The sequence below is a fragment of the Python bivittatus genome, unplaced genomic scaffold (assembly GCF_059951505.1).
Source record: "Python bivittatus isolate LINGU-HERP-01145 unplaced genomic scaffold, Pbiv_v1 ctg000700_np1212, whole genome shotgun sequence".
NCBI lineage: Eukaryota > Metazoa > Chordata > Lepidosauria > Squamata > Pythonidae > Python > Python bivittatus.
Window position 1 is genome coordinate 89066151 of NW_028277098.1, and position 144179 is coordinate 89210329.

The window sequence follows — 144179 nt, forward strand, 5'->3', positions numbered from 1 at the left end:
CAGGATTGTCAACCTATTGTTATTTATCAGCTGCCTTCCATCTGATTTGGTAATATGGGTTATGAATGCTGAAGTGAACAAATACATATGTATTTTAAATGACAACAGCTGTTTAACATCTCTTCTTCTCTCCCAGCATATATTTTACATGGCTAACATTCTGTTTTGCCAGGAGTAAGTTGCTAACGTAGCATTTTACTTTGGGTGAAATGTTTTACAGACCGTGTGATATAATTTTGTATGCTTACATTCTAGTATCTTCTGAAGAGTCATCAGCATAATTCCATACTTGGTGACATGGCTTTTATTTATATAAATATGTTAATTTACAGCCCACCTTTCCTCTAGGATCATCCCACGGCTTAAATGTGGATCTCTATCTTATTCCAGAAGAAACCCTGCCAGGTAGGTTGGGCTAAAACAAAGTGACTGTGGCTCAAAGTCACCTAGTGAGTTTTCTTTAATACTGCATCACATTTCTTTTTTGCCTTTCTACTTTTCAGCGTCAACTTCAAAACAGTGGTTTCTAATCCAGTAGAGCCATTCTTATTAGCCAAGTCTTCTATGCAGAGCCATCAGAGCGCAGTGCACTAGTTCACAGAGATCTGACTGAAGCTGTGGTAGACGGAGACAGTGGTATCCATATGGTGCACTGCAGGTAGCATAATACTCTATAATGGCTAATGCTGTCATTGACACGAGTTCTCCAAGTTGCCATAATTTACAACAGGAGGCCTGGAGCAGCTCCTGGCAGCTGGAGCAGGATTGGCTGTTCTTCCTGTCTCCCAAATTTGCTATTCCTCTCCAAGAGTACACTGATGCCCAATATCTTCTGATTCACAATTTGCACTGGTCTTCTGTGTTAACCAAAACAACTGGCTAGAGTGAAACATCTTGCCTGGATACCATGATTGGATTCCCTTGTTTCAGTGGGTATACATGTCTACCTTTTCTTCTCCATGTAGACAGTAGGCTTCTATACCTACTATAGGTTTCTTCCATGGGGCTGGCAGAAAAAAAATGAGCTTATTACTCCATTTGTGGGATCACAACCCTGCATGCTTATAATTCTCTATTAGAGGCATATGGAATCAATTCCTGCTTTTGAAATATCTCCCTCTGATCCCTAGACAGCAGGAGATGACAAGTTGTAATTAACATGTTGTGATGTTAATTGCATTAGGGTCAGACAGCTGTCCAACAGTTATGGAACTTCAGTTCCTACCAGGCTTTACCAGCATGGTCAATATGAGGCGTCTTAGGAATTTCAGTCCAGCAACATCTGGAGGACTACCTGTTCCTCATTCCTGCATTAAGGGATAACATCTTCTCTTTAAGAAAGTTTCTCTAGGAGAGAAATTCGTGAGACTTGAAGCTGCTGGTGATCTATTTGATTCTGGCACTCCCATGAAGCGTGGAAATGAAATGGCCTCTTCTCCCAAGAGCTGAGCCTCCATGGCCATCCACAGGGGAGCAAACAGGCAGGTTACATATGACATGAGAAATGACAATGCTACAAGTTGGCATTATTTCTATGATGACTTGCACGCTGCTATTTTGATGTCACCGTGGCTTCTACAGGATGCCTATCTGGGCATCCTTCCTCATATTAATTGAATGCCATCTATGTTCTGAAACAGATCTAATATTTGGGTGGCAGCGTGGACAAAAATGCCCTGTTACGTTTTGAACAGGATTTTCTGTGCACAGAATTCCATTCAGTTTCTGACTAAACGTTTCCAAGGAAATTGCCACCTACTGGATCCTTTAAAAAGTACAAGTACATAATTCGGAGAAAAGTGGAGAAGCTGAGCCGGGGGTTCCACTTTTCGAGCCTGGATCCGGGCAATGGAAAAGGAAGCAGCAGGTTCTACTCAGGCCAAGGGCTACTTTGTAGAAAGTGGCTTAGCAGAAAGAGAAGTGGCAGAGGAACTGTGGCTATATACTTTGATAACCCTCCCTCATCTGGAGGATAGGAGGAAATATGGCAGAAAGGTCTATCAATAGAGGCCAGTTTTGTTAGCTAAATGGGATGTCCATATATAGAGACAACTCAGGACCACGTAGTAGTCTCTATTAGTAAGTAATATTTGGTTATTCGGGGACAACTGAACAGAAGGTTGTTGGATTTGGAATTACTTGTTTTGTTCTAGAAGATAATTATTTTGGTTCCGGGGAAAGAACAAGAACAGATAGGAAACTGTGTGTAGCTTGAGACCATTTATAACCTCCCCCTTCCCCCTCTTCCTCCTCCTACTATTATTTGACAAAAGATCTTTAGTACAGCTACAAAAGAGGTAAAGAATTTGCAGAAGTGTGTTGAAATGAAAAGATAAAAAGATTTAGAAAAATCTCAGGTTTTTGTTTGTATTATTTCTAAGTTGTTTTATTATATCAATAATAAAATCTGAATAATGCATTACAGAATACAGATCATAGCTGAGTACAGTGGTATTTATACAATAGAAACGGTTAACTGTTAACATCGTAATGAGTAAGATAAATTAAACCTTTAAGGACGAGAAAAAATTATATCAGTGTTAAATATGATTTTTAAGATGTTAATGAACAAGAAGTTGCTTTGTTATGCAGTTAATGGTAAATATGACATTGATAAAAAATTCTTGTTTATATTTGACAAATGGTAATGAAAACATGAACTAAATCGTCAGCTATAATAACATTTTATTGATACTTGCTCATGCTAAAATAGTTAATGGAATTTTATAACATGTGTACTAAGAAATGGAATTATTTTCCTATTAAATTATCTGCGGAATTTAGGCTTTCATAGCATTTTTAGTAAATTGAAATAGTTTCCACTGTTAGGATGGTCCTGATTTTATTGCTGTATCCCTTGGAGGAAGGATGTTTGTTTTGGCCTTCTGTCTCCCCAGAATAAAGTTATTTAAAATGTGTCTGTTGTACATTTTTTTTAAAATTAAATACTTCAAGTTGTGGATATTGTTTAGCACTGTGACTTCTAAAATAAGATCCTGAGACTGAATGTACAGAAAACTTTCAGACTTAGATCTCTGACTTTATTCTGCAAGGTGGCTTAAGTTCAGAGCCTCTTGCCATCGTGAGCAGCAGGAAGTTTTACAATTCTTTCAACTGTATCGTCACTTGTGTCCATAGTAAACAAATCGAAGGCTGCAGAGTTTGTACGCAAGACTCAGTTGGGTTGACTACCTTTTGCTATTAATTCTCAGCCCTCATTCCAAATAATAATAATAACAAATACAATGCTCTTTGGTCTTTACAACAGAAAACAAAACCTTTCAACAAGTGCATTTCTGTAGCATAAAACTGGAAGTCGTGCTTGTTCTGGATAAGGGGCCTCCCCTCCAATGCCATTTGCAAGACTTCAAGAGGTTTGAAACATCACAGTATCTTAATAGCTACTTTACTGTTTGCCATTTTTTCCAGCTAACACATTTTATTAAAAGGCGTAAGCGTTCACAAGCTGCTGCTCACAAAAGCTTATGTCTTTTAATAATACGTGTGAGTCAGAAAAGGTGCTCTCAGACTGCTGATTTTTTTTTTTTTTTTTTGCTACTAGACGAAAGCAGCTTTCTTCCTACAGTCTTTGCTCACTTGTAATTGCTGACTTTTCAAGTGGGCAGGGAAGTGAGATGCCAGCGTCTGCCTGAGAAATGCTACATTTTTCTTTGGTTGCATGTAAGATTATTAATTCTATCTGGGTAAACGTAGGACTGTCAGTGCTAGAAGGTTTATACAGACGTGGGAGAGGAAGGATTACAGACACAATATTGGATCTTGTTCCTAAAATAGACTTTTGGAAGCTGCCTTAAAATGTCTGGTGGTGGTTGTTTTTTTTTAATTTGTTATTAAAATTCATACCCCAGCTTTCTGCTTATATAAGCCCTCAAGGAGATTGACAACAATTAAAGCACAATACAACCCATAGAACTTGACAGCAAGATCAATACAATGAAAATCAAAACTGAAATCAGTATTGTTAAAATGATTGAACAGTTAAAAGCTTGGTGAAAGACACGCGCTGTAGTTATTTCCTAAATGCGGGGAGGCCAAATGCACCTGAATATGAAATGACTCAGCAATTCTGTTTGCCTTCTAGCCTATTATGGAAGTGTAACTATCTTGACAGCTTGCACAGAACAATGGATTTTACCATATATTGGCTATCCTGTCTAAACCGCAAAAGATAATGTATGAAGCCACGTATAGATATGATGAAAGCAAGGATTCCTTCCAAGGATGGAAAATTGTGGAGAATTTTGATTATTGATGTAAGCTAATTTGAGCTATGTTTCCTTTTCTTTTTCTTATCTAATGGGTTTATTTTCTTTGGGTTACTTTTTCTTACTTTTTCCTCTATGCTTTGCAGAAGTTTGCTCACCCCAACAGGATATAGTGTGACAGAAAGGCACGTCTGTCTGCCCTATCCTACTTGCTTTTTGAAAAGTTCTGACCTTGTTAAATATATTGCTTAATTATTTATTTGTTTATCAGATTTTATAGGCTGTCCACTACCCAGGTCTCTCTGTACTTCACAGTGTTAAAGATAAAATAGGAAAACCACCTTAAAAGCAAGGGTATTAAAAAAAAAATCAAATGATCAACATTAAAAGTCTGCCCCCCAAAGAAGTATTTGAAAAGCAAAGGAAGAAGGCTGGGGCTTGAACTCAGTAGAGAGCACATCTCAAAGAACTGGGGCGTCACAGTCAAAGCGGGATTTCTAGTTGCCAGAAAGGAACTATGACAATTGTAAGCAAACCTTTTCAGATAATCTTGGCGTGAAGGAATGGGCAGACAAGAATCTTAGAGAAGAAAAGGCTTTCTCTCTCGTTAAAATCATTGCGTAAGAGGAAATGTGCATGTGTGCATAAGCAGACTTCTACATGCACATCTTTAGTAGGGTGAGAAGCCACGGAGTTGTGTCGTGTGATTGCTCTTCCTAATTTGGATGATGTGGATATAGAGGGAGTCCTCACTTACTGATGGTAACTGGAACTGGGAACTCCGTTGCTAAGCAACACAGTTGTAAAGTGTGACATCACGTGACTGTGCCAACTTACAACGGCAGTTCCAGCAGTCACAGGCAAATCTTGCACGGTCACAACATCCTGCGTACACGTGATCGCCATTTGTCACCTTCTGCCAGCCTCCCCACTGATTTTGCTTATCGGAAGCTGGCAGTAAAGGTCACAAAGGGTGATCACGTGACCGTGGGATGCTGCAACATCGTAATTGTGAACCAGTCACAGAGCGCCCAAATCGTGATCACATGACTGCGGGGACGCTGCAGTGGCCGCAACTACAACGATGTAAGTACCGCCACTCAGTGCCATTGGAACTTCAAATGGTCACTGAATGAGTGGACGTAAAGCGAGGACTATCTGTATGTGTCTTTGCCATATGCTGAATCAGATTCTTAGAGCTCAGAAAGCTCTTCTACACTGGCAGTAGTGTTAAAGAAACACCGGCAGAGTTTATTCTATACCAGCAGAAACACCAGGCCTGTTTAATTTATGTTCAGCTAACTAGTATTCAGATACTTTAAAAAGTGAGGGTTTATTCCTGCTTGCTCTAAACAGGCAAAGAAAATGCAGATTCTGTGATGTAAACGTTTGCAACAGCATCATAGAATTAGTCTACAAATGCGACACCAGGTCTACTAAATCTGGGTGACCACTAGGTGGCAGCAAAGAGTCAGGCTTCTCTGTATCCTCTGCTGCCATCTAGTGGTCAGTCAGATATTTGCAGCCTATATCTGGCAGACTTTTGACAATGCTCTTCCTTATTCTGCAGTCTGGTATTTCCAACGTCCTTCCTTGTTTTGTTTTTAAATCCCTTTCTGCTTTTTAAAAAAACCAATCAGGTTATTTATATTATGCTTCCCATTTGTCTAACTCCAACACTAGCTGGCTTAGAATAAGTATCCCATATAGATCTGTCTGAATATTAAGAGTTAGCAAGGATACTCTGGCCACGTTGCCAAGGACTGTCTATGCTATGGCTTCAAAAAAAGCATTCTCAAGATAAATGGTATGATTGTTGAATCCCCTCCTTCCCCTTTTTTTTCAGTTAAGTTGTTGGCACATCTTTAGAAGTTTGGTACCCATTGAAGACATATCTGATCATCTAGGCCTTCTGTTAAATTTGTGCTGCTGACTATTCTGTTTCCTACTGATGCTTTAGTTGTTCCACGATGAGATATGAGTTTTTAAACTATGAGGACTTTTAGTTTCCCACCCCATCTCCTCCCAAATTTGCTTGCAACAGCATTCACTCTGATGGCAAAACTGGATTTTAAACTATTCCCCCCTCCCACCAAGAGAGATGAAAAACAACTTTAAAAGGCAGGAAATGGGAAGGGGAAGGAGGATTGAAAATACAACTAACTGAGACATACCAGATCATGTGCTCACATGAAAGTAAGTGACTGCATTGTGTGGACAGGCTAGAGTTTTCAGATTAACAGGTATGGACTTTTTAAATGTGAAAAATAGAGATTAAAAATAACAATATAAAATAAGCAGGCAAATGTTAGACAAGTATCAAGCCCATTATCATTATTTACCCAGCTCTTGAGCAAGGTGTGGCTTTAGAGGAAAAGAACAACCAAGATGAATCTTGAAGGAGGAACAAGGGCATTTGAGTTTTATTCATATCGTGCAGAGTATTAGTCACGTCTGTCAGCATTTCAAAATCCTGCCATTCTAATTTAAGTTATTCTTCTCTCCTAAATTTCTCTGCCTGCTATCAGCACTCCATAGCAGACCATACCCTTATGTACGTGGAAAATAAACCAAGAAATCTAGTTCAGGATTTTCAATATTTGTGCATTTGTTCAGAGTCTACTCCTAGATACATGTTTAAAGATGAAAAATACAAAAAGACACAGACTGGATCTTTTTAATACTGGTAAATTCATTTGGCTTTTCAATGGATCTCTTGCTAAGTTTATCTGAGCAGTATCTTTTGCAAAGTGGTCTGCCCAATCTTACTGGGGATGGCTTTCTTTAGCTCTAGCCAAACTCGCTTAATATTAGTTAGAAATTACAGGAAAGAGCTAAACATGTAGAAGTGAAATAACTGGAACAGAAACAAAGTAAGCTGATGGATAAAGTGAGGGGGGAACTGATAGTTCTGCTTTTTTCATCTGCAGTTGTTGGATGAGGCAGCAATCAGAAATACACCGATGGGATTGCCAAATGAGCTATGTATGTGTGTGAGAGAGAGGGAGGGAGAGAGAGGAAGAGAAGGAAGTAAAATGCCATGATGGGAAATAAGGGAAGGAAGCTGTAGGATCCATTGACTGATAGATCAGACTAATCAATTAATTCCTTACATTTCCACTTCACCCCATTAGAATCAATTCTACTACCCTTAGGAAATGACACCCTCATTCCTTCGGAACATCTTTTCCTTATTTACAGAACCCCACCAACCCAGCTCTCTGAAATTTGGCATATGTGTTCCTCAGAGACGTGGATTCTCTAACTACAAATGTCATCATATTCTAGCCCAAAACAACAAAGTAGAGGCACTTTTAAAAAAACAAAGCAAAATCCAATTGTGAAGAAGCTTAGCTTGAAAGCCTGCACCAATTACAATAAAAATTTAACTTCATCCTTGCTTAAAACATTAACTTGCCTTCTGTTGCAAAACACTGCTACTATATCCATTTGAAATTTTCCTAGGCTAAATGGTAGGAAGACCAAGTTTTGTTATTCTATTTCTTCCTCTGTTCCAGGCAGTTAGCTTGGTTATGTGACCTTCAGAGCAACCCATGCCTGAATATTTCCAAAGCTTGGGTTGGATCCCCAAATTGGACCAGGTGGGATTTGCATCTATTTTACTTTGAATCTACAGTGTGTTTTCACTGAGCTATCCACAACTCCATACCTCCTTTCCTGCTTAGTTGGCTGCAAACTAAAAACTCCTTAGCGTGTGAAACTAGGACCTTAAATATTTTCAGCAAACTTCACTGCTTACGTGCAACTAGATCTTTTATAAATCTTTTAAATATATATATTAGTGGAGGATCCTGATGTTTACATCCTTCAATTGGGAAAACTACCCATATACCCCAGTTTCTTATCTTTAACTGGGTTACTCACCCAGAAGGACATCTCTTATCTCATGAGTGTTATGTTTGCTCAGAAATCTTAAGTGAGGAAATTTGTCACAAGCATTTTGAAAGTCCAAGCAAATTGCATCTTCTGGATCACCCTTATCTGTAAGCTTTAAAGAACTCTTAATATTTGAAAGGTCTCTAGAATTTTACCATCATTTACTCCTCTTTCTTAGACTCCCATCCTAATAAGATTGGACGTTGCTATTCTATATCAACAGTGGAGTTATTTCTCAGCTTCTTTGAAGTCTCCTTATCTTTTAATATTCCTTCCCATGATATCTAATGGTCTAACCACTTTCCTTGCCAGCTTCCTACTTCTAATACCTTTTACATTCATCTTAATATGATGAATGACATGGTCTTGAAATGCTTTTTACAATTCTATTCTCTACTTACATTTACTTTGTGTTCTGTTTTGGTTTTTTGTTTGGCAAGATTTCCAGTTTTGAAAGAAGCCTTCTTTTCCCCCAAAGCTTGTTTGAATACTGCTTGCCCATGTGAGTGATCTCTTGGATTGACTCTTAATAAGCTTCTATTGTGTTGTTTTATTTATTTATTTATTTATTTATTTATCAAATTTATATGGCTGCTCATCTCACACAAGGTGACTCTGGACAGCAAACAATAAAACCAACAGTTAAAACAGTATACAAAAGCCAATTAAAACAAATATAAATAAAAAAACCAAGGTGATGAAAGGGAACACCTCAGAATATTATATATGATGCAGCCAACATTTTAGTTTTGGAGAGATGCGACCTGTTTGATTTTCTCTTTCAATTGCTCTTAGACTAATCCACTCATTTTTAAAAAAGTTTTAAAGTCCAATGTGAGTATATTTGGATGCCCTTGGAAGTTTTCAGTTACATACAAATTATAGTTGATGGCACTGAGACACTCAGTCTCCAATCCATTCAACAACCTCCATATCATCCACTAGGCAACTTAGGGTAGAGTCAAGTCATAGGTTCTATGATTCATGGTTCTAGAGCATAATCATTAAAGTATCTAAAATATATATTTCTTTGTGAGTGGATAGAGTATCCATTCAGTAGGACAGTAAGGTCTCTTTCCAGGAAGCCTTACACTTTTCCCAATCTGATCAGACTTTTGCCCCATGTTGCCCCAAAAGATTCTGAAAATGTCAGTAGAATTGTTTAGTGTTTCATCCCTAACATTTGTCATTTAAAGAGAGCAGCTAGCTCTTATACAATATTGAATCCACAGTCTAAAACTGCACCACTGTATATGTTGTTTGTATGTATGAAGGTTCTTTCCCGTGAATGATTGGGAAAAATCCTTCATCCATACAAGGCAGAACTCCATTTGCACATACTGGAAATAGTGGGTGCCATAAGTTTTCCTCAGAGAGCCAAGATGGGTAAGTAACTGAATTCCCCTTCTTAGAAATTGTTCCATGAACTTTTTGGAAGTGTGGGGAGAAAGGGGTAGACTTCCAAAATTGGAGGCATGTTCTTCTCTTTATTGTTGCAAATTTTGAAATAATCTTATTCGAACTCTAAAACTCAGCTAGCTCAATACAGTCCTTAATACATTTGTGACAGAGCTAATGAAAATCAACTGACAATTTTATACGTCAGCCTTTCCCAACCTGGCACACTCCACATGTGTAAAGACATGTTAGCTGAGAATTTAGGGAATTACAGCCACAAAACATCTGGAGGACATCAGATTAGCAGCTATAAAGGAAAGGTCATTCCTTACAAACATCTAGTACACTGAAATGTTTGAGTAAACTTGAAAAACTGGATGTCCCAAGCTAGCAACGATCAAAATTGCTCATGTGTGTTCTGCAGAAACGCCCAACAAAGACTGATACCTTATTTCACTCTCTTTTCTGCCAAGTATCCAAATAAGATCATGATAAAAAAGCTCCAGAGGCATTTATATACACACTGCATAATCTGACATTAAAGTTAAAAGAACAAGATAAACGTTCCCCCCACTAACAGGTTCACTTTTCTTTTCCTGGCCCATCTAGAGATGGATAAAAGAAAACAGTTTGTGTTTTCATGCAGTTCGAATGTCTTTATATATTGGAGAAGCTGAATAGCCTATGATTTAACACCAGTATCTGCTGATCAAAGAGATAAACTGTCTCCGGTCTGTCTGCTGCATTTCTTAAGTCCTACACCTTCAATTATGTTTTTTCTCCATCTCTTCCTAATGCATGCATATGAGTTGTTAGGGAGTTCAGCGTTTGCATTTTAAAATGGGCACTGTAACAGGCTTGCGAGGGAGGGTTTCTTTTGCTGTTTAAGAACAGCTGGTGAGAATGGCATAGAGGGGATAATCCAGAACAAAGCTGAATTCTTGTGAAATTCCAGCACGACAATAAAACCCACATAGCTTCTTGCTTTAATAAAAGATGGGGGAAAGTAGAAACCCCAAGAAGTAATGAAAGGAATACAATTGAAATGTCTTCTCTCAGAGTTTGAACACGACTGTTAGGCAAATCTATATTTTATTCTTAATGCTAATTTGCAGAAGAAATTTTGAGCCATTTGACTCGACTTCCTTTTTGCATCTGTATAGGTATATTTATACACACTGTTAAACTTAAAAGAACCTCTGCATGGCAGCCCACTTCCTGAACCAAGAAGAAGACATCCGCATTGAGGCAAAGTGAAATGGGATCACAAAGAGCTGTTAACAGCCCAACTTTCATTGAAGAGTCAGTGGAATAGTTGTAGCATGGGCTGCTCCTGTTCAGTCTGTCAATTATATCCTGTTTTAGAATACCTCCTTCTATTCTTTGCCCTGTTTTCTCTTCCACCTTCGAAGAAACGCTTGGTAGTCTGTGGCTTTTTTTTTTTTTTTAAAGCAGTGGATCCTTTTATATTTCTGCAAAATTTGGAATTCGTTTTAGTGAATACATATTAGCCCCTCCCCCCAAAAACCAGGCTTCTTTTGGCTCAACACACCCCCATCGGGTTTGCATTGTTTTATTTAGAATTGTTAGATTCCAAATATGACAATGCCCATTCCTTTAATGGTTCTTGATGGCCAGAAGAAGCAAGTGTCCTTCAAGTTGAGGTCAACCCCTGGTGACTTCATGGACACAACTGTGATATACAAGTGCTTGTTCAGACATGGTTTGCCATTGCCTTCTTCTGTAATGACTGATCTACCCTACAGCCCTGGATTCCTGATGATCTCCCATTCAAGTGCAAACTAGGTCTGGCCTTGTTATTTTGAGCTCAGCCCAGATTGACTAGTGTTGCTGCCTAGCTGGGCTCTTAGCAGCTAATAAAAATGTTATAACACCATAAAATGATAGAAAAATGGTTAGAAAGTAAGTGAGAGTTACTGAGTTACTGAGAAAGTAAATATGGTTTGAGCGCCCTCCTTCAGTTTGCAGGGCAATTTGTTCCCTAACATGGGTCCTGCCATGGAGAAAACAGAATTAGCAATTCATGTCAAACATGTTGAAACCCACAAAAGCTGCCCTGTTCATGACCTAAGATTGCAGGATGGACTACACAGAAATAACCTGAGCTAAGCCTTGTAATACATGATGCACTATCATGAACACCATGGATTGGATTCAGAAGTCAGCTGGCCACGCATGACGTTGCTGGGCTTTCAAGAGGTTTCACTCACCACACGCTGCCACATTTTAGATTAACTGCAATTTTGGGAATGTCTTTAAAGATTACAGTACACCATGAAAAGTACATTGCAGTACTCCAGCCCTAAGATTACTAGTGCATAAATTACCAAACCAAAAACTTTCTGTTCCTGATAGGGACAACACTGTTTATCAGCTGAAAATGATAGGGCCTTTTTGCTACAAATGCTATGTGTCTGCTGACTGGATCAAGTTCCCCACATTGCAAGTAACTTCTTTAAGCGAGAGTACAATCCCATCTAGAACAGGAAATATTTTCAAATCTTGAAACCAACCCCTGGAACTGATAACAGCTCAGTTTTGACTGATTTTAGCATCAGCCTATTTTCTCACTTTCAGTTCTTTACACCCTGGAGAATTCCTATCCTAAAAGAGTGGGGAAGGGGAAACATAGCTAAGTATCATCAGCATATTGATGACAACAAGCTCCAAACCTGTAAATGATCCTTTCTGCAGCTTCATGTAGATGCTAAATAACACGGGAGCCAACATAGAACCAATTAGAAGAAATTAGAGAGAATGAGGATGATAAAGTGAAGCACTCAAACTGCAGTTTCTATTGGGGAAAGGGTCAGGATACTGGATAGCCTTAAGTGTAAGGGCACTGGTATTTTAAGAACTTCAGTCTCTACTTTGATGTATATAAATATCTGTACTTTATCTATATATTCATATCATATTCACTGGTCTCCATCAAGAATAAGGTCTAGCACAAAACCACACCGAGGGAGAAGGGATTTCACACATTGTACTTATGATGTTCAACTACCTACATAAATAGAAACTTAGTTGACTATTCCCCCAACATATGCTTGTTTATATAGACAGAACATCTGTCTTTTTGAACTGTGAACAGTAAAAGAACAATGCACTTCTTTAAATAGCTCTTACTTTGGAGATGGTAGCTCTCTTTATTCAGTGGAGGCCTTTAGCCCAAGATGCAAATGTTAAGTTCTACATCAGGAGTGGACACTCTCCAGACTCAAGATTGCATGCATTCCCAAAACTTATTTTTGCAATCCTCCAGCGCCTTATCTAATCATGCCGCTGAATTTCAGCACTGAAACTACCCAAAATTGGCTGCACGGCATCTGCCTATTGGGAGATGAGAACCACACAGAAACTGTAATGGAATCAAAATAAAGTTGACATAATTTACCCTCTTAAAAATCCTCTCAATGGAGAGTATAAATATCTAGATAGTTTAAGTGCTGCATCAAATATTTCAGAAAGTGTTTCTTCTCTGCCATTATTTAAATTAAAAGACAGAACCTTGCAGCTGATTTATATGAATTATTTGATGTTGGAGAGTCAGACCTAAATGTTATTTAAGAGAATTAAGAGATTTTTATTTATTTATTTATTAAATTTATATGCTTCCCATCTCCCCTGGAGGGTCACTCTGGGAGGCTCACAATTAAAATAAAACCCAAAAACAGTTAAAAATATAAATATCCATATTAATTTAGTTAAAGAGTCGAACTATATAAAGCACTGGAGGGTATATATTACCATCCTGCTAATAGAGAGAACTATCTATTAGTGCTGCAGAAATCCAGATAACCACTAGGCCAGATACTGAAAATGTGGCCTCTTTATTCCTGTTGAATGATTTCCCGGACTTTTATAATCCAAATATGATAATCCTAAAAATAGATGCCAATAATATTTTTCTCTTTCAATAATTTATCTAATCCTCTATTCAAAATATCCCAAGTGGTAGCCATCGCTACATTTGGGGCTGGGCTTTCAAAATTTGCCTGTAACTTATTGTAATGGATTGTAAGAGTAACCTTGAGGGACAGGAGGAAGAGCTGCAACCAAGGCGAGGGTCAGAGAAAAGAACTTTGAGTCCAAGGTAGAAATGTAATTTGAGAAAGCGTCTCAGACAAGACCCTCCCTAGTTCTCACAGAGCTAAAGGGAGGGAGGGGGGAAGTGCAGTCAGACTTGCAAGGTTCTGTAACTGTAACCTTTTTCAATCCCTCTCTCCAATGCCCTTGCAAACAGTTATTAAGGCCAACATTTTATCGTTAATAAAGCTTCTGTCCATATCTTATTGGATAGAGGATGATGAATAGATAGACAGATATCTAAATGCGCAATCCCCCCCCCCCGCCCCATATTTAAATATAACCCTTACAAGCCTCCAGATTTGGCCACTGAATTAAAATGTTGAGAAGGACATAAGTATTAAATACATGGAGCATAACTATCTTAATTTAAAATACATTTATATTTGTCTGTGTGTGCGCCTTCAAGTCAGCCTTGACTCCTGGCGACTGCCTGGACAAGTCCCTGCAGTTTTCTTGACAAGATTTCAGAAGTTGCTGTCCTGTAATTTAATTCTTGTCAGCCGCCCAGAGTTGCATTTGTGAGAAGGGCGGCCATCAAAATAAATAACTAATTAGCAGATTGGGAGAGACCGTGGCTGGGAGGGAATGATTTGCTTTCTTTCCAAATAGAGACTTTTAGGTGCATCGCTGCATCTGTTTGGCTGAGTGCCACAGCAGCTGAAATAAGTGTCAAGTGCTTCTCTATTGTTCGTGTTACCTCTGCATTCATTAGCCAGAATCCTGGAGGATTAATGTTTCCTTTTATATTGAGCAACTGGGTAAGAAACTGCCTTTATGGTTTCCCTTGAACCTTCACAAATTTAAAGAGATTTAAAGACTCCAAAGGCCTGAAAACCAACGAAGCAATAATTCCTTGTGTGCCGTTTAACACCTGCATATTACAGCTATTTACCTTTCTGAATCAGACTCCCTTTTATAGACTGCAAAAAAAAAAAAAAATCACTATTTCTGAACTGAAATGCAATCTGCAGGTATGAGTTTAAGAAGTGAAGAAATAATTACAAATGAAGTTAACTGGTGATGGCAATGAAATGTCAGACGTACAAGACATTCTGCAGCTGGCAATGTAGAATCGGATCCATACACGTCAATGTCACAATTCACATGCTAGTCTTTCAGTTCTATAAAACTTCTGGTTGTTTTCAGCAAACAGACAAATGGCTTCCCCTGCTGAGGAATCAGGGATGACTTTCCCTCCCTCCCTCCCTCCCTCCCTCTCTCTTTCTTTTCTTCAGCCTTATTACAGCAAGATCTGTACCAATTTTTGTCACCAGATGAGGTTCAATAGATCTTTTAACACATCAGTGTCAATTAGCAGTTTACTAATTGTCTCTCCAATCCAAGGCCTGTAACAGTTGCCAATTACCATTATTATTGCATTTCACTCAAAGAAGAATGACTCCTTACAGGTTTATTTTTAGAGATGCCGGTACAGAATTGTTAAGTATCAGTTCCAGGTTTTCTTGGGGGGTTAAATGCACATGATTTAAGCTTGAGATCTGTAAGATTGGTCTTGTTGTTCAAAACACTGATTGAATGAAATTCAATCCAGTCCATCTCTACTCCATTCTATTCTTTGGTGCATAGACTCATGGCACTATTCTCCAGCTTTTAATAAAGAGCTGTATGCAATCCCTGGCAATGGATATACAGTAATTCCCAAGTTCTTTAGCACCTTTTTGATGTCACCCCACTAGAGGTTATGTGAATGCTTATGCTTCTGTGCTTAAGGAATCGAAGTAATACATTTCAGAAATCATTGTGTAGGTGTAATCAAGTAACCTGATATTTATTGTGGCACAAATAATAGGATTGCCAGCAAAGCCTTTAATTCACCCCCACCACCACCATCACTTAAGCAAGAAGGATGCATTTTAATTACTTTGTAAAGGTAATCACAGAGTCTTGAAAGGAAAACAAGTTGAAGCTGAGTTGAACAGAAATGATTAAACATAATAGAAACAGTATGTCTCTTTCCTTCTAGCTTCTCTCATGCAGGAAGGAAAAATAAATTTTGAGGAAAAAAACCCCATTGGATTAGGTGAAGAGTCCTGAGTGTCTGAGGAATTGTAACATTAAAAAATGGCCGAAAGATTACAGAATGGCAATATTTGGACATCCCATTATGGACCGGTTCCCCTGTTGTAAATGGTTCAGAATCCTCTCTAATATTAGAGGATTTGGACTTCTGGTGGGGATTAATGGTGGTTTAGGCATCTTCGAAATAGTGGAGACAGTATTGTAGCTGATCGGTGGCCGGTGGCAAGAGCTGGCTGCTGAACTTGCTCCAAATCAAGGAGGACGTGAGAAATCAACCCATTTGCCCTCCAGACAGCTGCTCCTTGAAAGCTAATTGTGGAGACAAAAGCCTCTGCAAATGGCTTTTAAACTGAGTGGCCGGGTGGTAGGGGATCCATCTTCCTTCGCAGCTGCATTGCAGCCTTTTATGGACACTAGAGCCGACCGACACTGTGGATTATGACCATTTTTAAATTTAAGAGAGACCTTTCTTGCAACAGATAAGTAATTCTCTTGGGGCTTATCCTTATTTTTGGGTTTATATTTTTAAAAGACAAAATAGAGCTTTAATTTGAATTTGATTAATTTGCAAAAAGCTGGATGTAAATTCGAATTTAAAAGAGACTTAAAAGTTACTTACAGTGAAAAGGGAAGATTGCTTTTTCCATGGGAAAGTTTCTTGTTTTGCTGGACTATGCTTGTTAATTGGCTGGGGTTTTAAAACAGAAGAAGATTGTAACTTGATCCCTGTGTTTCCCTTGCCGCACACCTGCAATTCCAGCTTGAAAGACACCGGAGGGCGTGAACTGTCAGTTTACTTTCTTGGACATTTTATCATCTCTGGTGGACTTCTAAAAAAGCAAAAAAATTCTGGAATGAGATACATATCTATATACAGAAGATTTTAAAGATTAATATTCAATCAAAACCAGAGTCTTTCCTTTTGGGTTTGATGGATAAACAGTTGGAAAAAACTCATGGAACTTTGTTTTTATATATGATAACAGCAGCAAGACTTTTATATGCACAGAGGTGGAAAAATAAGACATTAACTACAGTGGAAGAATGAATGGTGAAGTTGATGGAGTTGGCTGAGATGGTAAGATGACAGCTTTGATTTGAGATAAGACATTGTGTAATTTCAATGCTAACTGGAAACCTTTTTTGGATTTATGTTGTATGGATTTGATGATTAGAAATAATATGGGTTAATAGAAATAATGGAAGTTATGTTTTAAATTTAGAGTAAGAGTTTCATGTATATTGTTACTTATATCTGTTGCAAGGAGGATCAGAAGTCAATCCTTTTTTTTTCCTTTGTCTTTTCTCTCCTTTTCTTTTTTTCCTGCACTTTTGAACTTTAACATTTTCTTTTCTTTCAGTTTGCTTTTTCTTCTTCTTAGTCTTTCTCTCAATATTAGTTTTTGTTAGTTTTTACTGTTCTTTTTAAAAAATGTAATACTGTTATTAAAAAAACCCTAATATTAGAAGATTTAACATATTATTTACAAAATGATAAGGTAATAATAACTATATATAAATGGTTGTTACAATACACTAAAAAAGATATTCAAATGTGTAGAGACACATGGAATAAAAAATTAGAATGTCCAATGCATGAATCTCAGCTAAAATTATGATTCATTCGGCAAAAATTATTTTGTCTCTGTCGGACGGATATGCATCTTTTTAGAACGGAATTGATGGATTCAGTTACTCATGAAAGATGTGATGCTGGAAGACTCATTGATATTTGTGGGTGCTTATGTTCTTCTAAATCACAAACAACAGCTTATCACTGAAGGGTCATGGAAGTGAATACTGTGCATTTTATTATCTCAAAATCACCCTAATATTGGAAGGTTGGAAGGATATCTCTTCTCCATCAAGTATACAATGTCCTGAAGAACATCATCTCTCTTTCTATATTTGAGCAAGCATGATAGTGCCTGGAGTTTTTCCTGACTTCAAGGATTTAAAAGAGCCTCGTTTGGCATCAATGGAGGCTGTTTATAATCTCACTGCTGCATTCAGGAAAAGGGACAGTTTCTGACAGAGGGTTGTCACTAGGGTGGTTCATCTCATCCCTCGCCTCCCTTTCCCCATTTTGAAAATCATTCCCAGGTTGTGTGTGTGTGTGTGTGTGTGTGTGTAATGAGAGAGAGTGAATAGGCAGAGTGACTGTCTTCATGCTCAGAGAATGTAGAATGTGACCTCACCCCCATCGGTTGGTGTTGTCTCCTCACAGTGTAATGTCTTGGCCTGAAATAAAGTTCCTCATACTTATTGCGCGAGTTGGCAGGCTTTCTCAAGAAACAATTGTTTGTAAAAAGACATAACATTTGCCAGAAATCATTGGTTCACTATTGCTCCTTGTGAATATATATAGATTTCAGAGTGGCTGTTTCTTCGACTTTCTACGTGATTCTTCTCACTTCCAAGAGCTCTTACAGGACAGCATCTCAGGCTGTGGTGAGATGTATTCTATTTCTATTCTATTTAAATTGCAGTATTTTCTTCGTGTATACATTTATGCACTAAATTAACATATGCAAATGCTTGTCATTGTCCTCTTGCTTGCTCTCTTTTTTTGGTGATATCTAAGTAACTACTTCAGAACTTCTAAACCTGAACATAAAGTAAGACCTTCAGTAGCACAAGGGTCAGAATTAAGTATAGTAACAGTTGTATTTTCTGTTCCAGCCAGGGATGTCCATAGGGTGTGGTAAAAATATGTCAAGATGGCAATCATAACAGGGCAAAGTTCTCTGTTTTTAGATTAAAAAATTAAACAGGAAAGTGGCTTGCTGCAAAGCAAAACATGAGCATCTACCAATCTCTTTATATATAGGAATGGCTCGGGCCCCAGACAGATCTCATTGAGATGATGTCAGCCTTACCAGATAGACCAGACCAGGAAATCAGTTCCACAGGAAGGCTAAAACTACTTTTATTGAGATTGGCTATATAACAGAATCTTGCAGGTCAGATTGAGCTGCGTCTCCTCCTCCTTCTTATAAGTCAGTGAATTAGGGAGACTTCTGCCTGAGCCACTTCTGAAGGTTATCTCGTTGTTCTGGACTTATTTGCCTAGATAACAATTCCTGCATATCTCTGCCAAGATCATCTTTCTTACTCCCTACGTTATAAGCCATTGGTCTGTGATTTAAATGATAGAGAATAGAGATAAATATTTGTTGTTTTATAATAATAATCTTTCTAAGCAGTCTTCAACTGTGGGACAGCATGGACAAAGGAATAAAGAGAATTCCCAGTGCATCTATGCTTCGCTGCTCATAGGATTTTCCTATATTGCTAAAGAATATATGAACTAGTCTCTTAAATGTGCTGAATATCAGTTAACATTTTGAAAAGCTAATGTTCTGAATAAGTGTAACTAGTTTAGCAAGGCAGGGATGTCTTCAGGGTGTGTGTGTCAAAAAAGTCAGGGTGGTGGTTGCAACTGTGCAACTTAAGCCCCGCCTTTTTTTGCACATGTCTTGATGCATGGGAAAAGGAGGCAAGGCTTCAATCATGCAGTCGCAACCACCATCCTGACCTCTCCTGCCCCCCCCCCCCAGTACCGTTGATTGCATGGGCAGGTGAATACTCCGAAAAGAATGGCCCACATTTTAAACTTTAATTGCTGGACTATGGATAAGAGTGAAGTGCCGCTGACTGCCTTGAAACTTAAAATGCACTTTCAGCTGGCAAGACCGATAATTAATTGAAAAGACAAGATGTGAGCTGTAAGGCAGAAGAAAGAAAGAGGAACTTTTCCAGGGCTGATTTTCAGAACTGTTGTTTGTGACGGATCTCTTTTTTTCCTCTTTAATCGTCCAAATTATTTTTCAAATGGCAGTTCCAAGCCAAAGACAGACTTCCTGTCAGCTGACTAGATAACAGACGAACCTCCTTTGAGGCCATAGGCTCTTTCCACAAAGCACAGCTATTTTTACTAAGCCATGAGAGAGTAAATCAGTCATTTGTAAACACACACCCAGAGGAAGATCTTCAGTTTTTCTTATATTTGTGGTCAACTACAGTGAAGAAACATTTAGAAATAGTATGTTAGTAATGTACAAATAGCTGCCTTTATCCAGCAAAGGTAATAATTAATTCCAGAGAATGGAAATAATCATACAATGTATCTATAGTTTGGATCTTGTATGTTCTGCAGGGGGACACCAAGACCCAGGAGCCACAGAAAAGTTCTGCATTAACCACACTTTGCTTGAATAATAATTTATTTTATCAGACTGTCCCATCTCCTGGTTGCAGTCAGGACTCAAGCCAATCAGCCTGGATTAGTAGTGTACTGTCAAAGTTGATTCCCAAATGTAGCAATATTTGGAAGCCTTCTATACTACTCTCAGCCTACTATTTGGAAGCAACTGCAACACACTGCCATGGTTCCAAGCTCCAAGAGAGAGTCATGGACAAAGAAGTATTGCAGCCCTTATTTCCAGCAAGCACACGGGTCCATCCTCTCGTGCACTCTTTTTCTACTGATGGATACTTATAAGTCAGATTTCTTTTGCAGACCTTAGTGTCATAATCTAAGAATGATATCAAGGATGGCAATGCAGATATTTATTATTTCCTCATGGCTGCAATTTATAGGCCACTCAGTCCCAAAAATGGCCCTAAGTGCCTTACAAATAATACCTAAAAGACAAAACCAGATCCATAACTCAGCAATCAGTGATGTGCATAGAACCTTTGTATTTGACATCACACCAAGGAAAAACAACCACAATTAGACCCATCACCACCTGCAAGGAGGGGCCCACCATACTATACAGAGAGAAAGGGAAACCAAGTCCTAATAGGGCAGGTTAAAGAAACTGGATATATTTGGCCTGGAGAAAAGAAGAATAAATGGGGGAGACCAGAAAATGGGAGACATCCAGAAGGGCTGAGGGCAGGATTAGATCAAATGTGATTAGATTACGGAGTAGATTTTGGTTGAACAGTAGCAGAACTTTGATGGTTGGGTCAGGTCAACAGTGGAACCAGTTACAGGTAGTCCTTGGTTAACCAGTGCCCTGCTTAGTGACTGAAATTGTGATGGTGCTGAAAAAGTAACTTTATGATCGGTCCTTCAACGTACAACCATTGCAGCGTCCCCACAGTCGTGTGATCACCATTTGGAGGCTTCACAACCAGTGCACGTTTACAACTGTTGCAGCATCCCATGGTCACATGATCACCATTTGTGAGTTTCACAGCTGACTTCTGACAAGCAAAGTAAATGAAGAAGCTAGCAATAAAATCACAAGTCATGGTCACATGATGTCTTACTTAACAACTACAGGTGATTAATTAATGACCATAGTGGAACCGACATAGGTCAAGCATGGTCATGTGTTTGTTTCACTTAAAGACCACATTGCTTAGCAACAGAGTTGCTGGTCCCAATTGTGGCTGTTAAATGAGGACTACCTGAGAGGAGCTGGGGAGGAGCTAGTCCCTTGCTGGAAAATACTCGACAGTCATCTGTGCTCTGAATCCAGTCCTTCATCCAGTCGTTTATTCAATTCATCTGTGTTCAGTCATTCTAGTAATGGATTTTCTGTATTAAGTTCAAAGTTGGCCTTGATGGCATACATGTTTCTTCCCTCCCTGCTGCTGGCTTTATGATAAGAAGCACTCACTAATGATTGTGAAATAACCACAATAAGCTCTTTTAATGTACTCTGACAATTTAATCTAGGTTACACCAAAGAGAGCTTTGTACTTTGCTCTAAATCAGAAGTCAGACTGGTCTGGTTTAGAGCGGCATTGTGAGTTCTTGTATGAAGGTCCAGGTAACTCAAAAAAATAATACTTTTTTTTACAGCTTCCTTTGCATGTAATATTTGAGAACTAAAACCTGAAATCTCTTATGGTTTTGCTTTACATCTTGCTTGACAACACCAAAACCTCCATAGGTTTAGGGCCATTTTTTTAAAAAATAATTTTTTAAATTTTGGTGGGGAGGTGACCTGGTTCCTACTGGGTTAGTTCCTGATCTCTGCTCCGAAGCTTTCTAGCCACTCTTCAAACTATCTTTACTTCCCCTTTCAATCAGGAAATATAGTTTCAACCCATATGCTCACTGGGTTAAAATTCTGTGAAGCAAAAATAATAAATAATAAATACAGGGAACAGGGGGATAAAATGGTATTTGCCCTTAGCTGAACTTGATATGGGTGTGCCTATGACCATTTTTAGACTGGGGTGCTTCGTGACTCTTTCAGAGGCATCATAGTTCTCACCTTCAGCAAAATAAATGGAATAACTGTGCATCTAAGTTGTCAAAGGCTTCTGAGGTACTCCTACTTGAGTTATTTCAAAAGCCCCAAAGGAGTGATAAGTATGTGGTTAGAGAGATTTCATCTGAAAGCAGAGCATGAATTAGAGCTGTAAGATAAAGTCGAGATACAACAACTAAACAAGGATATGAGGACTGCAAATAAGCATTTAAGGGTGGTCATATTCAGGAAGGGGATGAGTAATACAGCCTGAGAAGAAACAACCAAAAGATAAATGGGGTTGATGCTGTGCTGTGTTCAATGAAAAGAAGTAAAAGAACCTGAATCTTGTAAGATTTGTTAGGACATTACAGAATGAAACTATTCTTATTCAATTTGATGTACAAGAAATTGCCTTTTTCTAAAGGAGGGGGAAAAAATATCAGTGAAATTTCCACTGATTGATTGATTGATTGATTAAATTTGTATGCCGCCTCTCCCCCCCCCGGCATGGAGTTCTAGTACTTCCTTAGTTACAAGATGGCCAAGAAGTGTTGGTATAAATGCCTATCTTTTGTGGAAAAATCCTCTCTCAAGCACACTACAGCTTCTTTATCTTTAGTGCTTCAGTTAAATGACATGAGAAGACATCTGGAAGAAACTCCTCCATGGGGCACCATTTACCACTTCCAACCATTGTTCAAAAGCACCACCAAAAAGAAATATGGAAGAAATTCTCAAGTACCCTGAGAATAACATAGAAAAACAGAAGCATGTTTTCCTGGGCCAGAAAATATTTGAGAAATTTCAAGCCAGTTCCAATCCAGATGTTTTAGCTGGTTTGGAATCCTGTTGTGTTTTGGCTCAGCCACTTGGAAAGACAATCTTGCCAATTCTAGTTCCTGCAAACTGGCTTTCTGAGGTTGCTGGGGGAGGGGGACGGAAATAATGGTGCAGTTATTGCTTTTAATGCCTTAAGGGTATACATGTATATTAAGTAGAGTAAGCTCCTCTGAATTCCACTGGGACTTCCTTCTGATAGAGATATGATGCAAATGGCCCAGTGTCTCTCCTTCCATATGTTCCTCCCTGAACTTTAGATGCATAAGTGGGACTTTATTGCATACCTCATCAATTAGTGAAGCACAAGGGCACGCAGGTCACGCCTTTGTTTCTGTACTGTAATGGTGGTATCATTGTTGAATCTACCCTTTTTCATCAAGTCTGTTTCTTTCGCAGCTTCTTTTTACCCAAAAGTTAAGTCCATTTTAAATGAATGTCTTTTTTTTTTTTAAATGCATATCATAATTTTCTGGAAACATTTTAATTTTAAATTACTTGCTTAAAGCAAGCTTCCACTCTTGGTTGTGTGTAGCTCTGTGCATGTGAAGATTGTACTGATGCTTTTATGAAATTCTGTTATCACTTCTGCAACGCTTTTGATTATATCTTTTACTGATGGCTTGAAATTGATTGATTGATTGGTTGACTAGTTGATTATGTGCCATCAAATCATTTTTGACTCCTAGTGACTGCATAGATTTTCTCCATGATGATCTATCCCTGACCTGTTCTTTCAAGTCTCCCAACGGTGCACCCATCACCCCTGTAACTGAGTCCATCCACCTTGCTGCTGGTCATCCTCTTCTTCTCTTTCCTTCCACCTTTCCCAGCTTTAGAGCCTTTTCCAGAGAGCTGGGTCTTGGCATAATGTGTCTAAAGTAGGATAATTTGAGCGTGGTCATGTGTGCCTTGAGTGAGAACGCTGGGTTGATTTGTTCGATATAAGTTCGAAATTAGCTCGTCTTTTCTGCTGGTCTGTTGAATGCTTAGCAGAAAAGGGACCTTGGCGCACATGCACAGAGATCAATAAACAAATCCAAGACTTCGAGTTTGGCTAGACAGGTAGAGCCCACGTTACTGGCAGCTGTTGAAAGAGACTCAGCAGAGATCCAAAGTTATACATAAAATGAAAGACGGGAAAAGATGAAAAGGAAAAGGAACGGAAATGCTAACAATAGAAATCCCAAAAGCCTGGAAACAAATGACAGCAGAACAAACAGGGACTCTCTGTCACAGGGGACAGGACATGTCCCTCTACTATTGAAGTATCACCTTGAAAGGGTCCCACCACCTAATATATGATGTTTCTTGAATAGGTTTGCCTGTATCTTTGTACTGCATCTCTTGTTTTATGATCTCAGGTTATTGCAAATATTCGGATTGGTTTTGACAGAGATCAGAGTTAGGGTTCAGATTCGCCAGTCTTGGTACAGAGAAGCAAGGGATGCAGGAGAAATGTCCAAATCTAGAAGTTGTGCAACAAGGTTGGCCCCCCAGAGTAACACCCACAAGCACCAGTTCACCCCTTCCAGGGCCTGCCCCTCCTTGTCCCATCTGAATTTTCATTGTTTTTTAAAACATGAGAAATGAATTATTTCAGTAACTAGGTAAAATACAATGTGTGAACACAACCAATGAGAAGAATATGACTGCTATCCTACTTCTATAAATAAAGGGGTATGGACATGTTATTTCCTCCCATAGGCAGATGAGATTAATTCTGTGCTGAAATGTGCCTTCCAATTTTCCCCAAATTTTTGTCCCCTGGAAGAGAGGCTTCTGTTTTTCTACCTTATTCTCAAGGTACTTGAGAATTTCTTTTAAATTTCTCTTAGTGCTTGTTTTGGCTTACTTTCTAGTTTGAGGTGGCAGAAGGTGCCAGTGGTAATGTTATTTTCTGTTGCATATCTTTCTATCATGATATTAAAGAAGCTAACAATTCTTTATTAAAAAAGAAGAAGGGTAGACTTCAAAACCATGTTTTCTTACACTGATGGTTTTAAATCCCCAGTGTGCATGTATTCCCATGATCAAGTAACTCCCCTGACTGCTTTCTCTTCCTATCTGGAATTCAGCCCTTTCTCTCCCACTGCCCTTTGTGGAAACTGGAGGACAAATGCACGTATACTGTAGACAACTGAAGTAATATGGATTTGGATTCCAGACACATAGCCAGATATGCCTTTTGCAACTAATCTACAAAAAATTTGAACAGCTAGAGAAAATACCCAGAAGCAATAATGGTATGAACTTGGAAACTTTCACTGATGATTTTCCTCCAATACATACCATACCTGTGCAACTTTTACAGCTAGAAAATCATCTGTTGGGGTGGTGTAGTGAGTCCTGCAGTGTGCAGGGAGTTGACTTGATGACCTTTTAGGTCCTGATTCTAATTCTATGAGACTAGAAACAGCTTTTTCCGAAAAGTCTTAACATTTCTCGGTTGTGTGTTTTTCAAAAAACAGTGTGGCAAAGCCACAAGTAAGGAAACGAACATATTTCCTGCCTCTACAGGTTCAAAAGGACGTTTCTTTCTCTTTCCTTTTCTCTGTTGCTTCTTTCCCTCATTGCTGTTCTCCAGATCAAAGGATTTGTTTTACAAACCAGCCTTCCAAACGCTGCAACTCAACGTAACCTTCTGAAGGATTTGGAGGAATATTTGCGTGAGGTTGCCCCAGTTTCTGCTGGCCTCCTCCTGCATGCTTAACCATGGAGCACTTAAGCTATTGGCGGCTATTTCTCAATTTTACAGTGGTATTAAACAAATAAGGGGGGGAAATCTAATTTTCTTTTCTTGCTTTGGAGGAGGCTGCTCAAATGGCTGGATGATGCGGATGCAAACACCATTTCCAAAATGGCCACAATGGAGGAATGGTCTTGCCCACTCACAAAATGGTGGCTCATAATTTATTTTATTTTATTTTATTGGATTTCTCCCCCGCCCATCTCCCCCACAATTAGGGGACTCTGGGCGACTTACAAAAAACATTAAAACTATAAATATATATAAAACACATAAAACATCCAAAACTTAAAACAATACTAAAAAAAGGAAGATCCAAGAAGATGGAAAATCAGGCTGCGGAGAGCTGGCCACTATGGGGCTCGCCGTCCCCCTGCTTGAAGTATTCCCTCCCCACCCCAGGCCAAGTGGCAGAACCAGGTCTTCAAGGCCCTTCGGAAGGCCAGAAGTGAGGGGGCCAATCGCACCTCTGGGGGCAGAATGTTCCAAAGAACGGGGGCTACCGCAGAGAAGGCCCACCTTCTGGACCCACTAGATGGAGTTCTTTTACTGAGGGGGTTCGAAGCATGCCCTCTCTGTGCGATCGGGTGGGATGGGTTGAAGACATAGGAGAGAGGTGGTCCCTTAGGTAACCTGGTCCCATGCCATGTAGGGCTTTAAAGGTAATAACCAACACCTTGAATTGGACCCGGAAGCAAACTGGTACCCAATGCAGCTTGTGGAGCAATGGTGTTACATGGGCCCTTCTTGGGGCTCCAAAAATAGCCCGCGCAGCCGCATTCTGGACCAGCTGTAGCTTCTGGATACTCTTCAAGGGTAGCCCCATATAGAGTGCATTGCAGTAGTCTATCTGGGAGATAATAAGGGCATGAGTGACTGTTCAAAGGGCATAACCAGTTACAAAGCACTCATTTCCTGGAATGCTATTTGCAACCATCTCTAGCATCCCCTTCTGCAGCACACCCTCTAACGTTATTGTCTATGTTTGTCCTCTTTCTGAGCAGATGGACACATTTTTGGAGACAGCCCTGAGTTGCAACTGACCATCGTTTTTTTATTCTGAAGGAGCTTTTGTAACCTGTATATATGCTTGGGAATAAAAAACTGGAGGAGAACGCTATATTCTGCAATATGGCAGCTTTTTATTGTTGTTTTTCAATCTATTAAAAGTTGGTAGGACAGAACGCCTGATGGGTTCTCAGAGTAACACTGATGCCCCCAATGCCATACCTGCTTAAATGAAGAGTTTCTGAGCATTGCCAAGCTGACTATACCACTATTAATTTATTTGAAGAGGACCTAAACTGTGATTGATTGATTGATTGATTATGTGCCATCAAGTTGTTTTTGACTCCTAGCGACAACATAGACAGATTTTCTCCATGATGATCTGTCCCTAACCTTCTAATTTGCATTAGAACTCCAGACAAGCTTTCAAATTATAAATTCCAAATTGCTAGAGGAAGTTGGAACGCCATCAAAGAAAAGGAAATAAGTCTCCACTTTCTAGCTTTCATTGTTTTCTTCTTTCTCTGACGTCCTAGTTTTCTAATTTCTCGCAAACTTAAAAGCCTCATTATCACCTCATTTATTTCCCATCAGAAAGAGAGCCTTTACACTTCTACAGATGATATCATCATTGTTCCTGTTCCCAACACAGTTCCTCAGCTGTTACTTCATGACATGTCTTGGAGGTAACTTTACTATTTTTAACTTTCAAGTAAATATTGTACCTATAAATGTTTCAGATTCATTGAAAACGCTTATCTTTCTCATTTTTTCTCTTTGCATCCTGTTCTATATCTTATATGTGATTTCCCAGCCCACAGGTTTTTACTTCCTCCTCAACAGCAGCGTTCAGTTAGAGTTACTGATTTACAGACATTTAAATGGGAATTAAATTGCTTACTGTTTGTTCATTTTCTTTCCCTCTGAATTTAAAGAATAATAAAGCGGGCTAATTCTTTGCATTAAGGATGGGTATGGAGAGAATGATGCCTTTTTAAAAGGAAGGCGACACTGGAGAAACAACTGAAGAGGATTGGGGTACAGTAGAAGCCACAATGATGTCACAGGTGGCATGACATCATTTGTGCAATGACATCATGAGACCTGCAATGCCACTTGCCCCATTGCCTCCCTGCAGACTTTCATGCCTCCATCAGGAGAAATTAAAATCTATCTATCTATCTATCTATCTATCTATCTATCTATCTATCTATCTATCTATCTACCTATCATCTATCTATCTATCTATCTATCTATCTATCTATCTATCTATCATCTATCTATCTATCTATCTATCTATCTATCTATCTATCTATCATCTATCTATCTATCTATCTATCTATCTATCTATCTATCTATCATCTATCTATCTATCTATCTATCTATCTATCTATCTATCTATCTATCTATCTATCTATCTATCTATCATCTGTCTGTCTGTCTGTCTGTCTGTCTGTCTGTCTATCTATCTATCTATCTATCTATCTATCTATCTATCTATCTATCTATCTATCTATCTGATTTGTCTTAAGCAACACTGGGCAGCTCACATGGGCCAGAACTATAGCTCTTCTATGACCAAAATATGTTCCCCAAACTGCAAAATGAGTAGCTGTGGCTTATTCTAATACTCAGCAAATGTAGGTGGTTAAACCTTGAGATGTTACTTGAGATAAGATTCTGGTTGCCAATTGGAGATGCTATTGACAAGCGCTTGCAGTTTCCTTGGCAAGATTTTTGAAAGTGGTTTTCTCTTCCTAAGGTTGGCAGAGAGGGACTGGTCCAAAGGGACCCAGCGGATTCCCTTGGGCTAAGATGGTTTCTGCTATAATCCAGCACCTTAACTGAGTAAACTGGCTCTTCTATGTACCTACACACACACATATATGACATATCAGGAAGAAAGATGATAAATTACTGCTTCTGCTAGTTCTTCTTACTTGCAATATTTTTAAAAGGTGTGACCCTCTGCCGAAGACCTAAGTAGTCCACTGTCCCTTTCCTCCCCATTTCAGTCAGCTACATGATCAGCTCCAAGCAGCAGAGGATTAGCTGGTAGGGTAGACAGAACCATTACAGACTGTTTTTTTCCTTCTTCTTCCATTGTTCTCTTACATGCCAAACTTCCTGCAAGGTGGAAATAAAGCCCACCTCCTCAGAGCAACAGGTTTTAATCTAAGTCCAGACCTGCCATGCTAGTTTTCTGATTTCCAAGGAATATCTGTTTTACATGTAGAAAGGAATGGAAGAGGGGCAAGATGGGGTAGGAAGAGCAGCCCTTTGAATTGGTTCCGCATCACTTGTAAAAAATTTAGCATGATAGTGAGCCAAATCCCTTATCTCACCCAAACTTCAGTTGAAGGCTTAGTCTGCCACCAGAACTGAGAGAAGAAGATGGAACAAGGGTGTTCCTGGGCCATAAACATTTACTGCTGAGATGAGAGACCAAGGCACGCCAGAAGAAATGATATCACTCTGCATTTAGGAAGATGGCAACATGCGATACTCTGTTCTCTGCAAGATTTTTTCACCATATTGCTCTCGTCTGCTACATGTATAAGTCAGGAGTGGGGATATTGTGAACTGCCCAGAGTCACTTTTTGTGAGATGAGCGGTATCTAAATTTGGAATATAAAATAAATAAATATACCTTCAAAACATGATGCTTCCAGTCAGAAGCTTGTAGCTCATTGGTAGAGCAGGTAGCGTTTAAAAGTTCTTGGTCATTTCTAAATAGGGCACTGACCAAACTATTGATCAATAACTGGATCTGTCTTCCTCTGTACCAGGTGTCTTTTTCACCTTGAAGAGGAAGCTTTCCTCTGTCAGCTGCTGTTGGGAACAAATATATAAAGAGCAGTGAATCCAACTATAATTTATTCAGCAGGCTTTGCCATACTTTACATGAGTTATTTGTCTGTGGATAAAAGACATCATATTTGCCCAATTAAATCCAGGGGGACAAGGTGGTTCTGTTTTGTGACCCTCAGTGCTCAGTCTCAGGGATGTAAAACTAGTCAAGACTGTAGCCACAACCATGCAATTGAAGCCTTTTTTAAACATGTGTTGTGCACCCAATACATGTAAACAGAGGGTGGGTCTTCAATCACATGGCCACAGCTGCTATTCTGATGATTTTGACCTTCCCCATGAATACCCCTGCTCCCTCTGATTACACTGCATACATACACCTCCCCAAAGTTTCCCATAATATTAGGATAAAACAGAAGATTGTCTCACCAAATCGTTTTCAATTTTTTTTTTTAACTAGACTCTGTTGTTCTGTGCCCAAAGTCTATTAGGACTGAGACAGGGCATAAATATTGTATAAATAAATCCTAAATCAAACATCATAGTTGACTGTAAGAATGGCAGGTTTGGATGCTAATTCTAAGGAGTACGAAAGGAATATTGATAACTGGGACTTATTAGAAATGGGCCGATTTTATTGAGCTTAGTTTTGGAAAGAAACTGTCCCATGAAGTCAATCATCCTGCCCTTTCAGAGCAATCTAATTAATACAATTGCTCTAATGAAGCTGGTTGCCTTGATCAGCCAAATTGCTTTGATAACAAAGAAAACAGATTACCTATTGAACCTGCTCCAAAAATACTGTGAATCTGTTCTGATGAAGAAATCTCTTTGCTTCCTGGTTCTGCTTCAAAGCCGCTCTCTAACTGAAGGCCCAGTGACGTAAAGCATCCCTTCAAAGATCTTCACAGGTCTACCTGTTACTTTTTACATCTCCAGCTGGAGCAGGAAGAAGCTACTTTTCTTTAATGAACTGAATGATCTCAGAAACTACATCTCTCTGCCCTCTGCTGGTTATGGGAGATGAAAGCTCTGCAAGAGAGCCTAGCTGTGGCGGGCTGGGGTTGTGTGAAGCAGAAAGCCGAGGGCGGAAGTGAAATGAAGCAAGAGTCAAGGAACTTTGTCAATAAAACTGGGCAAGGCTTGAAAATTGTAATCACATACCAGAGAGGACTATCTCATTCTTAGCAGACCTTGGCACTGACTCTCAGCTGTGTGCATGTAACTAGTTCAAGATGTTGAAACAGAAGCTGTTGGGAGGGAGAAAAAACAGGAACTAAGACATTTTCCAAGTTGTTTTATTTCCTCCCCACAAGGAGAAAGTGCTTTATAGTCATTTTGCATAGTCCTGGCAAGTCCAAAACCCCTTTGAATGGAAACTACCAAGATCAGCTAGCAATGCCCTTGTCAACCTCTCCATGTTTTGTAACAGTTAAAGAGGAGAAGGGGAATTGTACCATGATGTTTAAATGTTTGACACTGAACTTTCTGAAGTTCATAGAGCAGGAAACAGGGAGGAAGAAAGAGAAGAAAATGTATTTGGGAGGAAGATAGTGTGGAATGTGCTGCCCATTTATATTTTTTGCTGATCATGGCTCAGCTGCTTCGAGAGCTTTGATAATGAGGTGCAAAGGCATAATTGTTAGGGTTTCAAAATGATCAGAAAGAAGAGCTTTGGATATTGCACAACCTACTGATTAAAGCAGCCCATCTTTTTTCAAGCTGCTGTGCCAGCTATAAACCGTTGACTCATTAAAGTTAGCGCATCTGCAGTGTTTTCTTAACTGAAGACTGACAAAGATGTGCCTGAACAGACTTTAATCCAGCAGCTTCCAGGGTGTGAGTGTGTGTTTCTATGTGCCTGTGTGTGTGAGAGAGAGAGTGTGTGTGTCAGGCTATCAAAAACTGTGTAGTGATTTAAAAAAAAAAAGCTTTCTTTATCTTGACAAGTTTTACAGAAAGAAATAGAACAAATACAATATATAAGAAAGAAAGAAAGAAAGAAAGAGAGAGAGAGAGAGAGAGAGAGAGAAAGAAAGAAAGAAAAAAAGAAAGAAAGAAAGAAAGAAAGAAAGAAAGAAAGAAAGAAAGAAAGAAAGAAAGAAAGAAGAAAAACAGGGGAAAAAATGAAAACAAATTAAAAAACCACCATCCAACTGAACAAAAGAAACTCCTCCACACACACACACAAACAACAGAAAAAGGGAAATATGTCACATTAATCAAATGTCAGATAAGTTTCTAAATCTACTTAAGGAAAAAAAAATAAAGTTAATGATTCTCTAACATTACAAAATATCATTAAAATCTATGCCACAAAAATTATCTTGAGTCATTTTGATTAATGGATAGAATTGCCTTTTCAAAAATGGATCTTACATATCTCCTGAATTAAATCCTTAATATCAGGAATATTACTACTTTCCCAATTTCTTAAAATAATTCTCTTAGCCACATTCCAGGCCTTAAAACCATCACTCCTCAAAAGTAGTCATATTCCAAAATGTTGGGACATAATTTAACATAATACTAACATCTTTAACATTAAAATATTCCCCATGAATCTACTGATATACCTGAAAATATTGTTCCAAAAAGATGTCAGTAATTCACAAGACCAAATCATATGAGTTAATGACCTCATAATTTTTTTCCCCAAAACTAGTGTTGTGATGCCAGCCTGCCCATTTCTGTGCATGCAGTGTGATATCACACACATGTATGAAGGACAGAGTTTGTGGTGCAACACTATGACAATACTTTTGTCATTCTGACAAAAACAGGAAGATCCTGAAGATACTGTATCAGTTCTGTCAACATGGAAAAAATGCATAAATAAATAACTGCTTAAGAGATAAAAAGAATCTGGAAGAAATAAAAACCAAGCTGGGTATTCTGACATTTCACAGAAGAAATGTCTCCACTTCTACTTGGGGCAACCTTATTCTAGCGTATGCGTGATAATAGATATTGCCTAAATGGCAGTGTCCGCCTTATTCTTCTTAAATGTACTTAGAGTGAACACCTGCTTCTTATCAACCAATAGGAGCAACGGTTCAAACTTTTATCTAAAAAAACATAAGAAAAAATTTCCATAACATTTATATATGTTAATGTATATGAATAGATGGGGGTACAGGAGTTCATATTTCAATTTATATAGATCTGTGATAGAGAAATGGATGAAGTTCCCTCATCTGGCAGTAAATTAACTTTAGATATTACCCTGAGGGTAATAACATTGGGAGAGTATTTTTTAACATTTTAATGTTTTTTCCCTTTTAATACTATTCAAGAAAGAGTGTTCACCTTTATACACTGGGTGTGGATAGACTCATAAAAGAGATATGGGGAATTCATATGATAATATGTGGAGTTTGTGTATTTGTTATTCTTAGTGTAAATGTTTGGTTGAGCCTGGTACCAGACTGGCAATATCTTCAGATTTGTTTTAAGATGAAGACTTGGGGATCAGTCAAATGTGATGAAGAAAGATTGGGATAAACAGATGTTTTGACTAAGCTGCATGTAACTGGAACACCCACTTCCTTATGAATCAAAATTTGGTTGAACCAGAAACATAATTTCCAGTGATTCATCAGGAATCAGTTTTAGGGAAATAGGTTTATCTGAGAGTTTTAGCAATTACAGAATATTTGTTTCTCTGTTTCTAGTTCCTCAATACAGTGCCCTTCAAATGTATGGGACCATTATTCCCAAAATTCTTGGAGTGGTGGACACAATATATCTAGACAGTGTCGTAAGAGTTCTTCTAGTTAGTAGACTAAATTACATTTAAGCTGAAAAACCAGTACCATCATACAGTATTGCCTATGGTTAATGGATGTAGAGGCACCCCGTCCAGCTTCTCATCTTTAGAATGAGAAAACTTTGCTAATCTTTTCAGCTTCAAGTCCTATCAGACCCTGCTTGCATAATCAGTAGTAAGGAATTGTGGGAGGTGTAATACAAAGTAGGAGGAGACCACGATGTTGTCTTTCCTTGACTTTATACGAATTATTTCATTAGCAGTAGGTATGCGAGTGTTCAGGATTTAGTAAGCATTGAGTCTGGAGGCAAATGAAATTTGAATGCTACAGAAAGTGACAACTATATTTTTGACAGAAGCTGTTCATAGAATTGTTCTCAAAAGTCCTTATAGGTGATCTGGAGTATGGCAGGGCTTTCTTGGGTGCAGAATGTAAATTGGAACAGCTAATAGCCTGAAGGAAGGAGTGTGCCATATAAAATACTGAATTATGTGACAGGGAGATGGTGTTACTAAGGTAATCGAGAGAACTGGGAACAATACCATTTTGGAAAAATATTTTCATCACTCATGTTCTTCAGTCCAACTCACAGCTTTGTCCAGCAAAAGACAGGTTTCACTTACACTTGAACAAATCTGGACAGAAGTTGTTCTTGATGAAACCTGCACTGCAGTTTCTCCACTTAAGAGGGAGAAAGTACTTATATTGGGGCTACAAAAATCTGAACAACCACTAGATGCCAGCAAGGAATTAGTTTTCCATATTACTTTGATGACAACTAGTGGTTATAAGATGGGCAGCTACAGAAATAATTGAAATAAAGAAATAATAGCATCTACAGTAATAAACAACATATAAATTATGTTTATATAATTTATAACACCTGGAGAAGTGCAGAACTTCTGGTGTTCCAGGGGTTGATGAACTACAACTCCCAACATCTCTCTCAATTAACCATTCTAGATGAAGCTGCTGGGAGTAGTAGTTTAACAATATCTGGAAGGCTGCAAGTTCCCTATTTTTGTCCTGCACTTAATGCAGAAGAAAGAAGGATAAAAACAGGTGTGTCAGTTGGGGGTGGGAGAGTCAAAAAAATCAAGATGGCGGCTGTGACTGCATGTTTGAAGCCCTGCTCTTTTTTATGTGTAACACTAGTAAAAAAGATGGTGACCCCTGGATAAGAATCAGCTCTGTTATTCTTTATTAAAATCTTTCTCTCAAAATATTTATTTATTTAGAAAATTTTAAAGGATTTTTGAGTTGGCAGGAATGAAAAAAATGCTATTATTTTTTATTTTATTAAAACTTTCTATACAGTTTTAAGAGCTGTAGCTTATTTTTTATCATTCTGGCATCATTATGAAACAATGCATCTACTGTACATAGTACATTGAGACCCTTTGTCAACTGAATGTTAGATAGACAGACAGACAGACTTGTGATTCTTTTCTTAGAACTAGGGCCACCATACCTGGGCTACATACAGTATATCTGAATTCTATAACACCTTTCTGAATCTCTTTTCTGCCAATGCATAATTGTCCGGATTTTGTCTCTTAAATCTGATACTTACTTAAAGCACTTACTACAGCTGCTATTTAAGGGGGAAAGCACACCTTCAAAGAGGTAGTGCAGGATTTCCTGTTTTTGCACTTAAACTGAGTAGTCTTTAAAGAGCTAGTAGTCATGAAAGGAGACAACATGGAGGAGGAGGAGTTTATAGTTTTCCCAAGTTCTTTGTTTAAATGTTTTCTTTGCAAATGGATAGATGGGAACATAAACTAGGTCTACATGTAATGTTTTCTCAAAGAGGTGGGTGTGGATAGGTGTGTGTGTGGGATGGCCCAGGTCATACACTTCCAGGCCATGATTTACAAACCAGAGGAGCTAGATTCATACCGTATGATAAGGTAAAACAAAGCACATCTCATTTTAGTGAGTTGTGTGAACCCAGGGAGACAGATATATATTTCTAGGTCAGCCTTTCACTTAATCCACTTTTCCTTTTCTTTCATAATTACATATTCAAGCACACAAATGGGTACATATGCTCAAAGGATTTGATTGCAGAAGTTCCTGGAAATGAACCATCCTGAATTCAGAATGAGACAAGCTTAGTAAAAGCCACAAACTGGAGCAATATAGAATGATTTAAAAAACATCATAAATTTGTACGCTGAAGAGCTAGGATAAAATAACAGAAATAAATGGCATGTCTTCATAATAGTAATCTTCAGCCTAACCTTAGAACTCAAGTGTTCTTTCTTCAAGCAGTTTTGCTAAGTCAGTGGGCACTTTTTAAGTCGTACTGGCTGGGGAATGCTGGGAGTTGAAGTCCACCAATATTAAAGTTGTCAAGGTTGAGAAACACTGAGCTAGCCTCTGTTTTAAGTCCTCTAGTGAAGGAGGACTCAATGTCACAAGCAATAGCCTGTCAGATTGAACCTGCTTCCTTGTACTTTTAATTCACTGATTCTAGTCCTGACCTCTGGACCAGTAAGAAATAAGTCTATTTCTCTTTCTGTGGGATAACCCTTCAGATACTATGGAGTCCTTGGGGTTCTCTGAGCTAGGCTGTTTTCTTGCAGACATTTCATTACCCAGGTAGGTAACATCTTCAGTGCTAGAAGGGAATGGGTTTGCTCTGTTTATGTGCAGTAGCTTGCCCTGTCAGTGTTGGTGGGGGTGTGGTTTTCTCCTGTTGTTTACTGCTTGTCTGTCTGGTGTTGATCCTGGTGTTGTGTTAATTCCTGCTTAATCCCAGCTTATCTGAGTGTTGATTGCCGATTAGGTGTTCTGATCTTTTTGTTTCCTTTTGAATAGTGTGTAGATGTTGTTTATCTCTATGTGCCTGTTGATGGCTGACTTGTCTGAATACCAAGCTTCCAGGAATCCCTTGCATTTTTGACAGACAGGACAGACAGGCAAAAGACTAGCAGAATACATGCATCAACACCAAGTAGCAGTCAGAAGACATGATGAAAACTTCTTAATCTCACAACACATGGACAGACTTAACCATAGTTTCAACTGGGAAACTGTTAGCATCTTAGATCAAGCTAAATCCAAAAACATGAGGGAATTCCTGGAAGTTTGGTATTTGGACAAGTCAGCCATCAACAGGCACATAGAGATAAACAACACACTATTCAAAAGAGACAATAAAAAGGAAACAAAAAGACCAGAACACCTCCTCATCAGCAATCAACACCCAGATAAACAGGGATTAACACCAGGATCAACACCAGACAAGCAATCAAGCAGTAAACAAACCCTAATCAAGGAAGTACCAAGGAGAAAACCACACCCCAACCAACACTGACAGGGCAAGCTACTATACATAAACAGAGAGCAAACCTCACTCCCTTCTAACACTGAAGATATTACCTAGATGGGTAACAAAACATCGGCAAGAAAACAACCAAGTTCAGAGAATCCCAAGGACTCCACAATGCAACCCTGAGCTACATATATTGTCTTCTGTCATATATTGCTACATATATTGTCTTCAGATATTTGAAGACTGGTGTTATATCTCCCCTCAGTTGCCCTTTCTGCAAGCTAAACATACCTAGATCCTTTAACTATTCCTTGTAGGGCTTCATTTCCACCCACTTCACCATTTTCGTAACCTCCCTGAGCATGCTCCAATTTATCACTTTCCTTTTTGAATGCTGGTGCCCAAAAGTTTCTTTTCTCCTTAATGCAAGATTCAAAAATCTGAACTAGGCCAAATTGATAGTCTGAATATGAGTTGCAGTATATGGCTGAATATTCCATTTCCAATGCAGTTCAAATATATAAAAGGTAAATTACAGTATTAGTTTAAATTTAGTATGTGATATATAATATCAAATGGATTTGCAGCAGTCTTCACCAATCGAGTGGCCACCCAAGAGGGAGAGGGAGAGAAATGCACACACACATAACATCTGTCAGTCATATGGTTGGAGAAGTGTCGATTACACTTTTCTGTGTCTCTGTGTCCCATTCTGTCACCAAAAATCCTGTGAACATCAAAATGTACTTGGGTGTCCAACATCAGATGTAGATGGCTGGTGTGGGTCTTCCGGGCTGTGTGGCTGTGTTCTGGAAGTTTTTGCTTGTTTTGGTGTCAGAAGCAGCCAATCGTTAACCCAACCCCCCCCCCCCCCCCACACACACACCCTTCAGGCACCCTCGCTCATCTCTATAAATACCCACAACAGGGTCACATCATCCTGGACACAGAGAGAACTGCTCCTGCCTGAGCTCCTGTCCTCCTGAAGATGTCGGTCACAGATGCTGGCGAAACATTAGGAAACAAAATTTCCACACAGCCTGGAAGACCCACACCAGCCATCGTATTCTGGCCGTGAAAGCCTTCGACAATACATCAGATGTAGACTTTGGTAGATCCTAAATATATTTCTGCCAACAGCAGACAGTAATAAGACATGAATTAGGTGTTCTCTTTTTCAAGTTTTGCAAAATTGGGATCATAGCCATAGAGAACTAATAAAAACTTTTAATTAAGGGATTAAAAACATAAATCGATTTTCTTAAATAATGTTTATTGAATCAGAAGGAAATCAAAATATACAAGTATTTAAAATTCAGCTGCTAGTTTAAATTATAACATTAGTCTTACTCTTCCTTACTTTTACAATAACAAATAGAATGCATCTTTGTATGTGTAGCATAGATGTGCTACAAAACTTTCCTACCACAGAATGTTTGTAAATCAGATATAATTGCATTTGTTTTTTTAAGCCATGTTTTTTTTTTAAATCATATAATTGCATAATCTAACAACTGGACCTTTCCCTGTTTTAATTCAACAAAACATATTAATAACACAGAAGTAAATACATCCTTTGGGTTAGTAATAAAAGGGCCTCCACTCTGCCCCCTCGTGTTGGATTCTGGTTAATACTTTAATTACTTTTGAGAAGCAAACTTCTTGCATTTCATTACATGAAGACAGAAATAGATGAGAATTAGTGACAAGTCCTGTACATTTCAGCTGTTTCAATAAACTTAATCACTTGAAAATCAATTTCAAGGGTCCCTTGAAAGATTTATGAATGCGACCCTGGTATTCTTAATCAACAGCGGGGCATGTGTATGTATGTTTGTGTTTTGAAAGTATTTCAGACTACAACTTGCAATGGAGGCTGTTCAGGTTTATAGCTGTTCTTTTCCCTGGATAATGGTGCCCCTCAAAGAGAATCTCTCCGATCATGTACATCACAAGCATTTTAATCTCATCCTTTTCTTATTGTCCAGTACAGTCCTGAGTAAGCCCCACAGTCCGCTGGGTCTTACATCATGTTATCTTTATAACGGCAGCCTTGGAAAGCTTTCACACTCTCATCAATCATTCTCCATACCTGCTTTTGCAAACATCGCACAGTACTAAACAACGGGTCGCCATTTACTATCCTGATTGTGCACTGTTATCTGATAAAACTATAAATAAAGCTTGCCTAGAAAAGAAGATATGAAAGCGTGGTTTGAAACAGGCTTCCAAACCATCCTTTGCATTAACCCTGTTGTGTGAACCATGTCACTGTCAAAACGAATGTAAACAAAACTATTTTGTCTGCATTAACTCATCCATGAGAGCTATTCTTAGCTTGCCAATTAACTTCTCATTTTGTTAAGTATCCCTTTAAGTATCTTTGAGTTTTAATACTGGTACTTGTTACTCAGTTGATTCCCTCTAATATGGTTTGTTTGATGTTGGTTTACTGTCAGCTGTTTGAGATAGGTTAGAACAGGAAACCAATTCCGCAAGTTTTATTGAAACTATATTTATTGACATAGAGTATGGTAACAGAATCTTGAATGCCTGATTTTCCCTCCCTTCTCCTTAGGCTCTAGTGGACTAAGGAGGAACCAAACTGGGCTTCTTTCTATCGTTTTCCATTTTTCTTGGGCTTAAAGCATGCGTGTTGACATGTTGTAACCATCTCTTCATAGTTTCTCCAAGGCCATCTCTGAGCCTCTCCACACTTTGTTACACAAAGCCAGCTAGGACATGGCTAGGGCAATGTATGTATCTAGCTCATAAGAATATTTACCTCTGCATAAATGCACCACTGTTTTACTATGTCCCACAATATTCCTAGCTATGATTAAGATTAACCCAAGACTACCCATGAGAAGCATGAAACATTTTTAGATCATAACAGGATAGACACCCTGCTTTTAGAAGATGCCAGATCCTGTATTCATTTTAAAAAAACCTTAGATATCAGTTTGTTTCCCAGTTCCAACAGACATTGGATGGACTCAGATTCTGGCAGACTATAAAGGAAACATCCACTTGTTTTGAAGCGGGAGAGTCTGTATTTCTGTGAGCTGTGAGCTGTTGCTTCGTGCATCACCCGCTGTTCCTCAACTCACCCTGGGCCCATGGCAAAAAGAGCATCCAAGCCGAACGTGACCCGCCTAAAAAGGGGCGGGGCTTTGATTTGCACGGGTGCAGCTGCTATTGTGGCTTTTTTAATGCCTCTTATAGAGGCCCCTGTTTGTTATATATCAATTCAGTAAATATGAAAGCACAATGGCAGGGTAAGAATGAATAAGTAGAATATCAACAGCCATTACCCATTAATTTGCTTCATACTTCTGCATGCACTCAGGATCTCGCAGAGCAGGGAAACTGAATTTATGTGATGTAAATTACTGAAAAATAAACAAATAGCAAACACACAAATACAAATGGAATTCTTTGCATAACTGGGCAAACTAAGACAAATGATCCAAGACTGCTCTTCTAATATGAGTCAGAGGAAGCTTTCAGAACTTTGCTCATCCTCCAAACTGGTTCTGAAATGATTGGCTTAGCTGCAACCAAGGGTTGCAGAATTTTTGCTGATCAAAGATCATGAAGCTAAGGAGGAAATTTATTTATTTATTTATTGTATTCATTTACTGGGGCTTACATGCTGCTCTGATTGTACAGTGAGAGCTATGCTGGTCTTATGGTAGCCAAAAATCCGGAGGAGTTTGGTAGCACCTTTTCCGACTAACCAATTTTATTAAAAGGAGTAAGCTTTCATGAGTTATAGCTACAGCTCATGAAGGTTTACATATTTTAATAAAATCTGTTAGCTGGGAAAAGTTCTACCAGACTCCTTCTGCTGTTCTAACCCAGCAGGGTTAGTGCTAAATGGGACATGGGACCTGCAATCAGATGTCCTAAGATGACCCTCTCTTAAAATCAGGACATTGGAAGAAACCTGGGGTGGAGGTTACATTTCAGAATGGAAATGTAGGCATGGAGGAGAAATACATTTTCTTCCATTTTAAAAATACAAACATCAGCAGTTCACTTTTCTTGAATTTATAAGTGAACGGAACATTCTTATGCATCAAAATCCACAGTTTGCAAAACTCTGGGACACGGTTTGCAGCTAAAAAGATGCACACAAAAATTGCATATAATGCAGCAAAATATAAGAAATATTGGTGGCTAAATAGGATACATTATGAACTCAATACAGAAATGCATATATTAGACATGCATAGGTTATATGAATTTGTATGCAGGCTTTCTCCTGTTTCTTTTAATTTGTTTTTGTTTGTTTTTTTAGATTCCTAATACAGAAAAAAGAGTGAAACAATTGGTAGACACATTTGATCTTAACCCATTTCCCCCTACTGGTATTCCTCTATCAGCTTTTGCCTTCCGGTGAACCTACCAGCTGTCCTGGATGCTGAACTCCATTTAAATCTTACTGTCTCCCCATTGTGTCTGTCTCGGTAAGCTTTTATTATCTGCTAGCTTTTAAGAGAACATGTTCTGTAAAAGGTAGTCTCTCAAAACATATATTAGCACAGTGGGTGCATTCAGGGCTGCTGGAAGGGGGGTGGTGGTGTTTAATTTGGATCTTTAGCCCAGGCTGCAGCCCCACCACTCCATTTTATTGCTATGTGCTAGAAAGAGGAATGTCAGGCAGCTAAACCAATCAGATGCTGCCTTTTTGGATGCACGACCAGTGAGGACAGTGGGGCAGCGATAGGTCAGCCTCATGGTCATCCCATGAGAGGCGTGGTGGTAATGGCACCAGGAGAGAAGATGGGCGTGGTGTTCAACAGACTGAACTGCAGGGAGGGCAGACAAGGCAGTTCAGTGGGAGAAGCAGTGCACGGGTGACAGTGGAAACAGGCATGTGCGCCCACACAGCCCATAAAACACCTTGCTTGGGATGACCTTGGATCTGTACATCCGTCCTCAGGCACAAGACTTAGTTTGCTACAGCCACGAAAAGGGAGGGAGGGAGAGAGGGAGGGATGAACAATACCAATCATTTCTTCCTTTCTTTTTGTCCCGCAAGGAGAAAAAGTAACGGTGCTCCAGTGATTCTTCAGAGACTTCAGGTTATTCATTATTTGGGCTTCACGACAGACACAATAGACACAGGATCTGTTTGTACCCCAGCATCCGACATCCGTTTGGGGCTCTGGAGAAAGGGGAAAAAAATAGAGAGAGAAACATATAAATATTGCTGAAGGTGCTCAGGAAATTATGTCGGAACCTGACACTGGCAGGCTTTTATTTCCGTCTCTCTTCAGTGGGCCGTTGTCTTTATGCAGATGGTGAAAGAGTCTGCGCCAGAACCGAGTGGGCATTTTGCTACATAAAAAATCCAAATAAGCTTACTGCTAATAGGCAAATTTCATATGGGAAAAAGCTACAACATGCAACATATGGATACTGGCTTGATGTTTACTATAATTTATTTTGTTCTGAGTAGGTAGGAGAAGGAACAAAGATTCTGAAGTCTGCCGCTCAAACCAGTGAGCATTTTTGGGGTGCCCGTGGTGGTCAAAAGAGGTCATGATGGCAGCCACGATGGTGCAATCAAAGTTCCACCGGTTTTTTATGTGCATCTCCACATAAAACCCCCACATTTCATTCAAAATCTTTTAAGAATTGGCCTGAGTTGAGCCTGCAGAAGTGTGAGGGACTTATTTAAAAAAGACAATGTTCTGTCACTAATTAAATTTCTTGTACTTTTCCTGCATTTCTGTATACAGTCCTGCCTATCATATTTAAAACACCAAGCCGTAATACATTTATTGATTGCAGAAGTACCCCAACATGTTTGCTCAATCATATCACATTATTCATCAAAACACTTCTCTCCTGCCTTAGTTTTTCTCTCTCCTGTGTGTTATAAGCCTTTGTGGGTGCAAAAGACACAGGAAGGGGCTGGCTAGATGGGGCTTCTCTGCTTCTAACTCATCCCTGTTTTGATCCTACTTACAAATAATATTAACATTTCACCTCGCTGCTGGAAGGAAAATTGAAAGAAAAGATCGATTGCTAATAGCTCCCAAAGGGTTCTGGGGTGTTTTGCATTTTATTTTGGGTTTCCCATTTGGCAGGACATTGGACAAGATTAACTGAGAACGATTCTAGCGTCGTCCTCCTTTGAATGTCATCTTGTGCCTGCTACTTGAAAGAAATATATAAGTGCAAAGAGCCTGGCCTGAGGACTCACAATCTGAAAGGCACACACAAGAAAAGACAAGAAGATAAAAATAGGATGAAAGTATTGAACCCAAATTCTACAATGTGCAGTTGGAGTCACCACTCAGGGAGTGGAGTTTCCGGCAGCAGAAATTCCAGGAGTAAAAAAGCATCTTTTGCTTCTGGGGATAGAGATGCAATCAGTTGATGGATTCAACACAACCCATTTAACCTGATTACTATCAATCTGCCAGTGAGAAAGAAATCAAAGTGGACTATTTTATGATTTCTTTCCCAGCCCGTTCCTTCTTGGTGGGTTGAGATAAAGGTTGCCAGCATTGTCAGCCAGCACATCCAAAGGAAATAAAGCAAGTTCTATCTATCTTTCTGGGAGAGATATCACATCCTTTCATTCTTATCCCTTTGTAATATTGAGTTGCAGCCCCTGAGAATCTCTGGACTGCGGCGGATAGAAATGTGAAAAATAAATAAATAAAGCTCTAATATCTGGGGAAGAAAACCCACCTCTAGGAGAACTTGGCTTTAAAAGTTTTGTCCCCTTTTCCTTTCAAAGACTATTCCTTTGTTTATTTAATATTTGGCAGGGAGGGAAACAATTACAGAGCTCTTAAGACTCAGATGCCATTTAGAGTGGATCAGGAGAAACTCCTGCTTTACATTCTGAACACTGATTTCTAGCCAGTCTTGACTGACCCTCCACCCCAACCTAACCAAGTTCGATACTTGGATGGGAGACCACTAGGAAATCGCTGGGCTGTTGAGTACACCGGGAGTAAAACAAACTAAAAGGCAAACAAACCAAAATGCAGAATAGACTAGTGGCAAATCTACCCATGTGGTTGCCAAGAAAAGTACATGGATGTATCCAGGGAGCCACTAGGAGTTGAGCTTAAATCAAATGAGTATTTTTTAGGAAAACTGTCTCTTTCCTTCAGCAGGCAGAAAAGTAACTTGGGAGGGACTATGTTGAACCAAAGTCCCCACCCTTCTCAGTCCTCCTCCTACTCTGAGACTGTTTTAGTTAGAAGAGGCAAGGATTACATAAGTTTCATATATTACTTGAGGCTTGAATAATAAACCTTTAGTCAAACTGATAGGAAAAGGCATCTGTGCAAACTGGTCCTATTTAAGAGCTTGATTGGCAGCTTCTGTGTTTTGCAACTGACCAGGAGAATCCTGCAAAAGTGAAAGTTAGAAAACGCTTTCCCCATATCCAGGTTTGGATGCACCTTCAATTTCCAATGAAGAGAGAAACAATAATGACTAAGTTGACACGACGCACTAAACGAAGCCTTTCATTTAAACTCCAGTGTGATATGTGAACACAGCTCTATAGTTCTTTAGCTTCAGGGCGTAACTCGGGAAAGAGATCTCTGGGCCTAAAGCTGATTTCTCTGACGGTGATCTAGCTGCAACCCAGATGGAAACCCACTTATTGAATAGAGAGCCATATTAATCCATTTTTGAATTGCAGAATAACAGTTCTGCAATCTAGCACTCTCTAGCTGTACTTAGACTGCAACTCCCAGAATCCCCATCAGTTTTCGGCTGTACTGGTAGGGAATCCTGGGAGCTGGTCCCAGTAGAATTAGAGGGCACCAGGCTGGATAAGGATTCCACTTCATCCGAGTCCCAAGGCCATCTGGGGGAATGAATTTGGTAGTCAATTGCTCTTACAGCTCCCCTTTTGGTAACCTCGGTAGGGACAGGTCTCCCTCCAGCTTGGTGCCCCTTCCCTTCAAATCATTACACTCCTAATTCATCCTTGAGAAAAGAAAAGAGTGAAGGCCTAGGAGCCATTCTCATCTTGCGCAAGAACGCTTTCTTCCAGGAGTGCTGGCTAGGCAGGGGTTGCTAAGGGAAGTCGAAGGTAACATACAAGGCCCTTGAGAAACCCTCCGAAGGATTGTCGCTTCTCCGTTCGCTTAAGAGGGCTTTGTTGTGCTGCATCCCCTCCGTTCTGAAGGGAGTCTCTCTCGGCTGTTTCCTGTTGCCTGGACTCTTGTGGACCCTTGGTGTCCTGGGTGATTTCTTGCTGCCTGTTCAGGTTCTCCGTTGAATTCTTGCGGCTCCCTTTGGCTGCAGGGTCTCGGTTCTCAGCCGGGGTCAAAGGTCTGTCTGTGAAGTCCAGTGTCTAGAGCAGTTTCAAACAGGGGTTACTTGGTTGGTGGGCTTAAAATAAGAAATGCTTTCGATCGGGCGGCTTGGTTTGCAGATTAGCAAAAGGAAAGCCCAAATGGGGAACAATTTGTTTGCCCAGGAGACCATGTGCTGCAATCTTATGCCCCAATGTGCAGGGCTAAGGGCCAGTGGTGGGCTTGGTACAGGGGTGTCCACACAATATGTTCAAAAAAGTCAAGATGTTGGCCATGATAGAAGTTAGTTAAAGCAAGAACGTTCTTAAGCAAGAACGGCTTCCAGATATACGAAGTATCATGCAGCAAGGCAAATATGAAAATTTAGAATATGGTTTCTAAAGTTTATGTTAGTAAATACTGTAAATCAGTTGGAACACAAAGAAGGGGGACGTCAGAAATTAAATACTTATCTAAACTATTTTTGGTTTCTTTCTTTCTTTCTTTCTTTCTTTCTTTCTTTCTTTCTTTCTTTCTTTCTTTCTTTCTTTCTTTCCTTCCTTCCTTCCTTCCTTCCTTCCTTCCTTCCTTCCTTCCTTCCTTCCTTCCTTCCTTCCTTCCTTTTCTTTTTACAGATAAAAATATAGTGGAGATTTTGGTGCTAATCGCAAAGATGTATACTTTTTTCATAAAATAAAAGCAACTCGTACTTTCTCTGGTATGATCTATCTTTTATTAATATTATATTGAGCATTAATTGCATAACTTCAGTAATTTCCTTTGTCCTCTTATTGATATTATCTCTTTGTTTTAAATAAATAAATAAAAGGATGCGAATGAAGCTTCACCTGTTTTTTTACATGTCATGGTCACCTTCTTGACTTTTTTGACCATATCTTGATGACACCCCTGGCACAGGGCAAGAACTGTACAGCAAGCATAATCTGCCACATGATTAATCTGCTGCAATCCTGTGTTTATGTGAATAAAGACAGCATCACTGGTTTTCTACAAAATCTCTCCCTCCCCCCATTTCTAGATTTTTATATTTAATTTCTTGAATGATAAAAAGGAGGCAAGCTGTTTGGCCCAGAACTATGAGCAGATAACTCTTTTGGCACTGGCATATGCCATGTCAGCATTCTTTTCCTGCCAGTTTCTATCAGCTTTTAGAGCCAGGATAGACCGGCAACCTAGTGCCCATAGAGGCGAATATGTGTAGCTCAGGGTTGAACTGAGGAGTCCTTGGGGTTCTCTGAGCTCGGTTCTTTTCTTGCAAACATTTCATTACCCTGGCTTGGTAACATCTTCAGTACTAGAATGGAATGGGGTTTGCTCTCTATTTATATACTGTGGCATATAAACAGAGAGCAAACCCCATCCCATTTTAGGACTGAAGATGTTACCTAGCTGGGTAATGAAACGTTTACAAGAAAAGAACCGAGCTCAAAGAACCCCAAGGACTCCACAACCTAGTGCCTGCCAGATGCTATGATTTCAACATACACCAGCTCCAATCAACAAGGCCAGTGGCCAGGAAGTTGTTTCTAGAGTGTCCAAAATTATCTCTAATATGGTGGGGGTTAAATCTATCTCTGTGGTTTCTAAGAGTCAACACAAGATTTGATAGTACATAATCTATCAAAATCATAGAGTATAAAGGAATTTTGAGCTGAACTTTGGGAAGATAAGAGAGATACCTAGTGGGGAGAAGAAAGGAGTCAGGCATTTAGGAGAGATCTGGAAAAGAGACCACACAGGCCAAAGACAGAAAGAAAGGTGGCAATAAGTAAATAAATAAATAAATAAATAAATAAATATAAATAAATAAATAAATAAATAAATAAATAAATAAATAAAAATAACCCTGCCTTGATTTTATAATTACTATTGTTATGTAACAAGAAAAAATCTTCCTATATTTTCCCACCACAGGATTTATTATTTTCTTTGTTGTGGGAGGGAATCTCTATTCAGGTAGGAAAATATTAACAGCTGCACGTTGCCTTTTGACTGGAAGAGCTAGGAATTGTCCACCCAGGAGCCCCCCAGAGGTAGAGCTAGAAACAGGGTCTGCCTAAGTTGCACAGAGACTTTTGGACAGACTTTCCTAATTCCAGTCAAAAGGCACCGTGAAACTCTTCACGGAACTACAAATGGAGAAAAGATGACTTTGTTTCATTTATTCCTTTATTTATTTTTTTGCAAAGGCATGACAATTACAAGAGAGAGTGTTTCAGGCAAGGGGGTGGGGTGGGGGGGAGAACAGGATACAGATAGAGAACAAGAAACAAAATGGCACGGTTGGTATGGCTACAGTTTCAAGCTACAAAGTACAAAGAATTTATTATTCATCCATCGCCTTCTGTAGCTGAAAGTCTGGAATAATGATCTAACTGAACATCCGAAAAAAAACACAATCTTTTAAACTGGCTCATCTGTTGTGGTGCTTTCAGCTCCTAGAGTGAAGTAGGATAATAACCAGGCGTGTGCTAAACACTGTAAATTCAAAACAAAAATGATGCAAGGGCATCAAATGACAAGTTTGTTTTTAAAGATTCTACGTTCGGTTAACTCAGGCTTTGTGCTGTGGTCTCTACTTTCAAAACAGTTGCAATTGCAAAGCCAGTTTCTGATGCTAAAAGAAGTAATACATTTGGCCGAAATAAATCAGCCTAAAATTATCATATTGGACATTTTGGGGTGGGTATATTCTCCTAAAGGGACGCCCAACTTGTCAAATCACAAAGGATTTGGTCAATCTCTCTATAAGTTCTTGTACAAAACACTGACATCTCTAAAATTTGGTGAATGTACACTGCATGGGTCATTTTTACATTTTTTAAATCTTATGTCATTTGGGGGGAGGGGTGTCCACAGCCATCCTCTGTGCATATTACAGATATCCTGGAACCCACAGAGAGTGTGTTGCTGATCAGTCATTAAAAAGGTTCCACTGAATAATGTAGGCTAGTGGATAAATAATGCCTTGGTCAAGGTTTAGACCATAGTTAAGAGATTTAGGAGACATCACATTTCCTCATCCTAAGACCTCCATTCTGGTAAATAAATCTCTGCCTCCACCCTCTGCACCTTGAATCTTAGCAACATTTAATAGCTTGGCATTACATATACTCCTGGTTTGGTGTTAACCATTTCTGTGCCAAGCACATTATTAGCAAAGAGTTGAAAGATAAGGCGCTAAAATAAGAAAAAGGAGTGATGGTGGTGGGAGAAAGTATACAATTTTCTAGCCATATGATTTCATTAGATCTTTTCTCCTCACCCCACCTGCTTTAACACATTTCTTCCATTAAGTTCCATCAAGTTTCGGCCAACTGAACAACAACTTCTGGAGAAGTTACTCTTCACCTAAATGGAAATTGCACATCATATATATTTGAATCTAAATAATTTTAGCTGTTGTCATATATACTTGAATCTAAATAATTTTCTTTCTTGAAGGAAAACCTGGATTAAGGCAATCAGATAATCTCTATGAGGTTTCCATTACTAATACTGCAAAGAACATTGACATCTTCAATATTGATGGAAACAGTATAGAGAAATAGAAAATGAACTCTATCAAATTAACTGTATTAATATTTCCTCTTTCTAATGGTTGATGTAAACCTGGCAAGCTGTTTTAGCTAATTCAAAAAGGGAAAAATAAGACCTACCTCTATCATCTACCTACCTACCTACCTACCTACCTACCTACCTATCTATCTATCTATCTATCTATCTATCTATCTATCTATCTATCTATCTATCTATCTATCTATCTCTATCGTCTCTCTCTCTCTCTCCCCCTCATCTATATCTTGTTACACTGGCCACAAAACAAACTGAAGCTACACCAGGAAAAGTTTTTCACTGACCTGAGAGCTGACCGACTCAAAGTCCTGAATGTTTGGTTTAATGACTTTCAGTAAAGGCAGGAAATTGAGATCAAAGCATCCCTTAAGCCTTTCCATGGCCAGCTCTTGGGAAGAATATACAGAACAACTTCTGAGTGCTGTTCTTGTGATTTGGTGATTACTGACTCCTTTTTCAGAGTTTTGAACTGCAACTTCCAGCAGCCCCAAGGAGCATGGCTCATGATGAGGGATGCTAGGAATTGAGGGCCACAATAGGCGGTCCAGAGTTGTAGATGACTGAATGGTCTCAGAAAATGAACAACAACAACAACAAAATCTGAAAAGCCCCAGTTTTCCCATCCCTGTGACTATAAATATTGTGACCACTTTATATTGTTCTACTTAGAGTCAGCTGTTTCTCCAAACAGCTCATTGGGGCTTATATATAGTTCATAGGCATTTCACTGAACAGATCATAAATTTCAAAAGACTGAAACATGTGTGCTACCCTGAACAATCAGGCTTAATTGAACCTTCCTTAATCAGGCTGAGAATAATAGGAGTCAAAGTCCAATACTTCTGGAAAATATGAGATAAAGGATGGGAGTGGTTAATTTTCTCAGTAATGATGACCAGGCTATTGCCTAAACCAGTGTTTCTGAACCCTGGCAACTTTAAGGTGCGTGGACTTCAACACCCAGAATTCTGGGAGTTGAAGTCCATACATCTTAAAGTTGCCAAGGTTGAGAAACACTGGCCTAAACTGTTCAAATCTTGTACTAAACAGATAGAAATGTTCTGACCAATTGGTCCAGCATTTAAGAACTGTATTATAACAATGTCAACTTTCTTTATTTCAGCTCCAGTTTTGAACTGAGTTGAACTGAGTTGTTTTTAAAGGAGATAATGATTTATAACCCAACAGTGCCACTTTCAATGCAAATGTTATTAGGACACAAAAGCAGGATGAAATACATAAAGTTGTATATCAAACATAATACAAAATGATCATGTATATTCTCATTAAAGTAAAAAAGCCCAGAAATAGAGTTCAATTGAACCATCACCAAAGGAAGACTGAATGATCCATCCACTTACTTGGTGATCAGGTGCTGGCCCATTTATTTCAGAAGGAGTTACCCCTGTGTCACTCCTGACTGACTAAAATAACAAAGGGTTATATTAATTTCTTCCATGTTCCTACAATGATTACAAATGATTGTACATGGGAATCTAGTTGAGCCTTTTGTCTCTCTTCCTGTTTTCGGACTTAAGAACACAATTGCAAAAGAGCATGTGATTTCTTTTCTCACTGGAATGTCCTCTAGGGAACCTTTAGCCAAGCAAGGGAGTATTCTGTGAATGCCCCATTTAGAATAAATATGCGGTCTAACACATCATTTATCATACCTTTTTATGCCTACCTTTCTTAATATTTATTTATTTGTTAATTAAACCAATTTATATAGCCACCCATCTCACCACAGGTTAATATAGTCTATCAGTTCCTCCCTCAGAAATGATTTGTTTCAGTGTGTCAGGCTTCATACTTGGACTTGTCAGTAGATCACAGAACTCCTGACCTTTCACTCTTACTTGACTTCTCAACTTGAGTTGGTAGGAGAGTTCCAGACATGACTTGGCTAGATTAAAATCTTTATTGTACACAAAGATGAAACAATCCACATGGTAAATGATTGTCCACAGCAGTGCAAAGATGCTAGGCATTTTTATATAATCTCAAAGGTTTATATTTCAAGGGGGTTTTTTCTTCCTGCCCTTTTGAATTAATGGATGCTTGGTGACTTCAGATTAGGTAATTGTGGTCTATTTAGATAATGGCCATCTCTAGCCTGAGAACTGGTGGTTCCCACTTTGCCACCTGAACCCTCGCACAGTGTGAAAGTGGAACTCAACTGAAGGTGGAATTCAATAGGACAAAGCCCATTACTCAGGAGCATATCTCTGGCTGCTTGAGAGTCATTAAAATTCTGCCTACCATCAAATAGATAAATGAACTACATAGATGTAATATGAGGTAGGCTTATAGGCAACTTTTGATATTCCTGTTTCATGGATTAATGATGCACTAGATCCACTTATATTTATTATTAGCCACACGTTCTGTGGAATGGAAGGCCCAAAGTTGCTTTCACTTTCACTGTTGGTCTGGTAAAAATGATAATGATTGTATGTATGTATGTATGTATGTATGTATGTATAATGATGCAAGCTTTAAGCCACTGACTTGATCTCATATAAAGTATCTCACAGATTCTGCCTGAGGAACCCAGCCAAAAATATGGCTATTTTGGAAGCTTTTTAATTAGCTGCCACTGGCTTGTTCCATTATGTTTACTATTAATTAATTAATTAACGATTGAACTTTGAAGCTGCCCGATTGTTCAGTGACTATAGGGTAGCTTACGATGATATCAAAAAAATAATGTAGCTCACATACAAATTCAGGAATATCCATCTTACCAGTTTAAAGAATTTTCTCAGATTTGTTTTGGTGGGTTTCTCCTCTCCTTTAGACTTGGTTTCTACACCTTCCTGGCTCCTACTTTCATCTTTTGCTGGGACCTCTGGGGACGCTTCAATTCTTTCAGTGTTTATCACCTCTATGTCATCTGTGGGAGTCTGCAATGATTCAGAAGGAGTGTTACCAAGGATGTATGTCTTCATCCAAGACATTTAGATCAGTCAAGATGAGATTCAGAAGACCTTCTCTCAGTGAGGCTGAAGGGTGGCAAACTAGCTATTCTGGTTCAAAAGGAAGCAATTTCATATGTGAGAGGTTCCAAGGCTCAGACCTTTCAAAAATCAAAGCTACTGATTTCTGAGTCCCTGCTCCAATCACACACTGTTGGGACTTAATGAAGAAAGAGAAAGACAGACATCCTGAATAATATCCATCTATTCTAACTGACAGTGGGCAGGAGCACTTTTAGGCACTAAGGGCTGCATAGCACTGGGCATTATGCACCTCTTCTGTCCATTCTTTTATTTGCCATCCAGGAGTAATATTTTACATTTGATTAGGAGAAAATTCTTAGAATGGAATCAGAGGTCTCTGCATGCAGCAACTTGTCCTTACTCTCTGTTTGGAGGAAAGAGGCCATCATAATCTCCCTCTGCTTCAAAAGGATTATGTCAGAAGATTCAGCAAGGTCTTTTCTCTGGGTATTTCTATATTCAAGAGTTACTTGTTTTTCCCCATTAGGGAAATTGTAAACAGCTCCCCCCCCCCCACCATACACACCCCTTCAGACTGAATTTTAATCTAACATGACTACACAATGTTACTGCAAATAAGACTCACATCCAGATAGACACCAGGGGCTGTTCTACAATGGAGTTATGCTTAATGATTAGCATTCATTTCATTTGATTTTAAAGGTTTTAAGCCATCCAAAGGGATACAAAGGCATTTGAGGGTAGAATGTTTAATATGAATAAAACAGATTAAGTAGGGTAGAGGTAGACTATGGCAGCGATCCTTAACTAAACTGCAGGAGCAGGAGCAGGAGGAGACATTATGAAAAATGCTGGCTGTTCCCAAAAATAGTGCTCTGAAATCAGATTTCTCTTTTTTCTTTCATTAGTATAATAAGCTTTACCATGAATCTGACATAATGTAATGCCTTTCTATGCTTCTGCTAAGAAACCTTCAGATATTTGGAATGGAGATAGGGAAACCTATGGTCTTATTTTGTGAAGTAGCAGATAAGGATTTGGGAAGGGGAGGGAAATAAGTTAATATGTAAGTGCCATTTTTAATAGCTGTCCTATGTATATGTCCTAGAGGCTATGCTATATTGTGCAAACCCAGAATAAGGATTAATTTCGGGACCTGTGAATTGTGTGGTATGAAGCAATGGTATTCTCCCACCTTTTCATTTAAGAGTAATCATCAGAAATTTAGCCGGTGATTGTGTTAACAAAAAAATAGAAATGGTCTTAATTAAACTGGTTGAGAAAAGTGGTAGTTAGAAGAAGCAGAGTTAATTCAATTAAAATTATAATTTAGTAAATGAACAACCTTAAAGAGAACTAGAACACTTATTACTCATTGTAACAATTATTATGTTATCACTGTGCCGGTTGCTAAAGTCTATTTTTATTCTTCTGTATGCAATGCAGTGTAATAATCCTGTAATATCATCTGATGACAGAAGAAACCACAATGTCAAATGTAATCCAAGGTTATTTCCAATGCTTATAGGCAGCTAATAAATGAAATATATTATAACATTAAAATATGATATCACTGGAAGCAAACCTTTAAATTGTTTTAAAATAGTCAGCATTGATGTAGTTGCTTCTCTCTTTCTCTCTCAAATCCTCCTCCTCCTCCTCCTCCTCCTCCTCCTCCTCCTCCTCGATAGAATTTTGCAGCTACTTTAGCAGCTATATTTCTATCACTGCTTACAGTGATAGCATTAATTCCAGTCACCATTTAGAAGTTTTTCTCTTTTTTTTGCCCAAAGCTGAACACATGCTCAGTAAAGCAAAAGGCTTCTGTCAGGATTTACTTTTAAAAACAAAATAGTGTCTGGAATTTTCTTGGGAATACTGTCTATCATTTTGCCTCTGATATGATATTCATGCAATGGGTTTAATTTCACTAGTGATAAAGCTGTATCCTGGGAGGAAATTCTAGGGACTTTTGTGATCAAAGAAAATGAGTGAAGTTCTGTCACTCAGGAAATCATTTGCTTTGAGTAGATCCTTGACTGGAAATTCATGCAGTCATGAGCTCTAGCACTGGCAGGATGGACACACAAATGGTTTCACCATTAGAGTTGGGGTGGCCATGGCTTAGAAGTTGCTGCAGATACCCTTGAGTGGACACTGCAAATTCTGTGATATTAGAGTGCAGCTGAGGGGTTTCAGCCTCAACTGAGCTGGTCCAGACTTTTTGTACCCCATTTTGTATTCACATTCCAGCCAGGCAGCCAGCATGTTTCCAGGAGTCACCTAGGCATATCCAATCTGCAGACATGCCCAGACTAACAAAAGCTGGACTTTATTCTCAGACATGGACTGTTGACTGCATCTAGGTCAGATGTTCTCATTTTGCCATCAATCATGCATGTTCTCAAATGTCTCTTCTGAAACACCTCCAGCTTCCCTGAATGGTGAGCTTGTTTCTCTTGTATAGAATAAGACTGGCATGATGGCTGCATTGAATATTTGAATCTTCATTTTCAGGTTGATAGTTTTCTTCTTCCAGAAGCCCAACTTGAGCACTACTAATCCATACAACAACATCAGTGGATGTGGCAAACATTGATGCAAAGATCAAAGAGTCTAGGTGTTTCAAGTTATCAACCTGCTCAGTTGGCTAGGGCAAAGTCAATGCACGTGTCATCAGTTGGCATCCTCTTGGTCCTTTTCGCATTTATCCCTAGGCTGAGTCTCTTTGGTCTTTTGCTTACGACATCTAATGGTTCCTGTTCCTTTATTTCTTATTCCTCTATGAAAACAATAGCATCGGTGTATGTTCCATCTGTGAAGTCCAGCTCGTCCATGCCACATTGAACTTCTGTATGCCCAACCCAGCTTTTCCTCATTATCCAGTCTACCATCACATTGAACCACATGAACTGCCTGCCTAGGTGACTCCTGGAAATGTGATGGCTACGTGGCTGGGATGTGCATAAAAAGCATTAATCTTTCTTGAAAATGCATCTTTGTTTTAAATAAAAATGGAAAAGGAAAAAAAATATTCCCAGCAAGTCATGATAACTAACCAAACATCAACGGAGAAATTAAATATGATAAAACAAAACAAAAAATACTATTATCAATCTAATTGTTTTTATATCATCTTATTTACACTTTCTTTCATAGAACTCTGTTTTTAGACAATACCAACAGCCTATTTGGATGAAAGATATAAGGGCTTACCAATTACACACTGTTTATGCATTTGTGATAATTCACAGGTAGAAGATCTGAACCATTACTTATATCAGGAACCCAGAGCTAGATTTATTATGCCTCCGTTAATCTATCTGAATCAGTTCAGCACAAAAGAAAAAATCTATGTTGCTTGCAATGGCTGCAAGGAAGATACAAATGTAGATGTTGACAGATAGTGCTGTTAATTTTAGGGGGGTTGAATTAAATTGATATGAATTGCTATGATTTTATATGAATTTTGTTAAAACCTATGGTTGCAAATAAATGTACTACTACTAATAATGGCAACTTCCAAGTGATTGTCTCTAGAATCCAAACATACCTTTTTCCAAAAGAATTTACTTAGGGGTGTGGGGGTAGAAGAAGATCTCTCCTTTGTCATCTCCTTGGGAGCTTCATTGGTGACAACCACAGCTGCTGGGGCTGGTGGTTGTACTGGAGCTTCTGGGGCTTTCACACTTTGCTTCACTGCTGGACTCTCCTGAGATGGAGGTACATTTGTTTCTGGTTTTGTAACAGGGACAATGGTGACAGGCTGCTCGGTATTCTAGAAACACAAGTGAACCAGAAATTGTGCAGGAGAAGATAAACTTCAAAGACCATCAATGGAAAAACATGTTTGGCTACACTAGAAGACAAAAGAAGCTCATGAAAATATGGTATGTTGACATCTTTTTTTCTTTATATGATTCTTGGATTCATGTTAATGTGGTTACCTGATATTGTTTGAAATTAAAAAATTTTTAAAGAATATTCCAGCGCCTTCAAACATACATCTTTGTCCACCATAGGATTACCTGAGACAGGTTATGGCAAGGATGTAGAGAACAGTATTGCCAATCTAAGTCATAGATATAGAAATACTCTATGCAAATGCAAAACTCATAGTTTTCAGTAATATCACTCACCTTGGCATTTGTTGTCTGCGGAACATCTTTTTTTGCCTAAGAAAGTTTAAAACACACAAACACAGAGAGAAATCACATGGGCCATTTTCACTGTGCAAGAATAGAAGTGCCAGTAATGATATTAAGGATGGAGGCATACAGTCACTGCACTGTGCTTGACACGGTGAAGCCAGTATAAGGAGGAGGTTGTGGGGTAAACTTTGAGCCATGTATCCTGAAATATCACAGGTGGTGAACTGAAGTATAAAACTGAAGGTGTGATGCAGCTGAAGTAAAACCAGCTCAGGACGATGTGTGGAGAAAGTTCCTAGGGAGTTTTTCTTTTATAATACTATAAGGCCATGATGCTGAATGATTGGAAATACAAGACAGAAAAATGGAAGGATAGTGCATCCTTTCCCAATTGGGTGGTCTGCAGATATTTGGCCTTTAGTCTCCATAATTACCACTTAGCTAGGTTATTGATGAGAATTTTGGTAGCTGATATCTAGACATTCAGCAGGGGTCTAATGGGGAAAGCTAACATAGTTAAACTTTGCAATTTGGTATCACAAGAGGGATGTTAAATGTCAAATGGGAAAGCTTCAGAAGGGAACCAGACTAATTCATGAACAATAAAGCTATCAGTGTCCTGTAATCCTGATGGTTAAATATCTCCAATGGCAGAGACAGTATGCCTCTCATTACCAATTGCTGGAAAAGTTGAATGGAACATTATGCTGGACCACTTAAGCCTTTGTTCTGTTGTTCTTCTTAATCTGTGTGATCTGAACTTATAATGATTTCACCATATCAGCAATCAAAAGGAAATGCTTATATCAATATTAGTATTTCTGCAATTAGCATCTGTACAAATACCACTGCTTTGGGTTCAAATTAGTATTTGTGATGTAATCCTGAAAAACATATTGTGGGGAAGGGAGAGCATCTGAAGCAAATCTGTATGCATCATTTTTGGATTGTGTTGTCTCTTTGATGAAGACGATGCATCAATTCAGTTACTTCATAAAGGTTAGGGGAGGACATCATTGAGTAGAGCTAGCCTCATGGTAACTATATGGGCACAAACTTTCTTGGCAACCATACAGATCTGGTGCCACTCCTTTTTTCCAAGAACATGTTGTAGATTTGCCATCTAGCCTATTGTCCTGCATTTTGTGATGGTCTCCCATTCAAAGACTAACCAGTCCCAACTGTGCTTGCTTCTCACTCTAGATAAACTCAGCAGTCTTGCTACCCAGTGAAGCATGGAAAACTTATTTCCCAGGAAATAAGACTCTATTCCAAAGCAATCCTTCATGCTTTTAACTTATAAAGCAACCTTCCTAGTATTGGTGCCATGAAGATGCTGGAATTCAAGGAGTTATGTTTCCAGCTCATTAAATGTTGCCAAATTGGGGCAAGTTGTGCTAATCTGTCTTAAAATCAACTATTAGGTTTATGATCAGTCTGGCTCCTTTTATATGGAGCTTGAAGTAAACAGGGGCTAACAAATTTTTCATAAGGAAGGAATCTTCATGTTTTTTCTAGCATGCTAAGCTAGATGCTGGGTGTTGATGACTGATCTCATTAATATGGGAAGGGAGATATATGGGCAGAAAGATGGGATTTAAATGGAAAGTAATAATCATAAGAATAAATATATAAATAAAATACTTCATTTTATTTTTGAGATACTATAGCTCCTTTCTTTCTGCATCTTCACTTTGTGCCTGAATTTCCAGTCCTGTGAGGGCAATAGGAGTTTGCTGGCTTTTCAGCTCCCCTTCAGTAGCCCAGAGGAAAGAAGCAGGAATGAAATTGACAAGAGTTTAGTCAGTTTCCTTCTCTTCCACCCAAGACTAACAGGATTGAAAAGATCCAAGCTACTTGAGCCCGCCCGCCTGCCTGCCTGCCTGCCTGCCTGCCTTCCTTCCTTCCTTCCTTCCTTCCTTCCTTCCTTCCTTCCTTCCTTCCTTCCTTCCTTCCTTCCTTCCTTCCTTCCTTCCTTCCTTCCTTCCTTCCTTCCAATTTTGTGATGATAGGGGCTGAGAGGGGGTGTTACTGCACGATTGGCAGTGGGTTGGGGGCGGGGCATTGAATTTCATGCCTTATTTTCAGTATTTCAAAGAGAAGGAAAGACATTCACAGATCAGCTTCAACTGCTTTGGAGAGTGAAACTGGTGGCAGTATGAAATTGCTCTCAATTCTGGTTTAGGCTGACACAGGCTTTGTTAGTGAGAAAGACTCAATAATATGGCACAGAAAATGGCAAGGAATATACTGTCAGTGGGAACTTTTTTCCACTGAACCCCGAATTCACAGATATTAGTGGAGAGGTAAATATTCAGACTCCAGAATTCTCATGATACTTCCCTGCTGCCAAATTATATCTCTCTTTGTCAAAACCAACAATTTAAAAAATGTCCAGCTGAAGGTTTGCTTTTCAGTAAGTCCAGCTGCTACATGTTTGCATTCTGGACAACCAGATTTAAAAGTTATCTGTTGTCATTCAGGGTTCTAGGTTTTCGTTTTACTGTCCCATACCAACCTTATGTCTAAACAGTTTGCTAAATGTGCTATGTCTTAATCGGGGGCTGTCTGGCTTCTTTTTCTTGGTGCTTTTGACAAGGGAATCAATCGGCTTCTTCTCAGCAAGTTGCCCACCATGGCCTGTTTGAGATCCCTTTGTGTGACATCAATCAGAGTTGAATTTTCATTGCATACTCTATTTCCTTTTGCCAATAATAGACATCAGCAATACTTTATGCACAATGTTGTCATAAAAAAGTACTCATATCCACAAATCTCACTTCACTGAAGAGAATTCTATATTCTATTATCTATACCATCACATTTTTGCTCAATTATTTGCAACACGATATAAATCATTTCAGTGTGCATTTATCTAGCAAGGATTCTACATGTATATGCCACTGAACTCCAGTACACACCACAGAACATTTGTGGGTATTTTCTGAGGCTACATAATAAACTAACGGGGTACCATGCTCTCTCTACAATCTTTTATGGACACCCAGAACTCTCTGATGACTCCATATTGCAACAAAAATCAGTAATAGGGAAGTTGTCCTACAAGCAAGGATAATTCTATTTAACTGTGGAGGTCTTGCAAACCATTCACAGTGTTGGTCTTAACAGTGAAATAGAGAGCAGGCTACTTAAAAAATTGCCTCAATGGATACAATCTGCTTATAGACTAAGATCACCCTTGGGAGTTTCTTAGTAAAGAGACAGGGAATTTTTGATTATGGCTTCAGAAATTTGACTTGAGCCTAGCCTATTATAGATCATAAAGTAAGGCTGGAAGATTTCCTTCATCTGTACTTTTCACTGAGGCTGTATTTATCAAAACCTTACAACAATGCTGAATGTATTTTGTACACTTTTTGCCTTTGCTCGTGTAAGTACATAGCTTTGTCAGAAGATATGACAAAAACATGATGAAAAAAATACTAGAATGAATAGGCCAGCTCTGAATTTCAAACAGAATAGAAGCCAAGAAATTCCCAGAGTATATATTAGATCGAACCTGTTCCATTTCTTACATTGGAAAACTGGTACTAAAGTACTATACGGTATATCAAATTAATGGGATGTGGAGTTTAACAGGATTATGACTGTTAAGTGACCATGCAGGCTGAGAAACTTAGGCACTGAAGACCAGTACACATGGAACATGCCTATTTGGGGAAATGGTGGGACCCATATTCTCCTTTTCTCATCCTTTAACCTTATACGTTTGCCACACGGCTAAAATATGGAGTCTGTGAGACATGACTAATGCTGAAACAGAGAAGGGGGTAATAACTTTTTTCATACATTACATAGCAAAATTTATCTGATTTGCCAACATATATCTGATTTGCCAACAAAATTAATTCAACAGGACACAATATTTCACCCTGATTTTCTCACATGTGCAGAACACACAATTTATATTTGGATGTTACTCTTTTGGTGTGTGCCTAAAAATGTAGTGTCATGAAGCCTACTATACTGCGCTGATAGAGTTCATAATAAAACTATGCAAGACCAAAATAAGGAGGTATTTTTGGCCTATCATCAACCCTCTGGAATGAGGTTTCCTCCAAGATCCAGATGGCCCCACTCAGTTGTTGTTAAGAAGAGCTGCGAAGACCTGGCTTTTCACCTAGGCCTTTGGCGAGGGACAGGGAGACCCCTTGCTTCATCACACTTGCCATCTTTTATTTTTATCTTTTACAGTTTATTGATTTGATTGCAATTTCTTTGTTTGATTGTTGTGAGCTACCCAGAGTTGTTGAGGGTTGGGTGGCATACAAGTTTAATAAATTATTAAATTAAATTATCTTTGTCCCAGAAGCTCACAACCTACATACTGTCCTCCTCTTCCATTTTATTTTTACTACAACCTTGAGATATAGGAAAGGCTGAGATAGTGGCTGGGGAAGGGAAGCTTCCAATTTGGTGGCAAGCTTGACTTCCAAACTGATTGCCCCATCCTGGGTACAAGGTGGCCAGATTGCTGGTACCTGTAGCCTCAAGGTGCTGATGGTCAATGCTTGATTTATCTGTAGCAACACCATCTTCATGCACAATTTGGTGTTGAATGAGGCAGCAGACCTGAAGTACCTTATCAAAACTTGGCTGGGTGGAGGCAGAAATGTTGCCTTGACAGAAATAAACCACAACAGGTTGAGTTCTTACAACATCCTAAACCAAAATGAAACAATTGACTGAACCTAATCACCATGAGCAACATGCTTAACAAGAATTGAACCCCACTCCTTGTCTAACAAAATTTACCATAGCTTTCCCCAAGCTAGCAGCCTCCAGATGTGCAGTGTGGCCTCCTAGAATCCTTGGTGTTGCAGTCCAATACATTGAGGTTGCTAGGCTGGAGAAGACTGATTTATTGCTATGGTTATTTGACTTATAGCCAAATGCATTCTAATAACTACAGCTGCAATCATTAAACTCAGTGAACAGATTCAGACTTCTGAGTCAATACATTGGCTGCTTTGTGTGACACTGAACTACAGATTAGCTAAACACATTTTAGCAATTGCGTGGTTAATGAGCAGTTCATGTGACTTGCAAAATTACAGCTATGCCCACGTGGCTAACCATGGGTATTGAACAGACCACACTATCAAGTAGCAATTTGATCAATACATTATACTAAACTATGGTCTCTTTAATTATGTTTTGTTGTAAGCATAGTTGACTCATTTACTACATTATGCCAGGCTAGGATCTATGGTTTAAAATCCACAATAGCTGGATTCACACATCATGCTAACTCAGAAATAAGCAAACTCTGTTATGGTTTGATTCGATGGGTGAACCCAACTGATGTATGAAAGAGCCAATCAATATTGTCAGGTTTAGATTCACTTGTGAATTACTCTGACTTTAGTCCAGTGATGGTCTCTCAAGCAAGCCTATATAATAAGACAGTTGTGAAGGTAAAATATGTGAAATGATGCATATTATATCACACATCAACCTTAAAATCACCCAACTTCATATCAGATGCAAAGCTTTTCCATGGAGGTTGAAATGTGTGTATGAATCAATCTTTAGATGTACAGGTAGCTATCCCAAAGAAGAACATCTAATATTGAACTTGCTAGGAGAAAGACACTCACCTTTTCCTCAGTGTCACACTTGGAATCTGCTTTGCTTGGTGAAACCTTTCAAGACAAAAATAATCCTTGAAAAGTGCAGTTTTTAAAACCATTCCAAATCTTGACAGTGTCTTTGATTGAGAGGGAAAGGGAAGTAGAAGGATATAGTTTTAAACACCGAGATATACAATGGAGCACATACAGTATATTTCCATATATGTGAATCACAGTGACATTCTAGTGAAGTTACATTTTTTTCCCCTCAAATAAACAAATTGGACAGACATCCATCAGAAAAGAAGTGGGAAGGTTTTTTCACAAAAAATTGAGACTAGATGGCAGAAAAACTGCTGCTTGTAATGAATATATTCATTTGTTGTTTTGTTACACAAGTCTCTCCAGTTTTACACATTTTGTTAACTATTGTCCTGCTTTCATTCCCCCTCAGAAAAGATGCTCTTTTAGGAATTATTATTAATTCATCAAGGACACCAATAATTTATAGCATTATCAGCTGCAATATCTGTTAAACAACTGCCCAGTTTCAGGACATTTTCGATTTAGATAAAGAAAAAGCTCCTTCAGGAAGTTGGAGCAGATAATCCACTAGATCTTTTTCATTCCCCTGACCGCATGAAGAATTAAAAAAAGCATATTCTCTAAATGTTGGAAAAGCATACATATTTTGGGGAAATTATATTTGATAATTATGGCTCTGCCAGCTTGCGTGGGGTGATAACAATCTTACCCAATCCTGGAGGTGGCTGGCGCCTTGATGACGTACCCTGAGTGACTGCCAATTATTCTTGGATCTATTTATTTTCTATGTATTAATAATAGATTGTAATTTTGTAATTTTAATTGATTTTAACTGTTTTGTAAACTGCCCAGAGTCGTTTCAACAAGATGGGCAGTACAAATTTGATAGATAGATAGATAGATAGATAGATAGATAGATAGATAGATAGATAGATAGAATGACAATATAAAATAAATATAATTTGAGAGTTATATTTGTTGATGGTCTCTTACAGAACAAATCAATAAGCCCAGGGATTTAAATGAAACATGTTCCCAGATGTGTATGGAGCATCCTTCCTTGATTTGGTTCCTTCTAGATGTGTTGGACTTTTAACTCCCATAATTGCTCACCATATAGGACTTATAGATCCAATGTCTTTAGAGTATGTGGGCCACAGGAGGCTAGTACAGTGGATGAAGGCTTTGGCTATGGCTATGAATTGAAAGTATAGCTAAAAGGGAGGTTGGAGGTAGGAAGGGCCATTGACAACATTCATACATAATGCCAATTTTTTAAATTGGCTTGCTGATTTAACCATAATCACTTGGTTCAAACATATAGTGATAAGGAACCACAGACTGTATAAAGTCAGAAAACAAAGAACCCACATTAAGGCTTAGCAGGCTATGTGATCCCAGCTAGTGTCTTCTATCTATTTACTATTGGAAAATGTTACTAGTCTTGATAAAGTTTTAATGTCTCACAGCAGTTATTTTATTTTCTTATATTCTGTCCTTAAACTAGCTTAATGCATATGCAAAAGTGGAGAAAGCGTTGAACAGGCAAAAAAAAGACAAAGAAGCTTGTCTGAATTCATGCCATTTTTAAAATTAACCTTAGGTGTCAGTCTTATGCTGTTTAGAGGTTCTATACAGACTGAACTTAATGAGCATTATTTCTGAATACAAGTCTTAGTGTAGTTTTTCTACTCCTTTAACAATACTGGCATACTTTTCTTCCCTTGTGCCTAACTAAAAATCCCGCTGTTGAGAAAATCAATATATCTGATGATTTTGTCGATCTTCCCAATTAATGAATAAAAACACAACCTTTTCACACACCGTTAAGTTATATTCTTCTACAGCATCCATCTTCAGTTTTGCACCCTCAAAAGACTTGGGGCTCCAACTCCAAAAATTGCTGGCTAAGATGACCCTTCCTGGGAATCCCCGTCCCATACATCTGTTGGGTACCAGTCTAGGGAAAACTGTTCCACAATTTCATTACTTCTAAAACAGAAGTCTTGCTTTCTACATTATCTAGCAAGTATAGCGGCCACACTGTCTTCTTATCTGCCTTACGTGATTTCACAGTCAGCCTCCATGATAGTCACTTTCCTGTTTCCGGCATATTTTAAACTACTGCCCCTTTTAAATTTCCTTTCTAGTGCCAAGGAAGGAAGGAAGGAAGGAAGGAAGGAAGGAAGGAAGGAAGGAAGGAAGGAAGGAAGGAAGGAAGGAAGGAAGGAAGGAAGGAAGGGCAATTTGGTAGCAATTCACTCCAGTTAGATAGGGAAAAACCAATGATAACATCTTACCAATGTTTTGAAGAAGCTCATGATGTTATTGTCTGTCCTGGTTGTTGTGTTAATGTTCTCTGTTTTTACCTCTTCTTGGGCAAGATCCTCAGAGGCCAAGCCACTGGCAACTGCTGTATCCTGCTGCAGGGTGGTTTGCTTGCACTCATCTGTTAAATCCTGCATCAAAAGAAAGCATGTTTCTTTCAGATCCTCACTTGCTAAATGCCTAACAGATTTGTAAAAGTAATCTGTTTGCCACTTGCATCATGTTCTTCTACAAGGCAGAGTCATAATTCCATCCATATTTCTTCAACCTACATATACAGAACAATTGGTCCTTTATGTAGTCAGTGTCTAAAACATGCACAATTGCAGTTAGTTGCGGGGGGGGGGGGGACATTGTTCTGAATCACAGGGAACAACAAATGCAAGAAGGCAGGCTGCAGGCGGCTAAACACGCGTCCCCCCTCCAAGCAGCTGAATACTAAATAGTAAGCTCCACATGATTGTCGTTGTGAACTCTGAATTCTGAGGATCCTACAGTACCACACACAGGGCATCCAGAGTGCCCAGTTTATACTACTGTTCTGAAAGTTTTTCAGAAGCATTAAGTGTAGCTAAAACTTTAATACTGATGCAGTGTGGAAGTGCTCTGTTAATGGTAGCTTACATTTAAACAATAATGATCTCTGCAACTGTAGGGGTTTTTGGGAAAAAAAAGAGAGAGAGATTGGAAACTCAGTCTGTAGATGCTTTCATTTGTATTCCAGCACTGAGCAGATGAATTGATCCTGATGGCTTCAATGTTTCTTCCAGCTCAAGGATTCTAATACGTATCTGTGCGGGTGCAAGCATACGTGAAGTATGAGACATATGAATGAGTGTCGGGGTTAGGTGGAAAATAGTCACGGTCTGCATCTCCCCCTTGCAGCTGGAGAGGTCTGGCCCTGTTTAGCAACTTTCAAGTTCAGGCAAAGTCATTTGCTATTGTCACTTGCTGTAGCTTTGCAGAGCCCCGTTTCTTCCTAGTACTAATATAGTCGCCATGAAGTGATCTAATAGAATAGAATAGAATAGAATAGAATAGAATAGAATAGAATAGAATAGAATAGAATAGAATAGAATAGAATAGAATAGAATAGAATAGAAATCTTTATTGTCATTGTACTACTTGTACAACGAAATTAAATGCCACCCCAGTGCAGCTTTAAAAATATAAAAACCATAGAACACATAACACACATAAAACACATTTAACACAACCTTCACATTCCATATTGCACAACCCCTGATGCTGCATTAATACTGCACTATACGATAGAATTCAGTATAATTACAACTCTAAGATAGAAGCTATTCTTCAGCCTATTCGTCCTTGTTTTCATCATCCTGTACCGTCTGCCAGAGGGTAATAGTTCAAAAAAAGAATGTCCAGGGTGGGATGGGTCCTTAAGAATTAATCTCATTAATACTAAGTAGGAAAAGGGGCATAAGGACAGGAGGTTGAATGTAAGTCAGTTAAGGCATAGAATGGACTCAAGAACTTTAGAGTAAGCATATTTGGACAACAGGTTGACCCAACAGAGAACCAACGTATCTTCTGAACCTAGAAGGGTAGGGTTATTTTTTTCTTTCTACTTTAGATAGCATCATGCCCAGGTCACATGGAACAGTCAGTCCCACTTCCTAAATAATTCCCTTTTTTGTGTGCCAAGGTGTAACTTCAATGTGCTTTTCTCAGTATCACTACTAGATACAGAAAGAGGAATAATTGATCCTTCTTATCCACCTCATCAAAATCTGAAGAAGGCGCTAATGAGCATATTAAAGGGGGTATAATATTGGGGGGATAGAAATTACTATCTTTCAGACTTGATGAAGTCCAACATCACTGACTGATCTTCATCACTGGCCAGTCCTGGTCAGGGTATTCACAAAGTATCGTGAAAAATAGTCAAGATAGCAGCCGTGATGGTGCGATCAGGGCTGCACATGGTTTTATGTACATCGCAGCACATAAAAACTAGAAAGAGCTTTGATTGCACTGTCATGGCCACCATCTTGACTTTTTGGCCACACCTTGGGAACCCTGGACACTCTTGGTCCTGGCTGAATTCTATGCACACAGAAATAGCCACCAATATCTTTTATAAGGTATGCAGTATTTAGCTGTAAAATGGGGAAAGTGTTGTAGATTCAGTGTGAGTGCAGACATTTCCCACTTTGGATTTGAACACAGTGGTGCACACCTTGTCTTCCTGTATAAATAAATCCTTCAAATTCAATTTTGACATTGAATTGCAATCACAATATTAGAAATCTCTTTTTAAAGTAATGGAATCTGTTCAATTGGATGTGTATTATGTTTCTAATTTGTTAGTGTATTTTAGTTAGTGTTAGTGACAGAATCTTCCTCTATCAGTAAACTGTATGTAGCTCTGCGTGTGTTAACACGTGTATGAGTGTACTGTATATGTGTGTTTGCATACTTGTGTGTGCATGTCTGTCTTGTCTTTATTTATTCCACTTTGCTTTTCAACAGTGCCAAAGATACTGATGCCTGAAGCAAATAAACATGTTTTCTTCCACTTTGTACAACTGAACAAAGTAAAATACAGAAGCTAGGACATTCACAAGAGTTCAGTTTTGACAGCTGTTCTCTGCCCACCTACTCCCTTCTCTTTCGTTGCATGCAAGCCCAACAATTCCTAATTAATTTCATACTTTCCAACATTTCACAAATGTTGAAAGCAGCATCATTGTCTAGTTATAACACTCTCTGTCATACACACAGTGACAGAGAGAGAAATACAGCATTACACACATTGTTTTTCTGCTGTGCTAATTTACTGTAGAAATGTTTCTGAATGTTTTAAAAACTGGGCAGATTCAGAATACATTCTTTAGATATACAGGCCCTAGGCTGCTTAGGTTTTTAACAAATACGTATCCCACCTTTTCCTTTTTGGCTAAAAATAATCAAGAAAATGAGTAAAGAGGAAGAATTACAATATGCAGAGATAGCAAGATATTAAAAATACAATGAGAGTATAGCAAATGGCTAAAATATTGTTCCTTAAGAGAAGGGGGGAAAAAGAAGCTAAAAAAAAAAAAGATGCAACCATGAGAACAGAAAAACAAAAGGAAAAAAAAAATCAATCCATCCAAGTTCACATCCCTAACAATCAAAAGTCTTTCTAAAAAAAGCTACAGTACTGCAAATAAGCCATCAAATTCCCCTTGTGAACTTCCAAGCTCGCTTCACAAGAAGGTACGGTGCAGACAACCCCTTATTTCTGGTGCCCAAGATGGAAAAGATTGTGAAAGGAGTCCATTGAAATGTCCTCAGGTTGGATAGGGGGTGGGGTGGCCTAGGGTTCACAAAAAGGTTTATTTTTTTTTTTCAGTCAGAAAGGATAAAAATCAAGAAGTTATTTCTTTTCATGCCTTTTAACAAATGTTTCTTTCTTTTCATGCCTTTTAATAAAAAAAGAGGCAAGAAACATAACATTTGAACATGAAACTGATGATCCTATTTGTAATCTATGGGCACTGTGCAAATACCAACACTGAGTAACTTTGATGATAAGTGACAGACATCATAATTAATTGTCAAAACTCATTATTACAAAATAATACATGAATAATTTACTATTCCCTATTTCTCTGTAAAAATATGAATAAAATATTGAAAATCATATGACATATAATTTTTAATTCTGTTGTGTTTATAGAGTCAGGGGCCCACAGAGGCAAAAATGCCTAGGGCTCACAAAAGTCATTATGTGGCCCTGGGCAGGAGTGTCCAGAGCAAAGTTTGACAAGCCCCACCCCCTCTTCTACGTGTCTGCATCATGACATCACTGCAGAGTGATGCTTGCAAAGTGACATCACTGTGTATACTGAGATGCCATTGAAAGCACAGCTTGCTTGCTGTCAAAAAACAGGCCAGTCATTCCAGCTGGTTTTATTACTGCTGGTAATTTTCAGTTACTGACTGTGAGCAGGCCAGTTGCTGCTGGCCTGTTTTTTGACAGCAAGGAATAATTACTTTTTTTTTTTAATTCAGGGAATCAAGTTATGTTAAAGAACTTCACTGGTTCTAGTGCTGATACCCATGATATCTGGTTATATTGTGATCAATTGGGCAAATATTACTTAGAATTCCTGGATGATACTTTGGAAACTTGGGAACAATTCCCCTAAACTGGGAAAAAATGTAACTGTACTCCCTCAGTCTAGACCGGTGTTTCTCAACCTTGGCAACTTTAAGACGTGTGGACTTTGACTTTTTATCGTCTTTGGTGGACATGTAATAAGGCTTAAAAAAATTGGACCCAAATTCATCTATTAATTCAGAAGATTTTGAAGGTTAATATACAGTTAAAACCAGAGACTTTCCTTTTGGGGCTGATGGATAAACAATTGGAAAAGGCTCATGGACTTTTGCTTTTATACAGTATATGATAACTGGAGCTAGACCTCTATATGCTCAAAGGTGGAAAGACTCGACATTACCCACAATGGAAGAATGGAGGCTGAAGACAATGGAGTTAACTGAGATGGCAAAATTGACAGCTCTGCTTAGAGAAAAAAACACTAATGCCAGTTGGAAACCCTTTTTGGACTTTTTGCAGGAGACGGAAAGAAATGAAATTATGATATATGGATTTGATGATTTGTTCAATTAATAGATTAAACAAAATATGTATGTTAAGATGTAGTTTTAGAGTAAGAGGTTCTTATATGATTTATCTATACCTGCTGTATAAGAAGTCAGAAGTCATTCTTTTTGTAATTTTTCGTTTTTTCCCTTTTCTTTACTTTCCATCACTTTTGTATTCTTTCTTTATTTCTGACTCTCTTGTTCTCTACTTCTCTCCTTGATTATTAGTTCTTGTTTGCTTTTATCTTTATGCTTTTTATAACTTAATAAAGTTCTTATTAAAAAAAAAAAGACATGTGGACTTCAACTCCCAGAATTCTCCAGCCAGCACAGCTGGCTGGAGAATTCTGGGAGTTGAAGTCCACATGTCTTAAAGTGGCCAAGATTGAGAAACATTGGTTTAGACTGTGAGCCCATGGCTGCTCTTAAAAACATGGATATTATCCCTTGGACTTCTGTATACAGCTTTTAGCTTTTAACCCCCCTGCCCTCCTCATTCCTCTTAGTGCTTGTTTGAAGTATGCAAAGTATTTGAGGTTGGCCTTGCTTTTTTTTAACAAGATTCCTTCTCCTTTAGGGACCCGCTAGGAATCCCTTTATAAATGCATTGCTCATATGTGGTAGCTGTTCTTTCGAGGATAGAGCGCATACGCCTTGCAACTTTCTTTTTCAATAGCACTTGTGTGTTTTAAAACGTTGGCTGTTTTTTTTTTAATCCTATTATCTATGGATTATTCGATGTTTGTGCCTTTTGCTCATAAAATTCTTTATGCAATGCTCGGCTGGGTGGGAGATACATCATAAAATCAAAGCAATATGAATCTATTTAGAAAGATGTTCAGAAATTCATTGTGGAGCTTATTCCGCCCCATGGAGGTCCTTTTCCTCATTTCTTCCCTTTCACATAAAGAATGTATCACTTACACTTACGAAGGGAACATACAGCTGAGTGGGATGAAAGTGGGATGTGGACAGAGATTCTTATTATATGTGAAATGTTGCATGCATGGTGTAACAAAAGTCCTTTAATTTCATGAAAAGCTAATGAAAATAGGGCTTCTTTTTAGGTTAGCATGCAAGGAGTTAAATGCTTCTGATTGAGAGAGAGAGAGAGAGAGAGAGAGAGAGAGTCAGGCCTAGCCCAAGGAACTCCAAGAGACAATGCCAATTCAGTCCAACTATGTTTATTAGCTACAACCTCTGGCAAGAATCTTCCCAGACTGAAACCCCAGTTCCCAAAGTCCTCCAGCCACAACAGTGTGAATTCCTCAGGGAGGTGCCAGTCTCATCCTCTTGTTCCTCCCACACTCTTCTGGCGAGCTAAGAAAATGTTTATCTCCCTGATCCTGGCCTTCATAATTCCATTCCATCACAGTGAGTGAGTGAGTGAGTGAGTGAGTGAGTGAGTGAGTGAGTGAGTGAGTCTGTCTGTCTATCTATCTATCTATCTATCTATCTATCTATCTATCTATCTATCTATCTATCTATCTATCTATCTATCTATCTATCTATCTATCTATCTGATCACGTTTCTGTCTTGCCACAATCAAAAAGAATCTCAGTGGCTTACATAGAATATAAAAACCAATTAAAACGTACACTGTACAAACTGCACAACAATAACAACATCAACTAAACACAAAAATAAATTAATTAGCTTGAACTAGCCTAAAAAAGTTTTAGAAATGTCATGTAATAGTAAGGAGGTTATCTCAGGAATTAAGAAATGCTGCCAGTACATAGCTTATATTAAAAATATTATGCCATAATAAAAACCTTATAGTCATCTCTATGTAACATTATTCATCGTATATTAAAAATGATGAAGATATAACAGTAGCAAAATCTGCCATTTAAAGAATGAGCAAGCCAATTTGGTAGGTGTTTATTAACATTTGCCAGGCCACTACAAAAAGGATTTATGACTTTCTCATAGAGATTGTATGGCTTGTAATATTACCTGAATCCTACTATTATTTATTTCTTCTTCAAAAATATGTTACTAGTCCTCAGTAAAATGAGGGGAAATGAAGAAAACCTGGCAGTAATTTACCAATGGGAAAAAAAAACCCTAGACTTTCATGATATTCAACTAGTCTAAAGTTCGACAGAGATTTAAATATTAGGCATTCCTCAAATAAACATTTAAATATTTGGATTTTGCCTCTAGGTCTGTTCATTATCACATTAATCCATGTATTTTGTTTAATAGGAGGTCCATCGGTGAGTGAACATTTGTCACAAAAGTCACAGAATTATATTATATAATTTTTCAAGGAGGAAAATCATATAATATGTTTCCTTTAATTTGAATAATTCGATGAATAAATGTCCAAGTGCAGGAAGGGACAAGAACACTCAGAGGGCTATTATGCTATTATCCAGCCTCCAGGAGTCTCAGCCTGGAATAACAGATTTTTAAAATAAAATACTGAAATAAATATAGCCATCTAATTTTGGAATCTAATTGATGCTACAATATTTTTCATTTCAACATTTCAGCACTGGATTTTTTAAACATTACCAATTTAATTTGGTTTATGGATTCTTATTTCTTTGTAATTATGATTGGTAATCTCTTTTGTTTTGGACATTGTCCATATGGAATAAATCAATCATTGGATAAAAATATCAGGCACAAACAGCCCCCAACCTTTTGTTCCTGGAGTCAAAGGATCAAATGGCATTTCCTACCCCCACGTCAAGACACATAGGTTATTTTGGAACCTAAAGGAAAACATTCCATTATAAACAGGTACAATTATTTGCTCTCGTGATATCCCATATCAGCTTCCCAAACTGACTGTTTAATGTTGCTTAGTGGACCAGCCAGATGCACTTTTTTAAAGTCACAAACATCAGATTGAAGGTCGGTATGGCAACAGAGAGCCTGAAAGTGTGAAAGTGGTGAGAGAAAACAGAACTTCTTTTCAGAAGACAAGCTAATCCTCATGGTGATGCATAACTCTGCATCTTAGAAATGGGAAGTGTGCTTCAACTTGGAAATAGTGGGAAATTCATAACCAGAAAAATGTTGGAAATGTATTGATGGATGGATGGAAAGAGAGATAAAAAGAAAGTAAGTCTTTCTTTTTAATTATAAATCTCTCCTTTTCATTATAGATCTCTATGGACAAAAAAGAGTTAGCTTTACATATTGAATTTCCCGTGTATTCTGAATACACTAATTATAAAATCATAAAGGTTAGTAAAGATCAAGAGTGCCCCCAGAGAAAAGTCAAGACATCAGAAAAGTCAAGATGGTGGCCACAACTTAGACGACGATGATGATGATGATTATAGCTAGCCCCATAGAGGCCTACTGTCTTCAGCCTCAGATTCTTCATCTTCTTGGACTCTCCTTTTCCTTTTTTAGTAATGTTTTTAAAATTTTGATGTTTTATGTATTTATATATATTTATGGTTTTAATGTTTTGTGTGAGTTGCCCAGAGTCCCCCATTGGGGGGGAGATGGGCAGGGGAGAAATTTAATGAATAAAATAAAATAAAATAAAATAAATAAAAATTAGACAACAGGTCTAATGAGTCACCTGTTGGGGGAGATGGGCGGCATACAAATTTAATAACAAATAAACTTTACAATGTAATCCCGGCCCTTTTTTTTTTTTAATGAACATTGACACATGCAAAAAGGGTCAAGATTTTGATCATCTCACAGCTGCCATTTTGACTTTTTTTTATCTTCTCCCACCCCCTGCATACACCCTGGTACAAATCCTACTATTTGAGATATAGACAAGGCGATTTATGAAAAGAATGTCTTCTGCCAAGACCACATTCTCATTCACATGGCTCAGCCAGTTAAATATTTCAAGCAAATCATTTACCTTGGCCTGAATAGTAAATGCTCTATCCGTGCAGTGAATCCTGCCCTTGTTTTAATTGTGCAGCCGCCTGAATGTAGTTTTGTGATGCTTGAAAAGAAAGCCGTGGTTCAACCAAACACAGAATGCCTGTGTAGCTCCTGGACTCTGCCCTAAAATGGGAGGGTCTTCCTCCTTTCCTCTTTCCAATGATGCTGTTTGTTGGCATCATGACATGTGGGGAAAAAGGCTTTGATGTGATTGATTCACCCCTCAGAAGCTATCAGTCATGGCTTACTTAAAGAGTGATGTGTGCCCAGAGCAAAATCCAGAGAATTACAGTTCTATCAACTATTTTGACTTTCAGTACAACTATACAGTCCGTATAATTGGAAATAGGGTTTCCTGCCATTAGCTCAGGCAAAGAAATCCATTTTATATAATGGGTGGTTTTTCTCATCCGGCTCCTTTATCTGAGTATAAAACCCAACAAAACGCAGCCAGGAAAAATATTAAGAGGTGACTTTTTTTTTAACATGGAAGCCCAACTTCAGGCTATCTGAACATGTGTATGCTGCTGCTTTGAAATAGGAGGATCAGCACAGAAGCCTGACATCCATTCATCTTACTGTGGCTTGTGCAGCAAGTTTTCCCAGAAACATGAAGCTTTGTAACACTATCCAGGGTTTGCATGAACAAGGTTTCTCAGTGCTTCAGAATGTTCAGCATATTAAGATGCAATCCTCTTCTAGTGAAGACTTAACTGCTCTTTAGATTTCACCAAAGGCTTTTTTGTCCCCTGTGAAGGTTCCCTTGGAATGCAAATGGCATTCCTCCACAGGTGATCTCAGCCAAATCGAGAGAAAGGAAAATGGATGAAGTTGTAAGAGGCAGAAGAATTGGTTATATGATAAGAAGAGGCGAGGAATTTGAAGGTGATGATATTGCTAGGACTTAGCTAGGATATTTTGGAGGCAACTCAGTGAGGTAGAAGCTATGACTGAGCAGTGGGTATGACAATAAGGTTTGGAGGTTGAGAGTTACAGTCTCAGTGACAAAGGACAGGGGACTGAATCTCCTGCAGTGTCTGGGATCAGCATAGGATCTTCACATCATCATGACAGGAACAGAGCACTCAAGAGGACACAGTCAACAAAATGGATTAAACTATTAAACTATAGACTGGGTTCATATGTTGTGCCAAGCCAGGTTCCTGAATAAGCCACAGTTGGCTGGGTCCACATTTTCTCTAAGCTATGACATAAGGTTTATACACTATTATCTTAAAACTAAACATTTTTTCTTACGATGAAGTATGAATGCAGTCATGTAAGACTAGGAATATGGTATTATGAACATCTGATTCACAGGAAATAATTTGTTATATAACATTGTTCACATTGCATTGATTTAAAATTCCCATTCCACCTAATGGTGGAGTAAGATATGTTGGAGATCTGAAATTCTACTGCAGAAAAACTCTAGGCCTAGCATAAATATATAAAAAGGGTGGAATGTAATAAGGATATTTCTTTTAAAAACCCCACCCTCTTTGTAACCCACTAGATCTTATTGAAGCAGCTAGGATCCCATATTTTTTTTTTTTTTAAATGACTGAACTAATCTCTGCCTAATGACAAATCTGGCCTTATTTATTTGTCTTCCTCAAGCACTGTTCCACCTCACTAATCTGACACTACCTTGTGCTCCCTAAAAACTCTTCATAAATGTAGTCAGGAACAAAACAGGTATTCAGCGTGTGCCTGATTCCACTGTTGCATTGCTTTTACTGTCAGGAAGTTTAAAAAAAAATAAAATAAATAATAATAATAAAAAGATCTATCTTTCCGTAACAGAAATCCATTATTTGTCAATGGAGAACAGATTTTGATCTTCTGCAGGACATCCTTACAGGTATCTGAAGGATGCTATCATAACCCCCTTGGCCTTCTCTTCTCAAGGCTAAATAATCCCAATTCCTTCTATCTCTCTTCATAAGGCTTAATTACTAGTCTTCTGATCATCCTCATTGCTCTTCTTTGAACCTGTTTCTCAGTTTCTCTGAACCCTTAAACTGCAGCGCACAGAACTAGGCTCAGTACTCAAGATGGGGTCTGACTAACAGAAAAGGACATGGAACTATTACTTTCTGTGATTTGGAAATCACCCTTCAATTAGTCAATGCAGCCTAAAGCTATGCTTGATTTTATTGCTTCTATATTACACCGATGACTCGTATCCAAGTTGTAATCAACTACAATCCCAAGATCTTTTTCACAAGTTTTATTACCAAACCAGGAACCCCCTTCCCCCACCCCATCTTACACTTGGGCATGTGTTTTCTGTTTCCATCAGGATTGCTTTGAATTTGACTTCTGACTTCCACAGTATTAGCCATCCCACCCAGTTCCTATTTCTATACTTGCCTTTCCTTGAAGTTCATGATCTGGCGTGCTTTGTAATCCTGCAGTTTCTTCCAAGGAGATGTCTACACCTGGATTGTTTTCGGTCACCTCCTCTTGACTTTGTTCCTGTACTTTGCTCTTCTGTCTTCCTCTTTCCACTTTGAAGAGTCTGTCCAAAAAGGTTAATTCTTTGGGCTTGGGTAAAGGGGCATCCTCCTCTTTAGCTGGGGCCGAGAGTTCGATTTCACTGAGAGATGCTTCGCTTAGGTTTTTATCAGAAGCTGTCTCTGCTGCAGCTGCAACCGAAAGCCCCCCGTTTTCACTCGGTGCTTTGTTTGCTTGAACTGCCTCTGAGCTGACATCAAGTTGAGCTGATCCAACGGATGGATTTGTTGCCTGCGCTTCAGTACGTCCTGGTACAGACCGTGAAAATGCAAAGGCAAAACGAGATTTGGCAGCTGGTGGAATAGGTTTGGCTTCTTTCCCGAGATTATTTCCATGGGCCTCAGAGATGGAGCTCATCTCCATTGTTTTCTGGGAAGAAACAGCTGCATTATCCAGGCCAACACTCACTGTTGCATCTACTACAAGTGCAAACAAGAAAACAGCAATTCTCCATCACAACAGGAAAGATGCACTATTAATCATAGCTGCCTGCATCTTTAATGGACTGATTGTAAACTGCAAGGTCTAAACAAACACAGTGTACATGTTTCATTCTCTTACCAAGTATGATATTTGGCCTAGCAAAGAATTTGAATTACCCAGATATGCCATATGGTCATTGGTCCATTAGATGCCCTGCCTTTTTAATGGCATAGGGCTGTAGGCGTAAAATGAAGATTAAATTAGTAAATGAAGTTTAATAATTGACAGCCTTTTCTATTTCAGAACTGTTGAGACCCTGCGAGGGTAAGGTTCCTATTACTATTTTTTTAGGATAAATTCTTCAGAAGGGTAAATAAGTGGTTATAGCCTTTTGTTGAATCATTAGAAGGTCTCATTATATGAGAAATAAGAAGCTGGAGAAGTCAACAAAAAAGGCAGAATTTGCTTTGAATTCCAGGTACTAGTTACTTAACATTTGAGAACACAGGCTGTTTGAGAACTGGCAGGGACTCTTTGGGAAGAGACAACATTTCTGAGGGAGGGAGGGAGGGAGGGAGGGAGGGAGGAAGGAAGGAAGGAAGGAAGGAAGGAAGGAAGGAAGGAAGGAAGGAAGGAAGGAAGGAAGGAAGGAAGGAAGGAAGGAAATTTCTAAAACTAAATAAATTTCATACACCCCTATTTCTAGTGTTTACATGGACACAACTATGCAGTTTTATTAGCATCAATACAGAAATAGTTTACAGTTGCATTATTCCAGGATGTTTTTGACTTCCCAGTTTAGCTACAGTTGTGGAACTTCCTGGTGCTCTCCCATTCATGAACTAACCACATCTGATCATGCCTAGTTTCCAAGCTAAAGCAAAGACAATACAAAGCACTTGCTAAGGCGTTGAAGACTCTAGGAGTAAAAAAGAATAACTGAACAACCTTTCACAGTAAATAATCTATTTATTAAAGCCATCTTTAACCACCTCTTCTTTCTCCCCCACCAACTCTTTTAAAAATGTCTGAGACCCAAGAAAGTTTTGCATTCTTAGATATTACCATTAGTTCCATGTTGCACTAAATGGTCATTTGAGTGAGTGTTCATGTTAGAAAAAAGGTATATGCCTTTGTACTTTACTCTGAAAAAATAATATTGATAGCCATTGAAATTATGTGTTTTTTCTCGACAAATGTCTAGTAACTCAGTTTCCAAAATTAATAATGCATAGATTAATAGTCATATTTACTTCCTTATATTTAGCCTCTTTCATCAAGGAAGCATATGGCAATCTTTGGGCTTTGGCCCTTCTCTCAGATGCTATAAACCAACGTTCTGCATCCTGATGCCCACATTATAAGATGAGCTATTATTTTTATTATGCCATACTGGAAATAATGGGTGTTGTAGGCCTACACATCTCAAGGACCTGGATTAGAGAAGGTTGTTCTATTGAGAGTTGGAACGTGACCGTTCCCTCTTTTAAGAGTCCACCTTGGCCCTCTGGATTTAAAGGAGGTTCTCAGTACCAGGAGGTAAGATTACAGCAGGAGTTCTGATCGTATTTGAAGTTTTGTTATGGGGGGAAAAAGTGAAATGGGGCATTCCATTTTGGAATTTTACAACTGCCAGGACCTAGATTGTTGATGTGTTAGAATTCATTTATTCAAGGTAGGGATAGATTTGAAGGAGATGAGGCTCAAGTAAGAATATCTAGATGGCACCAATTATAAGGGAGCACAACCCATCAGGAAGTTGTGCTGTGCAAGAAAAATAAAGAAGAATTGTTCCAGAGAACTGTCAACCAATCTCTCTGCCACTGTTGCCCTTAATATCAGCTTGTTGGCCTTAATGGCATCCAAAATCTTATCACTGTTTTGTAGGAAAATGACTTCAACCTACAGCAATGCTTCAGAAGATTTACCATGATAACTCATTAATCAGTACAATATAGCAAAGCAAATTCTGGCTTGCAAATGATATCTGTTTACTCAGTTAAGTGAAGCAAAAACAAAGATAAATAAGGTACTGGAAGCAAGATACCTTTGATTTCAGAACTTGCACAACTTGCAGGAAGAATTTTAAAAATGCTTTTAGGTGTGTTTCTGTACAGAAACATTAGCCAAATATACATGATGAAACAAGGGAGTGAAAACATCCACGTGTGGTGAATGTATAGTAATGGATGGAAACCTGGAAAAGGCTAAATGAATTATGTTTATCTGTGAGCATTCAAAACTTTCAGCAGAAAAGGGCAGGAAAAATATGAAAATTAGTATCATGAACATAACACTTCATATTAGACTCTCTGTTTCTAGAGCAAATCTACAAAACTGCCGTAACCCATTGATCTTGTCTACCTATTAGATTGTGGATATGTATTTTCCAACTGGATCACTAATGAAAATTGCTATTACTATTACTTTTCGGGGGGGGGGGTGTCTTCAAGTCAGCGTTGGCTCCTGGTGACTGCCTGGACTAGTCCCTGCAGCTTTCTTGGCAAGGTTTCAGAAGTGGTATGCCCTTGCCTTCTTCTTCCTATGGCTGAGAGGAATGACTGGCCCAAGATCACCTAGTTGGCTTCATGCCTAAGGAGAACTAGAACTCACAGTCTCCCGGTTTCTAGTCTGGTGCCTTAACCACTACACCAAACTGGCCCTCTCATATTATTACTAACTACTATCTTGTTATTCCTCTCTCTCTGTTTTATATGGCCCCCCAACTTACAAAAGTAACTCTAGGAAGTTTACAAATGATTAGAAGCATAAAAAACAAAGGAACCCCATAACAAAGCAAAGCAAAGCAAAGCAAATATCCAAAACAGAATAAATTGGGTCAACCTCAGTGCATTCCATTCAAGTCCTTTCAATTCTGCATTGGTTCCTCCCATGCTCTGGCCCAAGGCCTGGGGGAAAAGCCAGGTTTTCAGTGCCTTACAGAAGGGCCACCTGAATCAAAGGTTAATGTTGTTCCATAGGACAGGTATCACAACAAAGGAGGCATGACTCCTAGCTTCCACCAGGTGATGCTGTTTTGTAGAAGGGACTTGAGGCATACCCACTCTGACAGATAGGCAGTCCTGCAGATAACCCAGCCATGAAGGAATCTATAGGTGATAGATAAATTACATTAGGAAGCTTATAGGGAGCCAACGAATAGGCCTCTGAATCCAGGAATGACACAACTGGCAGACGAGATGGATTTATGCAATGGCTATGGCTGCTGCCTGCTTTTCCAGCAGGAGTCAAGAGTCCAAGAAGACTCTCAAACTGTGTACCAGTTCTGCCAGGGAGTATAATCCTGCCTAGAACCAAAGGGGGAGAATCCCAAGAGCTGAGGGAACACAAAACACACAGAGACTCTTGCTTAGGTTGAATCAAAGCCTTTTCTTCCCCATCCAGATTCCCACAGCTGCCAGACACTGGGGTAGAACACTGATGGCAACCCTTGGTCAGTCTAGGGTGGAAATGTATAATTGGGTATCAGCAGCAGCATATTGATAGTGCTGGACCCTGTACTGAGAGATGATGTCACCCAGCATTTTCATGTACTCACAGCGCTGAGGACTATCCCCATTTTCAGGACCATTAAGTTCAAATTCTTCCCAGGTAACCACACTGGACTGTGCCCTAGTCAATTCCAAAGGAACTTGCAGAGCCAGAATTTAACTCAGAAGGAATCAGAGTGATTTATCTGACAGGTGCATAGTGTAGTTTTCACAGTGCTGCTGTTTCCACTGCCTCCTTCCACAGAAAAGACCAGGTTACCCTAAACAATGTAGTTGGACAGCTATCTTTGGACACAATAAGAGCAGAAAAATTGCTACATTTTGCTGCTGCTTTTATCATCACAAAATAATCCTTAAGAAAGGTTTTCACCCATGCTCAATTGGATTCACTGTTTGCCATCCTCCAATGATGCTCTAGGAGTCTCTTTTGCCATTGTGTCTCCTGGAGTTCCTCAGAAAACCAGGGAGGTATCTGGGATCTACAAGTAGGGAGAGTCTGCACAGTTCCCTCTGAAACCAACAGGTCCATCAGGTTCCTGAAATTTACCTGAAAGGAAGACTAAATTCTTCCACAAAGAAATCAGCTTTATAATGGGTTGGATATCTTAGATGAGATAAGAATATGTTAAAAGAGATAGATTAGTTTATTTTTCCATCTAGTATTCCTTTCGGTAAATATGGTGACAGTCTCCAATGGATGACAAGTACTAATTATTCCTCTTATGCATATATGTACAGTGGGCAATGGCACCATTAGGGCTAACTCACTGATTGATGTTCGAGAACCCTCCTACTCCAAATTGCAGCACCGCCAATTGCTTCAATGGTTCTTTAACTATCTTCAAACCAAAGCCACATATGCTATGAAATAAAGTTCTACTTGTACCCTTTATATTTAGTCTCCAGAAGCCCTTTGGACTCATGTGACTCCATAGATCTTACCAGAGATGAAGATTAGAAGTCCAAATATGCATGACATCTTCTTAAAGGTTTTTTTAAAATGAACCTCAATGAGTTCTTTGAAGAGTCACTCACTACAATGGTGAGTGTTGCATAATACACATGCAGGCCCCAAAGACCTGGAAGAATCAAGGGAGATTTGAACCCAGCATTGATTTGCAATTAACTGGACCTTTTGGCTACAAAATCAGGACATGCAACCGTGCAGATTGCCAGTGCCATCAGTGTAGCTCCAGAAATAAAAAGCAAATAAAGACAGTAATTCTGCAGGTAGAAACTTCATTGGGTCATACAAGTGAGTTTGACAAGATTGACTATTTGGATTAACCTCTGTTATTTTAGCAGATTGTCAATCTTACTACACCCTTTGACTAAATATGCTTCTGCTGAATACACAACATCAGCTAGGGTGCTGGGGAGTATATTTACTAAGGCTGCCCTCTCACACATCCTCCATTGTGCTGCAGCCTCCCTGGCTGGCCCCTCCTCTCAATCAGAGAAAAGTCTTCTTCTGACACTGAGCTGGAACAGAAGAAAGCCGGGAAAGCAACTCTGGGGGCTGAGAGACATGGTTGGAACGCTGAGAGCATATTGTAGACGCTGACACAAAATGGATGGGGATGAGAGGCAATTTGCCTTACCTATTACCAAATACCCATTTACCAGAAGGTAAAAATGCTTCCTCTAAGGTTCCAGGGCATCCTCTGACCTTCTGGCCCACCTTTACCTTTTTTTTTTAGGGAAAGTGATCACATTTCCAAATAAAACTTCAGACTACAACAATAATCCACCATATTTGTTTTCTAATCCTAATACTATGGGGCTCACAGACAGTTTTGAAAATAAGTATGATTCCACAGACTGGTGCTTTGCAGCATTTCAACTTTTTTAAAAAATTGAAATAATCTTTGAAATATTAAGATTCAGGTAGAGCGGGAAGCCTGGATGATGTCAAGGTCAATGTCCGCAGATTTAGTTATCTGCGCACACACACATCCACGCACACATGCACATATCTTAGTTTCCTTATCTGCATTCTCACTGCATAGATTTGAACAGATTTCCCTTGTAACTATGCAACTAGCTTCATAGCATAATGTGGTGTTTCTTGAAATTCAAGATGCAGCACATTTTAGTCAAGGTTGCAATGATGTAAGCTCTCCAACAGTATCATGAGTGCTAGAGTAGAACATACCACTCAGTCTTTCACTGGAAGAAGTTTTGAAAGTGTCTGAAAGTGTTGCTCATCTGTGACTTTTATAATCATGTCTCAGGTTAGGCTTCACACACACCTGCGCATTCAGCTACGACTTCACCTTAAGATGCATTAAAAGAAAATGTAGAGTTGGTTCATAACTTAGTTACACTCAGTTGCTGTAGTGATGAATGCACCATTGGAAGAGCTGAAGGACCAGGTTAGGAACAGATCAGCATGGAGAAAATCTATGTGGTCACTAAGATCTTACAACAACTTGATGGCACATAATTAGTCAATCAACTCCCCTTCCAAAGCTATAGCTACCCAAAACAAAACCAATGCCACATGTCACACAAAAATGAAAGCCAAATCAAAATGCGATTGTTACCAAACTAAAAATATTGAAAATCTAGATCTGATTCCTCCTATAGAAAACAAGAGGGGGTAGGAGGGTCCGTCTGATTTAAAGATCAAAAGGGTTTGTGGGTTATAAATTCCACAGTCCCTTTTATTTTCCCAGTTAGACTGCTGTCTGAAATTGGAACACAATGAAGGATGAAGAAAAAAAAATAGATAACAGAAGTAATTATGGAGTGAAATGTATCCATACATAGACATACCACCTGTGTGTTCCTTTCTATTAAAATTTGCAGGATTGATACAAACCAGGTCTAAGATGCACACATCTGTTGCCATCACTTTTAATTTCGCTCTTGTCTTGCAAACTATTTCCCACTTTATGATTCAAACAGATGTTTCTGTAAGCCTTTTCCACAATAGAAAATATTTTGTGAAGTATCAAGAGTGTCTCTCCTGATAACAACCAGCCTTATCTTCTTTGGCAGCTCTTACAAACAAGAAATTATTTGAAGTGCCAAGTTGCTATAAAAATGTACTCCTCTGAAAGTCATTAGCAGAAATATTCAGGAGAAAGAGCATGGACCCAAATACAGTTGGGCGTGCATGTGCAATGTGTTACACTGTAGAGCAAAGGCAAAAGTGATCAAAGATGTCCATTGATTTCACAGATGAATAAAAATATCTCTAGTTTCTGAGCAGAGGAACAAAACAGGGGAGTATTGTGTGGGAGTTTGGCAGGGGAGATTATAATTGACTCCAAGTAGCATCGCGAGTCAAGGAAGCTTCGTGATAATCTGCAAGGTATGCACAATGCTTGTCCTCCTGCTTGAAGAGATTCCAAACTGCAACTGTTGGAGGTGCAAAGATGTGTCCTTATTAGAGGGAAAAGGCTTGAGGAAAAAGGTACTAACTTGAACACCCCAGGGAAGGTGAGAAGTTCCTAAGCAGGACAGGTGAAACTCTTCAAACCTATTGATAACTTTCCCTTTCTGGTGACTCACATGGGCATCAATGACACTGCCATAACAGACCTTGTTGGCTAAAATTACCTTGCTGTTGAAGATGCAGTTGAGGAGTTGGGACACTAAGTCACATAGTCTTGTCATATTGCTATATTTTGGCCTGAAATTCATAGGATTGTCAACATGATTTCAGAATGTTTTCTGCTTGTCAAACACAGACCTGTTTCTGTGGCTGAAGGCCAGTTTGAGCATTTTATTAAAGCATCAAGAGCTGTGGACACTTCATAAATGGGAAGTAGACAAACTAATTAATAATTGTGGCAGATTTTTTATAAGTTGCTGTTTGTCAACATTTGAATTAGCTCCATTTTGAGAGAAGGAAAACTTCCAAACATGTTGGCCCTTATATTCTAATTCTCTATACATTTCTAAACATTTCTTTTCCTTTTTTCAAAAAAAAAAATTATGTGTGGCAATTACTGTGTAGTGAAGTCTAATGAAATCTAAAAAAATGCTTAAGATTTAATATGCACTTGGGACAGAAAAGAATTTCTGCTAATCAGGAACCAGTTTAGTAAACATGCTAACATTTTTGGAGAAGTTGTTTGCAAACTGTTGGACATGTGATGGCATGTTCAGCTGCACACAGGTTAAGCAACTTTGGGCCATGACACTTGTCAGAGTCTGTCAGTTACTTGACAAGCTTTCCCATTTTTTGGCAGCCCCAACAGATAAGGAAGAGCCAGCAAGTTATTGATCTCCTAGATGTGATAGGGCTGGCTCAGCCTGATGTATTCAAAGTTGAGCAGACCAGGATAAAACTTATTATGCATCAAGGCAGGATTCAACACTGAAGAGAGGCAAGGTCTTTCACCACCTGATATGCAGTAACAGCAAATGAGACCTCCAGGCAAGTCAAGGACCATCGTCACCAAGGACAATCAACTTAGTTCTGGCACATGTTGTAGGACATCCAACAAGCCTTTCTTTTCACCTCCAGCAGTTAAAATACAATGTCGTAAACTCTATTTTGAGATTCTTTTAAAATTCGTGGCATAAAGTGGCCATGTCTCTTTGTTCATTAGTGAGATCAACCCTGGCTGGGGGTGGAGGTGGGGTGGGATGGCAGCCTGTTTTTGCACTGGCATGTGTCTTTCCTCTTTTACAAAGAATGTCATGTGGAAAATAGGAGTGCCAATGAGTCAGAATCAAGTCAAACACTATTAATCAATCAAGCTAACACCCACAATGCATACCTGCTATTGACTGATCAGCCTTTTGTACTCAAAACTGCACCTTCACTGTACACAGAAAATAGACAAGTGATAATTCAGGCCACAAAAAATGAGCAAGAATTTATAAGACTATGAGGCACTCCCTATATGACCATGGCAAGCTTTGTAAAACAATCCCAGAAAGACCTATTTGTGACAATGATTTTGGATATTTATTTATTTATATTTATTCATATTTCAAATTTGTCTCTGTCCATTTCACTACAGACAGACTCTGCAGCGATATATCGGTGAGTGGAATCTTTTCACTGAGTCTTCTAGTGAAGATGGCCATAACCATTCTACTTACAACCTCAGAAAGTTTCCTTGGCCTTCCATTCTTCAGTACATCAACGAATGCCAAGGGAATTTGGATTTGCTTTTTAAACAATTCACAATGCTTAGGGGCTTGGAGCAATATTAGATTGAGGGCACTCTGGGAAATTTCACAGCAGCTCCAGATCATCCTGGAGATCATTGGAAGTATGCAACTTGGGAGCACAGAGCACAATGCAGCTTGCCGAGATACGAAACACCTGGCAGCCACCCAAGGTCATCAGCCCTACCTCTTAGCCAGATGTGAGGCATTGCTCAGAATTCGCAGGGGTGCAACTCATTCATCTGGAATGAACTCAACTCCCCTTAGAGCCTCCCTTAATATGCCACTACCCAGATGCTATAAGATACCAACCAACCCATGACTAGGAATAATGGTAATTGTAGTCCAGGACACTATCAGGTCGAAGGAAACTCTGGATTTTTTTAAAAAGACCCCAAACAAAGTAAGAATGATGATGATGATGATGATGATGATGATGATGATGATGATGATGATGATGATAACTACTACTACTTGTTTGGGGTCTTGTTTAAAAAAACAGGACAGGACAGATATATTTTGGGGGGATGCATTCAGGTTGTCTGTTGGAAATCTTGATCAGGCCAGCTTGATGTTTTAGTTTTTCACTGCAGCTATCAAGCTTAGACATCCTTCCTTACCGAATTATTTTCATCATACTTTGCTGCTTCTGTAGAGATCAGATTCATGGGAGACATTAATATTGCATCCATTTTAGAAACCTCAAATGAAATCCTTTGGATCCAATTCAGGATCCTAATTAATTCAAGGCCAGCTGCAATAATAGACACTTTGTTTTCCAAACAAACGTCTATATCCTAATCTTAAACACACACCTTAACGAACTAAGTTACAGAGACCTGCAGAAGCAACACACATGGGGAGTGTTTCTTTAGATATACAATAATACATGGGAGTTTGTCTGACACCATTTTATCTTCTGAGTATTCTTCCTTGAGAATTTCTAATTACCAGTGTATATTCATATTAATATGATTAAGAACTTTTTAATGGATATGATTTGAATATATCTACTGTGGATAGAAATGATGAATAGAAATAGAAATGACAAAGAGGTGGTATCTTCTATTGGAAACCTTTGCATCAATGGGGGACAAACTTCTCCAGCCTGCCATCTCAGATATATCCAGGTAGTAACCCAAGCCACCTGGAAATCCTGGGGCTATAGTCTCAATACCTTTAAAGATTGCTTTAGGTTAGTGAAAGTTTGGACATATCCCAGAATGGAAAAAATGTATTATGTTGTTTCTAGACCATGAGCAAAGGAACACAATAAAGATTAATAATTCATGAACTATTCCCTAAGCTCCCCATTCTGTGAAAAATTCAATACATCTCCATTAACAGAGGTCTGCTGCAAAAATATATATTATTTGTCTACTGTATGTCTCATCCCTATCATCTTCACTGTGATGCATTTTTGCAACCTGCCCAAACAACCATCACCTATAGCATTGCACAGTTCAAATCTGCATGCTTTCTATACTTCAGAAATAAAACTGGCCTAGACTTCTATGTATGCATAGGTAACCCCCCATCTGGGGTCTTCCAGAGGTGTTGACAATGTTGGTAGGGGAAGAGGGGAGCTGTAGTCCCACCTAGAAGGTACCAAACTGCTGAATCTATTTTCTGTTGCAGGAGGGTGACCTTTTTCTGGCCCATAGGGCTGAACTTGTAGAGCTGTCCTGGGAATTGCAGAGGTTATAGTTTGTGATATCAAGTCATCACCAGGAAGAGACAGGTAAACAATTCCACCCTAGAATTTTTTTGTGTGTTTTGAGGTCCTTGCAAGTTTTCAGAGTTTTCAGGGCGTAATTGTGATGGACTGCAATAGAGCAGCAGGATCTCAGGAAGAAGGAAGCACATTCCAGGAATGTGGAGACAAGAGACAGCACAGTCCAGAGCAGGAGCAGGGGAAGAGGAAGATATTTAGCATAGCCACTCCCTAGAATCTCCCAGGGTATTTCCATTAGGTTAGAGTAGTACAGATTTAATCTGGCAAGATTCCATCTATATGGTGTAAGCATACACCATATAGCTCGGCTGGACTGTTTCCCTGTAGATCATGGGCTGGGCCTGACAATAATGGATACCTTAAACTTTGCCAAGAGCTATAAGACCCATTTTACTTCTGAACAGCTCCACTCAAAATGGGGGGAAAATGCAATTGGGGGAGGGCTGGTAGTTTTTAAGGGGCACAGTCACTTCAAGACTTAAGGCATCCATACTGCTGCTGAGAACATCCCAACTTGTACAAGGAAGGTCTGAAAATTCATCCCTGCCTATTCTGAGAAACTGTGGGTTACTCTGTGGGTGCTGGGGGGTTATGTGGTTTGTTGGGTCATGGATAGCTTATCCTTGCATTACATGATGTGCTCTCTCTTTCTTTTTCTCTGTCTCCTGCGCACACAATGAAGTAGTGTCACTTGACTGTTTGTCTTTTCAGTCCCAGTAGAACATACCTGTGTTACTGTTTGCAGAAAGCTCCGTCTGTACCGGCTGGATGGTGACAGGTCCATTCTTAAGGCTTTCAGGAGGTTCAGAGGAAACCTGCAGCATCAGACTAAAGTTTAGTCATCAGAACTACTAATTTGTCCTGAACTTTTGTAGTGTTTTATTCACTGTAGCAATCAACAGAAGTTCAGTTTGAACCAGGTCTGACAAACTGTGACCTGATAAAAATGCATGGAATGGATTCAGTTAATTGGAGGCAAAATAGATTCGTGAAATGGCCCCTTCTCCAGATTCATTTCTCCAAAACAATCAGTTTTAGCATACTTGCTTGGGAGTAAATCCAGCCAAATTCAGGTTGGTTTACTTCTGATCAGATTTGTGCAGAAATGCAATGTTAATTTTCATTCTTATTCTGCTATATAAGTTTCAAATTGTCTGTTTTTGCAAAATATCCCCATTTTAAATCAGAAATATCAAAATGTTTTGTGTTAAAATAGGGCTGCATGGAATGATAGATAGATAGATAGATAGATAGATAGATAGATAGATAGATAGATAGATAGATAGTCAGTCTGTCTTCAGGAATGTTTGAAGCTTTGAAGCAGCCCTTCAAAATGCTTTGATGAAGCAAAATTGGCCCATATTTACATATATTGGAGTGGCTGTGAGACTTCTTGAGGCAAATTAGCCAATCAAGGTGGATCCACTCTAACCTAGATGCTCCACCCTTTACTCCCCTTCTTTGAATATTGTCCATCTCAAGTAAAATGAGCTCTAGAGAAACAGTCCACCTATCAGTCTGAAGCTTTTTTCCCCCCAGTAGATATTATACTACAGTCTGCTACAATAGCCTGAAAACAATGGCAATGAAGGCCACCATTTTGAATTTTTCAACTTAAAAAAAGAATTTGGATGAACCTGTAATTTTCATAATATATACTTGCTTTGAAGGTTCCAAACAAATTGTTGCGCTAGGAAGCATACATAGTCTTCAGTTCTCCCCAAAACCAAGTCTTATCGGATGCAGGGAAATATGTGAAAGAGTGAAAGATAGCAATGCATTGGACAAATCTCTGGCTGAATGAAGGCCAAATAACTGCCAACAAAAGCACAGAAGACACAAGCTATGGTGCAGAAAGGTTAGGTCCATGTTATTGGTACATCAAAATATGTATATACAGCACTGTGCACATTTCAATACTGTATGAATTCTATATGAGCCAAACTTATCCAAGTGGTTTTGAAAAGTATTGGAAATCAAAGACTATGTTGGCTGGGAATTCTGGGAGCTGAGATCCAACACATCTAGAGAACAGCACACTGGGTAAGGCTAATATAAAACAAAAGTTTACTCTAAAATTTACCTGTGAATATGCTGTTGCACTAACAGGATCTTGGTCTTCAGGTTCTTTTTGAATAGACAGTGTATTTCCCATAACAGTGGCTGTACTGGGAAAGAAATGAAATAATTAAGTACAGATGAATGAATATCTTTCAGCCAAAAAATCGGGGATGGGCAATAGGGTTGCTAGATGTTACTAGACCTCAACTTCTAGAAGCACCAGTCAGCATGGCCAGTAGCAAAGAATGCTGTCAGCTGGAGTTCAGTAACATCTGGAAAGCAACAGATTCCCCATTATAAGCCTTGTTTTGTCATTACAAACATTACTTAACTACAAAACACAAAGAAGGACAAGAACTAGGTGTCAGCTGTGCTTCCTTGCTCTCCACGGTGGACTGTGAACTTCTGAGGTGGGGAGATTCCTCTATGGAGACTCTCAACATAAAGTAGAGAGCAAGAAAATCATCAGTCTCACCCACTCAAGGCACAAATGATGAGGCTCAAATTATTGTTTGGACACATTCTGCAAAGACCTAGCTTCCTTGAGAAGCCCATAATGCTGGGAAAGGTGGCATGAAAGAGAAGAAAAGGAGGACCAGCAGCAAGGTCAATGGATTCACCACTGGAGATCTGAGGGGCCAGGCTGAAGGCAGATCATCCTAGAGAAGATCTATCTATGTGGTCACAGATTCAACCCTGGCTTGATGGCACATTAATCAATCACTTAGTAAAAAGAAAAAAAAAATGCTTGAGTTTAAGAGTGACCTATGGTATGCCTCCCCAGTTTCATAGCCTTACTAGAAGGCAGTTACCAGGATGCATTTCTTACCAGTTGCTACCCCCCTCCCCCGAACCCATCCTTCATTTACTGGACAATAAAAAATAGTCTCATTTGAACTCAACCCCAGGTGACTTTATAGACCTGACCTTGGAGTTTTCTTGGCAACTGTTGGAAGTGGCTTGCCATTGCATTCTTATGGAATGGTTTTCAACCTCTTGGTGTATGCTACTGCCCAGATATTCCCTGGTAGTCTCCCATGCAAGTAGTGACCCAATCCCAACGCTGCTTAGCTTCTAGATCTAGACAATGCTGGTTGGGTACTGCCATCTGCTTAGATATGGCTGGGGTAGATTTACATGCAAATACATTAGTCTGTTACTACTGTGTAAAGCAGAGATTGCATACATTTCTTTCTTGAAAGGTGGCCATGTCCTTGCAGAGAGGTGGGAGAAAGGAAATGATGGGGTCCGCACATAATGTCAGAGCAAAAGGCACAGGGAGGGGCACCAAAATGAACACACATTCACCATTTATACAGGGAAACAGAGATACTTTGCTCTTTTTTTTTATGGGCACTTTACTCCACTTTCCTGCTGTGGCATGTTTAGGAAAAGGCTCCCTTTGTAAATCTCAAGCAAAAAAAAAGAGGAAGTTCTCAACATTTTTCTTTCCTTTTTCTTCTAGGCGACAGAAGTGCAGATTGGAAGGCAACCAGGAAGAAAGGTGTAATGGTCTATTTTTAGTTTTTTTTGGTAATCACCTATCTGTTTTTCTTGGGGGTGCTGAAAAAAGAATAGGCAAATACAGGAAAATGTACCATTATGCGGCACCATCAGGAAGAACAGAGGCTGGAGAGAAGTCCCAGATTCCCAGTTCTGAAACTGTTAGGTTCCCCAGATGACATATTAAATATTCTTCACTTCCATATATCAAAGTTCTAAATGTACAGTGCTAAGTAGCCCAAGTGCTAGACAAGCCAATATGAATCTATCAGAAATTCGAAGGTATGGTTTCAGAGTAGTGTTTACATTTTGATACCCTTACACTGAGTTTTTGCAGAAGTTCAGAAACAGCTCCATACCCTTGAAATCCCATGATATTAGCTTTGTTCAAATGCTGAGTTGTTTCAATGGATCCACACTGGTTTAATTGAAACTAGAGGAAAATTGTCATTGCCTTTTCCAGTATTCTGCCTCTGCAGGGCTCGTGGGTGGTTTGGTCTTTGATCTCCTTGCTCCAGGGGCATCATTCCCACAGAACATTTAGGAGTATGCATGGATTTTTTAAGGAAAAAAAAATGGCTTAACAGCTTAGCAACTGTCCTTCAAAACAATCATTCATGTATTTACATAAGACTTATTAAGGGCACATCAACACATCTCCTTAACTTGAGCTTGAAGATGCTGTGCTAACTGTTGCTTAAGGTCCTTCCTCTCATCCTCAACCCACAATCAAGGCTACCTGGCTTTGACGTTTTCTGATCTAGTGTGGAAGTGGTGTTTTCCATCCACACCCAACAAAACCTTGATATATATATGATGTGTGGGGGTTTGATAGCAGCTGTGATGATGACATGGCATGGGCTGGGCTGGGTTCTACATATATTGGCAAGTTGCACAGCAGAGATTGGCATAGATTTGGAGCATTTATTTTCCTACCTGGTTTGACATGTGTACAAACAATGCCCTTGTGGTGCCCTTATTTACAGGCAGGTTGTTAAGCTCTTCAGTTGGCATCAGCCCACAGAACCTTCCTATCAGCCCCTACCCATCGCTTGGATCATCTGAAGCACCTGCTCCATGTGGGTGATGAATCATATCTACTCAACAGTCTTAACCCTGTAGATCAAGCACTGTAGGTGATTTGTGTTGAGTAGGGGGCTTCCTGGTAAAGCAAGCCTCTCCTTCTTTATCTGGACCCCACCCTCACCCCTGTGCTTGATCTCAGTAAAGCTGGAAAGGTAGAAAAGTACCCTCTCTCACACAGATGAAGTCCTGACAGAGGACTAAACCCACCACCCTGTCCATCTTTCAAAATTCACCTCCTTCTCAGCCTCTCCCTCATGTCCACTCCATGATAAGGATAATGAGTGGTGGATGTCAGGAAATATACTAATCACTGTACCTTAATTTAATCCTTAGTAAACTGTTAGGAGAGCACCACTTTTTGGCCTCATCACCATGCCAAAATAAAGGTCAGCTATGGGAACAATTATGATGCTCTACTTTTGCCTCACAGACTGGGGGAAGCACATTAAATTGGCTGTCTGGATGTTCTATATATTAAGTAAGAAAATTAAGTGGGGACATTAGCTATTTATTTTCTTCCTGTTTTATAAGAAGTGGGAGTGGAATCTTTGTCCTTCTGAGTTCTGGACTACTTTGAGGCACAATTGATGGAATCACATTTCTTTGCAGGGGTGTCCATGGGGGAAGTGTTTAAAAATTCTAGGCAGCAGTTTAAATTGTGCAATCACAATCACCACCTTGACTTTTTTTGACAATTCTCTGGGGCCACCCCTGGGTTTTTTTTTTTTTGTGCTCTCCTACAGCACATCAAGGTCAAAAGAAGCAGGGAGGACTGCAGGATGGCTTCAAGACACTTTTGAGGAGTTGGATTGCAGAAATGTGCCACCTGGCAATGTGGAAATGTCTTTATTTAAACTTATTATGGCTGCCCACGCCAAAAGACTCTGGGCAGCTTGCAATTTCCAAATATACAATTAAAACAGTTAAAAACATGAAACAAAATGTAGTGACCTGGACCAAAAGCAACCGTGACAATAAAAAACATGACAGGGGCTCCATAGACACATTAACCCCAGATCTAGGAACAGTTGTAGCAGAAATCTCAAAGGATCCTTTGGCACTGTGAAGACTAACAAATTTATGATGGTTTTGGTTTCTGCAGCCTACAGCAGCTCCATTAAGTTATGCCATAATAAATCTGTTAGTCCTTATGGTATCTTTATTGTTTGTATTTTAAGCAGCAGGATGTCACTAAATTCAGGCCAGAAGGGCTGGAACATAAGTCTGGAACCTAGAAATCACTGATGCCTGCCCGTGTTTAGCTATGACAAAAAGCAAGATGGAAAAAATATGTTGGGTGTGATTGCCTGTTAAGTAAATATCCGGTTATGCAGCCAGCTACAGTACTTTGTAGTGGATGCCATTAGTGTAAACACTTAAGGAACAACCAAGAAGGTTGGCAACGGCTTTCAGTAATGTCATGTGCTCTTATCTTAGTGATCTAAGGAAAAGCATGACAATGACAGTGGAGACCAGCTATTGGGAAGGTAAATTCCATGGATTTGTCTACATTCAGCTGAAGCATTAGTCTGCTTCGTCGAAGTAGGCAGCAAAGGGAAGGGCTTGGTATTAGTCACTTGAGAGTAAATAAGAACCACCCAAGAACAATTCAAACAAGCATACAGCTCAGCTCATTCTGTATTTCAAGACCTTATGACTTCTCTCTTAGCCTCAAAGACAAGCTTCTAACTTTCTCATGCATCTCAGAAGGCTAATTCACACATGACAGCCATACAGACACCTGAGACTTCAGGAAGAGAAATGTGGGCTGGTGAGGTTGATTTGCAAATAGATGGCAGAGCAAATGGTTGGGATAAAATGCTCCTTCTCCATCTGTCACTCCTCCAGTCAAAAGTGATCCCTCCTAAACATCTTCTCTGAGAAAAAAAAAAGGAGGGGGGGCAAATATGAAAGGAGCCACCAGAAGACATTGCCCCAGAGCACTGTGGGAAATTAAAGCTACAGCTTACTGGTTGGCATACATCACCAGACCTAGAAGACATTAACAGTGGACTCTTACAAAGCTCTGGGACCCTGAAATCTGCAAAAACTAAACAAACAAGCAAAAATCCCATTTTCTGAAATTATTTCTGGCTTGTACTTCTCAGCATTAAATTCCTCCATAAACATTTTCCCTTTAAGATGTCTATAAAACAGGCAGGTTTCTCTTGTGTTGAGACCAGCCTCTGATGACTTCATGGACATGCCAATGTAGTTTTCTTGGCAGCAGGACAGAACAGGTTTGTCATTGGTTCTGCCAGGATGTTTTTTTGACTTCCCTGTCTAGAGTCAGACATTGTTAGTGTGGATGGCACACCACCAGAAAATCCCAGAACTGTAGGCTGGACTGGGAAATCAATAAAACCAAGAAATAAGAGGAGAGGGGGAGGGGCAAAACCAGTAGCAACCCCCTTCTTTATTACTGCCCCCGAAAATAGCATTGATGTGTCCAGAAGTTCAGCATGACTCAAAGGAGTCTTTACCTTTTAAACAAACTAACAACCAATATCTTTACATTAAAGATATATCAGTTAAATGTTAGCTTTATACCACTAAAGTGGTGCTAGAAATTACACAGAAATGTCACAGCTTCTCCTTGTCCCCTCTGTACTGTAACCTTATTATAGCTTACTTCACTTTTGCTAGGAGTTTTCTAACATACCAAGTTTAGCAAGGATCAAATATTTCTATTATTAGTAAAATTTCAGGTTGTGGCTAGATAGAAACTCCATACATTATAAGTTGGCTTGTTAAAACATGAGAAATTTGAGTTACGAAGTAGAAGTCAAAGGTGTACATAACCTGTTATTTGTGGATAGCTTTAAAGAAAAATGGAGATAGTTACATCTCTCTCTCTTTTGTGGGGGGCACTAGGAGAACACTTTCAGAAGTAAGGAGAAAATATGGACAGGAACAGGCTTCTTCTGGTCTTGGATTTTCTGCTACTGTTTATAACTTGAAATGGCAAGTGTGTGTGTGTGCGCGTGCGCACACCTTTGAATCAGTGTTGACTCTGGCAACTGCCTGGATTAGTCGCTGCAGTTTTCTTGGCAAGGATTTTTCAGAAGTGGTTTGCCATTGCATTCTTCCTAGGGCTGAGAGAGAGGGACTGGCCCAGGATCACCCAGCTGGCTTCATGCCTCACGGTCTCCCAGTTTCTTGCCCAGTGCCTTAACCACCACACCAAACTGGCTCTCAGGTTGGCAAGAAATGGCAAGACATACTGGTCATTGCCTGTTCTGCATTTTTGCTTGAAGAAAGCAGAACTCTAAAAAGCATCACAACAAATTACTTCTAAAAATTATCCCATCCTCCTCCAAGGGCTCCAGAGCAACATAATTTGCCAGTTCACTTAGTTCTCACAACAGCCCTATTACTTTGGTTGAACTTGACAGAAAGGGCTTCTGGTGAAGTAGGGATATGAACTGGGTTCTTCCCAGTCCTCACTGGGGACTGCTTGACCCACTGCTTCCCAGAGAGGCAGCCAAGTGTGAGGGCTGCCAATAGGAAGCTGGCTAGAGAAGCCCTGATTTTTCGAGCTCAACCACTGCGCAGTCTGATTTCTCCAGCCATTGCATATGAATCGGCTCCAAGTTGTAGGCTTTTGTTGGGAAGGAATAGCAGATACGCTAGCCATATTGGCAAGCCATGAAAATCATGGTCTGTTCTGCAACTTGAGAAGCTGGCGAAATTGCCGAGAAACACTCTTCTGGCACTGTTTGAGGTAAGAAAAAAAGGAAGGGAGAAAGGAGGAAAACAAACCAACCAAGTTGCAGTGTGTAGTTTTTATGCTCCAGTTGTGAAGTTCAGAAATAAGACTAAAATATACATATTTGATGAACTGGCAGAGATGCTAATAAATGCTATTTAAACATTGATGAATATTGAACATTAACTAATATATATTCAAAAAACGTGTACCTTGGGTGTGCTCGCAGAACGGAGCCTGGTTCTGTTTTGCTGCTGATCCCTCCTGGAGCTGTTCAGCCACAGGTGCTGCTCTGTGTAAAGGTCTCTCCCTGCAGATGCTTTGCTTTGCTTTTCCTTGAGCAATACTCAGAATGTGTAAACATTAGGTACAGCTACATGGATAGGGTGGAGTTTTCGACACTCAGCAGCTCTACTCAGCTATTTTTTTTTCTTCCTGGCCTCCAGGGCAATTCAAGCCTGTTTGGTTACAAGTAACTTTCCACCACTAATAGTGCCTGCAGGATCTGTAGGATCTTTTTTAAAAACCAGCAGCAATGAGCCTTGCAGCCAGTTATGTACTTCTGGTACCCATACAAAAAGCAGCAGTGTAATCCTAAGTGTGTTTATGCAGAAAGAAGTCTCATTACATTTAATGGGAGTTACCTAGGGAATATAGGATTGCAAGAATGTGGCATATCCACATGAACAGGAACTGGAGCAGTTGATGACTTGCTGTGAGCAATTTGTATAACGTTTTGAAGAAAAAGTTGCTCTGGCTTGGATTCTGTTATCTCAGCAAGTGCTTGTCCTGTTCTTCTGAATTCTTTTCACTTTGTAGATCTGGTAGGTATGGGGAGATGGTATGGAGACATGAGGACTACTACTGTCTGCTTACTGGACCCTCGACCTTCACAGATGATTGGATCAGCCAGGATGGTGCTTAAGGGAAGTGATGCATGTCTCTGTAGGCAAGATGTGTTCCACCCTATCTAAAGGAGGCAGTTATAGGGCCTCTACCGGGGGATCCCTCCCTTGAGCTGGGAAATCTACCTTATTACATTTTGTTTCTGGAAAAAGTGATCAGTAAAGTAGTGATCTTGCAACTTCAGAGCTATCTGGATGATACTGAATATCTGAACCTACTTCAGTTGTGGTTTCAGCTAAGATATAGCACTGAAACGACTTTAGTTATACGTTGATTTATATCCATTGTTAGACACTAATTAGGAAATAGCATAACCCAGCTAGATCTCTTTCACTGGCCATGATATTGGGCACTGAAGATGCCATTCACATCCTTCCTTTAAGGTCATATTCAGTTAGCATCAGGAGGCTACACTTCAACATCTAGAAATGAAGCGCTCATGTCTGATAGGACGCTAAATTATCTTGCATGGGTCATCATCTATATGAAACTACAAGAAGAAATAATCTGGATTTTGGAGTGGGGTGACATCAGTATGCTGATGACATTCACTTCTACTGCTCCTTCCCATCCAACTCAAGGAACAACTGACATCCTTGTATGTTGAAGTTTGATAGCAGCATCAAAGAATGACTGGGAATAATTTCATCAGGGATCAGCACATCAGGGAAAGCAAGTTGAAAGAAAATTCAGCAGGATGGAGATGCTGTTTAAAGTACTTACACCAAACAGACTATGGAAAATGCCTTAGTTCCCAGCAGAAGATATCTATGTACACCTCCCTTGGAGCCACCAGCCCCTATCCTACTCTTTTAAAATGTTATTCTTTTTAAAAAAAGATTATTATAATTTTTATGAAATTTTAAAGGGACCTGGCATAAGGCAAGACAATATACTATCTCCAGAATCATCTTGAATTCTAGAAACACTGGTAAATTTCAAACATTCCCATAGTTATTCCTAATAGATAGTGTACAAAGTTTCCAGTGTACCTATCAGTCCCCAAAGGTTGGGAACTACTGCCTAAGAAAACTCTTCGACCTTCAGATTGGTTCATCCCGCTTCCAGATTTGTTTGAGATTTTTTTTAAAGTTCTCACTAAATAATTGTACTTAATATTATGCCTATTTCTTTTAACGTGCATTTTGTTCACCCTACTACCTAATACCAATATGCTTTGCAAGTAATTTCCTCTGATGTGAAACATCCTTTTAACTAATGCATACATTTTTGTGCAGATCAGTTCCCTATATTCTTTCAAAAATATTGTCAACCATGCTATAAAATTCCAAGAAGTGCATATTTTGATGGACCACTGAGTTTCACTTCCAATGCTGGTTGGAAAGGCAAAAATTGATTTTGCATTAATATACAAAAGAAATAACATTTCTCCTCCTGTCTGGCCAATAGTTGGCTGAATGACAAATCTTAGCATCCTTAATTGTTGGCTAAGCTAGAAATATTTGAAGGGCCACTGGCTCCCATCCCTGGTGTATATAGCAATGGAAGGAAGAAAATGAAGGTGGGGAGGGGAATGACTCTAGCAGACACCCACCTTTAAAGCAATGGTTGGCAGTGGCTAGTTCTCACTATAAGAACTACAACTCTTTCATACAACTCTTTACCTTGGGACAATAAATCAACTATCTCCAGCTAAATCAATTTACTTGTCCCACATTGGCCTCTTCCTTTGACCTATTTGTCACTAAATGTATTTATTTCAAGAATTTACACTTGCCCTCAAATTTTCATTTACAATATTATCAATAGTTAATAAAAGACATAAATCACAGTAAAAACAGTTCAGCTTCAATGCCATGAGATAACAAATCAATGTAATGCAGTGAAGGCAGCAGAAACAATTGGAGACAAAACTTTTATCCACACTAAATTGTCTTAGCACCTTGCCTGAAATTTAAGTGAAAATGGTTGTCCCTCTCTTCCACAGGAAGCTGCGGTGGCCCTTGGCATTTAGCCAGCTTATAGTTCCTACTAAGCAGAAGATTGGTCTAAGTGAACTTCAACATCCATTCCAACCCTATGACTGAATTACACAATGCATTCATTAGGATAAAGTAGGGTTGAGTGCTTTGTGGTTCAAAGGCTGCAGAAACCCAGTCACTGTGTGAACCAAGCCATCTCAGTAGACCATAATAGGGTTTATTTGGGTTTAGGACAGTGTTTCTCAATCTTGGCAGCTTTCAGATGTGTGGACTTCAACTCCCAGAATTCCCTAGCCACCCTTGGCAGCTGGGGAATTCTGGGAGTTGAAGTCCACATTTCTGAAAGCTGCCAAGGTTGAGAAACACTGGTTTAGTATGTTCTATGAACAAGGCAATTGCAGTTTGTTAATCAAATTTAGCAAGTTGTATGTACTCAACCAGTAAGTCTGTGATTCTCTCCTCATCAGCCTCCTTCTCCTGCTAGAAACAGTTGCACAACATTTTGAAGACATGTAGGCAATTTGAAAGCCTCAGTCTGGGGGAATCTGTTCAGAGACTGAATTTCCCAAAATCTGATACCTTTAACCCAATTCACAGCTTTGCTATTTAAGTCAGTTCCATCCATTCAATTTATCATAGGCCAACTTAAGGGATGATATGTTCATATCTATTCAAGAGATCAATCAGGTTTGAAATGTCTAAAAGAATACATAATGCTCACAGCATATTTATATAAAAAAAGTTACTAGTAGAACCCATGATAAATGAATGAAGGGGATCAGAGTTCTCATGTACAGCTCTTTTATTCATTTATCAAAGAATCCATCACATGAAATTCTTGTTTTTGTTTTTATTTTGACAATCTATGACTTGAAAGTGAGTCAGAAGTACCAGGGAAGATCATGGATTCTTGACCCAGTTTACACAAATGACAGTGTAAACAAGATTGCTCCATGCCCATATCCTTAAAATATATTTTATTTCTTATTTCATAAAACACAACCAGTATGGCAACAAGGAATTTTGACATAAACTGTTTTGATCTCCCCGTTGGATGGAAATCACAGTTCCACATAAGATTGGACAACCTGTGTCTCCCCTAGACTGTATTAGAATCCAACTCTTTTTACTGACCCTGATTGCTGAAAACAGCAGTTTCCTGCTACTTTTACATGGGAACAGATGAGATTTGAGTATTAGTTCTACAATAGACATATCACAGTTAAAAACAAAGAAATATCCCAAACATCTCCTTACATTAGCCCTACACACGTGAAATACAGCACCATCCATATCTGCCTCCCAAAAAAAGGTTGAGTATAATCCTTAGTTTAAAGACTGCCCTTTCTGCCATAGAGGAATCATTGAATGACCTCCATGACTGGAGAAGGCGTGTAATGGAAATACCCTGGAATGATTTGACTGTGCTTTCACCAGCTCTTTCTACAATAATGATTTACAGTGCTCGATGGTATTATCTGCCCAATACTGTGATAATATATCGTAATGAGACAAGTTAGATGACATTATAAGATGCTATAAATCACTAGTATTCGAAATGACCACCATGATGATTATAAGTAGATTCACACAAGCATCAGATGCTCGGTGAGGTGCATTAGCATTATATTATCATTGGAATGATCACTGACACTTTGTTGTTCAAAGTTTTTTCCAGTGATAATTCAGTATTAATCCAGTTTAATTACTGTAACAAAGCCATGCAGTGTTTTTCATCTGAAGGATTTCTGTCAGTCTAAATTTTATGGATTCTTCCCCCCTCCCCCCACATGTTCACTTTTTCCATTGTACTGTCTATTTAATATTTTGACATACCTATGATGTATCCATTTCTTCTACAGTTGCCCGTTCTCCTCACATTTAACTTGGTTAAAGATATAGAACAGGAAAAAAATCATGATCTGCAGCACATAAATTGTACACTCTGTGCTCTAGGGTATTTCATTGTTCATGTATGCCAAATGATAACTCACTTAATCAGTGAGTTATTAATGTGTTCTTATATTTCCTCTGCAAATGTTGGAATAGGTCTTCTTTGGACTGTAAACAGTAGCCTTGAGTTTTACTTCTGCTAATTTCATGGTCCGATCCATGTAGTTTTCTTGTCAACATTGAAATGGGTTCACATTGCCTTCTTCCGGGTAACATTTTAATTTCCCAGCTTGGCCTCCAGCCCTGCCATCTCCTGGTAGCTTCCCATCCATGCACTAACCATGTCTGATCTTCAGCTACATACTGCAGCCTAGCAAGAACATGTGAGTAATCAGAATGAGGAGGAGGGAGTAGCAAGAAAGCAAGCTCCCTCCCCTTCATCTCTTGTCCTCACCCACCCTATCCCCTCAGGATCCAACACCATTGTTTCTATAACACTCACATGAGCACAGTTAGAAGTCTCCTTGTGATTTCAAACTGCTTTTCTCAGCATCTGCAATCAGCATCAGATATGCTCAGGCACGGCTTCCTTTTCCTTCAGATTTTGGCACTGAGGCAAAGGCTTGAAAATGACAGGGTAGGCAGGCATAAACAGAGGATATTGGGGAGGGGGGTAACATATGCCACCCATTTCTCTCTCTACCTTAAGCCCTTTGAGGAAGACAGGAAGAGTGTTTGTCTTCAAAGCTCCTTTTGTGTAGCACACACTGGGTGAGGGGCAGAGAAACACTGGCACACTGTGGTCATCAAGCTGTTGCAAGAGATCATAGTGTTGCCGCAGAGAGACCTATCATGTGCCATGATCCTGGTTCTGTATAGCCAGTTCTGGGTTCGCTAATGCTAATTAAGCTGGATCCTTGGAGAGACAAATCCTTGATTTACCACCAAACAATTATCAGGATGTTTTCATTTAGGCTCTGCCCTGTGGTGTTTGTTCTAGACAACATTCACTTTATTTGCTTTGCGTAGAGGATTATTGTCCTCTACTGCCTCTACAGTTTGGTGCTACATAAGCTTCATCATGTCACCTGATGTGCCTTGATCTTGGCCTGTCTCCCACATTTTAGTTATAAAAATACTTCCTTAATTTCTGCCTCCTTGCAGATAACATCAGCATGCAAAAGAGAGAGCTCATTTTACTGGGAGATGAAGGACAAAAAACAGCTTCCGCCCATTAGAGAAGTGAGCCAATGCTGCTTTCTAGGCAAATGATTCAGGAAATAGAGGGTTGTATGTATTTTGTATACTCCTTGGGGTGTGTCTGTCCCTCCCCCCATCTGCTTTGCTATAGGGTTATCATTTCTGGGCTGCAAAACCCCCGACAACCACAAAATGGGAGCAAAGAGGTACCAAAAATACTCCCAATTTTCTGCCACCTTGTGATCATCTGGATTATTGTAGCCTCAGCATGATAGCCCTAGATCTGCAGAAACCCATTTATTTCCTTTCCCACCTAAACTGCTTTTTATAAGCATGATCAAGTTTAGAAATTAAGCTGTGATTTTATTTAGGGAGGATTAAAGGACAAAATCCTCACCTTGTGCATTTCTAGGAACAAAGGGAGTTGCCTCATACTGAATTGTGACATTTAGTTTTAAATTGCTGGCAATGCCAGTAAGCAGTTTTGGCCTTGATGATTTGCCTTCCTGGATAGAGGAAGTGAGGAAAAACTGCTACAGTGCAGATCATTGCTGAATCACTGTTGGTTGTGAACAATTAAGGCAGAGCTCAAGCAAAATATTCTGGATATAAAAACATAAATCATGGGTAGACAAATTCATAGAAGAGTTGAGTGAAGGAATTGATAGTCTTAAAGTGGCAGGATGGTTGGTTCAGTTTAGATTGTAAAGCATTCTGGGGGGATGGGGGTGGTCATGATCACACAATTAAAGGCCTGTCCCTTTTTTATATACACATGTAACACAGTGATGGAAAAGTCATACCTCCTGGATCCCATGAGATGACATTGTTTTGTTGATGGAACTCAGTGAATGCCAAGATCCTACAAATATCCAGGCCCTGGATATTTGAGTTGCCTTACAGCCAATGACAATCAATGATGAATTTATTGTTCTTATAACTGTGAGATGAATTCTGTTCATCTTCTGTTTCTCCCTCTTTCTCTCTCAGTCATTATCCAGATGACCACCAGAGGACAGCATAGCAGCAAAACCTGTAATCCTCTGCTGCCATCTGGTGGTCCTCTAGAATTTGCAGCCTATATCTGGTAGGCCTTATCTAGGTAATTCTGCTAGATTGCCAAGCTAGGTGACAGTCTCCAGCCAGCTTTGGCTAATTCTGAAAATCTGAACAGACCTTGGTGAGTATTTTGATGGGAGACACTGGGAATACTAGCTTCACAGGTAAAAAGGTCAATGTAATAAATTGTATAATAAAATATGGTATAATAAAAAATAGCCCTTCTCACCCCTATGTGTGCTATGTGTCTTTCTCAATCTTGGGTCCTCTACCAAGGCCTGGGAGTTTGTGGGTGCTGCACAGTATCTTAACTGTTCTTAGCACTGCACTCTTCTGGACAGAGAGCTCTGACATTGCTCCTGGGATCTGTTGGAGCCCCTCTCCCAGCTTAGGAGTCACAGCCCCAAGTGCTCCTACCACCACTGGGACCACTTTGGCTTTTACTTTCCACGTCCTCTCTAGTTCCTCCTTCAGGCCTTGCTACTTCTCCAGCTTCTCATACTCCTTCCTGATGTTGCTGTCACTTGGCACTGCTACATCTATCTCCATCGCTGTCTTCTGGTTCTTGTCTACTACCATAATGTCTAGCTGATTGGCCAGTACCTGCCTGTCGATCTGAATCTGGAAGTCCCACAGGATCTTAGCCCTGTTATTCTCCATGACCTTCTGTGGAATCTCACATCTGGACTTGGGAGGGTCTAGCCTATCACTGGGCAGATGTTCCTGTACACAATACCAGCTACTTGGTTGTGCTGTTCAGTATATGCTGTTCCTGCATGCATCTTACACCCTGTCACCAAGTGTTGGACTGTCTCCGAGGCCTCTCTGCACAATCTGCTTCTATGGATCTGGTGCTTAGTGCCTGTTCTTGTGCTGCTATTATGAGTGCCTCAGTGCGCTCTTTTAGTCCAGCCCTTTTCAGCCACTAGTAGGATTTCCCAATGTCAGATGCCTCAGCTATCTATTGATGGTACATCCCATGCAGGATCTGGTCTTGCCATGGCACTTCCTGTGCTTGAACTTCCTCTCGTGTCTGCTTCTACTTCAGGCATTTTCTCAGTAGCTCATCTTTGGATGCCATCTTACTAATGTACTCCTGGACGCTCTGGGTTTCATCCAGGACAGTGGCTTTGACACTCACCAGACCCCACCTTTCCTCTTTCTGGCTGGTGTACAGTCTCTGGGTGTTGGACTTCAGGTGGAAACCTCTGTACATTGTGAGAAGCTTCCAAGTCTTCACATTGGCAGCCACCATGTCCTCCTTTGGCCAGCTCACTATACCAGCAGGGTATCTGATGACTGGCAGGGCCTACATGTTGATGGCATGGATCTTGTTCTTCCCAGATGAGCTAATTCTACTTTATTGTAAAGGCTACATTAACAGAATCTTGCAAGTCTGAACTATATATAGAGTTGGTAAGAACAATGTACTGTATGATGTGTGTGAAGCTCAACTTAAATAGAATTTAAACCAGAATGAGGAAGCAAATATTTTATAAAATCTAAAAATTACAGAAGAAGCCAGAAACACAACCTTGGAATATGAAATATATTTGTGCAATAAAGATAGATAGTGGGTTAAGCTGACGGTGAGAATAAGAAGTATTTCTCTTAGATGAAAGATTAATGAGGAAGCCACCAGGTAGCTAGCCCTGAGAAGGCCACAAGTAAGTATTTGCTGGACTTTGGCAATCAGAGGCACTGATGATGATCTCAGAAAAAACAATTGAGACTTATGGCTCAGGCTGAGGTTATGGCCAAACCACTGATTCGTCCACGTGTTCTAAGCCAATGATTGATCAAAGCATCCACGTGTCATCAAAGTAATGTGGAACACACAAAAAGGAAACAGCTTTATGTTAGGAGAAGCACAACATTTGAATCTGTTTGTCAGGTTTGTTCTGTAAAGTAGAAAGCTTGATAGATAGTAAAAAAAAAAATGTTTGTAAATTGCTCTGAGAAGAAATTGTTTTGAAGAGATGCATATCCATAAAAAAAAATCCCTTTCTGTGAAGATGCTCAGTTTTATTCATTTATTCCCATCATATCCTACAATGTCCCACAATTCTACAATGAGAGCCACTTTGGTGCAGCAGTTAAGGCATCAGGCTAGAAGCCAGGGGACCACGGGCCAGTCACTCTCTCTCAGCCCTAGGAAGCAGCAATGGCAAACCACGTCACATACATGACGAGATGGGCAGCTATATAAATTAAATAAACAAGCAAACAAATAAACAAATTAACCACTTCTGAAAAATGTTGTCAAGAAAACTGTAGGGGCTGTCCAGGAGCCCCTGGACAGGAGTCAACACTGGCTTGAAGGCACAAATAAATAAAAATCCTGCAATGTAAATGGACTCTATTTTATCTTTTTAACAGCTCAGTGATATAAGGTGGGCTGAGAGTTGTATAGCTGATATAACTCTAACTGTTGAACTTGATGGTGGAATGGGAACTTGAACCTGGGTTTCCTCAAACCTGGTCTGCCACGCTGATCACTGTTTTGCATGAATATATTGTTTAAGTTAGGAAGGAACTACCAACTTGGGAAAACCACATTTTTTCTGGGCTCAGTCTAGGGCATTGTGAGTCATTAGAAAGGCAGTTTCCAGGAACCAAGTACAAGTTTTGTCATAAACATCTAGTAAGACAGTTTTCTAATCCTTTTTAGTTAGGCATAGGAAGGCAGTTGAGAGGAAGTATCAGCTTTCCCAGGTAGACCAGACAGGAAACATGACCAGATGAGCTAATTCTACTTTATTGTAAGGCTACATTAACAGAATCTTGCAAGTCTGAAAATACAGATCTCCTGCCATTATCTTTACAGCCTGATAAGTTAGGGAAGGTCCCTTCTGAGCCTCTTTCTCCATGCATTATGCAGCTGCGGGCTATGCCTCCTCTTATCTGACCATTCCCTAGGCAGCATTTCTTCACCTGTGTTTCAAGGACTTTCTCACATGCTATTACAAGAAGGATGGGAAATTTGGAATCACACAGCATGAGAACACTCATAATATGGCTTTCCTGGGAGACTTGCCTATTTACACAGTGCCTGCCAGGGTGGACACGGCAAGCTACAAAATACCTATTCATTAAAATGAGAGAGAGAGAAAGAGAGGGAGGGAGAGGGAGAGGGAGAGAGAGAGAGAGAGAAAGAGAGATATGAGAAGGAGAAGGAGAAGGAGAAGGAGAAGGAGAAGGAGAAGGAGAAGGAGAAGGAGAAGGAGAAGGAGAAGAATTTATTATAATGATGATTAATTTTTATTCTATTTTTTTAAATAAAAGTCAGATGGTCCAGGAAGGCTTCTGGGCCATAGAATAGTTGACCAATCATTTTGGTATCTGTGGGTATCATGTTCCTTATCCTTGAATTATGCTAATTCCCAGGTCAAAGAGCACCAAATAAAAGCTTATTCCCTTCAGCGGCACCTCCAGTTTGCTGGTCAGAAGGCCACCTCTCTCAGGCTCATGATAAAGCTGCCCTTCACAATGAAATTTTTGCCTCAAGTGATAAGAATGAAATAAACCTCTAAAGTATTCACGATGGGGGCTAGGTTTGAAAGAATGTTCAAACTGAGAACAGTTATTTCTTCATGTGGGAGCTCCACGAAGAGTCGAGGATACTGTGTCACCAACCAGAATTGAAACAGGGATGCATTGTGAGAATGCTGGAGTGGTGGGTGGGGCAGGCATTTGGGGAGCACAATTGTTCTACTGTCTGAGCTGTTTTGCTATCCCACTAAATAGGCCCCACTGATTGCAATACTATGCTAAATATTTCACTCCGTGAGTCCAAGTTGCTACACAGTGGCAGCAGGGATGGCAGCATTGTGGTTTCTAATGACATTATTTCCTTTGACATACACACACACATGCACACGCACACACACACAAACATATCCTGCCATCTTTTTCTGCCTTGCATTGAGTCAGCTGAGCTCTTCACACCCCTGGAACATGCATCAAACCAAAGGCTTTCTGCTGAGTTCAACCTTGGCTAGTCAAGAGACAGAACCCATTTTTTAAACCAGCTCTAACGGTGAGATGGTTCGGTTCATTTTTAGACAAACCTTTAATTAGATTTATGTCACACTTTTCCTTCAAGAGTTCAAGGCAGTGTACATAACCTTCTGTCCTCCCTCACAACAGCAACACAGTGTCATAAGGTGGGCTGAGAAAGCGTGGGTAGCCCATTCACCCAAGATGCTCCCATCAGAGGATGGATTTGGATCTCATTTTCCCCAAACCTGATCCGGCATCTTAACTGCTAAATTATACTGGTGTTCTAACTGAAAATAAATGGGATCACTCTAGTTCAGTGTTTCTCAACCTTAGCCACTTTAAGATGTGTGGACTTCAACTCCCAGAACTCCCCAGCCAGCATTCCCCATGGCTGGCTGGGGAATTCTGGGAGTTGAAGTCCACACATCTTAAAGTGGCTAAGGTTGAGAAACACTGCTCTAGTTTAATAAGTAGTGTGACCTGCTGTCCCAGTTAAACTCCTTTGGAGCCCTGTTGCACAGAGATGTAGTTGTTTCCACTGTCTTCCTCCCCTTCCTTCCAGTGGCCAAATGAGGAAGAAAAAAATTTTTTTTCCCCCTCTGCTCTTCTGCTTTTTAATATGCAGGCCTTAGGTAGCGTCAGTGTTTACCTCATAGGATCAGTATGAAGATGAGAACCCAACCTTTCCCTACGTGCACCTCAGCATGGTACAAACATCCCTTAACAGCATCTTTTTCTACCCTGTCCCCATGATATTGTGTTCAACTTCTCCACAGTTCCTGAGTCATACAGAATTAAGTTGTCCTTAACTGGACCGATGTTAATTGTTCTCCCTTCTGCCAACACCATCCAAGGGCAGCTTCAGGGTGTGTAAAATGTGTTAGGCTTTGTCACCCATTGCCTTGAAGGAAAATCAGGTGAAGACAGTGGTAGGGGACAGAGGCAATACAGGTGGAATAGAGACTGGCAAAAGAAAAAGAAAGTCTCATGCTGATAATAGTTTTTTGCCAACTCAAGGATGAGTGGAGATAGCAGTAATTGGGGACCAGGGTAGGGGGGAGGGTCAGGTTGATGAAAGCAATGATGTGACATTGTGAGACAATCCCTACCCTTGTTTAATAACTTGTGATGTTGTAAGTATGCCCAAAGAGGCAGGACTTATGCCCCACTGCAAACTCCTTTGAGAGGAGAGCATTTTAAATCAGCATCAGAGAAAGGCCTCCAGCATCAATGTTGGATATAACCAGGCCAGCAACATCGGGGGGCAGAAGCAGTGGTGGTGGTGGTGATGGTGGTAAAAATTGGCCAGAAGGTGGATCAAAGGTCTTGATGCAAGTCCCCATCCCTTTTGGACATGTATATCATGCAAGAGTGTCAAGACTTGCATGAAGAGACTCCATCTACCATCTTGCCAATTATGACCCCCCCACACACACACAACAGATGTTATTGGACAAGGCAGATGGAAGGCCTTATGAAAAGGGGGAAATGGAGGGTCAGTGAAGCTGATGCAGCATTCTTTCCAAAATCTTCTTTTTTTAAAACTAGTTAAAATATAATGTTAGGGTGGCCGCATTCAAGAGAAGCCTTGAGTGAGTCTGGAGCCACTACTATTCTTCATTTCCCCAGAAAATCTACCCAGGGGATCAGAGACATTATGGGGGAAATGAAGAGTGACTGTTCGTTACTAGCTAACCTCAACTGGGAGAGGACAATGGGGCGGTCCAAGATGGTAGAGACATGGAGGGCCCATTGACATACAATTGGTGCATTGGTGCATTGAGCACCCACCTCAAATGATAAATAAATACTTAATTTTGTGGTTACAAATACTGATGACGTAGAGAAATTTGAAAATCAACATTCAGATGAAACCAGAATTTTTCTTACTAGAACTTATAGATAGAAAAGGCTCATAGACAACTGGTTTTATATATGGTAAGAGCAGCATCCACAAAGATGGAAGAATTCAGAAATACCCACAACAGAGGAGTGGACTGTGAAGATGGTAGAGTTTGCAGAAATGGCTAAACTGACTTGTTTGATCAGAGAGGGATCAACATCTACTTTTATAAAAGACTGGAAACCCTTTATGGACTTTTTGCTGAAAATGAATAAAAATGAACTGGTGATTTCTGGATTTACCGATTAAAAAGAGCTGCATATGGGGAAAAGGGAACTATATTATGTAATCTTGAAAGGGGGAAATGGCATTAAGTATGTCTATAATTCTTGTAAAGAACTTGCTTAAGTATTTTTTCCCTTTTTCTCTTCCCCCTTGCTTTTCATTGTTTTCAATGCTTTTTTCTTTATCTTTCTTCCTTTCTTCCTTTCCTTTTATATTTTTTTTGTGTTTATCTTTTAACTTTGTAAAAATTTCTTTAATAAAAATTGTATAAAAAATAAATACTTAATTTTGGATTACACCTTTTGTTACAAAATGTAATTTTAAGAAGTCTTTTAAAATGAAGGGGATGGGAAAGTACACACAAGAACAACTACAATCATTATTTTATTCACTCACAAAGTTATTGCTATTAGATATGAAAATGAAAATGCTATTAAAGATGAAAACGCAAGGTCAAGGTGTTGGTTTGTTTAATTTAATTCCTTAGCGGTCCATATCTGCAGAAAGTTTGAGAAACACCATACGGGTCACAATTAGATAATGCCTGTGAAAAGCTTACAAAGTGCTGCTAATATTTTATGCAGTCAGTGTTGTAACGGTATACATTCTTAATAAATCAATAGAGGAGAATATATGTAGCTCAGGGTTCAATAGTTAGGTTCTTATTGATGATGTCATTAGCCTGGTAATAAACATCTTTCAAGAAGAAAAATAGATTCAGAGAACACCAAGAATCCAACAATTATAAATCAGTTAAGGTATGTTGCTGCTTTCTACAATGTTTTCTGGATCCCACCCATTGGTTCATTTCTAAAAACCGATTAGCCCCATGAGAGCATCGTTGTATAATGGTTGTGAACACGAATAGAATAACAGCATTGTTATTATTCAAACCAACAGCAGGTGGCAGCCTTTAATTATTTTAAGGACAGGCTCTGGAATCCAATCCTTCTTTAGAAACTTCTCAGAAGAAGCAGATTCTCTCGCCTTGTTTTTTTTTGGGGGGGGGTCTTTCACACTTGCACCTAACTACAGCACAAACATGCCCCATAAACATTTTTTTCTATCATTTCCATGATGTTACCTTCATGGCCACCACAGTTCATGAGTGGGGGTGGGAGTTAAGTCATCTTGTATCAGGGTTAAGCTAGCCTTTTCACCTTATTCTGACACCGTTCAAGGCATCCCTAAGTTTTATAAGAATTGGTTATGTAGAGAGTCAGGGAGATGGCCTTGAGGGAAATAGGCCAGGACCTTTATGTAAATAAAGGGGGCTGAAAGTCCTGGAAAACAAGAAAGCATTCAGAAGAGGCTCAGGCGGGTTCCTCCCTGATTCATTAGGATATAAGAGGGAGGGGAGGAAAAGTACAATCCCATGTTCAAGGTTCTGTTATTATAGTCAATAAAGTATCATTCTAGTCTTCTTGTGGAGTCTGTTTCCTGATCTGATCTATCTCAAGAGGCTGACTGGTAGGTTTAATGACCCATCACCTAGGGAGGAGGAGTTAGTGACTTGAAACAGAGCAATGCAGACAGAATTGGACTGGAGAAAAGAGTGGTCCATTTCATGCCGGTATGACACCTTGGTCCAGAAGCGGGAAAGGCTTCTAGTCTGGTTTCAGGCCTGGTTGTTTGCCGAAATCAGCTTTGGGGCAACGTAACCCTGTTGATTCTTCATGATTTTTTGTTGGCTTTGGTTAGCAATGACCACAATATTTTTCTGGATTTGTTCCAGGGGTTAGGAATTTGAGTTACAGTGGTGCTGCACCTAACTACAGGATCTGGTTGAGGGGATAGCTTCAGGGTCTTTTTAAGATGTGGAGAGACTTAAAAGCAGAATATGCATTTGAACATTCCCCCTACTGCCCCTCTTTCCTCTCGCTATATGCAATCTCAGTGTAATTTTTTATTCCACTGTTTCCTCCACATTGAAGCTAATAGCCCATTAATGGGGAGTCTGCTGGGAAACCTGAAAACCTGAAATAACTCTTGGCATGATATTTGGATATGTTTTGCTGCCCTGAATGAAAAATAGCAATCCACTGAAACATCTCAAAAACTAAATTCCACTTGGGATGGAGTTCCCTCCGTGTACAGACTCAGCAGTTCCATTGCCCTTCCCTTTAGAAGATCCCTGATAGCTTTAGATATCTTTTTCCTTCTCCATTAAAAATGAAAATTGGGTGTGTTTTTGGAGGGGCTTTGGATCACATATTCAAGGCTTCTGTGGGCTATCTGTGGCCCACATGTTTGTGACACTATAATGATGATCATGATCAATGCAAGCTCAAATGGCCTTCATCTCCAGGTAGAGATCTTTTTCAGCTACAGCTGCTTAATCAACTACAAACTTTCCTGGGTACGGATAGTCTGGCACAGTGATCCTACTTCAAAACTAGATTGTGGCCATGCCCTTTATGTAGACCGTTTTTCAGGTTGGTTTGGAAGTTATAGTTGCTGTTGAAGGTGGTTGAAGGGGGCAACCTACAGCATAGATATTACCCTTCTTCTGCAGGAAATGGACTGGCTGCAAATTATGGATACAAGAACTGTGAATCTGGCTTGGAAGCAAATTTTCTGGGGCTCTCTCTGGGGAGAGAGAAAAAAAAAGATGACAAAACAAGTTATTGCAGTTTTACAGATATGGATGTATAAAATACACATCAAAGAGTGGCAAGGAGGGACTAGGGACAAAATGTGCATGATGACATCACTAGAAAACCCCTCTGACTTATACATTCATGTCTGACATTGGGATGGAGGTAGAAAAGCACGGGGTTTACGCTCATGATGTTATGATGATCATGACTAGGGGAGTACAATGCATAACATCTGTATTCTCCCTTCCAAGATGCCTTGTATCTCCCCCAAGTAGTTTCTGGACAAAGCAAACTTCTAGCTGGATGGTTCCTCTGCTGAAGTAACATCTAAAACCAGACTGAACTGGGATTCTAGTTTTTCAAATAGTGTTTGGTTCCAGCAACAGAGTCTTGGCATCTTTAACAGGGAGTAAAATAATTCTGCAATGAATTTTTTAGGTTTGGGAAGGGGGTGACACTTCATTATCTCAGTGTCTTGTCAACATCTCTCTCCCCCCCCCCCCAATAAATTGCAGGATATGTGAAATCTTCCATTCTCCATTTTCACTGACTTCTTAGGGAATGATCCCAACGTTTGGAATTCAAAACTCAAATCATTCAAAATTGCTCTGCTTCATTTATACTCCATTCCTTCATGAAAGTTCAGTGATCTTTCAACACACCATTAGTGACATGACCGAAGAGAATAGTAAGATGGGAATTTCATTATCAGTCCAATAGAAATCAGAGGACTCAGAGAGCTGACTGACTCACAACCAGCACTAGAAAGCAGTGTTTCTCAACTTTGGTGGGATGGTCATTGCTAAGAAATGAATGAGTTTAAATCCACACATTTGAAAAATGCCAACACTGAAAAACTGTTACAAAGTGTCTGCTCTGTCATGGCTCTTTAATCCAAGCAACTTGTTCCCAAGTATTCACTGAGCTGCAACATTGCCTGCCAAAACATCTCCAGACTAATAGCCCTGACAACAGTGTGGATTGTGTTGGATTTCATCATATTGGCCGGGAGTTCAGGGAGTCCAACATATCTGGAAGGGAAAAGATTGGAGAAGACATTGTGTTGTGCTGTTTCCAGTTGTGTTGGGAAGAAGCCACTAAATCTGTTTTTACTAGTTTCAGTGGGATCTTGGCTACAGAGTACCATTTTAATTTCACACAGTTCTTTTGGGAACAGTGGATAATTTAAGTTGTGGTTCCCCAGTCCAGTGGCCAGAATTGATCAGGACTCTGGGGAAAAAGTTAAAAGGAGAAACAGCTCCACCATTTTGCCTCTACTGGCGACCTAAAAAAGCCATCCACTGATACTAGGCCTGGGAGATTTGAAACGATTCCCTAAATGTAACAACAAGAACAATGGTATCATAAAAGGAAAAAAATTCTCCATCATCATCTCAATTGGTTCACAAGCCTGAAATATTATATCACTCTGTGCTACAAACATGACTTTCTTCCTTTTAAATTTTATTTGGATTTAAAATAATTATTAAAGTACATTTTAATAATGAAAAAAGAATAAAGCATCAATGATAGTATAATAAACAAAACTATATACAGTGGTACCTCGGGATACGAACTTAATCCGTTTCGTGACTCTGGACGTATCCCGAGTTGGTCGTAACCCGAAGCAAAATTTCCCATAGGGTTCAATGTAAATCCGGTTAATCCATTCTGCCCTCCGAATCTGGTCGCAACCTGAGGCAATTTTCTCTTCAGAGCTTACTCCCGCCAAGCCTGCTCTGCATTTTCTTTGGAGCCGTGCTAACACGCACACCAAAAACCTTTGCAAAACACCGCAAAACACACCACAAGCCTCACCGAACATCTCCTTGCTACCACGACCTTGCCCACAGGAAGCCGCGACTGTGTGGCAGCAGGGAAAATGGCCACGGACCCGGTTCGTAACCCGAGGTAAATTTTTCCTGCTGAAGCTGGTCGTAACCCGAAATGTTGGTTAGTAGAGGCGTTCGTAACCCGAGGTACCACTGTACATTACAGTGACTAAAATAAACTAAACATAAGGGAGGAAAGAGAAATGAGACAAAAAAGAAAAAGGGATCCATGTATAAAATTAATGTAATTCTTAAACTTACTATTGCATTTAGACCATATAGAATCATATTTCTTCATCTTGTTAGAATAGAAAGATATTTCAAAAGTTGATAAAGAACACTTACCTTGAATCCATTTGTTAACATCAGAAGTGTAGATTTCATTCTATGTAAAATGATTACATTCCATGTTTCATATATATTATTAACGTTAGTAACTGATTGTTGTTTTACTTCAAATATCTCTCAAAGATCCTACAATTCCAGGTACCAGGTAGAATGTTTCAATTATATATATCGCCAAGCAGATTATTCAAGTAAGTCCCAGCCAGAACTTGCTCCAGAGACTCAATGGTAATTTTAACCACCAATTTATATCCACTGTAATGATATCTATTTTTTTAGGAATATTTAATTCAATGTATCATGATACATGTTTTGAACAATATAATTCCAAGTATTTTACACAGTCTGCACAAATAATAAAACCCAATTTCCTACATTAGTATATGGATATTTTTGTCCTAAAGGAAGCAAATTCATTTTGCCCCAATTAATAGCATTGCCAGAATTGCACAGCTTGCTTGCTTGCTTATCTATCTATCTATCTATCTATCTATCTATCTATCTATCTATCTATCTATCTATCTATCATATTTACATAGCCGCCCATCTCACACAAGGTGACTCTGGCGGGGGTACAACAATTAAAACAATGAATACATAAAAACAACTACATATAAAAAAACAGTAAAACACAAAACAGGAGGGGATAAAATTAATAAGGGAGCCATCATAAAACCTCCCCGGTCTCCTGGGAGCCCCAGGCCTGATCACATAGCCAGGTCTTGAGGGACTTACGGAATGTTAAGAGGGGTGGAGCTAATCTCACTTTCGGTGGGAGAAGATTCCACAAGTCAGGTGCCACGGCAGAGAAGGCCCGCCTCCTGGGACCCGCCAAATGTAATTCTCTGGCAGACAGGATCTACAGCAGACTTCTTTGCCAGATCTGATGGGACGGGTAGATGTAATCGGGGAGAGACGGTCGCTCAGGTAACCCAGCTCCATGCCATGAAGGGCTTTAGAGGTCAAAACTGGCACCTTGAATTGGACCTGGAAGCAAACTGGCAGCCAATGCAGCTCATGGAGCAGAGGTGTAACGTGCCCCCTAGGGGCACACGTAATTGCCCACGCCACTGCATTGTGCATCAGCTGAAGCTTCCAGATACTCTTCAAGGGCAGCCCCATGTAGAGCGCATTACAGAAACCTAAACAGGAGGTGACCAGGGCATGAGTAACAGTGATTAGGTCCCTCTGATCTATGAATGGGTGCAACTGTCACACAACAAGAAGCTGTGCAAAGGCCCTCCTAGCCACGACTGCCACCTGCTCCTCAAGCAGGAGTCGTGGGTCCAGGAGGACCCCCAGATTGCGCACAAGTTCTGTCTGGGGAAGTGCAACCCCATTCACTACCAAAGATGGCATAACTCTAGCACCAGAAGGCCCCAGAACCCACAGCCACTCAGTCTTGCCAGGGTTCAACTGAAGCCTGTTGTTCCCTATCCAGACCCTCACAGCCTCCAGGTACCGGGATAAGACATTCACAGCATCGCTTAATTTGCCAGGGGCAGAGAGGTATAATTGGGTATCATCAACATATGGATGATACCTCACCCCATGGTGATGGATGAGCTCACCCACCGGCCTCATGTAGATGTTAAATAAGAGGGGGGAGAACATTGAACCCTGTGGCACCCCACATAACAGGGGCTGAGGGGGGGATCTCTCCTCCCCAACTACCACTGACTGGAATTGGCCCTGGAGGAAGGAGGTGAACCAGCACAACACAGTGCTGCCCACCCCCAATCCTCTGAGCCGATCCAGAAAGACACCATGGTCGATGGTATCAAAAGCCACTGAGAGGTCAAGTAGGGTAAGGAGGTCAAGTAGGGCACAATCTCCATCCTGCCCTCACCAGAGATCATCCAAAAGCATGACCAGTAGCTTCAATATGTTTTGGCAATGATGCTAAACAATTATCCTCAAGGACCAAAATATCATATAAAAACCATTTGTATTCACTATCCACTGCCACAGCATCTTTAATAACTTTAGATTGTCTAATAAAAAGAGCTAGAAGTTCAAGAACCAAATTAAAGATTAAAGGGGTCAGAGGCAATCCTGTTGGGTGCCAAAATATAGCTTAATAGGTACAGAATTACATTTATTTGTAATAATACCGACAACAGGGCAGAGATACCAAATTGTAATCCAATGGACAAAAGATGGTGTGAAAACCACATCTTTGTAAAGCACACCTCAAAAACTCAATTTGAACCAAATTAAAGGCCTTTTCAGCATCTAACAAGATTAAAACATCTAACTTATCTGCCACTATATTCAAAATATAAAAATCACCAAATGAATATCGTCACATGCCTATTTTTTTAAAGAATTCAGACTGAGGAGGACAAATTATGGCTGATAATACGTTCTGTAATCTCTTAGCTAAAGTTGCTGTTAATATTTTGGCATCAACATTAAGCAACAATGTTGATCTATAACTTGTACATGTAATCTTATCTTTATCTGGCTTTAATAATATTGTTATATAGGCCCTTCTTCCTAAATTGTGCCCAATCTTAGCTTCCTAAAATGTTCTTCAGCTGGAATGATTTAGGTTTTCCCATATCCGAAATCAAAATGCCAAGGAAATGTTATATAAATATGAAAATTGTAAGGACAGTTCTGGGACCAGTTCCCACTTTTATTTTCACTTCTGGGAAATAAGCTACTTCATTGGAAATATTATTTTCTCTTGCCAGTTCTTTTGCTATTCTTCAGCCTTAGGAAATCTGCAAATGCAAAATAGGATATTCCCTTTCATTTTAAGAAATCTTGGGGATTTATTTTCCATAACTATTAAAGCATTTATCAGCTACTTTGTAGTAGGAGAAGGCAAACATCATTAAGGAGCTAATGGCTGTGAGGGCAAAGCAAAGGCTACTAATCTTTGTACATTGGGCCAGGCAAACCTTTGAGGCTGCCAGAACATAAACCTTTCATTTATCAGAGAGGCCAAACAGAGAGGTTGCTCCTCACCACAATTTCAACTTATCAGAGTATTTTCCATGGCCATTCACTGCTGCTGCCCACTTTATATCTGTCTATTTTTCTGGGGAGATGGATCCACTTCCAACCAAGGCATTGAATATAGATACCTCCCATTTTCATTTTTTAAGAAGGCTATGGAGCCCAGAAGCATTCTTGTAAACAAAGCATATATTTGAGGCAGCTTAGTTGCTCCATTCTGTAGTGGGTCACTTCCTAATACTTTGTGTATTTTAATTTAAAGATTCTATTGATTTATTTATCTGCCATCAAGTCAGTGTTGACTCTTAGCAGCCACATCAATAGATTTCTTCCATGATGATCTATCTCTAACCTGGTCCTTCAGGTCTTCCAACCATGCACCCATCACCACTGTAACTGAGTCCATCCACCTTGCTGCTGGTTGTTCTCTTCTTCTTTTTTCTTCCACCTTTTCCACCATTACAGCCTTATAAGAACAATTTGATGAAGAGGGAAGGAGGTCTCTGAGGGAGATCTCCACCAGGATCACATTGCATACTTCTGCACAAATGGAAGGTTCTAATTTGTGTTTGTTTGGCAACTGGGAATACTGAATGCTGGACAAGAGAGACCTTTGGATTGATCCTGCATGGCTGATTTTATATATTCTGCCCTTGTCTTCTGAGCTATCAACAGGCATTTGCTTCAGAGAAGGCTACATAGGGTTGATTTTGTGTGCCACAGACAATTCTGTTTCTGATCTTTTCCAAAATTACATGGGCTTGTTAAACCATAGCAACCTAAACCTTCCAGCATCTCTCTCCTCTTTCTCATTGTACTCTGGGGACCACTACATTTCCAAAGTAGAGATCAGCACTTCTGAGAGGCCTCCTAAGCTTCAGGTTAGTACAAACTTTTATACCCTGCTCTCTATATGAGAAAATAAAGTTTCACTATCCTGTTCTCTCCTGATTCAGTGTGTGCATATCTATACAATCAAAGCGTAAACTGAAGCTTCCCATCATTCAATTAATGGACAAGGATCTTAATAGCAAAATCCAGACCTGTTAGAAACTCCATGCCTGCTACTTATGACGACTGTGTGATTTGCATTGGTATAAAGCATGTGCTAATTTTACTTCAGATGTAACATCTTCATTCATGTATGATCTATGCTTGGCTATTATGTCCACCAGTTCCTGTTTCCTTTCTAATCCTGAGTATGTCCATGTAGTTCCATTTCTCATGAAACACATACCCATCGTGCTATTTCATTTGGGATAAGGAATCTTATGCAAAAGTAGAAAGGGAGTAAGAAATAGGAAGCCAAAGAAAATAAAGCCCTGAAATAAAAAAGAAGAGGAAATATAGCTAAAACTAGTTTATATCAAGCCCATTCACCATTTACTATAACTCTCTGTAACTTTCACTCCTTGCAAATCATCCTTGCTTCCGTCATGTTCACTCACCACTACATACATTGCCTTTTGTTCTTTAAACTTCTCACTTCTCTTTTTCTGGGGAACTTTCATTGACACCATTGAACCCCAACTTTCTTGGTCTTCCCCTTCCTCCTGACCCATTCCCTCATCTTTCACATATTTGTTTTGTGATGAAATCCTTGTTCATTCTCTTTACATGACCAAACCACCTCAGGGTACTTTTGTCCTGGTCACCCACTTTTGTATTCTAGCCAATTCAGTCTGGTTTGGTGAACTAGTTGCTGAGTCTGGCTCTTTTTCAGCTTCCTCGTGTTGGCTATCACTTGGGTCCTGGTGCTGAGCCTACATGCTTACTCCAGGCAGCTGGGCACCATGCCTTCTGCATCTCTTCTACTTCTTGCAGGGGAGGAAGACAATAATTCTTTTTACTTTGTTCCAAGCATCCTCCAAACCCACTTTCCATTTATTCTTTGGGGAAAGTTAATCTATCTTCTAATGGTTTTTCATAAAGGACATGTATTTTCTTCAGTCCTTCTACTTTCATTTTTCCCTTTCCCTTATTTCCTTTTCTTCTGTGCCCATTTCCACCAAGTTCCATCTTGGCATTACCAAAAATATTTTTTTTAAAAAAATGCTTGTGTCCTTCACTAATTCTCTCAATTTTTCATCATAAACATAACTGTATCAAACATGCTTTAGATCTATATTTCTTCCTTTGCCATATGTATGAATGAATAGACTTGTGCTTAAACTATATATTCAAAACAAACTTCCTAAAAGACAGTGGGAAACCACTTCCTCATTACTACCAAGAAAACTTAATGGACTTGTCCACAAAGTCACCAGAAGACAAGAACAGGGACTTTACATTAAACAAAAGAAGAGGGAAAGTGATGACCGTTCTGTAACTAAGCATTCTAAAGCTTTGTTTCTGCAGTCTACAACTTACATCTTACACTATCTGTTATTGCTAAATATCTTCTTGATTGTTTATAAACAACTGGTCTTCTGAGTAAATGAGATACAGAAGATAATTCTTCCCCATTATACTTGAGATACCATGCTACAGACAAAGAGGCAATACAGGTAGTCCTCAGGTTATAACCATTCGTTCAATGACTGTTCAAAGTTACAACAGCCCTGAACGAATGGCATTTATGGCCAGCCCTTGGAGTTCCAGTTGTCGCAGTGTCATGTGATTGTATCTGGGCATTTGGTGCCAGGCTCATGATTATGACGTTGCTACAGGCTGCAGTCATGTGATCACGATTTCTGATGTTCCTGCCAGCTTCCCACGAGCAAAGTCAATGGGGAAGCTGGCAGGAAGTCAGAAGTCACGATCACGTGAGGTCCTCGCTTAATGACCCACGTGGACCTTGCTTAATGATGGCAACTGGGACTGCTGGAATTGCCGTTGCTAAGTGACACTGTCAGGTGATGTTTCACTTTACGACCACTTCACTTAGTGACAGAAATTCTGGTCCAAATTGCTATCATAACCCAAGGCCTACCTATAAGGAAGGGGTTAGGATTACTTCCTAACTGTAAGTGTGAACACTAAATTTATCATTTGGAATAGAGGAAATGGCAACAAGATTTTAAAATATATGAATTTATCCTCAAAATAAATTTATGCCATTTTTATTCAGATTAACTAGGTTTCACCAGTCTTGTCCTCAGGGAGCAAAGTGGTTTAGGCTGGCCAGAGAATTAAAGCAATCTAGCAAGACAATTAATGTCATCCCAGTCATATTTTTTGCTTGCTAGGGCTATAACTGTTTTGTCTTTGTGATCCAGGAGGCAACGTATCTGAATGGCATTTGTTTTTTTTTCTGACCAAGACTATTACTGCTCTTTTTAAACAATCACAATGCAGTTTGAGTCATTCTGAGTTGTATCTCAAAGACTAAGTCACATAAAGATTTTGTACTCAGAAAGTGACTTTGCTTTTTTTTTTTTTTGGTAAACCCAGGAATTTGCAGCTCAAGTTGCTAGAGAAAAAGCTAGATTCTGCATTCTTGATGCACCTCTTAAAAAATAAATAAATAAATCCCATCCTTTGGTTCACATCACAACCTCAAAATAGCATCTTTTGTACCCTTTTTTAGCCTTTGGTGTCAACTGCTTGAAGAAGTTTCTTTTGGAGGTTTCTATTATGAGAAATGGATGATCTGACTTTTCTTCCCATTCAATCTAGCGAACCGCAAAGTAAACCCTAAGAAGTCTCTGCATTTTTTTCTTCTTCTTTTAAACACTCCCAGCAGTAATTACAGGATTCTACCACTATTGACCAATGTGGTTTCAGCTAAAGAAAATCTGTGGTCTGAACTGCACATTTTTTCTGTGCTAAAGGAATGGGTGATTCTTAACACATTATGTGAATGTCTGTCTAGTCAGCGGAAAATCACACCACACGGGGATTTCTTCTGAATAAATGGGTTTGGCATTATATCCACCCTAACATATACATTTTACTATTCATGCATATATGAGGAAGGCCATCATTCACTGTGAGAACCTACCCCACAGAATAGTAAAAAAAAAAAAAAAAAGTTAAGATTTTAAAAGATGTTGTTTCCAAGTTCCACTCTGGCTTTAGAACTCAAAGGAAATTGCATAAGGAATCTTAAATTCTAGCCCTAATAAAGACCAGGAACATTCAAAAGGGTGTGTGTGTGTGTGTGTGTGTGTCAAAATTCAAGATGGTTGGTGTCACAGCACAATCAAAATCCTGCCCCCTTTTAATGTGCATCACATGGATATAAAATGGTGGGACCTTGATCGCAAAGCCATGCCCACCATCTTGATTTTTGACCTTGCCCAGCAAATGCCCTACATGATAGAGAACCACTTATTTATGCCAGAGATGTACTTTATTCAAAGGGATTTAAATATTGTACATATGATATGTATCTGTTCTATGGTTATCCCATTTCAGTTTAATATTCATGATATTGTTACTATGAAAAGCCCTTCATGGCACAGGACCAGGTTATCTGATGAGCCGTCTCGCCCTTGTTATATCAGCCCACCCCACTTGGTCAAGGAGTCAGAAGGGGCATGTTGCAGACCCCACCAGTCAAGGAGTTTCAACTGGCAGGATCTAGGAAGAGGGCCTTTTCTGTTGTGGCCCCCACTCTATGGAACAACCTACCTCTCGAGGTGCAGTGTGCCCCCACTCTCATGGCCTTCAGGAAAGGCATGAAATCCTGACTATGCCAGAAGGCTATGCCTGGGGGCCGGATGCGGGTTTCCATCAGTGGAAGTGGCTTGTAGGGTAATTGACCTTGCCCTCCTGCCATCACCTTGAACATTTTTTAGTATTTATGTATAGGGTTGTTTTTATAGTCTGATTTTAATTGATTAATTAATTTTAACTATTTATATGGTATCATTTTTTAATGGTTCTTGGGTCTTTGGTTTTAATTGTGAGCTGCCCAGAGTCATCCATTGGGGGAGATGGGCGGCACAAAAATTTAATAAACAAACAAATAAATAAATAAATAAAATTTCAAGATGTCAATCTGATATCGAGTTATATACTGAAAACTTTAGATGTATCGATTTATGAAGAACTTAGGATTTATTCAGCCTGGAGTATAGCTAAAAAGATTGCTTGCTTTGTTGAGAAGATACTGTTATACGGGATTTAGAATTCTGGATTGAAGACCTGTGTCTACTCTCTTTGAACTGGATCTTTAACAATATGATGGAAAGACTGATCAGTACTATTCTTTGAGGTCAAGATTTATAGATAAATATATCAGTGTGTGTGTGTGTGTGTGTTTGTGTGTGTACACACACACAGGCACATACAAGTGTAGATATGTTTTTTCTCCTTTCTCTTTTTAATTCTTTTTCATTTTTATAGTGTTTCTTTCATCTACCATATATTGTTTTTATATACAGTATTTTGTTGCTTTCTCTTTTCTTTGTATATTTTATCAATTTAAAAAAAGGAGAGAAAAAAAAATCCCTTGATGCATTTGTTGGATCCATTTGCACAAGACATAGTGCTTCCCAAAACTTCACTTTTTATTTTCATGCTGAAGAAGGAGACTGACATGTATTACCATTATATAGCATATTCAAAACACCAGTGGAAAATGTTCTGTTTCTACTTCAGTTTTTAAGATTTCTTTAAACTAATCACTTTAATATTTTTAACTTCTTGGAATCAAACAATTTAGAATCCAAGATTCTTTGTGAATCTATTGAGATTGGCATACAAATTTTAAAGCTCTCTTATTTTATGGGTAACATTTTAATTTAATATAATTGGGCCCTAAAACATTAAACCACAAAACAAAAATGGTTGACTCAGTAGCATCTGTGTATGGGTGTGGGTGTGGGTGTGGATGGGTGTCAAAATCTGAAAGATTGCAGTGCTGTGCCTACCATCTTGCAGATATTGACCCCTCCCAACAAATTTACCATGTCATTTTTTTAACAATTGGCAAAATAAGTTCTGTGACCAATACATACCAAATTGGGTCTAAACTTTTTTATCGCACAGAGTAGGCAATTAAAGGGGTCCATTCTAAGTATTACCAACTCTGGATCCCACCCACAATGTGAGGAACAACATATGTATCAGTATGAAAATAGAAAACTGCTTTATACCTAGTCAGATCACTGGGCCTCTTTAGCAAAATGTTGTCAATTATGGCAGGTGGCAGCTGTTTAGAATTTCAGCAAAGCTTTTGCATCATAATCTGCTACTTTCAATGATGGGCAGTCTAAATATTACTGACCCAATCTTCTTTTCTTCTCTTGGTCAATTCTCAGTTGTTATGATTGCAACAAAGTTTCAGTGGTAGGGCACATCCTTTGCAAGATTAGGGACAGGTTTACTCTCTAATTTAGAGACAGGATTAGGAAGGGGTGCTGTCAGCCTTACCACGTAGACGAGACAGGAAACATGACCAGATGAGCTAATTATACTTTATTGTAAGGCTAGATTAACAGAATCTTGCAAGTCTGAAAGTACAGTTCTCCTCTGTCTCCTTTGCACCCTGAGAAATTAGGGATGGTCCCTTCTGAGCCTCTTGCCTGACCCACTATGCAGCTGTGGGCTATGCTCCCTCTTATCTGACCATTCCCTAGGCAGCATCTCTGGGCCCAGTCTCCCAAGGTCATTCCCACATACCATTATAGGTGCAGAGAATAAAGAGGTCCCTATACTGTATCATTTGCTTCTCCCAAGATGCATTGATTCACTATTAGCAAAATCACTGCCTGTAGCATAGCTGGACCATATGTCTTCATTTATGCAACTTGCATTTCCTTTGGCCTCTCCCCCAAAACATACAGTTAAGGTATAACTGTAAATCAGGTTTTTTCAAACTGTATTCCAGGGAACCCTAGAATGTGATGGGTTTCTGCAAGAGATCAAGCGCAAAAAAAATCCCACGTTCACTGGGACACAGCCAATTTTCTATCTCTAGAGCTTTTCTTCTTGATCAGGATTTCTTTTTTTTTTTTTAATTAACAGGTTTGGTGGCCTGAAAAAGTTTGAAAACCCCTGCTGTAAATGACGGTTTGAAAGCTGTATTATTTTCTCAGAGGTTACTTTGAATTCAGCACAGTTTACTCCCAGCTGAAAGGTTTCAGAGGACTATATACTTCCAAAAATGACTTCCTTTTGAAAAACAAATCCAAGAATGAGTAATGTGGCTAAAGAGATGATTTTTATTTAATCTAGGACACATAGATGTTCCCAAACCTGACAAGTACACTGCAATGGAATGTCTCCTTTAAGAGTCACATTTCTCTGTATTTATTTTTTGCAGGCCATGAGTTAAGCGACATAATTCATCATTGCAGATGGAATTTCCAGGATAACCTCAGTCAGGTGAGGTCAGCAATGGATTGGAAGTAGTGATGTAAAGATTCCTGTTTGCAGCAGGAAATGAAAACCGTGATTCAGTAAAAGGAGGTCTGATTCAATTCGTCCTTATTGTACCCATGAAACTGAAGTCGCAAGACTATGCCACCCCTGAGCACTTGTGTAGGACTTTTAAATTATTTTCTACTTGCTCCTGTACACCTTCAGTACTAGAGTTTACATGGTGGGACTGGATGTAATATTGATCAGCTTTGTAGAGTTATTGTAAGGCTCAGGTGCAACGTTATCAAATCAGGTTTGCCTGTTTAAAATCTGGGTCTGTTATAACCTTTGGAACATAGTTCTCTCTGAGGTCAGATTGGCCCAGATTTTGCTGGCCGTCTGGAAGGGCCTCAAGACATGGCTTGGTCATCTGGCGTATGGATCCGGTAAGGTGGGTGTAAAGCCTGTATTGCTAGGGAAATTGAGTGCACTCTCCCACAGATTATGGGTTTTTTTCTTAAATGTTTTTAACAGTTTTTATTGCTTTTAATTTTTTTTTTTAGTGATTTTTGTTGTTATGTTTTTGGCTATTTTGTTGTATTTTGTTGTGTTTTTAACTTGGTATGCTGCTCAGAATCATATTGTGTGAGATAGGTGGCTATCTAAATTTAAGAAAGAAAGAAAGAAAGAAAGAAAGAAAGAAAGAAAGAAAGAAAGAAAGAAAGAAAGAAAGAAAGAAAGAAGAGAGAGAGAGAGAGAGAGAGAGAGAGAGAGAAAGAAAGAAAGGAAGAAAGAAAGAAAGAAAGAAAGAAAGAAAGAAAGAAAGAAAGAAAGAAAGAAAGAAAGAAAGTTGAATGAAGCACAAATAAGTCAGATTTAAAGTGTAAAGGACATACAGTATGTGAATAAAAGAAACTGAAAATAACCCCTTTTGGTGTCCCTTCCTTCCCACTAGCCTTATGCCCTCAAGAGCTGCTGGAATTCAATTTCAGTTTCTATGCTGTCTGAAAATTCTGGGCCTTGAAGATACCAGATTAAGCAAGGTTGTTCAGATTGGAAATCAAACTATATTATCCAGGAATTCTTAGTTCAGAAGTCAAACTGCCTGGGATTTCTGTGTTGTACACCACCAGCATGTCTGCAGGGTACAGATTAGGGAAGGTACTAAATTGGGGATTTCGATCATAGTCTTGTGCATAATACATAGTACAGCAAAGCTACTGATTGGCTTCTTTCAGTCTCAGATACTAAGAACTAAAAAGGCCCATAGGACACAAATTTGCATAACATACAGTCTAATTTATATTTAGGGATGCAAATTTCAGGTAACTTTAATGAAAAGCCAACTTTGCCAAGGCCTATGAGGAGTTATCAGATATCAGTGGGGTTTGTTGGGCTAAGCACATGGATTGAGCGCTTACCACAATTACGTACAGAGATATGATTATGCATTAGGATCCACATCTTCCCAAATGTGTAAAAAGTGATCTACAGCCATTGAAATATCGCCCACCTTGTCATGTATACGGAGGCGGAATGCAGTTGGCCATGTTTTAAGTAGGTTAGGACTGGTTAGTATTTAGATGGGTGACTATCAAGAAATAGCATTTCATTTTTTAAAAAGATTCTGAAGGACAAACCACTTATGTATTTTTGTCAAGAAAATTATATAGATTTGTCAATGAACTCATCAGGATACAGTAAAAGTAATTTGAGTTAAATTACACTATATGCAATCTGGAAAGGTGGAAAGAAAGAGAAGAAGAGGACAACTAGCAACAAGGTGGATGGCCTGAATTACAGCAGCAATGGGTGCTCTATTGAAAGATCTGAAGGACCAGGTTGGGACAGATCATCTTGGAGAAAGTCTATCTAGGCAGCTGCTAAGAGTCACACTGACTTGATGGCCCATAGTCAATCAATCAAAGCATCTCTTTTCCAAAACATGCAGAATTGTCACCCCTTATAGAAATTTAATGCATCATTTTATTTAATATCTAAGTTGCCACAGGATTTGTGTGTTGTTTTTAATTTCAAATTGGCTTCTGTAGCAGTCTGTAGTACCTTCCAGACATTGTCCTATCACTCTCATTTCCCAGGACTGGCAAAATCAGTTGACAGCTTTTGCATTCTGTGTGTCTGTGTGTGTGCATGCACGGGTGTGCATATGCAATCATTCCAAAGCCATGAATTAGAAGAATCGGGCTGTCACTTTTAGCTCTCAAAAATTTCTGCCATTTCAAGTACTCTCTGACCTCTCTGAGATGGTCTGCTTGAGCAAAACAGAGCTTTAACATTGACATGTACCTCATGATACAATGACGGTTCCTCCAACAGCTCCTCCAGATGTGAATGGAAATTCTACAAGTTGCCATTCCCAACACTTTAGAGAACATCAGTAGACAAATAAACATCTTTAAAAAGAGGCAAATTACAAAGTTAGGGCCTTTAGGCATAGACAAAGGGTTTTCCCATCTTCAAAAAACCATTTTAATATGTGATGCTCATGGAAAATTTGTGTTAAACTTAGCTGCCATGTTGGGAATCGATGCAGGTTAAAGTACTACAAGATCTCTATGGGCCAAGGTTACTTCTGGTATCTCAGCTACAATTATCTTGGAACAACCCTGATGGCAATTAAGCTTAGAAAAAAATGGAACATTTTCCAGACTTAAATGACATGGGGATGAAGAGGTGATAATCAAGGGGATCACAATGCATGGGCACCACCGTAGCAATTAAACTTACAAAAATACTTTTGGGAATAAGTTATTTCTTGAAGTACAGAAATACGTAGCACTTGGCAGCACATAGGAAAGGGGTAGTTTGTAATGCAACAACCATCCCCTGAAAATCTCTCTATTCAAAGTAATTCAGTTTAGAAAATAAACCTGATGTTATTTTTATTATTATCATAGACTCCTGGGGCTGTTGGAATAGTTTTGAGGCCTTGAGAAATAGTTTAGGAATTGAGTTCCCATGCCTCCTACTGTATTTCCATACACAAGGGCCCTTTCATCTCTGCCATTCTATTTCCCCCACAAAACTAACCTTGAAATAACTTGGTATTTCTACTGAAATAGTGGGATTAAGTGGATCATCATATCCTAGCCAGTTCTAGTCCAAGCTACCAGCCTCTGCCCTTTGAATAAGTGCGTGCCGTCCCAGGTTGTTTTCTAGTTCTGAGTTCACCAAGTGCATACCAGAGTTCTCAGCAGGGATTAAACCTGTACAAACCACACCTATCACTCTTACCTTCCCTTTCTGTAATAGATGACTTGGCGTCCTTAGTCACCTGGTTGCCTTATCAGGTCATTATACAAAGACATACAGGGGGTGAAGTAAAAGGAAAGAAAACAAGGAACAGCACAATATCATTTCATAGTATCTTTCATCCCTGTTGTATCTTTTCCCTGCTACAATTTAGTTAGCAAAAACTTCAAGGAAACCAATACTTCTCAGAAAATCCGGCTTTACAGCTTCCTGCTGATAACAGCGAGTCGGGTTTAAAGAGGCCAGAGTAATTGCTAATGTATTTGTCATTAAAGAGTAACTTTATACCTGAATAGTTAGTTCCATTAAATGGAGGAAAGAATCTGAACAACTCCTTATACCAAACACAGTTAATAGAACGGTTGGAGAAAAAGCTTATGGTGCCATGTAGAAATAGATTGAAGGAATTTTACTTGTTTCAATTATCTTCTGATCAGGTGTTGAATAGTTCAAATCCTTCTTCCCCTGTTTTCTCCATTTGGGATAAAAGATAACTAATTTTCCAACAGCCAACTTCTTTGCATGGTTATTTGAGGAATAAGATGAACTCAGAAGCTAGGTTTACACATCATGCTAAGCCCTGACCCATGGTTTAAAATCTATAATGGGTGAGTTCACAAATTATGGTAAGCCACAACATATTGCCATTCGAGGAAGTAGCCTAGTGTGTGAACCCAGCAGGAAGAGTCCCCTGACTCTATCCTCCTCCAGTCTAACACTGTTAAATGCAAAAGAAGGTAGGTGCCCTATATTCTCATCCTTATGAATAATAACACAGTAAGATTAAATAAAATGTCCATTAAAAATCACACAGAATATTACAGATTAAGAAAAATTAAATAAAATAAAATGCCCTTGGCTTCAGAATTAGCTCCACAGTGAGGAGGACATCACAATGAAGATCTTGTGATTCTCATTTATCAGCTGAACTGTAGTTTGTAGATGAAGTCAAGGAGCATTAAATTCCCATGCATGAATAAATAGTGCTCAGTTGGAGGAGAAATAAGGAAGCCTACCCATTAACTTCCTCTGACTTTGACTTCCTTTCCATTGCCTTTTAAGGAATCATTGCTAATTTATCAGCATGAAAAGGGTAAGACACTCCTGGCTCCATCTCTAATTCAAATGGGGAAAGTGCAAATGCGGAAATTTGAACAACTGAAGGTGACTCTGATATAACTGTCAGCCTTCCCAGATAGACCAGAAAGGAGCTAATTCTACTTTATTGTAAGGCTACATTAACAGAATCTTGCAACTCTGACAGTACAGATCTCCTGCTGTCTCTATTACAGCCTGATATGTTAGGGAGTTTCCTTTCTGGGTTTCTTTTTCTGTCTGTCATGCAGCTGTGGGCTATGCCTCCTCTTATTTGATCATTCCCTAGGCAGCCCCACTTCCCTCTGTCTCCCAAGGTCATTTCCACAACCACTACCATAACTATGCAAAGTGGTATCAGAGACGGCTCCAACGGTTGGCATGGCAAGACATTTGCCAGGCACTGAAATTCAATATTGATTGATTAATTATGTGCCATCAATTCACTGTCGACTCTTGGCAACCAGATGGATAGATTTTCTCCAGGATGATCTGCCCCTAATCTGGTCTTTCAGGTCTGTAACTGTACATCTCCACTGTAACTGAATCTGTCTACCTCACTGCTGGTCATGCTCTTCTTCTCTTTCCTTTCATCTTTCCCAGCATTAGAACCTTTTCTAGAGAGCCACGTCTTTGCATAATGTGTCTGAAGTAGGATAATTTGAGCCTGGTCATTTGTGTGTTGAGTGAGAACTCTGGGTTGATTTGTTCAATGATCCACTGGTTTGTTTTCTTGGCTGTCCACGGTATTCTCAGGAGTCTTCTCCAACAGCAAAGTTCAAAAGCATCAATACTCTTCCTATCCTGCTTCTTTAAAGTCCAACTGTCACTTTTATGGACTGCCACAGGGAATGCCATGGCTTGCATGATTCTGATCTTTGTAAGTATAGACACATTATGGCATCTGAATATCTTTTCCAAGGCCTTTATGGCTGCTCTACCAAGTGCTAGTCTATGATATATTTCTTGACTGCTTGTTCCTTTACTGCTGATGGCTGAACCTAAAAGACAGAAGCTAACCACCACTTCAAAATTTTCATTGCCAGTTCTAAAGCTGGTTGTTCTACCTGTTCTCATTAGTTTGGTCTTCTTTATATTTAATTTTAGACCCATTTTTTTCACTTTGCTCCTTAATTTTTATTATTAGAGATACTTGTAGATCCTTTTTTTTTTTTTTTGGCTATCAGGACAATGTCATCAGCATAGTGCTGATGACTTGATGTTTCTTTCTCCAGTTTTTAAACAATGTTCATTTTCCTATCCAGCTTTCCTTAATATACTGTATATACAACATGTAGGTTGAATAAATAAGGGAAGAGTATACAGCCTTGGAAGTTCAGTATAATGATCTTCCAACTGAAGAGGCCTCAGAGGTCAGATGCAATGTAAGAGACTTTGTAGTTTGCATGTCCTAACTCCTACAGTTGTGGGCTAAGAATCTGTGACTAATGGCAGCTAATTCTGAATGCGATAATGAACACAAAATCTCTGTTCTTGTGTATACAGTCTGCCTCCTTTTGATTATCTTAGGAAACATATTAATCTCCTTCCCTGCAACACAGGAACTTTTTCAGAGATTTGGAAGGAAAAGCTTTTGAGGTTTACTGCATTCTACATCTTTCTTCCAAATGCAGTCTATGGGTAACCACACTTAAAATTGATACCCGTTGTACTAACACACCTTTTACAGATATATGTCTTCAAAATCCAAGATGGGAAGTAGCTGATAGAGCCATTAATTGTGGGAAATATTGGAGAAAATATGCAATTCTTGTTTCTGACACTTCCAACCTCCTGAAGTATGTGCTCCAATTGTCCAGTTGAGGAAGTAAGCCCCCTATTTCTGGTCCTGGTGAAAGGCTGTCCCTATTTCTGATACTGGAAGATACCGAATTCTGTTTAAATCATTCCCTAGAGTTCAGTGACATCTTCCTAACTCAAGCAATGAAGGAACTTTCTGCAGAAAGAGCTATCTTTTGTTTGTGATGTAAATGTATTGCATGCAACCTAAGGGTATGAAAGAAACAAATTGTGCAGTCATATAAAAGACCATTCCTACAAAATTCTGCTGTGGACTCAGAAGACTCTGTCAAGTGGGTGATTGCTGACCAGCTCCATGCATTCTCAGATTAAAATGACTTAAATGCATTTCAGTTTGGCTTTTAGTCTGATTTACGGTACAGAGGCTTTCATGGCTACCTTGTGGCAATCTTCTTCAATGTTGGTGTCCTCCAAACATATAGATTTCAATTCCCAGAATTCCCAGCAATGTCCATACTGATTGGGGAACTCTAGGGGTTAAAGTTCACATAACTGGAGGGTGCCCAGAAGGGTGAGTCTGTATTATGGAGTAACCTTTAGCAGGGGAAATATCATTCTCATTTTTCCTGGTTTTGAGACTATTGATCATAGAATCCTTCTGAACTGGCTATCTGAATTGTGTCTGGCATGCTGTTTTTTTCAGATTGCTGATTCCAGAACAGAATTTATTGTTATGAAATGTATCTGAGATGAGATCTGGAAAAGGTGCCCAGTTGGACTAGAAGCATGGGAGGTGGGCGGACGGAGTAGGGAGCCTTCTGGACAACTAGGGCTTAAACCATATAAGGCTTTCTACATCACAGTAAGCAATTTGAAACATTTAAAAAAAATATCAGGACTTTTTTTTCTACCTTAAAACTTTGAATTGCATTTACTGTCTGCAAACTTTTGTACAATGTAATTATACGAATATTGTTTTTGTTTTTATTGATTTTCAGCATCATTGTCTATCTTGTTGGAAGCTGACCTGTGATTTTTTTTTTTTTAACGTGCGCTAAAAATATGACAAACAAAGTGCCACTTAAAAAATTGCAGCTGGACTATATTTGAACTTTGAAAAGACATTGGAGAACTATATTTTTCTAGTATATCTTTAACTCTTGGTTTTTAAGTCAAGGCTGAGCAACATGCAAAATAAGTGAACAAGGTGGACACTGAACTTTCCATTCCCAAGGTGGATGACTGGAATGAGGACTTGGCCAAATAAAGAATAGCATTAGTCTACATTTTTTTTCATTTGAAATCTGTACAATAATAAAGGGCATACAAAGTCCTTCTCCCCACCCAACTCCCTTTGTATATACATTGTAAAATGCATATCAGGGAGGGGAATATTTGAAAGACACATTAGGGGTGATAAACAGGGCACTCTGCACATGCTCATTAGGGAAGAAGGAACCATGTCATTTTAAAACAGGCCCTGAGATTTAGACCTGCGATGTAATCTATTATATATTACATATTACATAATCATATTATGCCACAGGTGTTTATGAACACATGGTCGAACACTTGGGTACACTTTGCCAAGTTATTTCTGGCCTCCTGCTTCTGAAGAATTGCATGCTAATGCAAAGAAAACACAGGACCTGCTTGTTTGCACAGTACAGTTTATCTAGTAACCCTGTTATGTGCTTTTGGAAAGAGGGTGCCAACTGTCTCCCACTTCCGTTTCATATTTAGAGGAACTGACCTTAAATTGAGTCTTTGAACTTTGATTAATCACTCTTGGCTTGTGAAACAACATCCACGAAAATGACCGGAACTGATCGTGAAGTTCAGTTTTCAGTAATAGAAAACCAGCTGGAGAACAAGGAAAACAGGAATAATCCCCAAAGACTTCATCTTGGGTATTTGTAATGCACATTGTGTAAAACAGGTAAATTAGCACGGCCAGATTGAGTGTGCAAAATGTGAATGTAGCAACATGGAGTTGCGGGGCTTTTTTTTTTTTGCTTTTTAATATTAAACTGCTTTTGTAAGTCAAACTCTAAAATAGTCAACTGTGATGTGTGAATAGAGCTGATTTTGAAGATTCTGCAAAAATCTCTGAGGACTAAAGTGACTGAACTGCTGGGTGAGACCACTCAATAGAATGAACCTGTTCATAATTAGTTTTATGGGCAACTAGTCCATTTCCAAACTCAGTTCAAAGTACAAGTAGTCCTCATTTAGCAACCACAACTGGGACTGGCAACTTGGTTGTTAAGCGAAGCAGTCACTAAGTGAAACCGCAATTGTGCTTATGATCTTCCTTCAGCTTTCCTTTGCATTACAGACCTGCAAAGTCATAAAGTTATTTTTTCATCGCTGTTGCAATTGGTTGCTAAAGGAGGCAGTTGCTAAACAAGGACTACCTGTACTGTCACAAGTATGGCTTGAGACCTGGGAATCCAAAGGAGTGTTTCTTCCATTGGAGTGTTTCTTCCACTGGAGCTTTTCAGAATATGATGGAACTAATCACTAGGGCCAAAGCAAGGGCAACCCATGAGGATCCATCACTTCAGACAGATGGACCCATCATTGCCCCCATCTCTCCTTTCCAGAACCCCCAGTTTGTTACTTTTTCAGCATAATTCTGAAGGGATCCTCAGTGAAGTGATAGCTGCTAGAGCCTATGCAATTCCACAATATGCATATATGCTGGGTATCTGAGATTTAATAAAGCAGCTGATCCAGGCAGAAGACAAGCAGATCAATTGGTGGAGTTTTGGATTCAATTTGCCACCTATCTAAGTAGCTGCTCAGTTATGTCTAATGATAGGACTAGCTCTTGACCCCTGGTGTGAGAGAACTCATGGTGGCTTATCTCATTTCAGACAGATAGATAGATGGATAGATAGATATAGATTGTTTAGCTAATTTTATACCATCCTACTGGCCATTGCCAGTAGGCATTGCCCTGGACAAGACACCAAGTAGATCTCTTTGCAGTAGGAATTCCAGACAGGAACAGGAAGGTAGGGCAGTATTGTCTTAATGTGCTAAGCAGTCTTTAAACTGTGAAATGAAAAGGAGAAGTAGCAGTGGCAGGTCAAGACTGGCACTACCTCCAGATGAAGCTATCTCTTTGGCTGGTAAAGTGGCACAGGTGGTAAAGAGGCCCAGGCCTCCCCATATAGCCCTTCCTGATTTACTATCATGGTTCTCCAGAAGAGCTAGTCATCTGATCATCAGTTCCACATGGAGTGGTCATTGGCCATGGTGGCTTTTTACAGAGGCAGCCACTGTGGCCACTTCATGTGTGTCATTCTAAGGATCTCCTCAGAATTATGTCTACAATGTAGTTGGCTAGCTGCCAGTTGGAAAAATAGTAATTGCACTGCTACTGCTATGGAAAAAGTACACAGAAGGGATGTATAGTAAGAATAAGCCACAACATCAAAGCTACAAGGGAGCAACAGTCCTTGTTCCACCTTAAACAGTGAGTCCTTTTCCTATTTCTGGAGATGGAATTTTCAGGACTTCCCCCAGAGTAGGTACACATGGTATGGATGTGTGTATTGTAGCCATGGTTAACATTGACAAATAGCTCATAGGCTTAAGAACATTGATATTTTCTGATCATTTTGTGTGCAAAAAGGTTTGTCTATAGAGGGCAAGTTAAAACCAAGAGTAAGATTGTGAATCATATCTTCCATTCAGGTTTAATCTGAATAATGCCAAAAATTGCTACATATATATATTCAACATTTAGAACAAGCAGCCTTATTTTTATCCAGATTGAAGCAATATGGAATCCACCAAACTAAAGGAAAGTGAGATTAACTATCCATCAAATGCTTCGTTCTTTTTTAATGTGGCTGTTCCTCCTGAGAGTGAAAGTTCACACGATCATCTAAAATGTCTATTTGTCTAGAAAACATAAAGTCAAGAAGGAAGGCTATTTTCCAGCTTCTTCCTATCAAATTGATCTCCGTGACTGTGCATGAATTTCACTTTATTTTTGCAAAGAAAGTTCCTACTATAGTTTGCAGGAGCACCACCTAAACACTACTTTGCCACCTCACAAAGTTTTGGGCCAAAGTCTCATTCTATTAATAGTATACCAGGATCAGAGTGTCAATCATCAGAGGTTCACCCAGGGTGGTTTTCTATGAAAATAAGTTAAAAATAGACAAAAGTTCTATCTTGGTCAAACTTTAATTTGGTGAGATAAAAATAAGTACAGCACCAACCCAGGCAAGCCAATAAAAACATGACTTGGGTCACTGGGTCTTCTGCAGTTTCTGGAACAGTAGAATAACCATTTGGTTTATGGAAGCTTGCATGGGATATATCAAAAGAAAAAAGGTTATATATTGAAGATACACTTTAATTGTTGCCTTTAATCTACTAAGACTTTATTCTCGTTGTGTGCATTCTGGGATGAAGTCAGGAATGGAATTTGTGAATTCTTTGTTTGTGGATATATAACAACATTGTCTCCTCAGCCAAACTAGCCCAAAGTTTTCCTTCAAGGCCCAGAGTATTTTTTTTTTTTTTAGCCCCTCAACTACCTCCTCAGTTTTTATGAGATTGCCAGGGAAATTAAAATGACTCCTTTTAAACCAGATCAAGTGGGAAAGAGGGGATGGGGAATGGAAATCAACCCATGAAAACCAGAGGATGAGGTTTTTACTTTAGTGTTGTGGAATTTTTGTCAAAGACAGGAGCACAATGCTGAGCAGAAGAACCAGGTTTATTGCAATGAACATAGGAAGAGGAACCCTGAACAATAGAAAAGCGTAGTATTTATACACTTTTGAGGTTGAGGCAGGAAATCTGAGGGATCTGATTTAGGATAGGTTTGGATAGGTGTTAAATGGGGGATAAATGGTTTTTCTATTGTGAGATAAGAACCATGGCAAACCCTTAAGCAGACAGGTGATGGCCCTCCCATTGTTTCAGTAGGATAGTGTTAAGAGGGCTATTTTTGACAGCAGAACATGGTCACTCTTGGGTCATGCAATAGTTTGGAGCTGGTCCTGTTTTGCATGAGCAAAGAATGGCGGAAAGAAGTGGAGAAAAAAGATTGCAGGAGAGGCGGGGGGGGGGGGGAGTTTCCAGCTTTATTTTATTATTTTTCCATCACATTAGGTACACCCTTCTTCAATTTTGACCATGCCAATATCCTCACCAGATCTCAACAAATTCCACAAAACCTACATGTCGACCTTAATCTGGTAATATTTTGCCCACCTACGGTTCAGCTCAGCATTTTGCAGGATCTTTCCCATTATCTGCAACTTGTTTCTTCCACTGGAAGTTCTGGATGCTAAATCTGCAATGATATTTGACTTCTGAGTGCAATGTAACCTGTTGTCACCGTTTCTTTTAAAATGACATTCATGCCTTCATCTGCTCAACAAATGTTAAAACAATAGAAATACGAGAATAGAAACAGTCAAAATGGACTGATATCAACAGCATCTGCCTTATACACCCAATAGAAATCTAAAGATCTAAATTTAAATCCAGCAAAGACAGAACTCTCACAGGTATCTAACATATTGGCTAGAAATGATCAGTCTACCAGTATCAAATCTCAAATGCTAAAATTGGACTATGGCAACGTCCTCTACATGGGGCTGCCCTTGAAGAGCATTCAGAAGCTTCAGCTGGGGCAGAATGGGGCCATGTGGGCAGTTACCGGTGCTGGTTTTTTGGTGCATGTGACACTATAGCTCTGTGAGCTGCATTGGCTTCCAATGTGCTTCCAGGTGCAATTCAGTGTGTTACCTTTAAAGCCCTTCATGGCTTGGGACCAGGCTACTTATGGGACCATCTCTCCCCAGTTGTTTCTACCCATCCCACCTGGTCTGACAGGAGGGACATGCTCCTGGTGCTGTCAGCTAAGGACTGTCAGCTGGTGGGGCTCTGAAGGTGGGCCTTTTCTGCCATGACACCCGTCCTTTGGAACATTATTCCCTCTGAGATTAGGTTAGCCCCAGCCATGCTGGCCTTTTGCAAGGCCCTAAAAACATGGTTTTGTGCCTGGGCTTGGGGCCCCAGAAGTGTGAAAGAGCCTGTCTCTTGGCTTTGTTGATGGCTATTTTATGATTCTCAGCGGCTATGTGTTTTTATTTTATATTGTGTATTTTATTTATCTATGTTATTGTAAGCCACCCAGAGTCACATACAGGAGACGGGTGGCTAAATAAATAAATATCTCAGTCCCAAACCAGACAGGACTAACTGTGGGTTACCTTCAACTGCATGTAGTTCCTCTATTCCAAAACAAAGGGTGCCTTAACCAGAAGTGTAAGATTCTGCCATGTAGTTGTGGAACATGTCATGGCAAATACAGGGATTAAAGGTGTAACTCAAGAAGCAAGAGGTGGGCAGGTCTTTACAACACACAGTTCAAAAGGTTAGGGTACCTATAGAGTTGAGCACTCTTTGAAAATGATTCAGAGCAAGTATTTCTGACATCACGGCAGCATAGCACTTTGCTATTGTTCATAAAAGCAGCCTAACCCTTTTCAGACCTCCACACGAGACTGAAAAAAAGATTATGCTGCTTTAAGGAATTCACTTATTAGAGTTAATACAATTCTCCCCATCCCCCTCCCCAAGCTGGCACAAAAACGTGAAGGATGTCGCCTGGCCCTAGCACAACCATGCTTCCTTATTTTCTGTCATTCAGATCAGTGTTTTTCAAAATTGGCAGCTTTAAGATGTGTGGACTTCAACTCCCAGAATTCCAAACCTTTTAAATATGCCAAGTTTGAAAACACTGGTTTAGATTATACCACCCTTCCACAGAATGCTAGGCAGTGATCAACTCATTCCCACAGATTCTCCTAGCCAGACATTGGAAAAATCAAAAACGTAGCTTGGAAGCTTGGCTTCTAAATTTCTTGCACTTTAAAGTCATGGTCCACCCCGGTCCACTGTATCTACTCTTTGCTGATTGTTTCCATGAGCCTTGAGGTAATCAGGTGGTCCCATAGTAGTGAATTTACAACTGCAACAGGCTAGAGCTGATCCCTGATGGCCTCTTGGTATTGTCTATCAAATTTCAGGAGTCTGGCACCTTTTCCGACTAACAAATGTTATTAAAAGGCATCAGCTTTCATGAGCTGCAGTTCACTGCATCAGCTGCATAGAGTGATGAGGCTGATGCAAGATTTAAACTGGGGAGAAGTAGGGGAGGAAAGGGAGGGGAAGATAGCTTGGTTATGAAGATGCAGATTTTTCCCACCTCTCCAGTTTAAATCCTACATCATTCAAAAGCTTATGCCATTTAATAAAATGTGTTAGTAGGACAAGGTGCTACCAAACTTGTGATTTTTTGCCATCATAGATGAACATGGCTGTTCTACAATGTCTACCAAACTGATGGATAGAGAAATAAGATGCATTTTTTTCTCTTCATTTTTTCAAGGGATAGAGGGTCTCTGGGCTTAGCCATGACAGTAACACTGCTTAGTGAAAAAGCTACATGGGAGGAGTTCTTTATTGAGTTCTTCCCTTGGGACTTAATAGAAACATGGAAAGCATGCAGAAACATGATGGTGCAATTAAAAAACTGGATGTTTAGAGCTAGCAGAGGACACCTAAATTTAGCCTGTGTATAAGAATTTTTAAAGAAGAATAGTACTCGAGGAGCAGGGAAACCCAAGTTCTAGTCCACCCTCAGCCACACATGCTCACTGGGTGACATTGGGCCAATTCTCTCTCAATCCAACCTATGTCACCGAGTTATGGTGGGGAAAAATAGGAGGAGGAAGCACTATATATAGATTTCCTTGAACTCCTGAATGAAAAGGCAGGATATAAATCCAATAATTTCTGAACCCAAGTTAGCATTATTCCCCAAAGCCCAGCCTTGCAGCCTTGATGTATTGTGACATTCAATGTGTTCATCCACTTCTCTGTGGCAGTGCTACTCTTATGGGCTTGTCGTTGTGGGATGTTTTAGTTTCAATTGTCAGAGATGAAGGTACTGAAGAAATAAGGGGCCTGACTCCATTTCTAACACCACGCTCAAACTGATCTTTCAGGTGAGAGATCGTCCAAAGGGTCTCCTCTGACCCCCTCCTGTCATCTGATTAAGACTCGAGGGGAATGATGGCTATTCCAATAAGCCTGAAAATAGTGTCATAATCTTTGCAGGCATGGCTGCTGCCAAAAATTTCATCATACTCTTTGAATATTTGTTGAGCTTGCAAACCCAATTTTCCTGCACATGTTCAAGGTTCCAACAAAATACAAGTCTTCATGTTAGTGAGACTATGGACACTTCAAATGATTTGGAAGAAATACTTCAGGTCTCATGCAGGTGGAGAACCTCTCAGCTATGCATTGAATCTCCATGACCTTTTCCAGGCTTCCATGTGAGGATGAAGAAGGGGTTCCATTTTAACAGTCACATTAATTTTGCTAAATGGATTACTTAAAGCAACTGTTCCTTTTTTCCCCAGGTTTATGTAGAAACCTGAGCTGCTTGTATGAACAGCAAAGAGATTCTGTGCTTGTGTGAACTCCAAAGCACTTCTGTTTGAAGCATACACAGCCCTACTATTTAGATTTTGATCAGTGTTCTAATGTCAGCATTTTTAAAATGTGGAGCAATCCCATCCCAGTGGATTGCATGTAGTCCCTAGGGCATGTAATAAACAATGTAAATGTAAAAACACCTAAGAAAGTGGAGAATCAACCCTCACACTCAAGTTTTGTTCAGCAAATCAGAAGAACCTTATATTAGTTGAACACTAAAAATAAAAACAGTATCTCAGAAATCATTGCAGACTCTGTAGAAGAATAAATAGACATGCTAAAATCTTAGGACTCCTGCAGAGGTTGTCACATTGCCTAAGGACTTATTGACAGGCAGAATAATTGATTACATGAGATGTAACCATGAAGAATGTGACACAAAAGTATTTCTTCATGTGCAGCCAAGAATTACTAATACGGCCATCAAAGTCAAACTTCAATTGCTGTAATTGTAATTCTGTGGCTGAAGCTGGATTGCACAGCAAGGTTTTTCACTTTATACATTTCCTCATTTTATAGTAATTTTCAGTTTTCAAGGTAGCTCCCAGCAAAGTTGTGAAAATTATATATGTTTTATAAGAGGGCTTACAACTGAAACAGCAGGGTAAAAAACCAGTTTAGGCCAGGAATCCACAAAAATGATGTAAAAAAGCAGATCCAGCCAAGCATGATCAGTTAAAAGCAGAAGGGAATAATGAGCAATTACTGATGCCACAACATTGATGCTGTATCATGGTTATGTGAGTTGGAAGTGCAAATTCTGACTTCTGCCAAAGGGCTCAGAATGCAATGCTCCCCTCTTAGTAGAATCCACATGTCTACCAAATATGATTGAAGGAATAATAGGGCTGTGAAAAGTTTTGTTTTGACCCAATCACCTCATTACAGAGCAAAGCTGGAAAAGAGTGAAATCTCTCCCCCCACCCCATTTCTAGAAGAGAAAAGGCCGCACAGCTTCATTCTTTGTTGCGCAGCAGTTTGATCCAATGCTTTTGGAGCTCTGCACACATATTGTAAAGATGCAGAAAATACTTCCCCGCAAGCAGGACCAAGGCTGTGAGGTGACGCAAAGTTGCTTGAGGCAAAACATAGTATCTCTTTGCCTCAGTAAGAAGAACAATGGTGCTCCACAGTGCAGAACATCTCCTTGAGAAAGAATGCCTAAATAAATGCCTTTTACATAAAAGAAAAGGAAGCATGACCATGGTGACCAAGCAGGAGTTCATTTATGCTAGGAAAGACCTTGTCCCATTGTACTCAGTATTCTACATCCTGGCAGTTACTTATGCGATACTGCACTTGCCTTGCATATAAAGATTCCTGATTATTCCTTGACATCTCTCTGTGTTATGGGTGAAAAAAATCTTTAGAAGATCCAAAGTTGCTGCTATTGAATGTTGACAATGCAACAATAGGCAGACTAATGGACAGCCTCTCCCAAAAGCACTTCTAAGACCTTCTATATGGCCACATTCATCACAGGATGCTACTGATGTCATCACATGCTGAACTGGTTGAGAACTTGGGTGCTGCACATACATAGAAAATGGGCAAATTACCAGACAAAAGGACTTCTAGTCCTCTTTTCCTTTAGTGGCCATGATCGGCATTTGACTCTCTAGATATTGTTTCTTGGCCTTCAATTTTCATCCTCCAGAGTCGACATGGTCAACAGTCAGGAATGATGAGACTTGTCTTGCAATAACATCTAGTGTCTTTATTTCTGAAGGATTTTAGAAGCACTGCACTGGCATTAGACCAAATGCCAGTGCAGTGCTTCTAAAAGCATAAATAAAAATGTTTGAATTTCACATATATAAGAGAGCCAGTTTCGTGTAGTGGTTAAGGCACCAGGTTAGAAACGAAGAGACCGTGAGTTCTAGCCCCACCTTAGGCATGAAGACAGCTGGATGACCTTGGGCCAGTCACTTTCTTTCAGCCCTAGGAAAAGGCAGTGGCAAACCACATCCAAAAATGTGGACAAGAAAACTTCATGGACTTGTCCAGGAAGTCACCAGGAGTCAACACCAACTCGAAGGCACATGCGCGCACACACACACGTATATGAAAAAAAAACCCCCCTGATTTTAAGACATTGATATGTGATGATAGGGAACTATACTGTCTTAAACAATACTTTCTATTCACATTTTGGTCTAATCTTACTTGGTTGGGGGACTTTTTAAAAAATTGGGGGGGGGGAAACTTTTTTTAAAAAAAATTGAGTACAAACTTAGATGGAAATGTCTCTGTTGAGATTACATTCATGTATTGTTGAAAGGTTCCTCATTAAGGTTCCTCACTGAAGTTCCTCATCAAAGACTCTTGAGTAAACTTAGTGGTCATGGGATAAGAGGCCCAGTTGTTTATGGATTGATAATTGTTAAAAAAACAGAAAGGAAACAGTAGAGATAAATGGGCAATGTTCTTGATGGATGGAAGTGAAGTCTCCCAAAGATCTGTTGGGACTAATGTCTTTCACAAACGATCTTGAGATGGCTGTTCTTATATTCTATAAATTGTTACTTTGGAAGGCTGGAAATTGCACTCTTTATAATCTGGTGGGCAATAAACAAAGGGTGATTATTCGAGCAAATGTTTGCTGCTCCCATTCTGCAGAAGATAGGGCCAGGGAACGAGGATAAAACCAACTGTCAGTTTGTTTATTTCATTGAATTATAGGCTGCCTCAATCACAATTAAGAGAACATTCTACTTGATTAGCTGTTAAGTTACAGAAACTGGTGATGGCTGGGAATGAATTGGGTCAGTTGAAACTTTGCTGGGGGATATATTAAGCAGCATAAGAGACAGCCTTACTTGTGTAACAGGCCTTTGAAATACTTCAAAATCCCCAAATGTTTTTAGTAACCAAGCATCTGTTACAATATTTCTCCTGCCCCCGGCAATTACAGTATGAATCATGCAGGAATTGGAAGCAAGTAGTTTATCCCCTGACAAGTGGGTTAAAATGACTGTGATTAACTCTAATGAGGAAATGTGATATCGGATTGCTGTTCTTAGGCAGCTATTGATCCAAGAGTCACGTCTTGCTGCTGAATTGACTTGTAGCACAAGCTGCTACAAGTGGCTAAGTGGAAATTGTGCACAGATGGCACTCAGGATGTGCGAATTATGCATAAAAATAGGAGGTGATCTTTTAAGTATTACTGTTTTGGTTGGCAAGGGGCTGTTAAAGTAACATAGCAGCACTACAGTAAACATTTCTGCTCTCCGAAACTCCAATTATATTACATGTTACCAGAATTATTATTGTTATTAAATTAAGTGACACAGCATCTTTGCCAAAGACTTGTTTCATGTTGATATCATGCTGCAGGAGCTGTATTTTCAAAATTGCTGAATGTTGGCAATAACTTTCTCCTGCCACCAGCAGGAGACTGACCCAACAGCAGATATTACATTTTTAAAAAAATCTAGTTCTAATTATGAATTATTCCACCCTCTTTTTGACATGACTCTCTGGGCACAGCAGAATTGCACTGGAACAGCTTTAGAAGGGCAGAAGGCAACTTAGACTGCACTTTAAACACTATTATTACATTGTTGTAATATCTGCTTATATGATAAGCTATCTGGAGCCTATACAATACATCGTATAGTATACTATATGAGATTAGATAGATAGATAGATAGATAGATAGATAGATAGATAGATAGATAGATAGATAGAGTGGCTGGATAGGTTAGTGGTTAAAATGCTCTCCTTTGATGCGGGAGACTGGGATTCAAATCCCAGCTGGTACTTACCTTACCAGTAGGAGTCCTTGGGCAAAGACTCTTTAATGCTTCACCTGTCTACCTCGGATATGAGAGTGACACAAACCAAGAGAGTCATGCTGGCTCGAACATCACCCAGATTAACAAGGTCCACGGAACCTGCACAATCTGATGATAAGTGGGCTATTGGAACAGATCATACATGGACAAGACAAGAGAACCTGAAATTGATTGAATGGTTCTACAACAGTGGACCTAATGAGAGGGAATAATATGAGGGAACTCTGGATGGAAAGAAGACCTTCATCCACACTAACTGAGAAACAGTTAGTTACCAACACTTTAACATAGTGAAGAGGAAGCTGCTCTCACAACTTGAGATAGACCAACTACACATTACATCCCAGACTCAGGAAGATCCGAAAGAACAAATGGATGTGTAGCCAACACCTGAAGCTGGAACATTACTGCCACCCCCTCCACTACAGAGCACAGCAGCTGATATGAGGCATAGGATTGTGGATAAACTAGCTACAGTCAACCCTCGAGACCAGTTACCAAGGCTCAGTGGAGAAGTACCATCAGCTAGTATGCTAGAAGATGCCAATAGTGCCCTCATGGCAATCCCTATTACCACCATAACTCAAACGAATGAACTGGTATATGCTATAGCTGCTGTAATCCTGGAGATGCTTGGCTACACAGTTAAGAAGAACAGCAGTACATACCCCCCCCCCCCGGAAAATAAGGTTGGATGCTAAGATCAAGGCAACTTGGAGAGAAGTTAGTCAGCTGGTGGAAGTACAGAAGGTGTGGAAATTAAGGATAAAACTCAGCTACTGAAAAAATACAAGCCTGACTCCATCTGAAGCCCTAGAGACTACTAAACAAAGGCTCACAGCACTGGTTACCAGGCTAAGAGTAAAGAAGCAGAGTCCAAGAAGATAAATACCTGTTCTCCAAAGAACCATCCAAGGTGTACTCCAACTGCAGTCCACAATGCAGTAACAGCAGAGCCACCAATAGCAGAAACTGAACAGTACTGGAAGAACAAATGGGACAAAGATAAGACACATAACACCAGTGGAAAGTGGTTGCCAGACCTGACAGCAGACCACAGCAATCTCCTAGAACTGGAACCAGTCACCATCACAGTAGCAGACAACAACAGCAGGTCAAGAACATGAACAGGTGGACAGCACCTGGCCCGGACATGATCTACACCTACTGGCTAAAGAAACTAACAGCAGTGCGTGATTGCCTAGCAGCACAGATGAACCTTCTGCTAGCAGCAGGCTCCCATCCAGACTGGCTAACACAAGGAAGGACAGTGCTGATCATAAAAGACCTTCACAAGGGAATAGCACCGTCCAACTACTGGCCAATAACCTGCCCCCCCCCCCCCCCAATGTGGAAAGTTCTATCAGGCGTCATCAGGAACAACACCAGAGACTCAAAACACCAGTTGCTCATAGATAGTGCAGTTGTCCAAGACTCAAGGTCTAGACAGACCAATCTGAGCACAGCCTGGATTGACTATAGGAAAGCCTACGACTCAGTGCCACACACATGGATCTCTAAATGCCTGGTGCTATACAAAGTCATCAGGACACTGAGGACCTTCCTCAAGAACTCAGTGGGACTGTGGAAGACAACACTGGAAGTCAACTCAAGACAGCTCACACAAGTGGCCATCAAGTGCAGCATATACCAAGGTGATGTGCTATCCCAACTGTTCTTCTGCATAGGCTTGAACTCCTTCAGTCAGATAATCACAAGGACACGATATGGATGCAAGTTCAAGAATCTGTTATAGTTTATTAATTATATAAAACAAAAGTACCCATTTTTTTCTTGGTCTGTTGGCCAAACTGGGATGGTGTGCCAAGAATCATATTCCAAAAAGTGGGCTAAGCCAGGGTAGACTCAAAATTTTAGATACATTTGATGTCATTTAAATTCATTTAGATACAATTAATAGGATAGGATTGCTGTGTATGTAATAATGTTTCTGTTAAATGGCCTAATCAGATAATGGCAGGTGGCAGGGGCAGGAAGTTAATCCTCTGCTCCTTCTATGGTCCTGTTTCTAATGCCACCCCACTCCATCAAGATCTGCAATTTGCTAGTGGTCATTTTCTCCTGAGGACTAGCCAAAGTGGCTGTAAGGAGAATTCAGATTAACATCACAGTGAGCCACCAAGGAGAGCCACTGTGGGGCTTCTGGATGTGCTGAGTCTCTCTTCAGACTAGTGTGATCATTTGTCAGAGCTGTGGGACAGAAGGCCCCATCAGTGGAGCTTCTATGGAGTCTTCTGCAAGCATAATTGAGGAACCCTTGGGTCTGTTTTATTTGGAAGCCTTTATTTCCCAGAAGGACTGAAAAGAAACATCAGCACTTGAGCCTAAAGTTCAGCAAAGATATTAATTTTATGTAGATGGAAGAAACCTATTCTCCTGATGTTAATGAATAGTTTTAAGGCATGTGTTTATTATCAATTTTCAAAATATCTTTATACTCTAAAAAGGAGATGGATAAATAAGTTTTTATATGGTCAACATTTAATGACAAGTTTAACTATGGAACTAATATTTAATTAGCCTTATATATAGATCTTATTTTTTCTCTTTTCCCTAGTTTTCCTTGATTCCTTTTTTTCTCAATTTATTTTAATCATTGTATTTAGTTTTTTTAACCAGGCAATCACTGATGTTATATTTTTGTTTGTTATATTTCACTAATAAAAATATTTTAAAAATTAAAAAGATACTAACCAACAAGCAAACAGCCACAAACCCTAGGGGGGACATACTCATTTTGCATCCAGTTAATGCTAGTGAGAGAAGAATATTGTAATTAAGTAGAGTGCAGAAGGAAAGTTCACCCCTGCACACACAGAGAAATTCTCCCCTGGCCAGTGCATGCCAACCTGTTTAAACTGTTTCTTCAATATAAAATCACATCCCTGGTCCCTTTAAAATTAAAGTTAGGTTGAAATCTAGATGTCTATTGAATTCAGTAGGCTTACTTCTGAGTAGATGATGCATTAATTTCAGTTGGATGGAGACTTTGCTCTAAGTTAAATAAGTTTTGGAACTGTTCCTTTGTAACCAAGCCCAGATGTAACCTAAGCTTATTAAAGAAACAGTATTTGTTTTATTCTGTTCTTGTACTTTAATGGCCAAAAGCCACACATTCCTATGCTTTTTACTCACCAGAAAACAAACAAATATTTTAATATCTTGCAGTAAATCACATTCTTCCTTGACTCAGGAATGAATCACAGTATGAAAGGCAAGTAAAAAAAATCCCAGTTTCACTTTTTTTCCCCAGAATGAACTCAGTGACTCTAGTATTGCTTTGATAATTTCAACATTCTGTCTCTTTCTCACAGTCCCCCACTGTACTCTCTGAATATTGATGTTCCCTTCAGATCAATGGGAATGGACCCAAGCACCCAATTAAATCTTTAATTCTCAGTTTCCCACAAAATGTGCATAGTTCAGATTTCCTCAGAAATGTTAGACCGCAATTTCTTATGAACCATTTAATGGCTTTGCAGTTTTATTAGTTATTCATCTGAATCTATCTGTCTAGTAGCTTCACCCCAATAAGAAAGCGAAATGTTTCATGACCACAAATCAAAGTATTGCTCATTTGTCAGAATCTATCCTAACCTTCTAAATTTTTCTCTTTGAACTCTGATAACCCTTCAGGACAAGACTTTTTCATACCGCCAGTGTTTTACAGGGAGTGATTAGTGGTCAGCTGCTTAAGCACAGGTAGTTCTCAGCCCTCCAGGTGTGGACCTCTAGTTTTAGTAATCTCTAGTAATTTCTAGTAGACCATTTGGTGCAGCTTTCCCCAACTTGGTGCCCTCCGAGTGTGGACCTCATTTCTCAGAAGGTCCAGTCATTGGCCACACAAGCTAGGAATTCAGAGGACATTTGGGAGATAGCAAGCCTGGGAAGGCTGACCTAGGATCTTCTGATGCTGCAGTACTTGCAAACAATCTAGGACTAGGCAGGTCATAGTCTAAAAATACAAGGCACTTCTTACTCACCTTAAGCAAGAGTTTACTGAACATAGATTAATTTATTGTTGTACTGTTTTGAGAACCTGAATATGCACTCTTGTTTTCTAAACCCATCACTCA

The 144179-nt window shown here is 39.4% G+C and overlaps 1 protein-coding gene and 1 long non-coding RNA gene across 7 annotated transcripts; one reads left to right on the forward strand and one right to left on the reverse strand.

Annotated features, from left to right (window-relative positions):
• Positions 1–21410: 21410 nt before the first annotated feature.
• On the forward strand, positions 21411–41493 carry LOC112540117 (uncharacterized). Its single transcript, XR_003084191.2, has 4 exons — positions 21411–21463; positions 27081–27172; positions 40651–40819; positions 41395–41493. It is a non-coding gene; the product is annotated as an uncharacterized LOC112540117 (long non-coding RNA).
• On the reverse strand, positions 37600–93836 carry BCAS1 (brain enriched myelin associated protein 1). Of its 6 annotated transcripts, XM_088153407.1 has the most exons (13): positions 93696–93836; positions 87208–87292; positions 85852–85939; positions 74178–74740; positions 63280–63438; positions 60962–61006; positions 57859–57993; positions 55329–55364; positions 54743–54967; positions 50974–51132; positions 49588–49650; positions 44434–44688; positions 37600–41520 (listed from the first exon to the last, which is right to left on the reverse strand). In XM_088153407.1, the coding sequence occupies exons 2-13, from the start codon at positions 87277–87279 to the stop codon at positions 41446–41448; spliced, it is 1875 nt and encodes a 624-aa protein (XP_088009533.1). In that variant the 5' UTR covers positions 87280–87292; positions 93696–93836; the 3' UTR covers positions 37600–41445. The 6 variants fall into 6 exon arrangements, with proteins under 6 accessions (XP_088009533.1, XP_025019362.1, XP_025019361.1 ...); XM_025163594.2 differs by lacking the exon at positions 57859–57993 and having other exon boundaries at positions 87208–87287; positions 93696–93833; XM_025163593.2 differs by lacking the exon at positions 57859–57993 and having other exon boundaries at positions 93696–93833.
• Between the last annotated feature and the right edge of the window lie 50343 nt (positions 93837–144179).

Coding starts and splice junctions, on each gene's coding strand:
- BCAS1 (XM_088153407.1), bottom strand. CDS start 87,279: ATGGGAAATACACTGTCTATTCAAAAAGAACCTGAAGACCAAGATCCT. Junction 55,365..57,858: donor GCAAACTGTTTAGACATAAG/GTTGGTATGGGA, acceptor AAACTTTCTTAG/GCAAAAAAAGATGTTCCGCA. Junction 44,689..49,587: donor GGCCAGCACCTGATCACCAA/GTAAGTGGATGG, acceptor AAACTGCTCTAG/ACACTGGACTTCACAGACAG.